The sequence below is a fragment of the Peromyscus californicus genome, unplaced genomic scaffold (assembly GCF_007827085.1).
Source record: "Peromyscus californicus insignis strain IS unplaced genomic scaffold, ASM782708v3 Scaffold_7__1_contigs__length_154581171, whole genome shotgun sequence".
Classification (NCBI taxonomy): domain Eukaryota; kingdom Metazoa; phylum Chordata; class Mammalia; order Rodentia; family Cricetidae; genus Peromyscus; species Peromyscus californicus.
In genome coordinates, this window is record NW_026294595.1 from 64,430,331 (window position 1) to 64,555,471 (window position 125,141).

At 35.4% G+C, this 125,141-nt stretch overlaps 2 protein-coding genes across 3 annotated transcripts; one reads left to right on the forward strand and one right to left on the reverse strand.

The window, feature by feature from the left end:
* Positions 1-21,021: 21,021 nt before the first annotated feature.
* LOC128102286 (fibrous sheath-interacting protein 2-like) lies at positions 21,022-100,951 on the forward strand. 2 transcript variants are annotated; one of them, XM_052725890.1, is made up of 23 exons: positions 21,022-21,120; positions 21,395-21,520; positions 24,073-24,234; positions 25,417-25,506; positions 26,582-26,721; positions 27,798-27,939; positions 28,589-28,699; positions 32,219-32,342; positions 34,630-34,716; positions 40,810-40,925; positions 41,731-41,804; positions 42,396-42,477; positions 44,550-44,613; positions 51,783-51,840; positions 55,355-55,388; positions 57,360-66,309; positions 67,696-77,009; positions 81,115-81,609; positions 91,870-91,961; positions 93,612-93,658; positions 96,851-96,894; positions 99,500-99,569; positions 100,815-100,951. In XM_052725890.1, exons 1-23 carry the CDS (start codon positions 21,022-21,024, stop codon positions 100,949-100,951), a joined length of 20,658 nt encoding a protein of 6,885 aa, XP_052581850.1. The 2 variants fall into 2 exon arrangements, with proteins under 2 accessions (XP_052581850.1, XP_052581851.1); XM_052725891.1 differs by having other exon boundaries at positions 41,731-41,767; positions 42,374-42,477.
* A 13,096-nt stretch (positions 100,952-114,047) lies between these two features.
* Positions 114,048-114,956, reverse strand: LOC128100918 (olfactory receptor 4C6-like). The gene has a single exon (XM_052723658.1). It carries the CDS (start codon positions 114,954-114,956, stop codon positions 114,048-114,050), a length of 909 nt encoding a protein of 302 aa, XP_052579618.1.
* Positions 114,957-125,141: the final 10,185 nt, after the last annotated feature.

Consider the following 125,141-nt stretch of genomic DNA (forward strand, 5'->3'; position numbering starts at 1 on the left):
TATCCCCATGAGAGGAGCACCATGAGCAAAGGCCCCCAGGTGGGACGAAGGGACAGTTTGTAGCACAGATTAAAAAACAAAGAATTTTAGTCATTAACACCAGAATGGAAGTGTTGATTTCTTCAGTAGCTCTCAGATGCATAATTTATTAGCACTATTTTATTCTTTTAACTGTGCAATTTATCTAGAAATATTGAATTGCTGATTAATAACATAGATTCAAATTATCTTAATATTTTTTCAAATAGCAGTCACTATGACTATATGAGAATCTGTGATTTTAATTATCTGTTGTTTCAATAATACTTCAATGCCTTTGTTAATTAGTATATGTGTGTAGATGTACAAACACAGAGATTAATTAATTTGACTTCAGTATTCCTGAAAGAAAACCTTAAAATAGAATTTTAGAATAAATTCTATGAATAATCACGTGTGAGTCAAATTACCTAGTCTGCTTCTAAAACAGGATTGCTATCACTAATACAGTAAAGAGCTGCTCTTTCTGCATTTCCTTTTGTTCTTTATAGCCTTTAGTTTATAAGTTATACCATTTTAATCTTCATTATCATTATATATTAAAAAACACTTCAGAAAACATTTCACGTAGTAGAGAAAAGACTGCATCTATTGTGTTTTCTGTAAGTAAGCTCATTAACAGACTCAGAAAACACCACACAGTGAGCATTCATTTCTAGTTGTGAGTTGATTGTACCATCTTCAGGGCAACAGAGTCCATAATGTGCTATGCCCTAGCTTTTGAATTACAGGAAACCTATCTGTGGATGCTATTTCTTTCTCAGTTCTAATAGTGCGCACGAGTGTGTGTGTGTGTGTGTGTGTGTGTGTGTGTGTGTGCGCGCGCTCGCGCGAGTAATTATTTTTTTTCTCCAGATAAAATTTTAGAGCCTACACATTCTATGAAACACTGTGATCATTCAGAAGCACAGCTAAATTTCTATATCCCCTTATATGTAATATAATTATTATATAATAAATATTCTATCAATTCTTTTTTTGTTTCATGAAACTAAGGGATTTTTATTAGAAACAAAAGTAACGTCATTAGAGTGAAAGGGTCATGCAATTATAATGTTGCTGTGGGATGGTCTGTATGTCAAATTGCTCTGATTGGTCAATAAATAAAACACTGATTGGCCAGTGGCCAGGCAGGAAGTATAGGCAGGACTAACAGAGAGGAGAATTGAGGAAACAGGAAGGGGAGAGACACTGCCAGCTGTGAAGTGACAAGCAGCATATGAAGATGCCGGTAAGCCACGAGCCACGTGGCAAGGTATAGATTTATAGAAATGGATTAATTTAAGATATAAGAACAGTTAGCAAGAAGTCTGCCACAGCCATACAGTTTTTAAGCAATGTAAGTCTCTGTGTTTATTTGGTTGGGACTGAGTGGCTGTGGGACTGGCAGGTGACAGAGATTTGTCCTGACTGTGGGCCAGGCAGGAAAACTCTAGCTACATAATGTATAAAACCAATATAAAGGAAAATAAACTTCACCATCCAAAGCAGCTGCTACATCATTGCAATCATTAAATGGCTGATGCTCAGCTTTACTCGATCTACCATGGCAAACTTCATCATCACAGGCACTGTAGTAATTCTGGCAAGTAGAACATACTACATCTAGTAGCTGTGTTCTTTTGTTTTGTTCTTGTTTTTGTTTTCCGAGACAGGGTTTTTCTGTGTAGCTTTGGTGTCTGTCCTGGATCTCACTCTGTAGACCAGGCTGGCCTTGAACTCACAGAGAACTGCCTGGCTCTGCCTCCATAGTGCTGGAATTAAAGGTGTGAGCCACCACCACCCAGTAGTAGTTGTGTTTTCTACAACATACAGATTTCACAAATGAAATAATCTCTAAATGAAAACACCAAATCTTACATAGTATTGAGTAGGTATTATAAATGGCAAAAGTAATAACATATCCCATGTTTTCTGTTATGTAAAGGCAATAATGACAAACAGAAAAAGTGACCCAGGAGGCCTAAACTTAGGAGAAAACTGGCACACATCTGTAATACCAGCACTGGGGTGAATGAGACAGATCCTCCTAATATCACTATTTTATTTTGTACTAAAATGTTATTTGTATGTTAATAAATAAAGTTGCCAGGGGGTCAGAGCTATTAGCAAGCCATAGGAAAGCCGGGCAGTGGTGGTGCACACCTTTAATCCCAGCACTTGGTAGGCAGAGCTAGGTAGATCTCTGTGTGTTCAGGGATACAGCCAGCATTGGATACACACGCCTTTAATCTCAATACCAACCATAGAAGACCTGGAGGTCTGCACAGACAGGCAGTGACAAGGTGGTCATGTGGTTGGGTTTACAACCAATGAGAAGGCAGAACTGAAAGTCTTTATAAAGACTTTAACACAGGAAGTAGCTCTCTTTCGGGGGATAGGACCACTGCAGGAGGAAGGGTAAGGTTTTAGCTCTTAGCTCTGACCTCTTGGCTTTCTTCTTTGCATTGGTTCTGTGTTTCTTATTTAATAAGACAGCTGGTTACATCTACAGGCTCAGAAAAAAGTACACATAAGATAAAAATAAAAGAATATAAAATGAGAGAGGAAAAAAACAAGAAGAAACACAAACATGAACAAGGCAAGAGAGAAGGGAACACTATCTAGGGGAGAAGCTGTTGGAAGACAGAGACTGAGGAAGGGAAGAAAGATTAAATAAAATCAGAAAAAGTCCAAGTCACTGGTGCATTTCTTAGGGGCAGTCTTATCAGCATTTACTTCTCAGAATCTGGCTCATTTTTTAAAGTAGTATAAATGGCACAAATATATCAACCCAGAAAACTTGATCAAATCCAGGGTATAATGAAAGAATGAGTAGAATTCTGTACGTAAACATCCCGTATTCTGTATATAGGAAAAGAATCACCTACAGATAAGTAGAAAGGAATAGAGGCCAAAGTGCTAGTTCACCTTTATATGAATGCACACACAAGTATGTTTCTTTTACAGATTATAGGACTTTTGTTAGTATAAACTATGTTTTTATTTGAAGCACATTGAGTTAACAATGATGGTACATTTTAGAATTGTAACAGAGTTTGAGGCTGGGAGCAAATTTATCTGTATTTTCAAATTCCTGGCATGCTATTCTTTGAAATTTTGGAACAATAAATCAGCATGTCTAGTAATTTTTAGAAGTTTCAAATTTATGAAAGGTTTAAATATATTTCTAATAATTTTTAGACCCTATTATTTGGGTAAATAAGATTCATCTTCAAAAAATAAAATACACTCATTGAGTAGTTTTACAGAGAACTACAGTTTACAGGAATATTCAAACATTAAAAAACAGTTTAAAAATTTGATCTCCCAGTAAGGTAACAATCCGTTGTGGAATCACATATAGGGACTGTCCAACCTAGTTGTCCATGAACATGTGAGTGTATAACTAAAATATGGAACAAATATAAAATAGAACATTATTTCATTCTAAAGAAAGCTGAAATCACAAAATTTGCAAGAAAAATGGGTGGACTTCAAATGTATATTAGTAAGTGAGATCACCCAATCTCAGAAAGAAAATAATTGTATGCTCTCTCTCATGAAACACTCATCCAAATAATAAATTGCTTATTAAGCATTTTTTTCTGCAGGTTTTTTTAGAAAAGAATGAATAAAAGTTCTCATATGTGCCCCCATTTAATGTGTGATTATTTCACTTTTCTTTCTTTTTTAAATTTCATTTTGTAATTTCAAACTTTCATTCACATGAAATAAGCTTGTTCACAGTGTTCAAGCATCAGTGAAATGTTTACAGATTATTGTTCTTAAGTGTGTGGGAAGACTTTAAGATCTGAAGTCACCCAGTTAATGAATCCTGGTCAAGTTCATAGACATAAATACTACAACAAAATATTTAAATATTTCATGATTCAATGGGTCTAATAGTAAATAACCTACCTATGTCACCAGGGGATCTATGTTCATTCTAATTAAGAACAATTGCTAAAGAAGTATCCAAATGGAGACTTACCAATCCATTTCATGTTCCTTTTCTATTTCTTATCAATTGTGTTGGTGGAATGGTTTTGTTTAGCTAGAGGAATGTCATAAATTTATATTCTCCTCCTGTGTCTGCCCAGGAAAGCAAGAGCATGGTGTATTCACATGAGACCTAGACTTGCTGCATCCAGATGGACCTCTTGAGTATTGCTACACACTTATGAAGGTGCTAATTCAGAATGCAAAACTTTTCCATTCACCAACTTCAGTAAGAATGTGTTCTCCAAGGTTATGGGGCTAGGGGGTGTGGGATGTTATTGATAACCTCCCTGGGGCCAAAACAATATGCTTTTCCCCAGCAGAAGACTAAATCTTCATAATAATCATTTACAGTGTTTTTTGCCTTCTTTTTGATTTGAGCCTCAAATACCTGATATCATCAAACTTACAGGAATTAGAATATATGAACTTCTAGCAAACTGAGTGAAAGTTAATCTATAGATTCAATTTCTCAGCAAGAGACATTTGAGACCAGAAAATTCCTCCTAGAATCAGAAAAAAATTCACCTAGGTTCAAATTATGCTGAAATTATTTTCAATTTCTATCCCATGCATATTGAAGTAATGGTTTACCATGTTTAAATCATGAATTATTTTAAATCCAAGTGATGCCCTGTGTAACTAGCATGACTCATTTCTAAGACCCCCAGCTTTTTCCTTATCTTATTATTCCACAGTGCAACACACCCCACACACATGATACCATGGCAAGATACAATGACCATAACAAAGCTTGTAAGTTTGCCCTTTATTCATGGAGCTTCAGTTTTGAAATAGCCAAACTGCATGCATGTAAGGGAACATTGAGGGATAAATCCCAATATCTTTAGCAAATGACTTCCAGACTATCCTTCTACATTGTTCACTTTTGTATAATATGTAAGGGTCCAGCTCTAGTATACAATTCCAGGGGGCCAGGGTAGAAGCTCCCATTTGTGCAGGAATGAATCCAGATGCACAAAGCTCTTTGGTCCATTTTGTTTATTCCTCAGTCACCATCATAGCTCTCTCCATTTTCTTAATTCCCTTAGTTTTTTTATTCCCCTTAGTTCCAATTCTCTTAATCCCCTCAATTCTACCCTCCTTCTCTCAGGGCTGGTCTATGTCCTCTCCCAAGCAGCAACACCTCCTGTCTTGTATGTAACACAAGATTGTAGGGGTCCTGAGGCTTCCTGGCAATTCATTTGCAACTCAAATGGTGAGAGATAAGAGTGGAGTCAGTTAGCCATTGGGATAAAACAGAAAAGGAATTTATGTGCTAGAAATATATCCTTACTGTGATTAGGTAAAGGCATTACAAGTCTATTATAAATGTCTTCAACTATAAACTCACAGGTGATAGGGTAGGGAAAGTCTGTAGGTCACTAAAAGTTAAAACTGTCACTTTTTTCCTCTGCTGCCAGTTTCCTGACAGGGCGGGGGAAGAGTACTGATAGCTAGATAATCTTCATCACAACTTGAAGCACCTGCTGAGAGAAACCCTTTTGAACTAAGGTTACCTTAGTTTGGGGGGAGGGGGGACTTTCAGGTGTCTAACAGATGACCTGGTAGCTATCTGTTCCTTGCTTGTCTTTTAAAGATTTGTGTGGGGCTGACTCTATCTTAGGAAATAGCTCAAGGAGGGTATTTGCAAAAGGCAGATACCCCAAAACAAATGCTAAAGAGGGGGCCTGGAGCTCAGAGGCAGAAGGTTATGTCTAATCCACGTGCTTTGAAAAGGAGATTCACACACACATACACATTTTAGGAGAATTATGAGCACAAGGAATTCATAGCAAGACACAACTGAATATTAAGCTGCACGACACCAATAGTCCCTGCTGATTGGCTTCCCACTCGACAGACCTTGGTCTTGTCAAGGTATAGCTTAAAATATACAGCTGGACTTCTATTTTATATTCCTGTGGCTTGCCAGAGTTCACTATCCAGTCCTGATGCTTACTGACATCTCTACAGCCTCTCATGGACACCATAATCATTCAGTGAGTAATATTTCTTCTGTTATATTATTTTTTCATTTCCTCATTGTGTATGTTACATACACACACACACACACATATGTATATCACACAACAACATTCTCTTTCTGGGCAGGATTCTCAGAGCAGCTTATTTACAGTCATAAATTGAATTGAATATATAACTAACAAGAGCTATAAGGACACACACAAATTTTCTGTGAGATGTGTTCTGGGTCTCAGTTGCAAATTTTAGGACTAAACTGTCAGAATAAAGAAGTCAATTAAAAGTTCACCAATAGCCCCAAAGAATGATAGAAACAGGCTTTCAGTCCTAGCACTTGGATGGTGAAGATAAGAGGGATGAGAATTAAAAGCAGTGATATCATTTAAGGTTACTGTGAATTACATGAGACATTATCTTCAATAATTGTACATGAAAACCAGCCTTGACCAAAACTCTTAAATTTCTGGCCATAGAAGGATTATAGGTATGGCTACTTACTTTTGTTGTTGTTCAGTTGGTTGGTTTTTTGCTTTTTTTGAGACAGGATTTTACTGTGTAGCCCTGTCTGTCCTGGAACTCACTTTGTAGGTTAGATTGGCCTTGAACTCACTGAGATCCACCTGCCTCTGCATCCCTAGTGCTGGAACTAAAGGTGTGTGCCACCAATGCCCAGCTCAGCCATATTCATAAAATATTCTAAAATGAAAATTGGGGAGTAAATCATGGTAATAGAAGTAAAACATTCCATATTGCAAAATGTGAATACATTGTCAGCTTTGCCCATAACTGTTCTATTTCACCCTTATTCTTCATTTAAAAAATGTAATTTATAGAAGCAAAGAATAGAATGTTGGCTTCCAAAATCTTCAGCCAGTGAAGCAGGCTGGAAAGGAGATAGATGATATAGGACAAAAGATACAAGTTAGACAGAGGATATATATTCCCTGGTGTGTGGTGGTAACAGTTCTTATCACCATAGAATTTAAGGTGGCAGATTTTAGGTATAAGTGGCCATTCATTTGGTTGAAAATTCCACAAGACTCATCTTCAACATTCACTGTCTCTTTATTTTGCTCTGAAAAAAAAAAAAAGAAAACTAAACATAGATGTGTTTCAACTGAGAATTTCAGGTCCCTAACCCATGTCCTAATGGTCATGTGTCTTCAGGTCAACCATGAATTCAGTAAAACACTAAATTCAAGACTTAATTATAACAATGTAACATTTATATATGGTCCTTCTTATAATTATTAAAATTCTCCTACTTTATGATAAATGGCTGCCATTGAAAATATGCTTCCAGGCCATATTAAGACTGAGATGGAGGAGACCTATCTGCCTTCCTGGGCTGTGGTAGGAAGGAGAAAAACATCTGGTGCCTTTTTGTGCCAAACATTCAGGCACTATTATGGTGAACAAAGATTGTGGGATATGGGAGAGAGAGTGACACAGAGAGGTGGACAGAAGAGGTGAAGATGATGAGGAGTGGAATGAGGTAGGTGACTTGCTTGCCACCCAGGGCCATGGTGATGTCAGGGCATGGGCTACTGCTAAATCCCATGGCTGGGTCCATGGCTCTGCTGCAGCTGTGGTCTCTGTTTATAGCTGTGTTCCTATTACCACTGAAGACCAATAGGATAGTGCTGCACAGAGTTAGTCCCACCCCTCACTGGCTGCAACACTAGGGACAACTGGCCCTGCCTCTCAGTAGCTGCAGCACTCAGTGGGTCCTGTACCTCCTCTGGGTAGCAAAATTGAGCTGACCCTGTTTGAGGCACTGAGGGTGTGAGAGTGGATGTGGTGACATTGTGTTTCCCAAAATATTGTGCACCCTAATAAACTTATCTGGGGTCAGAGAACAGAACAGCCACTAGATATAGAGGCTAGAAAATGGTGGCACACACGCCTTTAATCCTCACATTCCAGAGCAGAGATCTGTCTGGATCTCTGTGAGTTCAAGGCCATAATGGAAACAGCCAGGCATGGTGACACATCCCAGGAAGTGATGACAGGAAGCAGAAAGGTATATAAGGCGTGAGGACCAGGATCTAGAGCCTGGTTAAGCTTTTAGGCTTTTGAGCAGCAGTTCAGCTAAGATCCATTTGGATGAGGACTCAGAGGCTTCCAGTCTGAGGAAACAAGATCAGCTGAGGAATTGTCGAGGTGAGTTGGCTGTGGCTTGTTCTGCTTCTCTGATCTTCCAGCATTCACCCGAATAACTAGCACTGGGTTTGTTTTTTATTAATAAGACCTTTTAAGATTCATGTTACAAGTGGGAGAGCTGGTCCTGCTTCCCTTCTCTGCCATGCTGTGGCATGGGTGAAGGAAACAGCACCCCTCCCCCCGCCCCACTCCTCATCACCTGTAGCAGATGGGAGAGTTGGTCCTTAGGTCATGAGAGCTGGAGAGCTATCCCTGCCCCTGCCCTTCCCCCTCACCAGCTGTAGCACTCCAGAGAGAGGCCCCTGCTCCTCACCTGGCAACACAGTTGAGCTGGTCCTGGCGGTGTAGGTGTGGGTGCGCCTGCCCTGAGGTCATGAAGGCAGGAGAAATAGCCCTACCCCTTGCTCCTTGATGTCTAGTGTAAACTAGCTGGAGCAATAATGGAGAGCTCACCCTGGAGGTGAGGATAGGGGACAGCTGGTGGGCTTATCAACCATGCAACCACTTAGGCCCAGAATAAGGGCTATGAGTTGGTCCACTCCAACATCCACCCCATCTATGATTTGCTGGACTACAGCAAGGGGCTAATCCTGCAGACCCAAAGCTACAGGATCTCCATAAGACAGCGCAACAATAGGCTATCCAAAAGGAGTCCCAGGGAAGACCTAGTGTAGATACTGTATCAGAAACAAGAGACCTTGAACTAGACCAATGACTCTTTGAAACGAACACTTGCAAGTAAATATATATAAACTAAAGGGTATATTGCGTAACTCACTGTGTCACACTACAGCTTCCAGGACATGTTTTTCTTTCCTTTTTTGTCATTTTTTTCTTTCTTAAATTTTATTATTATTATTTTTTTTTGCGGGGGGGAGGTTACAAAAGCAGAGGATGGATATGAAGGGATGGGAAGTGAGTGGGATCAAGATACATTATGTAAAAATTACAAAGAATAAATAAAAGTACTTGCAAATAAAAAATATATCACCTGCCCCTCTGAAAATAAGAAAATATGCTTCCAAGGAACAATTTGCATTTACTATAGTTTCTCATCCATGACGAGTGTCTTACAGTTACAAGAAGCATAAGCTAGACGCTGGTTTTCCACACCTAGGATGATGGATTCTGAACAATATCAATATTGACAGCTAGCATGCACAATTATTATTACAATATAAATGTTTCTTAATATCTATTGATATTTTCCAAAGATTTGAGAATTTCTTTCATGAATTAATATTATTTTCTATAGTCCATAAGTCTTTAAAATGTAAACATTGCATGATATTTATATGTGGGGTCAATATTGGTGAAATTACACAAAGAAACAAATTATGGTAGTTTCTTAAGTTTGCTGAAGTATCTCAGAACAACCCAAATCACACTAACTACAGCTTGTAACCAAAGTTCTATCCAATGAGGTATGGGTTCCATCACATGGAGTGGGTCTCAAATCCAATAAAAATGTGATTGGTTGTTTCCATAACATTGTAACACCATTACACCAGTATAGCTTGCAGGCAGGTTCTGTTTTAGGTGGCAGGGTTTATAGTTCAGTGATATTGATGATTACTTTTTTCCTCCAGGATGATGCAAAGTACCCTCCATCACCATGAACATTGGTCAGGAGAGGCAAAACTTCTAGTTGGGGATCAGATTTATTTCTCTGTGTTCAATGATATAAGCAAGCTGTGTTTTCAGCAAAAGAGCCTCACCATCATGCTATGGAAAACAACCAATATCCTTCAGGGAGTGTCCATGGAGTAAAAAGGAACCTGAGACTGGATAGGTCATTGGCCTATGGGGAAACCTACTGCTATTATTTTGCTAAAAACATAAGCAATAAAATAAGTCCTAATAACATATTGCTATACCTGTCAACCAGAGCTTGGCTCAACACTAGTCAGAGAAGCTACTTCTTGCAATAGATGGGGATAACAAAGACCAACAGCTGGACAAGATGCAGAGTAAGTGACATTGGAACACTCAGCCCTAAATAGGATATCTTTGTCAAAGCCCCACCTCAAGGCTCCGGGATCCATGTGAAAGAGGAGGTGGAAAGATTACAAGGGGTGAAAATGAGAGATGACTCAAAAAAAAAAGAAAGCTTCCTCAGTTACAACAGAACTTATACACATGTGAACCCAAGAAAACTATAACAATGAACATAAGACCTCTACAGATTCAGGACAAACAGGGTCCTAGCAATGAGAGGGGGGAGCAGACATGGTGTCCCAGCTCTAAACAAGAAACTATTTATAATTGATACCTGCAAGAAAGGGGAACATCAGCTTTCTCTAATGGAGTGTCACTGAGTATATCAACCAAACTTCAGGTTGGATCCTTTGTGTAGGAGTTGTTAGTATACACAGGTCATTTTTTTGTGTGTGCATTTTTAGGGTTTTTTTTTGTATTATGTTATTGATTCTTTGTAGTTTATCACTTTTCATTATCATTTTTTCTCCTTTTTGGGTATGGGAAGCATAAAGTTGAGTGGGTGGGTAGGATAAGGGAGATGTGTAGGAAGTGGAAAGAGTGTGGTTGGAATATATGGCATGAAAAAGAAGTTTAAACATAGATCCAAAAGTGAATAATGAGAAAGGGGATAAATATCTCACTATAAATGAGATACACACACACACACACACACACACACACACACACACACATATATATATATATATATATACATGGGTCTAACAAAAATGTTCCTGGAAACTTTAAATAAATATAAATTTCACTATGGATCTATAATTGAATGAGCACTGTTCATACCCTATGTTCATGCACACATGGACCCCCACACAAAGTGTCAGGGTGCTAATTCTAAATATCACACAATAATTGGTTGGACCCACCATAAACAACTGATGTCACCAGTGATGTTCCTGCATTATATGGAGTCTTGTCAGTGCCACACACCAAGAATAGATACCTTGACAATTGTTGGTTCTTCAGTATCCTAACTATGGTTGGAAACCGTAGGTCAGTTTCTCTTGTAGCATGTCCTGTGGGGAAGCAATTGCAAAATAAATCCCCAAAAAACATTGTGGATACTAATATTAGTACTTTGAGAATCTTTTACGCTTATGAATAGAAAGCTTAATTTTTATGTGCAAAGGACTGCATTTTTCAGGTGATTGTTATTCAGAATAATTTTCTAGCCAAAGCTGCACTCTTCCTCTCCTCCTTCTTCTTTTATCTAGGCTTCCCTTCTTTCTTCCCTGGGATAATCCTTTCTTTTCTTTCTTCTTTCTCCATTTCCTAACTTCATTCATTAGCTTCTTTTCCTTTCTCTTTTATTCCCTTTCCTTTTCTTTCCACTCCATTTCTCTACACAGTAGTACACAAGGCCTAGCTTTCTGCTCCTGAATATAACATCCTGTCAGTCAAAGCATGTAAGAATAAGTATCTAAAGTCCAAATAGGAAAGGAATACAAGTCTATAGAAAGAATGGGGTAGATTAAAGGAGACTGATGATTCTGCCTGTAATGGAACAAATATATCCTAAATGTTTATTATGTACATACAATTAGTCCAAGAAGCCTGTATATAACATTAGGGCTAGCACATCAGATCCTTATGGATGAACAGGATTTAATCACAAAACAAATATCTTCCTAGATTGTGGTTTTACAAATTTGCTTTTCCTTTCAGACTTACCTTCACAATTCAGGTTTAGAACTCTACATTAGTATCCTTGGTACACCAAGTAACAAAGGTTCTTGAATATAATGGATATCTTTTTAACTATGAAAACTTCTTCAGATTCTGGGAATATGTCCTTTCACCAAGGTAATTGCTTTAAATTTTATTTGTATTATGTTATTTGCATGAAAATTCAGAATTTTAAAGATTACATTGAATTTTAATATGTTGAATATATTTCAACCAATATGATTTTATTAATGGAAATAATGGTAAGATAATTCAATAAAAGATTCTTTCAGGAAGAAGAGAATGTGTAAAAATTGTCAGATCTTACTTGTTCAAATATATATAATGACTCCAGCCAGGGAAGCAGGTATCTTCATCTCTTCCTCAGCTCCTCCAAATCCAGTCCCCTAGTCTTATTCCCAACTCTGTAGCAGACCACCCGATGCAATCTCCCTTCTCCTACTGCATGCCCAGCAGTTGATACCCAACAGAAAATGATGTTTGGCAGCAACTTTGGCAGTTCCTTGTCTCAAAATATCATGTCAGGGCTTCCCCCCCATATTTTATCTTAATTTTATTATTTAATATTTATTCATATGTATTATATATATTATTATAATATATATTATCTAATTTTGCTCTCTTTTTACTTTACATGTCTTTTATGTGTATATAATGACTTCCAGCATAGCATTTCATGGGATTCCCGAGTGTGCGAACGATTGGGTCTTTGTGTCTGTATCTGTTTCTTGTGTCTCTTCTTGACCTGTTTTTCCTTCAATTTGTTTTGTCCTATTCTGGTGTGTTAGTTTTTGTTTTATCTTATTATATTAGAATTTATTTTATTATTGTTCCTTAGAAGCCTGTTTGTTTTCTAATGAAAGATAGCAATGGGGTGGATCCAGGTTGGAGGGGAGGAAGAGAGGTAATGGGAGGAGTAGAGGGAGGGGAATCTATAATCAGGAAAAAATCTATTTGCAATAAAAGGAAAGACTGATTTAGATTAGATACAGGAATAGTAAATACGAGAAGTAGAAGGAAAGGAAAGCTAAAAATGGCAATCAAAGTGAAATCCAGAAAAGAAACACAGAAAGGAGGTGGACAGTGTCATGGGGAGTGATGTAAAAGAGCAGGGATTACAACCAATGAAAAAAATAGAAACAACTACAAATGTTCCCAGTGATAATATTAAGCAAAAACAGTTGTGAATGAAGACATAAAAAATAAAATGATAACAGTGCTTTTTTAATTAGAGAAAAATATATTTAAAATACAGTAGAAGGGAGGCATATATTTTGAAGACCTGTCACAAGGCCCTAGGTCTGAGCCCTTGCAGATCACAAAAGACAAGGTGAAACACCCTTATAAACCTAGCAAACGAGAGTTGGAGGCAGTAGGGTCAAGCCAAGATCATGAATAACAAGTCTGACATTAGTGTAGGATATATTAGACTCTTGTGTCAAAGTAATTAATTAACCAATTAATCAATTAATTACAAAGGCTCATCACCCACATTTTCGATCTAATGCTTTAGTTTGTACTGTGAACAACAGAAAGATGAGATGTCTGATACAGGGCAAATAGTACCTAAACATTAACTTACAAAATTTATTCGTTTTAGACCAGTTGAATATGAAATTCAAAGTAAAAGTTACAAAAATTCTCATGTCTAGGAAAGATTTTTGTAAAAACAGAAAAATTAAGAAATCATATTTAATATTTTTTCAGTTGAGTCAAACAATTAGTAACATCTAAATTCACATACAGGGTGGAACTCATTGTGTGCTAACTGATTTTTAGGACTGCAGTGAACCAAACACATTAGAAGATGTCTAGATATAAATGAGGTAAAAGAAGTTACAACAGCCTTTACACTTGCTTCATAGCTATTTCAAGTTAAAGACCTTGGAAAGTGGTAGAAACATAAATCCCAGGGCACTTAAAATATTTCTTTGAACCAAAATAATTCTGAATTGGTATATTTAAGAAAAATCAAAAGACCTGTGCATAAACCGTGTGAGTTATTTTTCAGGGCAGTCTATAGTATAACAGTAAACCAAATCATTTTGCTTTCCCCTGTACCTTTAAAAAAAAAGAACAAAAAATTATTCTTGGAACTAAAGTGTATGTGTGTGTGTGTGTGTGTGTGTGTGTGTGTGTGTGTGTGTGAGAGAGAGAGAGAGAGAGAGAGATGGAGAGAGACAGAGAGAAAGAGACAGAGAGATAGAAATATAGTACCAAGCAGATGCATCTAATAATAAGTAGAACATCACAAAGATAAATTAACTAAATAGATAAGTATAAGCTAACTCAGATACAAGGGTATGGGCTTTATTTATATAATCATAAATATATGGCAAAAGAACAAAAATCAAGAAAAAATACAGTAATTTTGCATATAGTGTTCCTCCATGAAGTCAGAAGATAATTATTTATATCAATCCCCAATAATTTGATAGTGTACATAATTTCCAAGAGATATAGATACCACTCTAGCTAAATGAAATATTGAATGACACTACTTAAGAAGAAATGAAAGAAAAATAAAAATGTCATATTACTGTTCTATCAAATGAGAAATCAGAAGTTCTGAAAACAAATGCTTCTGTAGTTTTACCAATGTTAAATATATCAATTATAATATAAACATGGGAAAACTAGAACTTCTCATGACTTCTCAATGATCATATAAGGAAAGCTCTAAGTTTTCCAGACAGGGAGTACCTACAAGATGCAGACAGAATACTTGCTCACATTTCCACTAGAAGCAGTAGATTTTCACATTCCATCAGAGCTAGATCTGTAGCCATTTAACCATTTATTTAATTACTTTTATTTAACAAAACTAATGGTTACAGGATTGATTATTCTATTGATTAATTCAGACATGCATAAAACTAAATCATTAGCTCCCTATGTATTTACAGTTTGAATAGTACAAAGGTTTCAGAGATGGCTCAGTACTCAAGAGCACTTGCTGTTCCTGCAGACCACCAAAGTTCAATCTCCATCTCCAGGAAAACTGGCACCCTCTGCTGGCCTCTGTGGAGGAGGGAGTAGAGGGAGAAACACATAAAAATAAATCTTTTTATTTTTAAGGTGTAGAACTCACATTTGGAAATGTCTTCAGATCACAAAACCAGCACTCTTAGATGTCTTTATCTCCATAAAGACTCGGACCTAAAGATTGGTGTAAGACCCCAGCTTCCTTTCCATTCCTCATTAAAATAATAAAAGATTTTCTCCTATCTCTTTTAAGGGAATGGGTTGGTTATGTTTCTCCATTCTTTACCAAGAGACTAGGAAGTCATTCATGTGGGAGGGTTTTTCATCTAGCTTCTATCAGGGATAAGAGCTCAGGCAATTTCAAGATGGATAAGAAATAAATCCATCTCTGTTCTGCTTACTGGAAACAATGATCCAATATAATAAGACAGTAGATTGAACATGAAAAAAATAGAAACACGTTCTAGTGTCAATAACATCAATTGTCACCTGATGAAATGGGAGCACGACAAAGGTTAAAGGAAAAACAAAGTGCAAAGATGAACTCCTAAGAAAGATATAACCTTCTATTAAAGAGCATGAAAAATACTAAACAGGCAAATCCATAATCATAGTATATAACATAGTACCCAGAGGTGGGTAATGAGTGGCTATTCAGGAGGAGAAAGATGGTTCCAAATAATTTAGCTATGAACTTGCAACATTCCATCCTCTTCACATCACTGATGTTTTAATCAGTCAATCAGCTTTTGCAATTATTCCACAAAATAATGGCTAGGCAAGGTGTCTTGAACTATTTGGTTGTACTTGATGCCCTATCCTTAGATTTTTTTTTTTATTAAATTTTATGCAGAGGCATCATTGTCTAATCTGTTTAACAATGCTACAACTATACTGATACCTAAATCAAGTAAGACTCAACAGAGAAAGAGAATTACAGACCAATTTCCCTTATGAACAGAGATGCAATAATAATCATTAAAATACTTGCAAACCAAATGCAAGAACACCTAAAAAATAAAAAAAAATCACCCACCATAAACATGTAGCCTTTATCCCAGAGATGCAGAGACAGTTCACCATATGTAAAATCTACCATATAAACAGACTTAAAGATAAAATCCATATGATCATCTTGTTAGAATTAGAGAGAGTCTTTGATAAAATCCAATAACCATTCATGATAAAAGTCCAGTAGAGAAAAGGGATACAGGGACATACCTCAACATAAATAATAAAAGAAATTTACAGCAAGCCCAAAGCCAACATCAACCTTAATGAAGAGAAACTCAAAGCAATTCCATTAAAAACAGAAACAGACAAGGTTATCCAATTTCTGCATACCTAGTCAATATAGTAATTCAAGTTCTAGCTAGATAATTAAGACAACCAAAGGAGATCAAGGGAATATGAATAGGAAAGAAAGAAGTCACAGTATCTTTATTTGCAGATGATATAACAGTATACATAAGTGACCCTAATGATTCCACTGCGAAACTCCTAACACTGAAAAACACCTTCGGCAAATAGCAGGATACAAAATCAATAAACCAAAGTCAGAATTTTTTCTATATCCAATGACAAATGTACTGAGAAAGAATTTAGGAAAACAATACCTTTCACAAAAGACTAAAAATATATCCTGAGGTAATTCTGAACAAGCAAGTAAAATACTTGAAGTTGAAGAAAATTTAGAAGATGGAAAGATATCCCATTCCCATGAATCTATAGGATTAACAAGGTAAAAAATGCCCATCCTATCAAAAACAGTCTATAGACTTAATGCAATCTGCATCAAAAGTGTAACATGTTCTTTACAAAAACTGGAAGGATAATATTCAGCTTCATATACAAGTACAAAAAACCCAGGATAGATAAACCAACCCTAAATAATAAAATAACTGCTAGAGGTATCACCACCCCCAACTTCAAAATATACTACAGAGATATAGTAATAAAAACATCATGGAAAAGGCACAGGAAATAGACATGTTAATCAATGGATTCAATTAAAGATGCAGATATAAATGTACACACCTGATTTTTTTTATAAAGAAGCCAGAAGTAGACAATAGGGACTGAATGACTGCATGTAGAAGAATCCAAATGTATTGCGCTACACAAAACTCAACTCCAAATGGATCAAAGATCTCAACATAAAACCAGATACACTGAACTTGATAGAAGAGAAAGTGGGAAGCAGTCTTGAACTCATTGGCACAGGAAATGATTTTCTGAACAGAACACTCTAAGCATAGGCACTGAGGACAATTAGTTAATGAGACCTTATGAAATTGAAAAGGTTTTATATGGCAAAGGTCAGACAGATAGCCCACAGAATGAGAAAATGTTTTTATTAGCTGCACATCCTATAAAGGGCTAATATATAAAATATATAAAGAACTTTTAAAAACTGAACTCAAGAAAACAAAGAATCCAATAAAAATTATGGCATACAGATCTAAACAGAATTCTCAAAAGAGTAAACAGAAGTGGCGTGGAGCACTTAAAGAAATGATCAACATCTTTAGTCATCAAGGAAATGCAAATCAAAAGCACTTTGAAATTTCATCTTACACCATTCAGAATAGCCAAGATCAATAAAACAAATGGCAGCTTGCTGTGGGTGATTGGTTGATAAATAAAATGCTGATTGACCAGTAGCCAGGCAGGAAGTATAGGCAGGACAGAGAGGAGAATTCTGGGAAGTGGAAGGCTGCGGGAGAGAGACGCTGCCAGCTGCTGCGATGAGGAGCAGGATGTAAAGTATTGGTAAGCCACGAGTCACGTGGCAAGATATAGATTAATATAAATGGGTTAATTTAATATAGAAGAACTAGATAGCAAGAAGCCTGAGCCATTAGGCCAAACAGTTTAAGTAATATAAGTCTCTGTGTGTTTACTTGGGGGATGCAAGTAGGAGAGCTTTGTCCTGACTGTGGGCAAGGCAGGACCAGGAAAACTTCAGCTACAGTGGCTCATGATGGCAAGGATGTAGCATAAGCAGAACATTTATCCATTGTCAGTTGGAGTACAAACTTGTACAGCCACTGTGGAAATCAGTGTGGAAGTTGCTCATGAAAATGTGAATATATCTGTTGTAAGATCTAGCCATACCACTTTTGAGCATTTATCCAAAATACTCTACATCTTACTACAGAGATACTTATGCAATCATGCTTATTGCTGCACTATTCATAATAGCCAGAAACTGGAAACAGCCTTGACATCTGTCAATGAATGAACAGACAAAGAAAATGTGTTACATTTACACAATTGAATATTAATCAGCTGTTTAAAAAATGAAATCATGCCAGGTGGTGGTGGCATATGCCTTTAATCCCAGCACTCAGGAGGCAGAGCCAAGTGGATCTCTGTGAGTTCGAGGCCAGCCTGGGCTACCAAGTGAGTTCCAGGAAAGGTGCAAAGCTACACAGAGAAACCCTGTCTCGAAAAACCAAAAAAAAAAAAAAAAAAAATGAAATCATGAAATTCTCAGGTAAATGGATTGAGCTAGAAAAAAATCATTTCAGTGAGTTAACCTAGATTAAAGAATACAAATATTTATATATCCCTTTATTTGATAAGCAAGTTATAATCCATATAACTACGGAGTTTAGCTATAAAGTAAGTGAATAGGGGGAGGATGAGATCACCCAAAGAAGTGAAAATAAAATAGGTAGTTATAGATGGATTGGAGCAGGACTGGAATGTGAGGATCAAATGGGAAGGGGAGGGAAAATAAAGGGGAGGGGAGAGTTGGGGGGGAGTACAGCAAACACTAAGGGTCAATTGAGGGATTCTATGGAAACCTAGTGCAATAGAAGCTTCCTACAAAACATAATATATAAAGGTGATCTTATTAGAATAATGGGGAGTCAGAGCCCCAGCTGGAGTTCTCTTGTTGCCAAATGAAGAAACCAGTTCTAGGAATGGGTTACAACTAATTGTGTTGATGACCAAAGGGACCTAGTGAATACTTCCAAATAACTCAGGCTATTTCCAAGGCACTTGGTTGCTTTCCAAAAACTGATGGTAAGACCCTAGTGTTGAAGACAGCATCTATATAACTCACTGAAGTTATACAGAGAAGTGGAGCTGGTGCCTATCTAAAGGCTATACCCCTGCTGACTAGTGTTCATGGTACTGTGTTAGTTACAGTTTTTTATTGTTGTAAAGAGACACCATGACCACAGCAACTATTATAAGGAAACATTTATTTGAGGCTGGCTTACATTCAGATATTTAATCCATTATCATCATGGTGGAAAGAAAGCATAGTGGCACACAGGCAGATACAGTGCTGGAGAGGTAGCTGAGGGGTCTATATCCAGATTGGCAGGCAGCAGGAAGAAAGTGAGACAATGGAACTAAGTTGAACAATTGAGGACCTCAAAGCCCACCCCCAGTGACTCACTTCCTCCAACAAAGCCTTTACTCCAACAAGGCCACACCTCTTAATAGTGCTATTCCCTATAGGCCCATAGGTCCATAGTGGCCATTTTCATTCAAACTACCATAGGTACTCTGCATGCTACCAATGGGTAAAGTTAAGGCCAACCCAGCTACAAACCCTTCAGTCTACAACGATGACGTGCATGGACGATGTGCCAGTGCAATAGCGGCACAAAGCTTGTGGGACTAAACAATATCTGATTGGACTTAAGGCCCACTCTATGAGATGGAACCCATCCCCAGCATTGATTGGGTGGCCAAGAACCTGAAACTAGATAAGCCATAGACCTAAGGGAAAACCAAATCCTACTGTTTCTGCTAAAGAAATGTAGCAACAAAATGACCACTGATGGCATTCTGCTAATCTCTTATATCAGTGTTTTGCTCAGCCAAAGTCAATAAAAAGACAGAAACACTAATTGGACTCCCAGAGATCCACCCGGGGCCTAGTCATGGATCTCTGCATCCAGATCCCTCAGTAGTTGGATGAGGTTTCTAGCACAACAATTAGGGTGTTTGGCCATCCCATCACCAGAGTAGGTCAGTTCGGGCTGTCTCTCGACCATTGCCAGCAGTCTGTTGTGTGGGTATCTTTGTGGATTTCTGTGGGCCTCTCTAGCACTTTGCTTCTTCCTATTCTCATGTGGTCTTCATTTACCATGGTCTCCTATTCCTTGTTCTCCCTCTCTGTTGTTGATCCAGCTGGGATCTCCCGCTCCCCCAAGCTCTCTTTCCCTCAACCCTCGCCTTTCATTACCCCCACTCATGACCAGGCTGTTCATGTAGATCTCATTCCATTTCTCTGTCATTGGGCGATCCCTGTGTCTTTCTTGGGTTTATATGAGCGAGAATTGTTGAGACCAAGGTTGGATAAAGCACAGGGACAAATAGCCAAATGAATGGAAACACATGAACTATGAACCAATGGCTGAGGGGTCCCCACTGGATCAGGCCCTCCGAATGGGTGAGACAGTTGATTGGCTTGATCTGTTTGGGAGGCATCCAGGCAGTGGGGACCAGATCTTGTGCTCATTGCATGAGTTGGCTGTTTGAAACCTGGGGCCTATGCAGGATTGTTTGGCTCGGCCTGGGAGGAGGGGACTAGACCTACCTGGACTGAGTCTACCAGGTTGACCTCAGTCTGTGGGGAAGGCTTTGCCCTGGAGGAGATGGGAATGGGGGGGGGGGGGGTTGGGGGAAAGGTGAGGGGGACGGGAGGGGGGAGAACAAGGGAATCCGTGGCTGATATGTAGAACTGAATTGTATTGCAAAATAAATGAAAAAAAAAAAAAAAAAGACAGAAACACAGGAAGTTATGAGAGCTGGGTTACAATGTTTCCTTGCAGAAGATGGATACATAGCCTGGCCTTAGACACTAGGTGTGTGTGGAAGCGCTTATAGTTTTTTTGGTGAAGAAACTAGCTGCCTCTTGGCTCTGTTCTCTCAGTCTCCCACCCAGCAGAATTTTACATTTTTCATTTGTTTGTTTGGATTGCCTGAGGGGTGACGGTTTCCAAGAGAACCAGACTTTCGATCTAGGTCGTCACAGTCTGCTTCCCTGGGGCCGAATTTCCCAATCTGAGGCACTCAGTCTTCTGCGTGGCCTCCACAGTTCCACGTGGAACGTAAGCTCGTGGGGCCGCAGTGGGCTGGCACCGGTCATTCGGAACTGAGGGACCGCGGTGAAGGAAGCCAGGAAGCGTCAAGGGAGGACGTGAGGCTCAGGCTCTCATGGAGCAGTACCTCAGCGCCTGCTCCAAGACCGCCAAACTGGCTGCCAACAAAGCAGCCTCTGGCAGCCTGACTGAGAGCAGTCAGCAATGCGGAGATGTAAGTGGAGTGGCCTCAGGCCAGTGTGGATGTCCTCTGTCTCAGGCCTGGGAGTAGCCATTGTGGGCCTCGGGCCTGGGAACGGGAAACACCAGCTCCTGTCTGGCTATAGCAGGGTGTCCTAGGCTGGCTAAAGAGAGGCACACTGTGAGGATGTGCCCTTCAGACCTTAACTTTTGATTCTTGGATTTCTATCCTTGTTGTGGGAGGAGATGGGCCAAAGCAAAAGACTATTACTGAAAGAAAAGACAAATTATCTGATTCTTTTTCACAGGGGGCACACAAAGTCCGAATTCCAGGGGTGGGAGCCGCTCAGCTACTAGATCTTCCTCTTGGAGTCAAGTTGCCCGTGATCCCAGGGACTCATACTGTATATTTTACGACGAATATTGGTGAAAAGGTAAGGCAACTTTTTATAATTACATGAATTGTCTTACATTACAACGCTGTACTCTCCTTGCTGTTAGACAATACAGAGTATATGAGGAGAACGTGTACTAACAGTCAGACATCGTACCACAGGCATTGTTTAGATTGTGAATAAAGCAATTTCATCCAACATGACTTTATAGAACAATGATCAAAAGGATTTAGATCCTCAGCCCTATTTTAATTTATATTACATAGCAACATACTAACATTTAATTATAAGCCCTTTATATGCCTATGTATTAGGTGTTTTTCTTAGAAACATTTCATTTAAAGGTTATTACTATTTGCTATTAATTAGTACTAGGATTTTAATCAGTACTAACTGGTGCTAAACTCTCAATGAAAGACATTTTTTTTCTTTTGAATCAAACGCTATCTCATGCAGTAAGTTAAAAAATGGATTTGAAATTATTTTTCATGTTTAGTATTATAATTCTTGTAGATAGAAAAATGCCCTGCTTCTATGATGATGAAACCCCATGATCAGCTTAGCTCTCTTCCTTCCTTCATAGCTTCAGAATGAATTCTTCCAGTAGATATGTTTTAAGCCCATGCAAACAAACATCCATCACTCATTATTTTTGTTCAGTTTGTCTCCAAACTTACTCTTCTTTCTTCCTAATTTGGTAATCTGAGTCATTCTAGAGGATCACCAATATATTTTTGCTTAGAATTCACATTTCTTTAAGTTGAATGATTACACTCATCATTTGTATGAAAATCTATGATACTGTCTACTTCCCTTAAATGCTTAGATTTTTGTCCCATTCCTAACCGCCTCCAGTTCTTGACTAAATAATTCTGAAGAAGACTTATTATATTTTTGTTAAGTGGGTACTTTAATTAATATTGAAAAATGTGTTTGTCATTGCTAAAAGTCAACATCTAAAAAGAGTTGACAGTCAAATGTCATCTAAGAGAGACAATTCTTTCCTTGATATATATTTCTCTTAATGATGTGCACCTCTTATCTGGTCCAATTCTCACTAAATGAGACTTTAAACTACAGGGGGACTGGTGTTCTCTGGGAAGCTTTGGTAGTCATTCAATCCACTTTTATGATTAGACCTTTGAAAGGTATTAAACTTGTGGCATTAAGACCTCAGTGACTTAACAAAATGTTAAGTGTTTTATGCAAAGGAAGAGCTGCTCTGTTATCATGCTCCCTTAGGCTTTCCTTTTTGCCTCCTGCCTTCTAGTTCTTTTTAGACCCCCTACTCCACCTGATTCTCCAGGATTCAAGAAGTGAACTGAACTTGTAAAATGAACAAAGATCACAAACTGGTACCTTCAGGACCCTCTTGATTGTGGCACAATATTATGTAGTAGTGTAAATTGAATTAGGAGCCTACAAACAAAGGCACATGACCTCTGCTTTTCCAGCTCCCCCCACATACTCCAACATCATCACCTGTTTTCTGACTTGGCATTGTATTAGTAAGCATTAAAACTGAAAGAATGCAAAAACAACATTAGCACATTTTTACACATTCTTCTTTTAGTTATCTTTTCATCTTTAAAAGTGCTTCTATAAGCTATTATTATTCTCCCTTTGAAAAAGTAACTGAGAACTCATACCAAAACCTTACTCTGATAATGTTTTAGTTAATAAATGAGATTAAATAACTTAGGTGTTTCCTTCATAGTAAAAATATAATAGGGAATCATGAACATTAGTTGGCCATCTGTCCATTCATTCTTTTATATGGTTATGTTTATTATGCTATTTATATGATAATATTTATATTTACATGGTAAAATTATGTTTATATGTTAACATTTATTGTGTGAGGTTGTGTTTGCTGTTAACATAGGACAAAAAACATTTTCTGTAAATATGCCTTAAAATTAATATTTCAGTATATGGAATTTTGTAACATAGACATTGATTTTCTTTATGACTATAATACTTTATATAATATAATTTAATTAATTTAATAATAATTTAATTAATTTAATAATAATTTATTTAATATAATGCTTTGGGTTTGTTAAAAGTCCCAAGACACTATGATTCTTTATCCTTAGTATTTAGCAACTAAGTTCTACACTGTTTTCATGCATCATTTCCATTTAATCTTGGTAAAAGATTTTTCCATTATTTTTCTTCACTTTCAGATGATTGAAACAGAATAATTAATATTATCCTTTTTCCTTTTGTGTATAGTTTCTTGATTCAAGGAGAGAAAGAAAAGACAGCGTACAAGCATTGGCTTTATTTCTTAAAGCAAATCATACACTATTCCCATTCTTTCCCTTCTCTCTGTTTCTCTTTCCCTTCTCTTGTGCTCATAAGGTGACACATCAATGAGAGAACTGATTTGAGTGGGGCCGACTGTTTAAATTACTTCACATGGGTAAGGGGAAGAAGAGAAACTTACCTGAGTAAATCCTCCTGTGGCTTGCTTATTCCCAGTTCAAATTTAAAGTGCATGTTTGATTTTTCAGTCATGTCAGCAGGTTAATTAAAATGAAAATACATTAATTTATATTTGTAATATTTAATGTCTGTGTATGCAGCTTTTTCAACTTTCTGATGATTTTAACCTGAGTGACCCTTACTGTCGACTTTTGGAAACCCAATATAAATGTCTCCATGATCCACATTTAAGAACATACTATAAGCGCAAAGCTATTCTGCGAAGGCTAAAAAAAGGCGGCTACATCACCAACAATAACAAAGTGAGTTGAAGGGTGCTTTTTTTTCTTAATCAATGAAAACTTAGACTATTTTGTGTTTGCTCCCCTACCCCAAGGGGAAGCCAGTCCCTTGATGCAAAAACATTGCTCTCCTAAAAGAATAAGAAATAATTTCTTCTAGAGTAAAAAATGAGTGTCCATTGCTCTGGAACACAGACTTAGGTTACCCCAAATTCCATGATCTAATGTGGAAATAACATCATGAAGTTTTATAAAACTAAACAAACAAAATCATAAAATCAAAAGACCTTTAAAATATGTTGGTGGAAACATCAGAGAAGTGGTTATAGCCAAGCAAAGAAGTCTTAGCTATATGCGTTGGATGCTATGTTAATAGCATTCTTAGCCCTTTGATGAGTAGAAAATAGGGTTTTGCTAATAGATTAAAAGGGGTTTTTAATCTGTTAGTTACAATACAGGTGGGTAAGTAATGTCTCTTTATCTTAAGATAAATTATACTTAGGCTGTTGATCTGCAACACTCCATCCTCACCACATCCCTGACGTCCTAGTAGGTCAGCCTTGGCAGGTACCGTATCTTTTCAGGAACTGTCTTTCTGTAGTGGCACCATTAACATTATTGTAATAGGATACTTCTTGGTCAGTTTTATAGAATACTCAGAGATCAAAAATGAGTGCTTCCACATGTGATTATTTCCATTACCCTTTATGTTTAACATAAAAAATATTGTCAACTATTTTGAATAGGCAAAGGTATATTAATGTTTCGAGCTGAATCATAGTTCTCTATTTTCAGTCTGTAATGGTTCTGTTTTCTTGTATGATTTATATTTTAAAAACTTGAAATAGAAATGTAGGAAATGTAGTTTGTTAGCATCCTGAGATGATATTCTTACTGCATTTGAACATTGATTTTACAATCATACTCTAATTATAATTAATTATAATTACTATTTTAATAACTACAGTTATACTTGGATAATTAATTCCTTATTATAGTATAATAATAAGAAACTTTTATTTCTAGACAGAAATTCCTTGCTTACAAATGTAGAGGTATCACCTTCAAATTGTTAATACTTTTTCACTCTTCACACTGTGTCATTAAAATTGTCATTGTTCTTTTTTTCCTCTAATAAGCGACTGTTATGATTTTCAGTCTTTATACATTTTAAATATTTATTCATTTTTGTTTTATTTTTAGATTGTATGTAACTTGAGGGAATTGAATAAATACAGGCAATATCTTACGAACTTAAAAATAGACTTTGAAAGAAACTATGTAAGAGAACAGGTAAGCCGTGCATTTAAAATTATTGGTTTAAATAGAATATAAAAGTTTTTTTTTCTGTGTGTGTGAGTGATATTGTCTTATATTTTGAAGTTTAATTGCTGATATTCTATGTGAAATTTGGGCAGAAATGAATAATATTTGTAAGTTGCAACATTTGCCCAATAAGAGAAAAGGGATTAGATTATATCATCAGTACATTAATATTTAGTATTATTATTTATATTTAGCTGTTAATTTAGTAAGCAATTCAGTAAACCAAAAATTCAGTAAGTCAGATAAGCTACTTAGACCTTCGCTGGCACTAGAAGCTGCCTGTAGTACTAGAAAAATTCCTAAACAAAAAACAAAACACTCTTAGAAACAGCTGATTTCCTTTGTTACATTTGTAATATCCTACATACAATGAAGAACCAGGTAGACTGTGTGTTTGTATCTATATACATACTCTGTATTCATTCACAAAAACTCACAAAAATGAGATAGAATTCTTAGATTATGCTTGTTTCTTTTAGTCTTGAATCAAAACTGTGTATAGCATGCATCTCTTCTTTCTCTCTCTCTCTCTCTCTCTCTCTCTCTCTCTCTCTCTCTCTGTGTATGATATGTATAATTGGATTCATATTTTTCTTAAGAGTCAAGAAAGCTCAAAATGAGGCAACTGTGTGCTCCCAATTTTATATTACCAAGTGAGAATGTTAGAGAAAAATAAGAATGACTAAGATCTTACACACTTGAAATCCCAGCACTCTGCAAGCTGAAACAGGAGAACTGTGAGTTCAGGGCTAGCCTGGGTTATATATTGTGAGACTTTGTGTCAAAAAAAACCAAAAATAAATAGAAAAATAGGCAGACAGAAAATGTATTATCGATGAACAATTAAAACATTTGTCTCTTATTTTTAGAGAGAAAAAGTCTTATGTAGTTCTTTTTTTCCACATTTGAAATGGTTTCAAAATGGAATTAAATGCAGTTAAACAATTTACCATTTATAAAATATAGGAATTTTAATGATTATATTTTTGGGAAATGTAAAAACATTATATATTTCTGGCATTCTTTTATTAAAAAAATATAGCAATCGATTACAAAACAGCTACATAAACTGCAAGAAACCAGCCAGTTTCCTCACTGTTCTGACATCACACGGTTCCAGAACTGGTTGTTACAGGACAACACGCAGTCTATCAAGGACCAAGAACATTTGTTAAGACACAGGTGAGCTTGAAGTTATAGCATTGTGTGTGTGTGTGTGTGTGTGTGTGTGTGTGTGTGTGTGTGTGTGAAATGAATTATATTAAAAAGCATTGTAAGCAGGACTTTCATTTTCTTAAGTAGTAAATAATGTTTAACTCCCCTTCATTCCTGAGTGGAGAGAGAAAGGAAGGGAAATCAAAGAGGTAAAGAGATAAGGAATCTTGGTCCTACAGCTGTGAGTGGAAACTTCTTCCTGGGGAGTTGAATTTTCTGGGAACCCAAGAGCTAATGAAGTGAGAGCTGGAGGAAGCACCACATCTCAGAGCCATTCTATAAGAGAAATTATTTTAGCAGCAGCTAAAAAGAAAAGCAACCTTTTTATAATCACCCTTTAAAGACTGACAGCATTAAATTTGGAGAAATCAGTCCAAATAAAAACAAAGTTTTAGTATATCTGAAGAAAACGTAAACATTATAAAATAACTGCAAATTTATTCAGCTATTTCTCATTCGTAATCATTAATTAGCATTACATTACCAAATTTATCTTTCTGAAAGCAAAACGATGTTCCACTCTTCCCTTTACTAAGAGTGAGCCTTTTATGTTCCGTCACTCTGATATTGTGCAGTTTTGTTTCCCCACAGTGCCATAAGACACACTGCTGTCCCCGCCTTCAGTGGGAGTCTGTGTTGCTACCAGAGCCTAGTGCTCACTTCGTCCTGAAAACATTCTTTCAGTGAACGTACTTGAAGCCTTGCTTGTTTTCTGTTGTGTTTGTAAGTCCAGATTCTAAACCCACTGACTTAAACCCACTGACTTACTGTTCACTGTGTAAAACACTGAATCAGTTTGTTCCCACTCTTTCTTTGACCTTGATAACAAATATGCATGCAAGACGAAGAATTAAAAATGACCAAACATTATGAGTACGTCTGATCTGAATGATGAATGGAACTGATAGAACAACATCAAAATAATAATAATAAAAAAAACCCTATGAAAATTCTCATGACAAGCCAGGCAGGGCTTGACTTGGAGTATGACGATAAAGTTGAGCTCCCAGTTCACCTGCAATCATATGTTCGTTCTCACTCAGATATCTGGGTATGATCAGTAGAGAATTAGAACAGCTTGACCGCACAGCAGAAGAGCAGCGCCTGCTCCGCATGGACAGAGAAGAGCGACGGCAGCGGGAATACACAAGAAAAAAACTTCATCTTCGTAGAAAAATCGAAGAGGTAAGAGGTGAATTAAATGTTATGAGGAATAAAAATGTGTAGTTTTTCCATTTGTGAGTATTTTTAACGGTAGAGGCATATATAACTGCATAATGAACAAATTTTTGTTTTTAAAGATCATTGTAAAAAAGTTACAAAGCACCGGGCGGTGGTGGCACACACCTCGAAAAAAACAAACAAACAAACAAACAAAAAAGTTACAAAGCGTGGCTTCACGTCTCGTTAAACTTGAGTGTGCATGGGAAATAATTTTTAGGTTATCTTTAGTAAAATTTAACCATAGCTAATTTTTATTTTTAACTAAAAATTAATTTATGTGTGCACACCGCACAGTGCAGTGGGAGAAGTCCAGACAGCTTATGGGAGTCAGTTCTTTCCTCTGGCTACGAGGGTTCTGGCCACTGAACTCAAGTCGACTGGCTTGGCAGCAGGCACCTCACCCCTGAAGCACCTCCCGGCCTCATGTCGGCTTTCTTAATACACGTGCCCTAAGAACAGCCCATTCGAAAAGCACCGAGGACTTGCACATATCCGGCCCATAACTGTTGGACCCACGACTTGCTGGTTTTTTCTTGGTGGTGGAAACAAAACGCATCTTCCGTGAAAACAAAACGCGCTCTCACCTGCATGGTACTTCTTTGGTCCCTAGGAATGGAAGACAAAGGAGATGCTGCTGCTCTCGAAGATTGGAGAAGATGCCAAGAGAGAGCAGAGGGTGGAGGAACAGAGGCGCAAAAGCCAAGAAGAGAGTGACAGAAAGGTAGTGGAAGCTCTAAGTTCTTTCTTGGAATGGTGGAAGAGAAGCTTGGTTGTTCAGAGTAAACATTTGAGTGACCAAGTATTCAAAAAATATATATTCTGCAAAACTAAATGTTAAAAGTTCAAGAAACAAAACCTGGCTATTGCTAAGTGCACGGCCTGTTCATGAACTCCTGGACAGGCTCCAAGAGACCTGCAGGCTTCATCTTTCTGAGAGCAGACGGGCCTTGCACCCACTGCCATAGCCACTATACCCGGATACGCACACTTTTACATGTCCTGTCTAATGCATTTTTATAATGTAAAAAGCACTGCTCTGTTGCTTGAGTTTAAAGAAGGAAAGAGCCATTCTCCAACTCTAAAGTCAGCTTTAAATTTTAATTGAACTGGGACTATTAGAAGACCAATAGTGTTAAATTTTTAGAGAAAAGCAGAAACAAACCTTTAGGAAGACATAAAATTTTTTAGATAATATATACCCATAGCCACTGCTCCATTATTTGTTGTAACCCCTTTTGGATTTATCTTCACAATACAACAGTAGCTTTAATTCCCATAAAAATCTTACTGTTATAAAAAATGTTCTTTCAGAGAACTCTAAGTTTTTGGTAAATATTCTTTGTTTTTCCTTCATTTTTTAAAAAGTTTTACTCCCTTTAATTTAATAATATGTTGTGCTTTGTGATTTAGAATATAAAGCCTTATAAGGAGAAACAGCAGTTTATAGAATCCTTTTATGAGCTTACCAACTGCTAAGTACACACAGACACACACAACATACAATCTTCTTATAAATATTTATTTACTCCTAAAGCAAGCACATTCTTTAACATTTTTTATAAAAGGATATATTTATTTTTAGTTTATGTGTATGAGTGTTTAACAGCATATATGTACTGTACATTGCGTGTACAGAGGCCAGAAGAGGCAGTCAGGTCCTCTGTAACTTGAGTTACATATGATTGTGTACCACCATGTAGGTGCTGGGAACCGAATCCAAGTTCACTGCAAGTGCTCTTAACACCCAAGCCCCCTCTCCTGGTTTTACTTTTACATCTTATAGATTACTTTGTAGGTTGCTTCTTCGTTTAATAAAAAACACTAAATGATTTTTCATGTTAATGAATTTAGGTCTAAAATTAAATTTTGAGTAAATTATTCTTGACAAATTTATGTATAAAATTTATAAAGTTTGATTTGTATTATAATATGTCATTATACTTAAACTTCATAAAATATTGGAAATTGAAGTGTCTATTTTATTTTCCTATAAAATATTATAAATTGAAGTTTGCATTTTATTTTCCATTCTGCTTCTCACAGTGCATCTTAGTCTTGTTTGAGAGTCACTGTTCCTATGAATAAGTAGGCTTATCTTATTTAGTATAATCTGCATATCACCCGATGTTCAATGTTTCAATAGCTCCATAAACACCTACAGATAGCACAAACACATACATACATAAAAGTAGTTAATTAGAGTAGGCTTTAATAATAGAATAGTAGTAGGCAGAGCAGCTCTCATTGATACACATCTCAAAAGTAAAACTTTACTTTTTCTAGAATTAGCTATGAGGTTCTGTGTCTTTCATACATACATTTCAGCAGTTTTAGAAAATTTTATTACTAGATTGCCAAAAGTTTTATCAGGAAGGAATGTTGGTATGTTGTTGAATATTTTCTTTTATGATTTTGTTGAATTGATATTTATGGTTCTCAGGAAGTGTATAATATAAATCAAATAATAAATGTTCAATAAATCTGGAATTCATGGTCATTAAATCAATTCATTTGGTCAGATTGTATTGTAATTTATATGACATGCAGTTTGATACAAATTGCCAAACGTTTGTGTAGAATTTTGCAGAAGAAATGTTAGCATGGGGTTTTTATTGTTGTTTTTGTTTTTTGGGTTTTTTGTTTGTTTGTTTTATCTTGTGCTGTCACTGTCTAGATCTGGTATCAGTGTAGCTTGATCTCATTCAGTTGTTTGTAATCCTGCTCAGGGTTCTCCTGAACCTCTGAGTTCACTATTTGTAACAACTTTGGAATTTTTTTAAGGAGTAATTTTAAAATATTTCTGTTCTATCTCTTATTCATAACTTTTCTCTCTGTGGTCAAATGTCTGACAAGAAGCAATTCAAGAAAGGGAGAGTTGATTGTGGCTTTCAGTCTGAGAGGATCCAGTCTATCTGTCATTTTAGGAAAACAAGAATGCAGGATCATGACAGCTGCTCCTATTACATCCACAGTCTGAAACTGTTTGTGCTCAGCTCACCTTCCTTCATTTTATTAATTTATTCTGAGGTTCCAGCCCCTGGATTAGTACTGCCCACATTTTGGGTATGTCTTTTCTTTTCAGTAAACAACCTCGCAGACCCACCATGTGGTATAAACCCATGGTTATTCTTAATCCCAATAAGTTTGCAATGTAGATCAACTGCACTGCACATCCATGCTTTCCTCTTCCCAGGACCTTCACTACATTAAATGGTCTCTATATCTGAGTCTTTTCCCTTTCAGTGCTTCCTTTAAGATACATTCTATCACTGAATCCGTACAGAATACAACTATGCTGGGTGCATTGATATTCTCGGCTTGAAGTCTAACTTCTCTGCCTTTCCTAGGATAATTACAATTGAATAATTTATTTTTATAGGTCACATGGCCCTGTATCTTTACAGGACTAGAATCTTGAACTTCATGCCATATATTGACTTCTTGTATTCAGTCTTTTTATAACTTTGGAAACAATTTGATTAATCAGACTTTTTTTTTTTTTTTTTTTTGGTTTTTCGAGACAGGGTTTCTCTGTGTAGCTTTGCGCCTTTCCTGGAACTCACTTGGTAGTCCAGGCTGGCCTCGAACTCACAGAGATCCGCCTGGCTCTGCCTCCCGAGTGCTGGGATTAAAGGCGTGCGCCACCACCGCCCGGCTAATCAGACTTTTTTATGATTTATTAGCTGAGGCTAGTGTTACCAGTTATCTGAACTAGTTATTCTCTATTTTTGAAGCAAGGGTCATTTTAGTATTCTAGCTAGTATGACTCACGAAGCCTTTATACCGTGCTTGTAAAAATACATGTAATTTTCATCTTTATGGAAATGCAAAGCTCTGTTCTCTCTTACCCCTCAGGATGTTCCTTTTTGCTGTCTTGAGTGCTTCTCTATGTGTACTAATCCTTTTTCTTACAGAATGCTAAATAAAATATCTAGGACTCTCTCTGTACATTTGTCTCTCTTTTGCCACGTCCATGATCAGTAGTATCCAAGAGATTCACAAAAAGTTACATTTCAAAAACTTCAATAATTCTACCAAAGTGTTCAGTGAGGTAAATTGTACCTAAGTATTTGATCAGAAATAGAAATTGACTCTTTACTGCTCTCTAAATACTCTAAATTTAAAAGTCACAAGACAAGAATAAGTGTTTATTTCCACTATACTAGATTATTTAAATATTTGTTTTGGATTTATAAATGCCAAATTAATACTAATCAGTATATTTTCTTTAATATTTTAGAAACAAGCAATATTAGAGAAAAAAATGGCTTATCATTTACAAAAAATGCAGGATACTGACATTAAAGATGACATGGGAAGAAATGCATTTGACTATAAAGGACAAAATGGAACTGCTTATGAATGTGAGAATATTATGGCATTAAGAAGGAAGCATTGATCACTGTAATGTAATATCTTACATACTTGTACTTGCTACTCACTTTATGGGAGGTCCCAGACTAACCATTTCCACATTATTGTTCAAGTTGAAAAGATCACACGTTCAAACACACACACGTTCAAACACACACACACACACATGCTCCTAAACTAAAATAATCTTATCAACTTGTTCAAGAGACAAATTTGATTGCCCTACAGTTTTTGCACCAGTTTCCCTGTACTTAAGATAACACATAGTTTACTAACACATTAAAACTAATATGTAAAATAATTGTTTATATACATCAACATTGTGTTTTGGTATGTTGTCAAGTAGTAAGAATCGAAAGAACCTGGAAAATTAGGGAAATAAAGATGGAGAAAACGTGTAGAGAAAAGAAGGGAGAAATAAAATGGAAAAGAATGGAAGAAGGTTTAAAAGAAACAGCATGACTTGACCAAGTCCAATTCATATCAGCTGCATTTTATGTGTAACATTAAGATATTACAGTGAAACTATCTAATTAGTTATTGGTTAACACAGAATTCTAAGAAGTTTTAAGAATGCATACTATTGAGGAAGAACACGGCCATCAGTCTTGTTTCTTCTCAATCCCACTTCAGTTCAGATCCTTCTTATGTGACTCAATTACCTTATTAAGTGCTCTTAATTCGATTCTGCTTTTACCTTCCTCCACCCATATTGTGCCTCTATTTAATTCTGATAATGTCGTCTGCTGACCCAAGCTGTTTCCCATTAAATTCAGTTTAAATGGTGTATGCAAGCATCTTTCACCATGTGAGTCCAGTCCTTATTTAAACTTCTAGATTTCATGTTGCACTATATGCTTGAGGATGACAACTGTCCTCGACTGGTACAGTGTACCGGCTCTGGAGCCAGACTGCTACTGCCCAACTCTTCCTCTTACTTCTCCTTTACAATTTTCAATCCCTGTTAGTGGTTTGGGCAAGTTATTTAACATTTCACAGACACTTTTCCCCTCTAAAACTGAACATAATACACTAAACAACATCTATGAAGATGTTCAAAATTTTGGCGCATAGTAGTAAGTCTTCATTGATAGCTCTGTTATATAGGAATACTGACCATTATTAAACAGATTGTTTCCCTTTTGTTGCCTCTCTGTGTCCTTTTTCTCAGCCTACTATCGCCTACTCACTTTTTCTTTCTAATCCTTCACACTCGGTTTACACCCAGTCAGGTATGTCTTGATAATGGCAAATTGCATGATCCATCTTCTTTGACTCACTGGAAGTTTGCAATACTCTATATAGCTACAGATTTCTAATAATTTCAATTGCTCTAATACTAAACATCTAATTTTGCTTGTCATAAAATTTTGAGAAAAATAAATCTACTAAGTAAGTTTGGTAGATGCAGCCCTGTGCTTCAGATTACAAATCACTTTAATGGCTTTGTACAACCCAATATCTTGTTGTCATGTAATAGGGAAATGATGTGAATTGTCAATTTTTCCAAACATTTAATTTTTTTAATTTTATGTGTATTTTATCCTGTATGCACGTATGCATACCATGTGCATACCTGGTATCTCTGGAGGTTAGAAGAGGGAAACAGACCCTTGGAACTGGTTGGTTGTGAACCATCATGTGAGCCTTGGGAACCAAACCCAGGTCTTCCACAAGAGCAACAAGTGATCTTAACTTCAGAACCATCTGTTCAGCCCCTGAAGTAGCACTCTTAAGCATTGCTACATCATATATTCCTTAGAACATTGTATACTAATAATATTTCCATAATATTGAAGTGATGAGGAATAAAGACATCAATTTCACAATTGTTAGCACTGTAGTAACATCTTCTACTAAGCAGAAAACAAATGTATACATATATACACACATCTATCTTTTTTTGCTTTTATTCATCTCTAAGTCAAATTCAAGAATCTCATAGTCATTGTGGGCTGATAAATCCTCATCAATGTCTTTATGCTGGTATGCATTCCTCCAGAAAGGAAACTACATGCTTCAGTAGATTATGGTGCAGGTTTCCTTGTTTCAAAAATAAAAAAAAATAGTCTCTCCAAGTATCTTTTAAGTTAAAGGAATAATATTTTCAGAAATAATTATCTCCTCCCATTTGACATTTCTCTATCTTCTCCTCTATGTCTTCTATATAACAAATATAGATTAACAATGACTTATTTCCTCTTGAGCACAAATGGATATTTGATCTTGGCTAATTTAATTATCACTACTAATAATATGTCTTATTACATTTTTAAGCTTTTATAAAGAAGAAAAAGAAGCAGTTTGATGATATAAAAGTAGTTTATCCTGGTGGTGATCAGGAATCATTAAAAGGAACATCAGGTAATTGAATATTTTAGTAAATATCAAATATTTAAAGTAGTGATTTTGGAGAAAACTGAGTTGGTGGTAATCTTCACTTGAATGCACATGAAGCTTTAGTTTATTCTGATGAATTACTGATTTTTGAGGCTGCCTGCCATGTACTGCTTTCAGAATTTAATCTCTAGATAACTCATTTAGTGTTTTTATCTGTTCAGTGAACTTTCACTTAAGAACAGTTCGATGCAGGATTTACTATTATTAATTATAGATACAAATTGGCTGATTGTACTTTATATTCTCAGAATGATTTTAGAAAACTCAGGAATATTTCAGAAGCTAAATTCATTGACTCCACAATAAAATGAACATTTATTGAAGTATCCCTTTCTACCATTGTTAGGCTGTGTCACTTTTTGTTCTTCATTTAAGCTCACCAGATTATACCATGAGCCGCTAAACAAGAAGTACTCTAATGATAAACATAAAAAAAATGCTTGGTCTCTAGTTAGTACAACTGTTTGCAAAGGGTTAGTAGGTGTGGCCTTGTTGTAAAAGGAGTGTCACTGGGGGTGAGGCAGCATCTAGGATGCAAAAGCCAACCCCACCCCCAGTTAGCTTTTCTCAACCTCCTATTAGAGTTTGGGCAACATACCATAGCCCCTAAGGAAATCTTACTCTTCATCTACCAACAGTTATCACAGCTAACTATGGCTACTTCAGTCTTTAATACTATTGAACATGTCTTTTGTCATTATGGTTGTTGTTTTCAGAGTCTCATCTTGCAGTCCAGCTTGGCCTCAAACTTCTAGCAGTCCCTGTGCCTCAGCTTCCCTTGCCCTGTTTACAAACATAAGACACCAGAACACTATGCCTATTTGCAAGTTGGTTAACAGCCTGGCTATTGTTTTTATTATGCTTTCTGAGCAGTTTTATCAGAGATATTCTAGGGCATAATATTATTTTTTTTAGAATAAACAAGTGAGTCATCATTGTAACTCCTTCACTGGAATATAGCATTCTTGTTACTATAACCTAATATTCTTCTCCTTCAGAATTTTCTCATGTACTACATCTACATACATCCAATATCAAATTAGATAATGTGGTAAATTTTCCTTTTAATTATGAAGTATGTTTTGTAAACTTATTAAGGGAAAAATATTGTTTACCATGACAGTTACCATGGCTTTTCCCTTTAATACATTTTTCTAGATTATGTTTCTAGTGTCATTTCATCCACCTCAGTCTTCTGTGGTGTCTCATATATGCCAGCCTTTCTAGCAGCAAATGAGCCTAGTTTTTTGCTGCTGCTGTTATTTTTAATATCATAATCTCTTTATCTTTACTCCTGAAATTTGTTACTCTCATTTAAAATAGACTTCAGGTTGGCAGTTGATTGTTTTTATACTTTTAAAAACCCATCTGTAACTAGGGAAATGGCTCAGTCCTTGAAGTTTTGTCACACAGGTACAAGAACTTGAATTCAGATTCCCAGCAGTTATGTTAAAGTCCCGAGTTCCTAACTCCAGTGCTAGGATTGGGGGGGTGGGGGGGCAGAGATAAATGGATGCCTAGGCCTCAGAAGCCAGCAGAATAAATGAACTCCATGTTCAGTAAGAAACTCTGGTTCCTAATATTAAAGTAGAACCTGATCAAAGGAGACACTCGTCATTGACCTCAGACCTCCACATACCTGTACACACACTTGAATACACACAATGTAAGCATATGTACACCATCATGGGCATGTACACACAACACACACATGCCTACACACAGGCAAAATATTCTAGTTCATTTTTTTCATAATTCTGACAAAATACTTATGATATTTTAATTACTGTTTATATAATATTTCTAATATGATACTATATACAGTCTTCTGTGCATTGATATTTAAAATCAGCATTGATTTTTTCCCCTTTGGCAGATATTTTTATAGTTTTTAAAGATTTTTAAGCTTTTCCTATTAAATAATTTAAATACAAATAAAACTGAGGAGGTGACAGTGAAGCTTTGTGTGGTCATGACTATCATTTTCAACAATTCATGAGCCATTTTAACTATGGCTTCAACATTTCTGTGTTGCCAAATCGTTTTGAAGCCCATCACACTTATAACATCATCATCATCAGTATTTCAATATGTATTCTAAAAAAATAGTGAACATTTTAAAGATATGGTATAAAAATACCATTATTACATCACACATACTAATACTTCATAATTCCATATCATCAAATAATTAATCACTGTTTACATTTTTCGACAGTAGCAAATGTCAGAAAACTTTTCAACTTAGTTTGAATCTATATTGAACAGAATAACAATTAGGTTGTTATGCCTTTGCCTGCCCTCTTTGAATGAACTCCAATTTAGTTTTCTGCTCTGTTTTGTTTTCATCTTCTTTATTAGTATATGGTAATTATAAAACAATAGGTTTCATTATGATTTTTATTATAAATGTAACATATCATAACATCTAATAGACAAAAATATGATTTTTGACAAAAATCCCTCATAACCTCATAGAAAGAGTTATGAAGAAACATGTCTAACACAAGAAAGGTTATGTGTGACAAATCTGTACCTAAAATTATGCTGAGTTCAGAGCTCAAAGCTTTTCCATCAAGTAAAGAAAAGGATATGTTGCCTACATGTTAATCCCATATATATATATATCATGCTTGAAGTCTTAGCTAAAGCAATAAGAAAAGATAAGAATACAAATGATATAAATGGTAAAGAAAGAAGGAGCATCCTCATTATTTGTCGTCAGTGTTAATCTATGTACAAGAAGATAAAAAAGGCTCTAACAACAAACTCTTTGGACACCTTTGAGAATGTAGAGGGATGTATGGTCAGCATAGTTTCTCCAGAAGGCCTTTCCTAATATATAGTATACATTTATCATAATATAAAACATGCTGAGAAAGCAAAAAGAACAACGCCATTCACAAAAGCTTATAAAATATTTGGGAGTAAACATAATCGTGAAAACAAAAGAACTCTACAATGACAACTTTAAAATACTGAAGAAATTGAAGACTCAAGAAAATTGGAAGACCTCTCAAGTTATGGATCATCATAATTAATATTGTGGAAATGGCTATACTATCAAAATCAGTCTACAAGTTTAATGTAATCCTTATCAAAATTATTGTGAAATTCTTGAAACAAATAGATAAAATAATCCCCCAAATTCAAATGTAAGCACAAAAGACCCTGAATATCTAAAACAATCCTGAACAAAAACAGTGCTGAAAGTAGCACCATACTGAATTTGAAGTCATACTACAGAGCCATTGTTCTGGTTGATTTTTGTACACTGAAAAAAAGCTAGAGTAATCTGTAAAGAAGAAACTTCAATTGAGAAAATATCCTCATTATTTTAGCCTGTACACAAACCTATGAGGCATTTTCTTGATTTATGATTGATGTGAAAGATCCAGCTAATTGTGGAAAGTGAATCCCTGTGCAGGTGATCCTGGGGTGTACATAAAAGGAAACTGAGCAAGCCACGAGGAACAACCCAATAAACAGCACTCCTCCAATGGTTTCTGCTTCAGTTATTGCCTTCAGGTTCCTGCCTTGAGTTCCTGCCTTGATTTTCCTTCTTGATGGACTACAATGGGAGATGAAATACACCCCTTTTCCCAAAGTTGCTCTTGGTCATGGTTTTTATTACAACAGTAGAAACCTAAGATAACCATAATACCAAAAACAACATGACACTGCTACAAAAAAGGACATATAGAATAATGGAATAAAACAGAAGAACCTATAAGCCCACACTACCAGATAGTCAACTGACTTTTTACAAAGAGGCTAAAAATATGTATTGGAGAAAATGATATTGTCTTCAGCAAATGGTTCTGGGAAAGCTGGATATCTACAAGTAGAAGAATAAACTAGATGTCTATTTCTTACCATATACAAAATTCAATTCCAGATATATCAAATAATGTAAAATATCTGAAACTTAGGTAAAAATTAGGGAATATGCTTAAAGACATAGGCATAGACAAGGATTTAACAAGAATTACCAAATGTGTTTGCACAGAATTAAATGACTTCACTCTCCAAAAAAAATGTTTCTAGACCATAGAGTGATGAAATGGTGTACTAAATGGAATAAAATAATTTCTAACTACACATCTAATCTGGATTAGCATTTGGAATATATGTGTGTGTGTGTGTATGCACACAAAACAGGAAGTTGACCAATACAACATGTAAATAAATTAATACATAGGCACTTCTCAAAAGATGAAGCATAAATGGCCAACAAACTGATGAAATAAATGGTCAACATCATTAGAAAAATGTAAGCCAAAACACCTTGAGAAGTGCAAATCAAAACACTGCCATTCTTTCCCACTCCAGACAGAATTCCAATCATTAAACACAAATAACAAATGCTGATGAGGATGTGGATTAAAAATAAAAGAAACTCTGTCTTTACATGCTGGTGGGAATATAAATTAATTCAGTCACTGTAAAAATCTGTATGGATGTTTCTCAAAAAAATTAAATAAAGTTCTACCATGTTAACTAGCTAAATCCCTTTTGGTCATTTACACTAAAAACTTAAAACATATACAGAAACTTGCACATCAATGTTTATTTCAGTACTGTTCATAATAAATTACGAAATCAAAATAGGTGTCCTTCAACAAAAGAATAAAGAAAATATGGTATATATGTACAACAGAAATATATTTAGTCAAAAACAGAACAAAATTGTGTCATTTGCAAAAATATATATGCAATTGTAGAAAATTATATTAAGCAAATTAAATTAGACTCAGTGAGAAATACTGCATGTTTTTGCCCATTTGTGGATCCTAGATTTTATGCAGATACATAGAATATATAATTTTATATTATATATAAATTAAGCCCAGCACCGTATAAAGTGTACATGCCAATTAAAAACAAGAGGAGTTGAGAAATGTTTGCACTTCAGTGTTTTAAAAGTTTGTGTAAATTTAATTTCCCTTGGAAATTGACTTTAATTCTATGAAGTCACATAAACCCAAAAAGCAATTTGTGTCTGGGATCGTTTTGTAGAAAATGTTTTTAGACTAGTATTATATTTACTTATTAGACAACAATTTTTTCCTATTTTTACTTGTTCATAAGTAGGAGTTGATATGTGAGTTTTCAAGATCATTGTCTTTAATGCATGTTTTCATATCATGCATTTTGTATTGTACTCTCCTTTCTTAATCATTTGGTGATTATCTGTAGACTCTGCTGTGTTTATTTATGTCCTTTTCTTTCCCTAGTCAGTCTTGTTTTTCATTTTTACTGAGTTTAAATTGCTGTTTTTATTATTACTTTTTTATTTTCTTAATATATATTTAAATGAATGGTTTTCTCTGCTTATTAAGTATTGACAGGAATATGTGAAAGAGAAAGAAGAGAAATTATGATCCTTTGGTGATTAATATTAAAATAAGCTGATCACTTTGATAAAGTTTTTTAGGTTACGTAAAGTTATATTTACCATGTGGTAAAGCAGGTTTTATAATAAAGCTTTATTCAATTTAACTGAAATAGATTAGAGACAGATCAATACTTTTATAGATCTCTCTCTATATATATAGATCTATTTATATGTTATATATATATATGTATATATAGTTGTGTATGAAAATTCACAGAAGTTTATTTTAGAAATGGCTGGAATTGAAAACAACTGAGATGTCCATGAACTCATGGTAGACTACAAAGTGTGGTGTACCTAAACAGCATTATGCTGCATAAAAAGAATGATTTTACTTCCCCCAAAATAAAAATAAAGGAAAAGTGCACACACTGTATAATTGCATTCATGTAACATTTCAGAAAATACAAACTATCCTTAAGCGTTATAGATCAGTACTCTTGGGACTAGAAAGATGGATGGATTACAACTATCCAGGGGAGCACATATATGAGTAATCCTAATATATTATTGATTGAATGATGCTTTCAGTTGTATTTCTTTTGGAAGTATTGTTACTAATGAATATTTCAATTTTAATAATTAGTTTAAGAAAACACAATTTGTTACACTTAACAACATGTCCAAAAACAAAGGTTTTCTTTCTCATTTACTCCTAGGACAAGTATCAACTGTTGTTAATCAGTCTCAGAGTAGTTCAAAGAACATTACAAAAATATCAGGATCCTCAGTTGCATATCAAACAGTGGTACAGAACAGTAGCTCAGAACAAAAGGTAAAAATATTTCAAATTATGTGGTTAGTATTACTTCATCTGCCTAAGTTTTATTCACATGTGTTATCTCTTTTACTAACCTGGTATTATTAGGGGAAATGAGTTCTTGCAAGAAAAAGTGATCCCATTCAGGGACAAGCTTTATTATTCACGTATTGTGACATTTAACAGGAACAAATCCAAAGCCCATTATCAATAGTGATGATAACATTGCTATTTACTAGTAATATAAGAAATCTATGCTCATGTGTTTGACCAAGCACTGGGATAAGCTAAACATGAGAAAGTAAGAAAATTGAGTCAACTGAATGCAAAGGCTAGTGAGGCAACGCCCATCTTAAGGACACATTGACTAATTAGGCATAAACATCGAAAATGTTACACTAACCTGGGGTGACTAATTTTTATTCTGGCTCTGGTTGGAAGGAGTACTTTAAGTAAGGCTTATAGTGTTGCCTGGGGTTTGAATTGTTAGAACTGTATTTCTCTGTATACAGTTGAATGACTAAGTTGGAGAACTATCCATCAAGTGGCCCACTGTGCCTTTAAATAAAGGGCAGACAGAAGAGGAGTAAGACCTATATTGCTATAAATTGAGCTCAATATTGAACTAAATTTGAGATGGCGAAAGGTGTCCTTGGAAGTTAAGTATATTCACTGTGCTTGCTACACTTTTTATGACAAACTTTGGACATGAAGTGTAGAAAAACATCTAGATTCATTTGGTTTCCTGACATAAGGCAGAATCTCTTCCTGAAGTACTGTTACTAATGAATATTTTTCTCTTTAATATTTTGCCATATAGACAAATGGAGTAACAAAAAAAATAAGTGATGAAAAAGGTAAGATTATGAACAGTACTAATTATTCTGTTATTAAGTACATAGTTGGACTCCATTGTATGGTTTTAAAAGCTGTTTTGTCTAATTTTAAAAGGAATGATTAGTTTGACTTTTTAAATATTGAAGTACCCTTCCCCTAATCACTTCTTCCTCTTTTTAGTTCACCATAGATCTTGCTGTGAAAACAACTTCTTAAAACAGCTTTTTATCACTTCTATGCCCTTTTCCTAAAATCAATTTAAAATATAGCTTTATTTCTTTATACAATCAATAAGTTGTTGTTGCAGACTGAATACAATTAAAACAATCCATTTTGTCAGTGGGCCCTGTTAGTTTCATGAGACTAAGTGGTTGTGGTCATCAAAAGATAAGGGTTTCAGATTTTTCATTGGATGCAACTGGGAAGAAGTGACATTTTTAGGCAGTGAACATCCAAAAAAGATGCTATCTTTGAAGAAGTTCCTTAGCTTAAATAGATTGCTGATTTTGATTATTCTAGTCAGTGTAGCAGCTTAGTGAAGAGAATGCTAGAGCAAGCCTGCAAGTCGTGATTCACCTTTGGCACTATGGTACATTCATACTTAAAGCTATCTCTTATCTCTGTAGTTCCTGGAAACACATCAACGAGAGAGTCAATTATTCCAGCACAAAATTCACCCACAAAGACTAATAGACTTTCACATTCATCTTTGTGTCCTCAAAAAGAAGAGGTATGTAACATTAAATTTACTCTAAATTCAATAAATAAGATACCTTATGGTCATTTTAATATATGAAAATGCCATATATTATATGAAAGTTAACCTTACAGGATAACTTCATTCCATGAAATTTATCGTACAATTGTAAAAATGTAATAACTCAAGATCAGGGTGTCTAAATACAATCCACAAGGTGTAATATTTATTGCATACATGGAACCCACAGAGGAATTAACTGAGCTTCTTTGGTGGCTTGTTATAACACTGATTTAGCATTTTTATCAGTAATCAGGTATCTTCTTATGGAAAGTTATCAGTGGGTATCAAAGTGTATAGCCATTTCACATGAAATAAATATTATCTATAAATTGTCAACCTGTTATCTTAGGAATAAAATCAATATCCTCAGTTCCAATATTATGGTAATAATTGATTCACTATGCTAAGGAGTTTACATAGTTTTCAACAATTTTAATAGATATTTGATAGATTATCTCCAAATGAATTCTTCATATAAAAGTAGAAAATGTTATCATTTTATGTGACTTACAATGCATAACAATTGATATCAAATAATGCAGAATAAAAAGTAATGCAGAATATCTAAACTGTATTATGCTTACCATGATGGTATATCTCTGTGACACATTTTATTATAAATAAATATTTGTTAACTGTAGTTTTGCATAGTTAGTTCACTAATCTGCTGTGTCACTAGCTCTTTTAAATAAGCTAACAATCAGGAAAAATTTTAACTGTTGGAATAGTAACATTGTTTACCATATTTTAAAGCCTCTAACGTTTAAGAAATCAAGAAGGCCTGTTAAAACAATACCTTAAAACACACTGTAGCACACATCTTTGTTTTGTACATTTTCAAAACATTACAAGGAACAAGAGGCCAAAAAGCATGTGTCAAGTTTATTCATGGGATTGTAAAAAAAAATGGCATGATAATATACTCTGTAGGTTGATTATGACAATACTCAAGACTACAAAATGAGAACATCACTGTGCTACATCCAGATAATGTTCAGTAAAGAACAAGGAAACAATTTATATCAGGACACAAAAATAGTATGTGTAAACTGCATTACTGAACTTTCTAAGTATTGCATGCTTTACTCACTTTCCATATCACTCCCAAATGGGTAGCAGATGTTCACAGATACCAAATTTATGGTAAGAAGTTTAATTGTGGGCTGGAGAGATGGTTTAGAGGGTAAGAGCACTGGCTGCTCTTCCAGACGTCCTGAGTTCAATTCCCAGCAACCACATGGTGGCTCACAACCATCTACAATTCAATCTGGTGCCCTCTTCTGGCATGTACGCAGAACACTATATACATAATAAATAAATAAATAAATAAATAATAAATAAATAAATAAATAAATCTTTAAAAAAAGTTTAATTGTTCTCTGGCACACTGTGTGAAACCTAAAATTGTCAGACATTTTTCTCATTACTTGCTTTCACATTTCAAATATTGAAAAATGAAGATACTTTTTGTTATGATTCTTTTTTCTGCAATCAGGTTGAGTGCCCAGAAAAGTAGAGAAACTCACAATCACTCATAGAGGGGACATGCTCTTTTTCAGTACCACTGAGCTGCTGTTTTCAAAAATATCCTGCAGTGCTACTTAAGTTGATTGTTTTCTTTGCCTTCATGTAGTTAATTTAGGGTTACCAGAAAATGCTATATTTATAGGGAAGTAGTATCATAGCAGGAACACAGAACCTTCCTCTTAACTATCTAAATCTTCAGTTTTCACTCCTAATGCCCATTAATACAATTTAATTTCATTAAATTGTATAATGATACTGTATTTGACATGAATACAACTACATGCTGAGTATCAAAGTTGGAAAATCATCAGATGTGTGAGTATTGTAGACATTTTTTATAAATATGTTAATTTTAATTGTATAAATAATAAGTATAACATAAGCACAAAACATGAATATTTCTTACAAATGGAGATTTTTGAGAAATTTAACATTATTCATTTTTTTAAATAAACATATAAATATAAGTTGATGATAATAATTTAGAGAAATCTCTCTTTTTGTTGTTTATGTAGCAGCATATGAAAGGTGATTGGAATGGAAAGCCAAGCAAGAAATCAAGTTATGTTGGTGAACCAGGTAAATATCAGCAGGAAGTCATGCAGCTATTAAAACATTCTTTCACCTGTCACTTATTCCCATTACAATGCTCTGCCAGTTAATGTATTAATGCAGTGATTTCTGCTAGGTCTTGTGCAGAGTACTGAACATTGAAGGAAAACATAGCCAGGATGTTACCCAGAGCTTTTACCCTATAACAGAAGAAATAGTCTTGACAAACACACAAACCAAGTTTATAAATGAATGTATAAAAGCCATATACTGTATGAAGAGAATACCTGGAACTGTGTTATTTGAGTCATGAGGAAAGAGAGTTTTATGATTCTTATTATTTCTTTTATTTTTTAGATTAGACTATAATTACATCATTTCCCCCTTCCTTTCCTCCCTTCAAAATCTGCCATATACCTCTCCTTCCTCTCATTAAAATATACAGATATAATTCTAAGTACATAAGTACAATATGCTTATTCTGTATAATGTTACTTGTATGTATGTTCTCAGGGTTGAGTAATTGATATGCTCATCCTTGAGGAAGACTCTTTCTCCTGCTGTCAACATTCACCAGGTACCCATAGTTTTTGTGTAGGGTTCAGGCCTCCTGGACTTTCCCCACCCCCCCACTTTAGAATATCTGTTATATTGTCCTTGTTCTGTTTATATCTAGGCAGTTATGTCAGTGAGAATTTATGGGTGTAGCACCTGACATTCCTAGGAGACACAGTGGCACAGCACACTGCCTCTCCCTGCAGCTCCTACAGTTTTCTGCCCTCTCTTTCTCAATGTCCTCTGAGACTTCAAATATTTTGTTTTAATCTCCTGCTATTTTTTTTTTTTTTTTGGTTTTTTGAGACAGGGTTTCTCTGTGTAGCTTTGCACTTTTCCAGGAACTCGCTTTGTAGACCAGGCTAGACTCAAACTCACAGAGATCCGCCTGCGTCTGCCTCCCGAGTGCTGGGATAAAAGGCATGCGCCGATGCTGCCCCGACTTCCCTTCTGGACAGAGGTTCCCTTCTAGCCCCATCTGGAAGGATCCCCTTCTCCAAGACCCCCGGCAGACCCTGCAATCTCCACGCCCTGCCCCCACGCCCATCTGCCCAAGACCCCAACCACTTCCTGAGACTTAGAGGCTGGCCCCCAGCTCCCATCTTGCCCCAGACTTCCCTTCTGGGAGAGAGAGAGAGAGAGAGAGAGAGAGAGAGAGAGAGAGAGAGAGAGAGAGAGAGAGAGAAGAGCTCCCATCCTGCCCTGGAGTTCCCATTTAGACAAGAGAGCTCCCATCTGGACAAGAGAGAGACTTCCTGAATCTGTCAGCTCCATCTGAACCAAGGGCGCTGATAAGACAAAGAACAAACCACAAGGAGATGGGCAGATGTCAAGGCAGAAATACATACAACAAAATGAAGAGCAATACAGCATCACCAGAACCTAGCCCTCCTCCAACATCTAGACCTGAACATCAAAAATTGGAAGAAGCAGAAGAAAACCTTATGAATGACATCATGAAGAAGGTAGAGGCTTGTGTAGAGGAAAAGACAAAAAAAAAAAAAAATGGGAAGAACGCTGTAAACAACCAGAGGAAAGGGCAAACAAATTAGAAGAAAACAATAAAGTCCTGGAAGAAAACAATAAGGTACTGAAAGAAAATCAAGAAAAAGCAATGAAACAAATGAAGGAAATAGTCCAAGACCTGAAAAGGGAAATAGAAAAAATCAGGAAGACACAAACAGAGGGAATGCTGGAAATAGAAAATCTGAGTAAACGATCGGGAAATTCAGATGCAAGTATAACCAACAGAATGCAAGATATGGAAGAGAGGATCTCTGGCATTGAAGATACAGTAGAAGAAATAGATTCATCAGTCAAAGAAAACACTAAAGCCATCAAAGTCATGAACCAAAATGTCCAAGAAATTTGGGACGCCATGAAAAGACCAAACCTACGAATAATAGGGGTAGAAGAAGGAGAAGAATACCAACTCAAGGGCACAAAAAATATATTCAACAAGACCATAGAAGAAAACTTTCCCAACTTAAAGAAGGAAATGCCTATGAAGATACAAGAAGCCTATAGAACACCAAACAGACTAGACACCCCAAAAAAGTCCCCTCGCCACATAATAATTAAACAACTAAACGTACAGAATAAAGAAAGAATATTAAGAGCAGCAAAGGAAAAAGGCCAAGTCACTTATAAAGGCAAACCCATCAGAATAACACCTGATTTCTCAATGGAGATTTTGAAAGCCAGAAGGACCTGGACAGATGTAATGCAGACACTAAGAGACCATGGATGCCAGCCTAGACTAATATACCCAGTAAAACTTTCAATCATCATAGATGGCGTGAACAAGACATTCCAAGACAAAGCCAGATTTAAACAATACTTATCCACAAACCCAGCTCTACAGAAAGCACTAGAAGAAAAAATTCCAACCTAAGGAAGTCAGATACACCCTTGAAAACACAGGCAATAGATAAAGCCACAGCAGTAAACCCCAATGAAGACAAGTACACACACATTACCACCAAAAAATAACAGGAATGAGCAATCACCGGTCATTAATATCCCTCAATATCAATGGACTTAATTCACCTATAAAAAGACATAGGCTTACAAATGGATACAAAAGCAGGACCCATCTTTCTTTTGCATACAAGAAACACATCTCAAATTCAAAGATAGACACTACCTACCTAAGAATAAAAGGCTGGGAAAAGACTTTCCAATCTTAAGAAACAAGCGGGTGTAGCCATCCTGATATCCAGCAAAATAGACTTCAAACTAAAATCAATCAAAAGAGATCAAGAAGGGCATTACATACTCATCACAGGAAAGATCCACCAAGATGAAGTTTCAATTCTGAACATTTATGCCCCAAACACAAGGGCACACACATATGTAAAAGAAACATTACTAAAGCTTAAACCACATATAAAACCCCACACATTAATAGTGGGAGACCTCAACACCCCACTTTCACCACTGGACAGATCTCCCAAATCGAAACTTAACAGAGAAATAAAGGACTTAACTGATGTCATGACTCAAATGGACTTAATCGATATCTACAGAACATTTCATCCTAACAAAAAAGAATATACCTTCTTCTCAGCACCCCATGGAACCTTCTCTAAAATCGACCACATACTTGGCCACATAACAAATCTCAACAGATACAAAACAATTGGAATAACCTCCTGTGTTCTATCAGACCACCATGGTCTAAAGTTAGACTTCAATAACAACAAAAACTACAGAAAACATACAATCTCATGGAAACTGAATAACACTCAACTGAATCACCAATGGGTTAAGGAAGAAATAAAGAAAGAAATTAAAGACTTCCTAGAGATAAACGAAAATGAAGATACCACATACCCAAACCTATGGGACACTATGAAAGCAGTGCTAAGAGGGAAATTCATAGCACTAAATGCCCACATAAATAAGTTGGAGAAATCTCACACTAGTGACTTAACAGCACAACTGAAAGCTCTAGAGCAAGAAGAAGCAAAGTCTCCCAGGAAAAATAGACACCAGGAAATCATCAAAGTGAGAGCTGAAATCAATAAAATAGAAACAAAGAGAACAATACAAAAAATTAATGAAACAAAGAGTTGGTTCTTTGAGAAAATCAACAAGATAGACAAGCCCTTATCCAAACTAACCAAAAGACAGAGAGAGAGCATCCAAATCAATAAAATCAGAAATGAAAAGGGGGACATAACAACAGACATTGAGGAAATCCAGAGAATCATCAGGTCATACTTCAAAAACCTCTACTCCACAAAACTGGAAAACCTAAAAGAAATGGATAGCTTTCTGGATAGGTACCATATACCTAAGTTAAATCAAGACCAGATAAACTATTTAAATAGTCCAACAACCCCTAAGGAAATAGAATCAGTCATTAGAAGTCTCCCAAGCAAAAAAAAGCCCAGGACCAGATGGTTTCAGCGCAGAATTCTACCAGATCTTCAAAGAGTTAATACCAATACTCTTTAAATTTTTCCACACAATAGAAACAGAAGAAACGTTGCCAAACTCCTTCTATGAGGCTACAATTACCCTGATTCCTAAACCAAAAAAGGATACAACAAAGAAAGAGAACTACAGACCGATCTCCCTCATGAACATTGATGCAAAAATACTCAATAAAAGCCGGGCGGTGGTGGCGCACGCCTTTAATCCCAGCACTCGGGAGGCAGAGCCAGGCGGATCTCTGTGAGTTCGAGGCCAGCCTGGGCTACCAAGTGAGTTCCAGGAAAGGCACAAAGCTACACAGAGAAACCCTGTCACGAAAAACCAAAAAAAAAAAAAAAAAAAAAACTCAATAAAATACTGGCAAACAGACTCCAAGAACACATCAAAACAATTATCCACCATGATCAAGTAGGCTTCATTCCAGGGATGCAAGGGTGGTTCAACATACGAAAGTGCATCAATGTAATACACCATATAAACAAACTCAAAGAAAAAAACACATGATCATCTCACTAGATGCAAAAAAGGCATTTGACAAAATCCAACACCCCTTCATGATAAAGGTCTTGGAGCGATCAGGAATACAGGGAACATACCTAAACATAATAAGGCAATTTACAGCAAGCCAACAGCCAACATCAAATTAAATGGAGAGAAACTCAAAGCAATCCCACTAAAATCAGGAACGAGGCAAGGCTGTCCGCTCTCCCCATACTTATTCAATATAGTACTTGAAGTTCTAGCCAGAGCAATAAGACAACATAAGGAGATTAAGGGGATACAAATTGGAAAGGAAGAAGTCAAGCTTTCCCTATTTGCAGATGACATGATAGTATACTTGAGTGACCCCAAAGATTCCACCAAGGAACTGATACAGCTTATAAACACCTTCAGCAACATAGCAGGATACAAGATCAACTCAAAAAAATCAGTAGCCCTCCTATATACAATGGACAAAGAAGCTGAGAAGGAAATCAGAGATACATCACCCTTTACTATAGCCACAAATGACATAAAATACCTTGGGGTAACACTAACCAAGCAAGTGAAGGACCTATATTACAAGAACTTTCAGTCCCTGAAAAAAGAAATTGAAGAAGATGTCAGAAAATGGAAAGATCTCCCATGCTCATGGATAGGCAGGACTAACATAGTAAAAATGGTAATCTTACCAAAAGCAATCTACAGATTCAATGCAATCCCCATCAAAATGCCAACACAATTCTTCACAAACCTGGAAAGAATAATACTCAACTTCATATGGAAAAACAAAAAACCTAGGGTAGCCAAAAGAATCCTGTACAATAACACAACCTCTGGAGGCATCACGATCCCTGACTTCAAGCTCTACTATAGAGCTACAGTAATAAAAACAGCTTGGTACTGGCATAAAAACCAACATGGCTAGGTTATGTGAAAATCCTATGCTATTTTGTATGAAGTACCTTCAGATCCATGGACTTGATCTTTAAACCAATATCCTAATGATACCAAGGGATAACTCTATACACCAATGTTCTTTATCCACTCATCCATCAATATATATTTCTTTGTATTAGTACATTTTTGTTCCTATAACAAACTATCCAACCTGAAACAGGACCCAGTGTCTCAACAATTCCAGCTCTTGGGCTTGAGAAACGACCAGTCAATCATTACTTCCTGCCCATTCAGAAAAGTGATTTGCTGTAATGATTATTGTTTATGAAAAATTTCATATTACTTATTTGTGTGTGTGTGTGTGTGTGTGAGAGAGAGAGAGAAAGAGAGAGAGAGAGAGAGAGAGAGAGAGAGAGAGAGAGAGAGAGAGAGAGAGGAGAGAGTAGTGTGTTTCTTTTCCAGGGATTCACACTGGCCTGATATTTGAGAAACAGGCTAAGCAGACTCACCATAAAGTTCTACGCATCTCCCTTTGTCCATCTCCCTAGAAAAGGGTTTATAAGTATATGCTAGCACGTGTGACTTTTTTCTGTGCATTCTTAATCTCAGTTTCTTCTCCAAAACCAAATATATGAAAAGATATCCACAAAAACTGAAAAAAGTACAGAATTTAAATAGTTTTCATATATATGTTTGTTATTCCTTATTTGAAAAAAATTAATAATTACTGATTAAATTGAATTTGAAATTATCCTAAATAAAAACACAAATTTTCTCTTGACAGTCCATTCTAAGACTTTTGTTTCCTGTTTATTTGTGTAATTAACATACATATATCTACACATCTTACCAGTAAAGCAGTAGAGATGCTCTGCAGAAAGGCCTTGTCTATGTCTTTATTAACTACAGTCAGAGGCAGAATCTCACTGTGTTATATCCTAAGTAAGTCAGACATTTCAATGGAATAAGATAAGTAACAGATTGATGAACAAGTGCCAAGAAAGCAAAAACCAAATAATATATTCCACAAATAGTTATTGGTGAGAATATTGTGGTAAAGCTATTAAATTTTTAAGATATATGAGTAAACTTGTGATTATAGGAATGAGATTTTTATTTTTTATTTTAATACATGTTTTATTTAAAAAATTATTTGTGTGTATGTCTGTGTGTGCATGTGCACAAGTTCAGGTGCCTGAAGAAACTAGAGGATAGTATTGGATCCTCTAGAACGAGCGTTTCAAGACTTTGTAAACTGTTTGACATGGCTTCCAGCAAATGAACATGGGTTCTCTATAAGAGCCGTACATACTCTTACCTGATGATCCCTCTTTCCAGCCCCTTTAAAGTCTTTAATATGAGCTTTGTAGAATGTTTTACAAAAGCTAAGGAAGTATATCTATTTGTTTACACGAGTTTCAAGGAAAGATTTCAAAAGACTTAACACATACTCAGCCAAACCTTTAAAAATAAGAAGTATAAATAAAAAGTCTCCAAAGGAAATGGCCATATTAATAGTCCAGAGGCATAGAAAGCATGTTACAGTGGGCTATTAAATTTTACTCTATGTCTGTAGGCCCTATAATAAATGCAGAAGACCTAGGCATCAACAGGCATTGGAGAGATAAATACAGAGTACAGATTTTGCAGTATATTGAACTATGCACTAAGAACTTTGGAAGGTGCTATGAAAGTCCTGAAAAGCTTGTGAATGAGTCAGTTACAAGTGAGAACAGGTTATTTGACAATGATATTGCCATTTTAAAGATAACGAGGATGAATATAAACTATAGTTTTTTTTTTTTTTTCTTGATGCTTAGGATCTCAGGGTGGTGCTCCACCCCCGGGGTTTTTTTCTTCTCCTGTTTACTCAAATACGTAAGTATGCAAATTATTAACATAGAATAATGCATTCATATTTTGATAATTGCTTAAGTACATGACTACATGAAATCTTCCCTTTTTGTAGTTCTACTTCAATTTACTGAAACGTCATTGCTTAAAAACTTTCAAAACTGAGTTTGAAAGTTGTAGACATAGTGAACGCCATCCTCCTTCCTTCTATCCAGTCCTTTGTTCTCTGTTCCATGATCTTTGCCCTTCTCTCCAGGGTTTCTTTGTATTTCTCTTTGAAATATTTACCTATGACTTTTGAGATTATTGGCTTCTAAAGGATGATAAAGTGGTTCATCATACCATTTCAATGACTTGATCATCTTTCTCCTTCTTAAAAATAATTGCAGTGTTGTCCAGAATAATACTCATGTTGGAAATTGAAACCTTCAGGGATGTTTGGTAGAATTTTTTTTCATTTCTCAAACAAATATTGGGGAACAGATATTTTAGCATTTTTTTCAACTTGAAAAGAAGCAGCTACTGTTTTAGAACCATTGTGATCTTTTAAAAATGTTTATATGGGGCTAGTATGTGTGTGTGCATGTGTGCACAGACAGAAGACAGAAGTCAGCATCACTGGTTGTCTTCATCTTCTCTTTGATATTTTACTTTTATTAGGCAGAGTCTCTCTCTGAACCTAATGAAGCCTTTATGTGTGTGATCAGGATTGGAATCCGGTTCTCATGCACAGCAAGCTATTTACACAAGACTGTCTTCCCAGTGACCCAATGCTAAAAACTTAAAAAGAAATCAACAAAGCAAATGAAATACAAACTAAACTATACACTTTACAAACCTAGATACCTGTGTAAATGGCTATATAAAAGAAAAGATCTCTGGCCGGGCGTTGGTGGCGCACGCCTTTAATCCCAGCACTCGGGAGGCAGAGCCAGGCGGATCTCTGTGAGTTCGAGGCCAGCCTGGGCTACCAAGTGAGTTCCAGGAAAGGCGCAAAGCTACACAGAGAAAAACCAAAAAAAAAAAGAAAAGATCTCTGATGACAAATAATTTTCATATTCAGACTAAGTATTGTCCATAAAGAGTTACAACGTGATGTTGATGGGTGTTAATATGTAGAACTCAGTGAATGTTCACAGAATACATAGCATTTTGTTACAGCCAGAAAGAATGAGTCTTATCTAAACAAGCAAAATGAGGAGGAAAGATGCCTACCATGTGCAGATAATGATTACTTGTATTTATGGGATAAATAAGTGCTAAAGGAAGAACATTATAACCCCCTTTACTGTCTGGTCAGACCCTGCTCATCACATGTACCAATTTAACTATGTATCATGAAAAACTTTACCATGGGGACCCTACATTTGTTCTAATGTCAACCACCTTTCACCCCCCTCAAATACTTATTTGTCCTTTTTAAAAGTGTAAATGCAAAAGATTGCTAATGTAAAAATGGAAATTCATGACAGAGAATTGAGATAAATTGTGTTAGCAGTGGGAGGAAAGTTGTAAAAACTAAGCGTTAGACAATTAAGTTTGAAATACTCTGCCATACAGACTGTAGTTTAGAGCCTATACTAACTGTTTATTAGTCCAAAAGTTTGGGACAATAATATTGTGATCAAATTAGCATATAATTAATTGCTTTGTTAGCAATACATCAGTAAAACTGAAGGCAAAGTACCATTCAATAATGGTCTTCATTTGAGATTTGATGTAAGTAGGCACATCTTTAAAACCTATTTATCAAGCATTTGTTGAAAATGCACTGTGTTTAAGGAACAATGCCAGATGTTAGGTAAATATCAAGATTTACAGAATTAATTCCTTGCGATTATGATGAATTATTTTAAGGAAGCAGTATAGATCAATTTAAAACTCCCTACATTATATTCATATCTTTCTGAAATAAATATGTATGAAGTGATGCAAGCCCTCATTTTTTTAAGAATTGTAGAAATATGTTCCTGACTATTTTTAGTCAGTGTTCATTTCTTTAATGAAAAGAATGAATTTTTGAGGGTCTTTATTCTTCCATTATTTTTTATTCTTGTGGCTGGCATTAAAATCCAATTGTTCCTTTGGAGGGTGCTGGGGATTTAGTGAAGTGCCTCTTCCATGCTAGGCAAGCACTGCAGCACTCACTGAGCTATGCTGGCAGCTAATAGAGTCAATACTTAAGACCAACTTTTCATCTATTTCTTTAGGTCTTTCATAGGTCTTTGCTGCCTGTTTGGACATATGGCAGACTGTCAGTGCAGAGAGCTATAGGACTCTATTCTATGCCTTAAGACAGAAAAAAAATAAATTTTAGACAATGCAAAGTAACAAATAAATAAAAGAAGTGTGGAACTTTGAGTTGATTTAACAAACTAGATCTGAGAAAAGTTCTAGTCTGTAGTCTATTGTTTCCTACCTCTCCCTTCCTCTCTCCCACTTCTTTACTCTCTTTTTAAGCCTCCTCCTCACCTCTTACTTCTCTCTCTCTTTTTTTCTCCTCTCTCTTCTCTTGTCATAATCCCAGCCTAGCTCATGAACTCAATCTTCCTACCTCAGCCTCCTACCCAGCTGAAAGCCCAGCCATAATGCCTGGCTTCCAAACCCATTTCTGAGCTACAACAATTGAAGTGTTTTGTTTTGTTTTGCTTTCTGCACAGGTAAGTTGCAATATTTAGACTTTTTTCAAAATTTTGTTTTAGACTTGTGAAAAAATAATTTTGGAATGTATAGGCTTAAGAAAATTAAAGAGTGCTAACTTGACTAAGGATGTAGGAAGAGCTTAGGCATTTAAATAGTCCATGTTTGGGACAATCAGAACTCAGTTTTCAGACTTATTTATCACAATTTTTAATTACTGAGTTCTTATACTTCATTATAATTCATAAAACTACCCTTCATTTTATTAGTATGTAATAATAAATTTAATTACAACACATGAAAAGATGTGTCCATCACATCATTACATAAAGATGATTGAAGTTAGCATTGAAAGTAGTCAGAAACCCAGGATTCTATCCAGTAGTTACTGAATAGAAATCTGCATGCTCTCTTTCTACTGTGAGATGTAGCAAAATGAGGTTAGGACTATAGGATCTTAAAATGCAGATAGAAGATTACCAGAGAGCTATGATCAGAAAACTTACTATTCCATCAGCTCTATTAGCAGATAGACTAGAGTAATCATCTGTTCCTTCCTTTCTTATCCTGTGTCACTCTCCAGAGAATCGCAAAATGGACATGTCAAAGGTATATCAGAGTTCCAACCACCAGAATCATGCATTGTTTATGTGATACATTGCATACTGTGATTCTACTCTCCTGAGTAAACAAAGCACAATTTTGAGTCTACAGGACCGTATCTTAGCAGAACATTAAATAGAACATTCAAGAAAGCAAAATAAAGTTTAGGGCATTTTGTATTTATGTAGAATACCTCTCAAAAAAAAGAAACAATAAATAATATGAATTTTGAAAGTATGTTCATAAATTATTTGTCCTAACTTAACTAAATCATAACTATTTTTTAACTTTACAGGCAGCAAAATCTCCAAAACTGCTTGCAAAATAAAGTATGTATCACAAAGTTAACTGATAAGACAGTATATTAATTACCATATGCCAGTCTAGAAAAAATGTAAATTGGATATCAACAATCATCTACTGATATTTGTTGTTCATACCCTATGCCTTTTATTGTAATGGAAGTTTACTCTTAGGTAATTTTAATAGTTTCCTTATAGTCTAAAATTGTTATTAAAAATACCCTTGAAAGCCAGGCATTGGTGGTGCAAGCCTTTAATCCCAGCACTCGAGAGGCAGAGACAGGCAGATCTCTGTGAGTTCGAGGCTAGCCTGGTCTACAAAGTGAGTTCCAAGAAAGGCACAAAGCTTCACAGAGTAATCCTGTCTCGAAAAACCAAAAAAAAAAAAAAAATACCCTTGATACTTTAGGAAGGCCTCTTGGGTGTACCATGGAGTAAACATTCAGGGACCTAACATTGACAAACAGCATGAGATAATAGAATCTCATCCTAATGAGATATTATTAATCAGTATAGCTTTGCAGATATTGATGGCTAACTCCGTAGAAAATGAGTTGAGATGCCTGAATCTGTCTCCAGCAACTCTTGTGGGAAGAACCTGCTACCAAAGATCACAGGCAAAAGTACTTGCTCACCTGTGAGCTTAGACTTGAAGCAAGAAAAGAAAAAGGGGCATAGTTTAATAACATTTAACTCTGTCTAATCCTTGAGAAATATAACAGCAGTGGGCCTTTTTTCATTGAATCTTGCTCAGTTAATAAGGCATGAAGCACACACAAAGCTTCAATTTAAGGAAAGAAATAAATTGAAAGAAATTGAAAAACTAAGATTCCTTTCACCTCATTTTTTTACATTCAAAACTTTAGAAGTTACCCTCTTTTTTATATTACAATTGGAAATGCTTTATCCTTCACCTAGTTTAAGAACAGCAGTATGGTTCTGATGTTCATTATATCTTGTATAAAAATATTGTAGATATTTCAATATATACATTCAGTATTGTTCATTTAGAATAATTATCTCATACTTTAAAATTTATTATTAGAATTTTCAATTAAAGGTATATTTATGTAAAGAAGAATTTTATACTTGCAGTCAATTCAATCTGTGCTTATCAAAGCATTAGCCGTCATCTATCATTGTAGTGAAAAGATATTTTAAAAAATTGGATAATTACAGCCTAGTGGATTTTCATTAGGTACTCCCTAAGAGCTTCAAAATTCATCAGCGGAGAGGGTGTTACACAGATTTTAGATTTTTTATGTAAAGTTGACTTAAAACATGAGTACTTTCTGTTTACCCTTGGTATATTTTGAGTGGGAACAACCTGTCAGCCTTTCTGTCATGTCTTGTATTTTCATTCATCTATTTTATGCTTTCATACTTTGTTCTGATTAGTTATGTTAGCTACAAAGTCAATCTAAAATAAACTAATTTTTGTATTCCATAAAAACAGACTGTGTGCTTACTGTTGTAGCATGGAGTAGACATGAAGATGATTTATTTTTCATCCCCATATAGAAGCTAGACAAATACTGCTGAAGACTCCAAAATACGTTTACTATATCTGTTTGGAGAAATAATTTGAAATAATTTAATCAGTTTTCAAAATATATAGCAGAGTTATGAATACCACGCTGGGTTTTTTTCCAAAACTTTTCATGAGATATGACTAAATAACAATTTGATAACTTTAATTTTAAACTTATTTACCCAAGTTATGAATGTTGGGAAATAATTTATATAGTTTCTTAAGGCATATATATAAAATGAAGTTTTATGATCAAAATATTTTTCTCTAGTGTAAAATAAACCAGCTTAAAACATTCTGAACAGATTCCTTCTTTCATTTTCTTATAAATCATGCTGGTATTCTACTTATATTATATAATTATTATATAATTGTTTAATATAAAAAATTGAATGCTACCCCCATATCTCCCATATATGGAATAAATACTTATATGACTTAATTTTTATCTGATTATCTCTTTCTAGGTAACTTCTGAAGAACTAAATAGCATAATTCAAAATATAATGACGTGGGTTGTAGCTACAGTAACCAGTATATTATATCCAGCCATCACAAAATATGAAGAAAGAGTGCAGAGTCATACTTATTCAGTGTCTGATGACTCAGACCTTTCTTCGGATAGTTCAAGTTTCTGTAGTACATGCAGTGAGGGCTTCACATACAGAAACTACATACCTAAAGCATTTCAAGCAGATCCATGTGTATTTGCCAGTGACAGACCAGTGAAAAAACCACCCACACCTTTGAAACCTCCTTCTGCACATGTGGAAAGAACAGTTACTGGCACAAAATATCAAGTGAAAGGACAATCTATGTCTTCACAAGTCAATTACAACAAAAGCAGTTTGGAATATCCATTTCCTAAGATAGGAAGCAGTAAATCTGATAGTTATCTTTTAACATCATTAGAAACAAGCACTAAAAAATCTAAAGATGTTACCACAGAAACAGATAGTTTAGAGATTCCATTTCTATATGACAAAAAAGCAAAGGCCATGGATCAGATGAAAAATTTAAAGAATGTTTTTGTAAACTTTAAATGTCACTTGAAGGGAGAAACAGAACTTATTTTAGAAAGTATTTTTCAAGAAATAATATCTGACTTAACCCAGGCCATTCCTTCTCTTTCTTCTGTGACTGCTGAAGTTTTTGTTGACCAATATGATACAGAGAGAGAAGACTTGCTCTCAAATGTTGACATATGCTCAGTAGCTTCAGAGATTGTGGAAAATATACTGGAAAGCCTGCAGTCCGCTGTTGAGAAACAATGTGTGCAGATGTTTTCACAAGAAGATTTGACAGTTGATATCAAAACAAGTTTCTCTGGTAGTGCTGACTGTTTCTCATCCTTAGATACAAAACCTTCAGAAGATACACTGACTTCTACCTTGGAGCCAATGTGTGATATTGCAGATGATATGGTACATGCCATTTTAGAGAAGTTGATGACTCTTGCATCTTATAAGAAAAGTGAACTTCCTCTTGAAGACACAACTAAACATTTCCACCAACAAATTAAGACAGAGCCAATTTTTGATAAATTTCATCAAAAATCTGACCAAAAGAAATCTGGTCCAGAATCTGATGCTGCTGATCTAATTGTGAAAGAAGAAATACAAAACTTAATATCAAATATTTTTTCACAGTCCTATCTAGTTGGTTATGTAGAAGAAGCAATAAACACTATACTAGGCTGTGTACAAACTGAACTTAATAATGAGAGATTAATTGCATCTGAAGAAACAATAGTACTTCTTCAGCTACTAGATGATGTCTTAACTCAACTTCACCAGGGGCCAGCAAAAGCAGATGTTAAAAAACATAGAAAACCTCGAGTAAGAAATCTTCCTGATGCTGAAGAAAAGTATAGACTCACTAGCGCTGGCTCATTTAATGGTCTTAGAACTAGAAGATCATTTCCCTCTATTAATGTCCCAGGCATGGTTCTTTATTCTGAAGATGATGAAGAGGAAATAGATAACCTTGTGAGAAGTGTGCTTGATTCATCCCTTAGTGATGAAAAAATAAAACCACAAGAGCAGATTCCTATTCATTGGCCTAGAAGGAGAGACACTTGTTTTGAATCCAAAAGGAGCGATAAACTACCAACAAAACCTACTCCTCAAAGCAAAGTTGGATCTCATGACTGCGAATTAAAGTTGAAGTTATCTCTTAGTGGTGAAGACATTATGAAGACAACACATTGCTTGACTAATGATGCTTCAATTTTCAGCCAAGATCAAAAACATCAAATCCAAAAGGCTTCAGAAAACATAATTAAGCACATTTTAACAGAAATGCTCAATGATATGTCTTTTGTTTCATCTCATCACCCAGGAAGAAAAATTGGTGAAGAAACCTCTGCTTTCATCTCAGAAAAATCTAAAGGATTATCAGATCAAGAATGGAAGGAAGAGATGTTTTCTGAATCAGAAATTTGTGCATTTGCACATGAAATAACTGATTCTGTGATAAATATACTTTATAAGGCCTCAAAGTGCATTCCTAATACCATTAAAAACACCATTTCATCAGTTCATCAAATTTGTCCAGATCATCCTGATACTTCCCAAACAACCAAAGAAAAATCAAGTAAAATACCATTCAAAGTATGGTTTGACAGTGAAAAGAAAATGAAATATTTATCTTCACTCAATATAGAGCTTGAAAAGAGTTCCCCATTAAGATCTCAAGAATGTGAACCTAAGTATGTAAATGATATTACTGATAAGATCATTAATACAATTTTTAAAAATCTGAAGTTATTTGTTTGTCCAAAATTACAGACAGGTAAAAAGTCTTTACTGGTAGGGAAATCTTTACATTCTCAACTTAGTACTTACACAATGAAAATAGTCAACATTGTTTTAGATGCTATACAGAACGAATTAGAATTCACCAAGATAAACCCAAATCCTAGGGAGACAGACCATACCAAGTGTCGTACAAGCAAAGGGTGGTTTGCCGATTCCAATGAAGCTGTAGACTCCCATGTTACCGGCTTCAGTGATGCTACGGAAAGTCCATTACTGACATGTATTTATGAACTGATATCAAGTGCAAATGAAGATCAAACAAATACTTCAACCTCTACAGATAAGGCAGTTTCTACAATGTTCTGCAGGTCTGAAAATGCTAATAAACAAAATATTTTGTTAAGTAAACAGGATAAAAATTCTTTTCGACAATATTTGGCTACACCTTGTATTCACCACAGTATCGCTAATGGAAAGGATTTGAAAGATAGTTCCAAGTTGCAGGTATTAGATCGAATTGGAGAAACACTGCATGAAATGTTAAGCAAACTCACAGGTTCCCACCCTGATTCTCAGCCATCTTGTAGTCAGCAAAACACAGAGAAGTTATGTAAAGATCCTCCAACACTATCTAATGTGCAACTCATTTCCAACGCAATTCTGGAGTATGTCCTTGCAAAACTATGTAATATTAACATAGATACCAGCATTGTAGATTCTGGATTGAAAACTGGCTCAGAGTCACTTGACATTGACAACCTATCATTTGCTTCAACTATGGAGGAAATGGCCAAATGCATCAACATCATCTCTAATATAATTTCCAAAATGATGATGGGTAATAAAGAGATTATGAAAAATAAAGCAAAAAATGATCTTCCAGTGTCTCCCAAAACAGAGAACTCAAAAGAAATGTGCCCAAATAAACTGAAAACCATTGCTTCAGATATTCTTAACATGGTTTTTGCTAAACTGGAAGGATTTGCCAATGGAAATGTAGAAAATATTGGTCTTCTTAATGATGAAAATAAAACAGATAATAAAATGGATTGGGAATGTGAAGGCAAAAATTCTCCCACAGATTCACATGATAAATCATTGCAGTCTACTTTATACACTCACGCAAAGAAGGCATCAAGTGCTATTTTGAAAGCCATTCAAACAGAATTAAATATTAACCCATCAGATTGTAAGAAAAATACAAAAAACTCGCCACAGGAGACACAATTTCTTACAAATATAGTTGATTTAATTTTGGATGTAGTATCTTCAGATATGTTTGTCGAACCTGAATCTGAGCACAGAGACATTGAAAATTATCGATATCGACCAATTTATGGAAATTTTCTTCCTGGAGGAGCTGAATCAGGGTCATTTCTAGATGATGACACACAAAATAAAGAATTCACTGGAGATAGAACATCACCCACAGAAGAAACTAGAACCTTTTCTACTGACCAGTGGGTTCTAGAAAGAACCTTGAACAAAATTGAAGTAAAACTCAAAGAACCACACAAATCTCCAATTGTTCCCATTATAAGAAATATTTTGAATGAAATTTTTCAAAGTGCTTTAATCAATCAATTAAATGTTGTTTCTCTCTCACACTCTCATTTTAGTAGTATGCCTTATAATGTGCCTGTGTCAACTACTCAAACATCTGCTCAATTTACGGATCCTTTGATGGGCCCTTTAGTGTCTGACACAGATGTAACTAAAGTGGTGAATGATGTTGTTAGGACCGTATTTCACAAACTGTATTCAGCTGCCACGAAAGAAAAACATGAAAGTGGAAACAGATGTGAAACAATCATCTTTTCAACCAATGTTTCTTATCACGAGCCTACCTATCCAGGAAACCAACCTGTAAGTGTATTAAATGGAAATCCATGTGACATTCAGTCGAGCTGGAATGTTGACAGACAGACAAAAATAAATGTAGTTGAAGATATTGTGCAGGCAATATTAGAAAATTTAGAAACTTTTGCTGCTTCCAAAGTAGAATCTCTCTTCCTTCCCCACATCAGCTTCAGAGTTCCAGTGACTTTGCCAGTACAGCAGGAAGGGGCAACATTAAGCAAAGCATTGTCAGGCAAAGACTCATATGCTGATAAGCAATTTTCCTGTTGTTCAGTGGATTATAGCAACCCAGGAAAGATGGATTCGTGGTGCCAACTGTCTTTGTCCAAATTAAATATTTATGCAAAAGAAGTGGCTAGGAAAATTTTACAAGGCATTAAGCATGAGTTAGATAAAGAACAAGAGAGTCTGCCCCTGGCAAATAACATTGTGGTTTCCGAGAATATTGCAAGTCAGGTTGTTAGCACAGTGCTCGATATTGTGTCAAGCAAAAGCAAGTGTGACAAAAACAGTTGTGACAAAGACAATTATTCAGAACAGCAAGATGGTATTATTGAAAGGCTAGTCAATAAGACAGAATATCGAAAAATACTTGAGTTTCAAATTCAAGATACCATTGAAAGGATCTTATGTGATATTTATGAAAATATTATGTATCAGAATAATCTCTCATTTGCCACACCCACTCTGCAATATAATATACCTAGCAAACACTCAGAAGCAAATTTACAACCAGTTGTTATGGGTACCAATATTATCCCAAAAGTGTCAGTTCCTAAAACAGATGTCATTTTGGTGTCCAAAGATATAGTGGATATTGTGCTTCATAACCTTACTTCTTTGGTCATGCTTGCCATAAAGGCCAAAGATCCTGCTTCCTCAAGATTGGCCTTCTATGATATGTTTCCAAAATCTCAGTGCCAACAGCCTCTTTTTATAACACAAAGAACTGAGGAACAACCAGGGCATTTTTCACATTCAAGAATTATGAATTTAGCTTATGATGCTGTTTATCAGATGCCTGTGAAGAGAAATAAAGACACCAGGGAACCTGCACCTGACCCATGCGAGGAAAACGCCAACTTCATTACTAAAACTATTTTCAATCGGTTACAGTCTTTTGCCACAGAAAGAATAAATTCATTAATGACTCCAACCTTTAAGTCTAATAAAGAAAATGTATTTATTAGCCCAGAATTTGAAAATGGTAAACAAGATGACAGCACTTTTCATGAGTCAGGCCAAGTTGAATCTGATGTGAATGTCCTAAAATTATCAACAACCAAAGCAGATCCTAGCCAAGAGCTTGCAAAACCCATTTTTGCCAGTTGCAGAGAAAATCTTGGAACCACAATCCATTTATCACAAACTAGTCTTAAGGACTATGCTGATTTCATTGCCAGTGCGATTTTGAAGCTTATTAAAAATGATTTAGACTTAGAAATACAAAGTGTGCACACATGTTCAAACAACATTTTATTTCAAAAAAATACTGTGAGTGAAATTGTTAATAGTATCTTAAATATTTTGCACAATAAAGGATCAGAAAAGGATTTTTTTTTATCCTCCCCAGAGAATTCTAGCTGTTCACAGTTAACCATATCAAATGAAGTTTTGCTGGGATACAAAGAGAGGGAAAAAACTACCACATTATCACAGTTTACAAAGGACCCTTTAGAAGAAAAGCAAACAACAATGGAAAAGGAAAGCCAGAGATCTGTTTTGGAAGAAATATTTTTGAAGAAAGGAGGATCAAAACCAAGAGAAAAAAACGAAATATTCAGTGCAGTAGAAGAGGTTTTGAAGAAGCTGAATCAAAACATAATGGAAATCATAGGCCACTTGCTCCCATTTATTGAAATTCCCTACATTGTGTCTAAATCTAAGAGTAAAACATCAGCTATAGCATGGAAGAAATTCTTTCAGTCTCATATTAATAACATATCAAATGATATACTTGAAAATATTTTGGAAAAAATGCACTCTGTGGTTGTGACATCATTATACAAAAAAACTAAAAGCAGGATAGAGGTAGAAATGTATGACAACCATGATACCTCATCAGTAAAACCACCATGCTTTAGAGAAAATAAGCCAGCAAGAAAAAGAAGTAATCCCCCTAGACTTGGGGTACCACAAATGCATCATAATGCTGACAGTTTAAATGCTCTTGTGTTAGAAAACACTTTTTTGCCTTATTCACCATTGCAAATTGGAAGATATTTAGTTCAAATGGTTCTTGATAAATTGTCAAATTTTGTTTCCCTTCATCTAGAAGAGAGATTTCCCCCTGAAGGTAGTTATGATGACATGTACCTTCTTAGACTACATAATTCTAAACTTAGCCCTAAAAACAGCCCTAGGCCAGGATGTAAATCAAGTTTAAAAGCAAGATCAAAAATTACCTCTCTCTCTAAATTTAAAACAAAACCACATCTAGGCATTAGTGGTACTAAGTCCAAAAGCAAGAACAAGTTCGGTACTGGAGAGAAGATTTCAAGAGAGAACCGATCCAAAACTGCCATTGGGCTGCCACATACTCCACCAAAAGAGGATGCCAAAACCCTACTGAAAACAAAACTGCCAGCTTCAGAATTAAGAATTTATGCCAAGAACATAATAACTGATATTTTAGAAATAATTGTGAAAGAACTTGAAAGAGTGGCACAAAATAGAGCCATGTTAAATACAAAAGCTTTACCATCTGATCAAATCCTGGAAGCAAGTAAAATTGTTAATTCGGTGTTGCAAGAATTGTATGCTACAAACAACCACAATTTGGCTTCTCCAATTAATGTCTCAAATCTGGGTGATTTTCGCATATCAAAGCAGAATCTGGGTGCAGGTTCCCCTACTGAGCAGCAGGCATGTTTTTACTTAGAGAATGTTTCCTCACAGCTAGAACAGATTTTTCCTAAAGAAGGTATATTTAAAAAAATGTTTGACAAATGGCAAGCAGAAACAAGTGATACAGAAAATGAAAAGTCTAAACTTTTAACCGTAGCTGAAAGCATTTTGACTGAAATTTCAATTAAAGTGAAGGATTTGGAGTATTCACTTTCACTTTTAAATCTACCACCACTTGAAGATTGTGGAAACAGATTCTATGATCGCTTTAAAGGTGGACCTACCAGAGCTGAAGATACGAAAGCACAAATCAATATGTTTGGACGGGAAATTGTTGAAATGCTATTTGAAAAATTGCAGCTGTGCTTCTTGTCTCAGATGCCTATTCAAGACAGTAAGGGAATGCTGACAAGTCAGAAAGAATATGTTGCTGCTAAAAGTAAGCATGGTGTTCCAAGCAAGCACATCCTCAGTGGTGTGCAGACCTGTAACATGAAGACAAAAATGTCTAGGAGCCCTAGCAACCAAATCGTGCAGGAGATCATACAAAGAGTCTTAAACATGTTAGAGTCATTTGTGGACTTGAAGTTTAAACATATCTCTAAATATGAGTTTTCTGAAATAGTGAAAATGCCTATAGACAATCTCTTTCAAGTGCAACAGAGACAATTAAGCAAAAAAATGTTGCCAAAGTTACAACCATTTAGAAAGTTTGGTGATGAACCCAAGTCAAGTACTAGTATATCCAAGGAAAACATACAGAACACACTCCTACAGGTTCATTCATTCCATTCAGAATTACTTGCATATTCTGTCACTACTGTCAGTGACATGCTTAGCATAATCAAGAATAAGCTAGACAAAGAAATAAGTCAAATGGAACCATATCCAGTTAGCATATTAAAAGAGAATATTGCTGCAAGTGAGATCATTGGTAGACTGATAGACCAATGTACTCATTTCAGTGAGTCTTTGATTGCAAAGCTTCCAAACAAAAATTATTTCAAAAGAACTGAGAATGTTTACATTGTTAACCAGGTTGAATTTGCATCTCATGTGAAAATGCCTACATCAAAGATGAGAAACACTAGTGTGAGAAGTAATACTCCACAGAGGAGTGTATCTGGCTTGACGTTTAATTCAGAGGATGATACAAAAGAAAAGTATGGGATCACATCCAATTCACCCTCACACATCAGTTCCTGTGTCGAAAACAATATTACAAACTCAGAGCCAATGGGAAGACCCAATTCAAAAGCTGTGCCATCATGTTCTGTAAACAAAGCACAAGACCAGAGTCAAAGGAAACCAAACTTTGGAATTTTTGAGGAAGCCACAAAAGGTAACAGTTCTCTTCCTGAAGGCAGTATGTTACAGAAATTGTTTAAGAAAGCAAATGATTCCACAGAAGAATCACTAAGACAAGTCATGTCATTCATAGAAATGGGGAAAGGTGAAAATCCAAGAGTATTTCATTATGAGACCACCAAACCAATTGAGCCAAATGAAATTAAGACAAATGCTTCCCCACTCAAAATATGTTTAGCTGCAGATAATATTGTTAACACAGTACTGTCCTGCTATGGCTTTCCCCATCAGCCACACCCAGACGAAAGCCTGGAGACCATGAAACCATTTTTTATGCCGAGGCAAAATCCTTTTTCTGTGGTAGATGAAGGAGAAAAGAATGAGAAAAATTTGCTCAGAATGTGGTGTAAACGAATGACCTGTATAAATGAAGAAAAAAGTGAAGGTCTTGAAGCCTGCCAAGAGGATTTTTCTTTATTACATAAATGGAAAAATAAAAACTCCAAAATGACAGCGGAGACTTTGGAGGAAACTGACACAATTGCCTTTGTTGATCATGAACTGGGTCCAAATGAAATGCATTTGTTGGCAAGACACATTACTACTTCTGTGATCACACATTTGAAGAATGCCATAGCTGCAGGTAAGCAAGAGATAAGTTAGTTTTTAAGTTGGAATAATTTTGGGAAAACAGTAAAAGGTATATTTAAAAGATCTCTTGTCCAAGAGTCTACAATTTGTTTTTTTCTGAAAATAGCTTTAGAAACGTGAATAACTATTTGATTATTTTTAAATTTCCATGATGCATAAAAATGTTACTAAGTTAACTCTTTATGTATTAAGTAAAAAGATGTGGGTTTTTCCCCCTCAAGACCTATAGATAAGGGGAAAATGAAAAAAAAAAATTAAAGTAAGGAATTTTGGTTGAACATGCACTGTAAATCAAAAAGTTTCAAATACTTGTGCATGCCTCTGTTGCTGCAGTCTATCATTAACTTTTTGGAACTGATACACTTGTATTTTATTCAAGATGATAGAGTAACACAAATCTTTAAACGTACAAGTAAAATGCAGCATAGCATCAAATATATTGATTTAATATAGTTTTAAATAATCATTTCACTGGAGCTATGGCAGGATGTTTCACTAAACCTGAAAAATCTCATTTCGTAGTGTCCATAACTATACAGTCAAGGCAGATATCAACCTATGACTTGTAGATTTGAATATGGAAGACCTGTTTTCTCAACGTATTGGCTAAGACTAAGAAGTGAAGTATTGAACCCTAATTGTCGTGCTAGAAACCCCATCCAACTACTGAGGGATCTGGATGCAGAGATCCATGACTAGGCCCTGGGTGGATCTCTGGGAGTCCAATTAGCGAGAATGAGGAGGGTTTATATGAGCGAGAATTGTTGAGACCAAGGTTGGATAAAGCACAGGGACAAATAGCCAAATGAATGGAAACACATGAACTATGAACCAATGACTGAGGGGTCCCCACTGGATCAGGCCCTCTGAATGGGTGAGACAGTTGATTGGCTTGATCTGTTTGGGAGGCATCCAGGCAGTGGGACCGGGTCCTGTGCTCATTGCATGAGTTGGCTGTTTGAAACCTGGGGCCTATGCAGGATTGCTTGGCTCGACCTGGGAGGAGGGGACTGGACCTACCTGGACTGAGTCTACCAGGTTGATCTCAGTCTGCGGGGAAGGCTTTGCCCTGGAGGAGATGGGAATGGGGGGTGGTGAGGGGAAGATGAGGGGAACGGGAGGGGGGAGAACAAGAGAATCCGTGGCTGATATGTAGAACTGAATTGTATTGCAAAATAAAACAAACAAAAAAAAAACAAAAACAAAAAAAAAGAAGTGAAGTATTGAAGGAAAATCCTATTTCTTTTTTCATTAAGTTTTACCTTTTACTTTAGTAAGGAGCCTCACAGACAAAATACATTGCCAATATGTTGAATTTTCCAAATTTCCTCTAATCCAGTCTAAAAGTGCTTGTTTCTTTCTTACATTTTTCTTTTAGTTTCAACTGAGGAATTGTCTCATGTTCCTTCACTCCCAAAGAAAAAGTATGACTCAAAACAGCCTCTCAAAAGCATATATAGTAATTCTTCAATGTATCAGTTTTGTGAACATCTCTCTGAATCAGTCATCTGCTACTTAATTTCAAACATTTCTGATGGCACCAAAGAGGGTAGCAAAGACAAAGCATGGGAAATCCAAAAAGTAATCTCTAACAAAAACATATCAATTCATTCTCAAGTGTATAAGAGCAGATCTATTTCCATTGGAGAACTTGCTTTAAGTATTTTTGAAGTTATTATTGAAATTCTTTCTAATGGTAACATTATATTTGCTGACAAGGCACATCAGACTCCCATAAAAACTAAGTACAGGTTCTGTCCAAGCGTGATTTCTTCTGACTTTGATGATATCTTTCAAGATCTGTTAAAAGGAGTGATTTTTGTATTGTCCAACATACTAGGAATAAATCATTTTGAAAATAATGTAAGAAACAAATCATATTCTACATTTAGAAATAGTGGGCCCATTTTCAACAAAGTCAATACCACGGAAAGTCAGATAGGCCCCAGGGACTGGGAATCATCTCCTCACCTAATTGATCACCTTGCTCAAAGAAATAAATTAAATTACTTAGAACGTAGGTTAAATGGTCTGGTTGGTAACTTAAAATCTCATGAATCCAAAGACGTCATCAATGAAGTCTTTAATATTGTTTTAGATTTATTTTTACCAGATGACTTCCCAGATGGGGATATGTGTTCTGGTAAATCGGCAAGAACGTTTTTCACCTCAAATAATCAACAAAGTGATAGAATACTTGCTAGTAATCTAGGGCTTTCCCCTAAATCAATTTTTCTTCTCAATATTGTGTGTGAGAAACTTATTAGAACACTTCTAGAAAAATGCACGAGCACTGCATTTCTTGAGGATAGTTCTCTTTTTCGTGAAGTAGCAGAAGAATGTCAACATGTAAAATTACTTCGAAGTGTTCAAGGTAGAAATTTTGATTATTGTAAAGCACCAATGAGCTGTGAACAATTTCAAGGAGATTACATGTCAGACCTTTCAGAAAATCTTGAAGACATGGATCAAGATTTATTGTCATCAGACTGTATACTTGATGTTATGTCCCACAGCTTGGTTAAATCTTTGATGGATAAGCTATCTCATGATTTTCAACAAGCTCCTTTTGAAAACAAATGCATGAATTACAGAACAAGAGAAACACAACCTTTTTCCCCAGAAGCAAAAAGGCGAGAATTAATAGAATTAGGACAAACAAATGCCCATGTAGGATTCATGAGCTATGACAATAATTATTTTACTAAGTCCATGAATAATTCCAAAGCAACTAGCTTTAAAATGCAAACACCATTTGGCAAACAACATACAGTAAAACCTTTCTCTTTGCTACTTCCTGAAAGACAAGAAACAAGGGGAATGAACACAGTAGCCTTTCATAAGCTATGTCCAAGAGGTGCAAATGGTGGTGTTTATTCAGCTACATTTTTGGAGGACATAATCTCAGAATTATTTTTTAAGCTATCTACCTCATTGTGGAGGAAAAATATAAATATCACTGAAACCTGGCTCAATGAAATAAATACATCACTTATCAACAATGTAGTTAATGACTTAAATAATGCTCAAATTACTGTTCTAAGGTATCCTGAAGAAAGGCTATATTTTCCATCAGCACATAAAGGATGTGTTACTAAGATTGTTGATTCCATTTATTATGATGTTTTACAGAAGTATGAATTTAAAGTAACCTGTGGTGGTAATCTGCCATATGATAATACTTCAGTAGCTGAACAAATGTCTAATAGCATATTGTTAGAAATTGTAGACTATCAGCTTCCATCTTGCTTCAAGGGAAAGCTTAGATCACATTCATATCATACTCTCAATGCTGAAATCATACTGTATAAACTTCAAAACAATCTAAGAAAATTTATTTCTGAACCCATATCTTCAAAAGGTTATAGCACCATGTTACCACACTCATTTTTAGAATATGTCATCAGAAAACTTTTAGCTCAGCTTATGCCCCTGCCTTTTAAGCCTTCATCTTTAGAAAAACAATATTTAATGACTTCAGATTTTGATGAAATGTCCAACTGTATAACAAATAAGGTTATGTCAGCCATTTCAAAACATAAAATCTGGTTCACCATCTATGATAATCAATGTCTCCACACAGATAAAAACCTCAAAAAGATGGTAGATTCTGTTTACAGTAATATTATACAAATGTCTGGTTCTCTTGATTTAATACAGAAGAATATAATCAACAGAAGTCCAATTATGATTGATCAAATAGCCAGTTTCATTATCCAAGAGATTATTGAAAACCACCTTCAACCATTTTTGTGTGGAGAGACTTTACCTCGCCCCAAAACTCCATTGGATGAGGTATCGTATATGGTCAAACAAGTTCTCAATGAAGTTGTAGAGTCTCACAAACTCCAGAAGCCATCACCTTTACAAATTTACCCTGATAAATTTGTAGGAGAAATTGTTACCAGAGTTTTATCAAAGATTTTTAGCCCTAAGCCTAATACTAATGTTGAGCTGGAAAATATGACCCAAAAAATAATAAACTCAGTGAATAACCATTTAGACAAAACTAAGATTCCTATTCTATGTGATAAGCAATCGTCCTTTCCATTTAGTGATGCAGATATTGTAGATGAACTTGTCACCTCAGTATATAGAAATGTTTTGAAGCAGCATGGGCTAGATCCTGACATTGACGAGTCTGAAAATGGTGAAGCTTTCGTGGAAAATATTGCCAAATTAATCATAGCAGCTATTTCAGACTACCTTCTTCACCCACTGTTTTCTTGTGATTTGTCAGCTGCTCCCTGTTCTAATTCAATGGCTGATGATATTGTTTATGATATTCTTGGTAACATCGATAATTCTACTAAGTCAAAGCAGAGTTTACCTCCATATAATACATTGCTACCATATACATTTTTAGAAGATATGATCAGAGTACTATTATCTAAATTTTTTCCTTCTCCTAAAATTGTTTTAAATATAACAGCTCCAAAAGATAAAGGAGTAAATTTTAATGAAATTGCTTCCAATCTGATCAGTGATATTAGGAGAAAAATTTCCCAACATGAAATTAGATTTTCAAAAGATGAAGATAAAGCCAAGTCTTTTTACTCAGAAGATGATGTTTGCTATCTTGTTGATTCTGTTTTCACAAATATTTTAGAAAACTCCAGTTCTCAAGAATCAGTGGAACAAAATATCACAAAAACTAATGATGTTTTCATTGATAAAATTGCAGGTTTTATTATTAAATATATCTGTGAGCAGCATCTTCAGCCATTTGTGGAAAAAAGGCAAATATCTACATCACCATACAAATGTTTTGTTGACAGACAGCCACTAATTTATGCTAGTGCTTATTCTTCAACTTTTTTGGAAGATGTGGTCTCTGGAGTAGTGAGCAAAATATTTCACAGGGTGATTGGCATTGTACAAGTGGAGTCAACAAGAAATTCAGAAGATGTTTTGTTTGATAAAGCTGAAAATCTCATATATTGGATAACAGAGGAATTTTCAAAAGCCCAGGTTACAACTATAGAGAATGCTGAGAAACAGTTGTGTTTTTCCCCAGTAGAGAAAGATGTACTCAAAAACATTATCGACACAGTTTACAGCAAAGTTTTAAAAGAATATGAAATGGGATTCATGCCTGACAAAGATTTTCTAAATGACACAAAGGCATTGGCTGGCTGGATAACCAAAATCATTCTGACTGAAATTTTTGATTTCCAAATTCCACCAGCTCTTGTAGCAAATCTGCCTCTAAGTTTACATTCCAAACTTAGTCAAAATGTTTTGGTAAATAGAGTCCATTATGAAATTAGCAAGTCAAGATTCCGAAGACAAGCATCAACAATATATACTACTATGCTCTCACATATTCATTTAGAAAAAATAGTCACTCAGCTTATGTCTCAGATAAGTCCATCGCATTCCAGTGTAGAACATTCTGATACTCCGCAATCAGACTTAAGTAACACAGTCATGAAACTGATAAATGAAATCATGTCAATAATTTCAAAACATGCAATATGTATTGTAAAACATGGAAATGAAAAACAAAGTATGATTTCGGAAAAAGACATACAGTCAATGGTTGACTCCATTTATGCTGATCTTTCTCATTCAAATCTATACCAGCATCTTACAAAGGATAAAAAAGGTATAAGTAGCATACCTGTTTCAAAAATTGCAAGTTTTATAATAAAGGAGATCTTCAATCATCATCTAGAGTCATTCTTATCAGGAGATAAAAGTTTTCTTTCTCCTTCAGTTGCTCAACCTTGCAAGCAGAAGTCAACAAACCCTAAGCAAAGAGAACTGTCTTTTATTATGAACTCAGCTATCTTTTTGGAGGAAGTAATTTCTGAGCTTTTATGCAAAATTCTTCAAACATTCATACAGGATTCCTTGACTGCTGAAACCTCAGAGAAAGCAATAGCCCAAATAATGGATATCGCTACAACATTAGTAAAATCAGTTGTTTTAGAGTTCACTACATCTGAGATTTTACTTGCAGAAAATTTGGATGAGAGTCTATGGTTTTCAGAGACATATAAAGAAGTGGTTCAAAAAACAGTCAACTCAGTTTATGAAAACATATTAGATGAATATAAATCACTGACTCAACTACACAGGACTATACAAAACGACACTACTTGTTTTGGAGGAAAATTATATCATTTTCTACTGCAAGAAATTTATGATTATCAGGTACAGTCATTAGTTTCAGGTGAATTAATGCCTTCTTCCTATTCTTTTCCTCGAGCTGAAAATATCATCAAAAATGTGCTCAATGTCACCTTGAAGGATACCAATGTCATGCCATCATGCATTACAGTGCTCCCCTGTTCTCTGATAGAAAATATGATTTACAAGCTTTTAGTAAATATCTTCCCTTCAGATGATACTACAAATAATAAACTAAAGGAAAAAGAGGTTGGGCCAGATGATAATGATGAGTTCATGGCCGCAGCTTCAAAACTGACTGATGAAATTATAAAAGAAATTTCTGAACATGAGATCAGATTTGCCACTGCAGAGGAGAATGAAGATAGTATGCAATTAGGAACTACTGAGAATTTCATTGATTCTGTATGTAATAATATTTTGAAAAACTCTGAATTCCAAGCAGAAGTACAGAAAGATGCACACAAAAAGGGAGGTTCATTTCTCAGTAAAACAGCTGGTTTCATTATTAAAGCAATCATGGATCATCATTTGCAACCATTTTTATATGGGGAAGACTCACCTTCTAGTAACTTACCTGAATATGGCCATGCTTCTGTTGTTGCAAAGTCTGGGAAAGAAAAGGCACAGACTTCTCTATTTTCAGCTGCATTTTTAGAAGATGTAATTGTTGACCTTGCTCACAAGTTTTGTTCTTTTGCAACTCTTGCTAAAGATTCTATGAAAAAAGATATTCCAGAGCCAGAAATTGTAAGCTTAGCTATCAACTTTGCAAACTCTCTCATACGGGAATTCAGGAAAAGTGAAATCAAAGTTTTACCACATGCTGAAGAAATATTTTCTTTCCCACCAATTGGGAAGGAGACAGTTGATGCGATATCTAATTTTGTATATGATCAGTTCATAGGGAAATTGGGATCTGATGGTATTCAAAAGGATGACACTGGTAACATTATTATAGAAATGGTTTCTTCTTTAGCCCAGAAGGCAATCTCCGCTTTCAAGATTCAGCCACTATTTTCAGGAGATTGGTGCTCAACTTTCTTTTCATTTCTAGATGCAGAAAATATCACACAAAGAGTTCAGCTGCTACCAGAGCAAACCTCCATGCAGATTAGTAGACTCTTAAAGCAGAGCCAGCTTGTTCTGTCTGAAGACACATCAATGAAAAAAGATGATATCCATCATCCAATAATTAACTCTGTAGCTACCTTCATGAAAAGCAGTATCATTGACCTGATATCAGGATCAACTACAGGTGTCACAGATACAAAGAAAGATGATGATAATAAACTGAAATCTGCCACCTTAAAATATGAGAATGCCTCAAAGGCTACTTCTCCAGCTACCAGTGTGAAAAGTAAAGATCCTCAGGTTCAACATTTGAGTGACAAATGTAAAAGTAATGAAACTGGGAAAGAGAACTTAGTTCTCATCAATAAGCAGGGGAAGACGATTGAAATATACACCCATTTTGCAGTTGCTACTGTTAATAACAGTTCTGAGGAAGTACTTGAATCAGATTTCATAACAGACAATGAAAAGAAAATTGACAATGCTAGTCAAAGTTTAGTGAAAATAGATGAGAAGCCCAAGAGTGAGAGTAAAGATAACATAACAAAAAAAACTTTAAAAATAGCCCAACAGCCAGTCAAGGAAGAGAGGACACAGTCTGTAGCTGAAACAGATATAAATGAGGAACTATACACAGAAACTGAACGTGTTGAAAATGTCATTGAAAATATTTATGACAATGTTTTAACAATATCTTCTCAAGAGCCATTGGATTTTTCCAGACCAATATACAGCAAAAGCCTCTCAAGTGATAAAGCTTTGGTTAAACTTCAAGATTCTGCACAGCCTGTTGCAACAAAGGATTCATTCCCATCTGTTAATAGAGACATCACTGCTAAACAGAAAGCAAGTGAAGAAGCTGAAACTAAAAGAAAAGAAGAGAGTGAGATAAAAAGAGAGAAAGAGATTAAAAGTCAGCCTAGTAAAACAAACCATCCACAGTCCTCATCAGAAAGTGAACCTAGAATTATTTCTGCTAAGTTTCTAGAAGATGTGATCATTGAAATGGTGAACAAACTAATATTTACATCTTCACCAGAAACAGAAACGTGTGATAGAACTCCAGATGCAAGTGGTGACCAAAATCAAGGTGAACTTTATGACACAGCTTTGAAACTCATCGATTCAATGTTTAAGGAGTTTTCAGATGCAGAAACTAAGGTATTTAGGACAGATAAGGGTAAGAAGATTTCCTCACGAGCAATCAAAGACTCATCAGCTCATATGGTACCTCCTGGGCTTAAAGAAGCAACTACAGAAGAACCATCATCCAACATGAATATTAAAAATGTGAACAAATTGCCACATGAGCATAAAACAGTTGAACAATCCTCTTCTGACAAGATGCCCTCCATAAATAGAATGCTATCAATTGAAAAATCAGTTGTCAATAAAATTGTTCACTCTTGTGTTTGCGATGTTTTAAAGGAATGTGCATCTCAAGAGTCTGTTTGCAAGACCATCAACAACAATAGGGAAAATCTTGCAAAAAGGCTAACTAGCACAGTGATAAATGAAATTTTTCAGCATCAGCTTAACTTGATATTTTCTGATGAGATACCAGCTTCAGGATGTGTGCCTCTGGAATCAAAAGATGTTGAGGAAAAAGTCCAAAAGGCAGTGCAAACAGCCAGTAAAGAATGTAACACAGCCAGTAAAGAATGTCAAACCTCATCTCCATACACCATAAAGTTGCCTTTCAAATTTTTAGATGATGTGATTTCTGCTTTTTTAGCAAAAGTTTTTTCAAAACTATTCAATGTCAAAACAAAAATATCTCAACAAAATTTGTTGACACAACTTGACTTCCTTAAAATGAAGTTAGTAAGTATGGTTGCATCAGAGATTGCCAAAAATGAAGATTTGAATATACAGTATGTAGACTCTTTGCATCCAAATGATGATGAAATTATTCAGCTGGTGGTTCAGACAATTTATAATAATCTTTTGCCACAGTTTGGATCACAGGAAACCATACAAAATTGTGTAGTTAGTGGATGCAAATTCCTTTCAAAAACCATAGTTGATTTAGTTCTTCGAGAAGTGGCTGGCAATCAGTTGCAGAACTATTTTGGCGGTGAGTTGACTCCATATCAGTGTGCAGAAGTTGACAATGTTGTTGAAAATATCCTCACCAATGTTGTCTTAACTACTCCATCACAGCCACCACGTCCCCGTAAACTATCATATAATATAATAGAAGCAATTGCTGTAAAATTCTTATCAAAACTTTTATCTGGGTTCCCAAAAGTGCATTCAGAAAGAACTGAATCTCAAGAAATTGAAATGCAAAAAATAATCTCAAAAATATTAAAGTCAATCCAAGAATGTTTTTCCAAAAGTAAGATCAAAGTTGTACAACCTGCCAAGGAATCAGAACCTGTGCCTGTAACTGACAATGCAACTATTGACAAAGTAGTTAATTCCGTTTATGCCAATCTTTTAAAACAATCTGGCTCTCCTACATCTGTATTAGAAGATTTAATGGGTAAGAGTAATGTCCTTTCTGACATAATAGGTTCGTCAATGGTGAAGGAGATATCCAATTCTGAATTTCAACCTCAAGCAGAAGAAGAACTTTCAAGTTCAGAATTAGCTCTTGAAGCTGTCAAAATTATGGAAAAGGTGGTGAAAATTATTGATGAGCTAAAGTCCCAGGAAAAATCTTCATCCGTAAAAGATTTAGTGTTAGACTCCAGAGTTTTAGAGGAAGCATTGGCCTTATTCTTGGCTAAAATAATAAAGAAGCCTGGTGTTGCAAGCAAAGACATGGACAGTTTAACAAAGCCTGAGTTAAATAAAATTGCATCTCAGTTGACAAAATCTGTAACAGCTGAAATTTCCAGAAGTAATATAAATCTCGTGGATTCTAATCCTGAAGAACAATCTTTAGCTCCAGAAAACATTGAAATGATTTCTCAGGCTATTGAATCTGTTTATGATAATATAATAAACCAGTCTGAAACCTGTAATGAACCCTATGATATGAAAGGTACAAAGAAGGCCTTCCCAAAGAAAGTGGCTAGCTTAATTGTCGATGGCGTTTCAAATGTTCCATCATGTAGAGTTAGTACAATGAGTTCTTATACTGCTGCTTTTGGAGATCTAGACACAAGTCGAATCATTGAAAAGGCACAAAAGCATGCTGCACAAATGAACTCTGACTCTGATAAAGAGTCGGATGATGTATTGGAAGATGAACTTCCTATTAGAATAATTCCACATGTCGGGAATAAACCACTGAGAATAGATCCAAATATTATCTCAGAACACTTAGCAGTTATTTCTATGAAGACTCAGCCTCTGGAGACACTTAATATGGACTGCATAAAGAGAACTGGTTGTAGCATAACAGAGCTGAGAAGAGCTTCCATAAGTGGAAACGGTCACTCTTCTCCAGACGTATCTGAATCAGGAAAGAGACAGAAAGAAAGGCGCATCTCATTGGATAGGACAGGACGACTGGATGTAAAATCCTTCGAGGTAAGCATCACGACAATGGAGAAAGGGGGGAAAGTAGTGAGCCAGTTCTGTGATTTCCTTCCTTTTCGAGCTACATGCGAACATATGCTTGTTTTTTTGCCAGCTGAACAGGGAATTGGTTGCAACGGTTCATCTCCACAGTCAGGATTTTCAGGGACTTGCCATATCATTTCCATATTCCACACTAAAGGCCTAAGGCTAGTTTTTAATAAGATAATCCACTAAAACTATTTTTCATTGAACCAAAATATAAGTATGGTTCCTGATTAACATCAGAATGACTGGAATATAATTTCATTTAGAAATTTATAGGAACATGTATTCAGCACCGTCTGTTTAAGGCACTACAGTACTATTTTTCTCTTACTTTTATTTAAATTTTTTCATGTAATATATTTGAATCATATTGAATCATATTGAATTGCCCCAATTCATCTTGTGTCCTCCCCACCTCCCTATGCACCCTACTTCATATTCTTTCTTCCTCTCTCTTCTTTCTTAAAAAAAGAAAAATATCAGAACAAAGATACAGAAAGAAAACAGAAAGACAAAACTTAACAAAACAAAACAACAACAAAAGACATGCAAAAATACATAAAGTTCAGTTTTTGTAGGCCAATTACTATTGGGTTTGAGGCCTGCCCTGGAGTATGATTGATATACCTAGTGACATTATTTTAGAGAAAACTGATTTTCCCTTTCCCAGCATGTTATCAATTGCAAATAGTTTCTTGCTTAGGGGTGGTACTATGCATCTACTTCCTCTTCTCACTGCTAGAATTTTGTTTGATTTGAACGTGTGCATGCTGTCACACTCTCTGTGAGTTCATATGTATAACAGATCTGCTGTGTTGTATCTAGAAGATGCATTGCCTTGCAACCATCCACCACCTGTGGCTCTTAACAGTTTTTCCATCTCCTTTCTTTTTTCTGTAGGCTGAGTGCTACAAAGTTTATTAGATTCTGCGCATTTTCTGGTTGTGGATCTCTGTGTTAATTACCAAGAAGATTATTTTCTAGTGAGGGATGAATGAGGCACTGATTTATGGCTATAGCAATATGTGATGAGAGATCATTTTATTGTTGTATTCCTTTATGAGAATTTCTGAATTCTGAATTAACTGTATTTCCCATAGCCAATGATCTCTCTAGTCTCAGGTCATTAACCACGTGAGCAATGTCAGATACAGGTTCTATCTCATTTCATTGGGTTTACATCCAATCAAACACTGGTTAATTACTGCCATAACCTTTGTCCACTCCTGCAACTGTATCTCTTGCAGTCAGTTCACTGTTGCAGTTTTCAGGGTTTGTAGCTGGATGACATTGATAACTCCTTTCCTCCTCCGGTAACATGCAAATTGCCTTCCTATACCATGAAAGCTAGTCACTGGGGTGAAGGTTCTAGTTAGGTACCAGCTCTATTTCTCCATGTTTGAAAACATGAGTATATGATATCTAGAGACATAGCATTTACTGTCAAGTTGCAGAGGGTAACCAATAGACTTATCAATAGCCTGTGGTATTTGAGGGGTTCTATAGGACCCCTTTGATCAGCTGTTCAATAAAATGTAACCCACTTCTGGCACACTGGGGCTCTATTCAAATTTCTCATATTGAATGTGTGCATTTTTGTGGGATTTCTATTTTCATGAATGTACTCTGTGCCATAGCACTGACCCAAGTATAAAACTATATTCTCTGGATAATAAATACTTCAATTTTTTCCAGTATGACTCTGAAAATTATTGTGTTAAGTCTTAAGGCTAATAATAAAATAAGTTAATTAGTTATTGATTGATTGTTGAGTTAAAGACTAGTCACTGTTTAGCCCAGGACAACCTGGAACTTACTACAAAGGCTGGTGATGTTTAGTTGTTTCTTCCAACATTATATAACATTGTCTTTTAGACAAAGTATAACATTGTCTTTTAGACAAAGACTTACTAAGACTCAAGAATAAAATACAACTTACAAGTTTCAGGAAATTCCTAATCTATATAAGATTCACAAGACTCTCCTCGAGGTCATTTCAGCAGTAATAACTACTAGAAAGTGGAAAGATGACTGGAAATTATACAGAGAGCTCAAGGGATGCAATTTTAGTGAGCCATCATTCATATTTGGTTACAATTTTTACTGATAAAGCTACCTTTTAGCCATCTACCCTTCTAAAAGTAATCTCTCACTCATGTTCCTGTAAGTAACCTCAATAAACTCACTGATTTCAGTAAGACTAGTAAGATAGAGTTGGATAAAATTGTTTTTTGTTGTTGTATGTTTTTTGGTGTATCCTTGAGTTCTGTCTGAGATGAACAGACATTTGTTCATGTATCCCCAAAAAAAGTTATCCCAGGCTCTCTCTAGCTCCCTCTGACTATGATGCCTCTGCTTCTTGGTGCTAGAATTGCAGGTGCTTCTGTTTTCAAACTGAAATACTAAAATTATTGTGCACTTATACTCCTCTAATCTCTTTTATCCTTTTTTAAAGAACATATGATGGTCCTTGCCATCATAAAATTTCCTATCTTCTGAGTTCCCATTGCTATATTAGCATATACTTTGTGTAATATTCATTTATATATAAGCAATTCCCTGAGTGCAAAATTAGTATAAACATCCTATAAAATAATATTACTAAAATAAATTTTATCTATAAAACTATCCATAACAAATTCTTTTCCTGCTTACCAACTTTATTTAGGTCACAGTGAACTTTTTTTTTTTAAGATTTATTTATTTATTTATTATGTGTACAGCATATGTGACTGCAGGCCAGAAGAGGGCACCAGATCGCATTACAGGTGGTTGTGAGCCACCATGTGGTTGCTGGGAATTGAACTCAGGACATCTGGAAGAGCAGGCAGTGCTCTTAACCTCTGAGCCATCTCTCCAGTCCCCCACAGTGAACTTTTAAACACAAATACCATTTTCTTTTTGATGTGAAAAAATACATTTGATAATAATAATAATAATAATAATAATAATAATAATAATAATAGTAGCAGTAATAACAACAAAAGTAACAATAAATAATCAGCAGCCATGTGGAATTCAGAGCACATAAATATTACATGCCAATCTGATTATGACTACGTCTTTTGTCAACAAAAGGACAGAAAAAAGTCTATAGGTTAGGTCAGGTACTTCAGGCACTTGGCTTTGCCTCATGGCTTAATATTATGGTTAGGAATGCCATACTTTTCACCTAATAAGACATATTTAAATCACCTGCAGTAACAAATCCCCAAACTATATTGCATATATTTGTATTTTATAATCTTACTAATTTTTACATATAATAGATTGCTTTGAATTTTTCAAGAGTTGATTCTAAATAGATTATTTCCACAGAAGATATCTTTTGAAGACATTGTCACTTGAAAATGTAGTTTAGAAAGTTGCAAAGAAAGGTTGAGTTGAATACCAATTATAAATTTATTTATAATTTCTGTGATATAGCAAAGGCTATAGAAATGGAGTGATCTGGTTACTGAATTATAATTATCCTTTCTTGGATTCTTATGTATTAAAAATAGTAATTGGGATTTGAGTGGATTATGAAAAAGAAATGAAGATTTATTTATTTTGGCAAAAGATGAATAAGATTATGGAGTAAAAAAAAATAAGCTGAAGATCACAATTCCAATGTGGCATTGCTTTTATAACTAGAGTTTATTAAAGTCTTGCCTTTTCTTTAAAAATCAATGTCTAGATGTCTATAGGATCACTTACTAAGGACAAAAAAGTTAATTATTTGGTTCTATAACAATTTTTAAGAGAATTTACAAAAATGGAAGACAATAAGTTTAATTTATAAGAAAATATAAAGCCTAAACTATTCTGTTAGACTGGATATTTGGAATAAATTATGACAGATTAATATTATCTAAATGTAAAATAAATGCTAGATACAAATGAGTATTGCATATGATTTTTGTCTATTAATTTCATTTAAAATATTGAAAATATACCAGTAAGTGGAATTTGAAGATATTAGCTAGATTGAAGTTAGAAATCATAGAAAAATAGTTATGACACAAAGTAATATTGGAAAAGATATTGACATATTTATTTTTAATATTTATTGTACTTCTAATTCCAGGCTGTTGGCAGGAATTCATTTCAAAATATAAGAAGACCTGACATCACCAGAGTAGAGCTTTTGAAAGATATTCATAACAAAAAAGATCTGATTGTTCGGTTAGTAGCTCATGATACTAGTCAAAAGGATTCTGAAAGTAACTTCAGAGAGGACATTATTTCTGATGAAGAGGAAATCATTTTAGGAGAGGTTATTGGACATCAGTGCTTAGGAGGAATATCTGCAGGTCATGGTGAAGAAGTTGTGAAAGCCTTAGAAACCAAAGTTGTTTCTCCAAAGACAACAATGAGTGCAAGCAGCCTGAGAAAGTTCTTAGCACTAAGCAAATGCTGTCAGCCCACTTCTGGTGAAAATATTGAAAGTATTGGAACATTTGGAAATCAGGCTATGAAACTTAACAAGACACATGTTAAAAGAGTTGTTGCTGAACTTGACATACCCTCTTCTAAAAGCTTAGCAGAAGGACTGTCTTCTAAGGACAAGTTACAGTATAAGGTAGGTGACAAACCTAATTCCCAGAAGCTTGGAAGAGTAGCCAACCTCAGACATTCTGTTCTGGGATGTACCTTGATTATCCAGCAAAGCATACTAGAGTCATCATCTGCATAAGCCTGTAGATATATAGCATAGGTTAAATAATTAACCAAGCATGAAACTCAATTAAGTATTTAATACAAAAAGACCTAGAACTACTAGCTGAAGGGAAAATGGAAAATCAACACTGCTTAAGGAAACTTAACCTTATTTGTTAAACAAGAGATTCCATGTTGTATTTGGGCTATAAATATTTGTTGAACATCCATAGAGAACTTCATGTCAATAGGATGGATCCAAGTGCCTGGCTAAGTTATGTGAAAGTTAGAAATGATCTATAGAAAGTGAAATTGTTGCATAACTTGTGTTAAGACCTAAGTCCAATCCACAGCACTGAAAACAAACAATAAAAAAAATCACTATTTTGTCTGTGTTATTTTTAACTAAATCTCAAATGTTCAATTTTACCAATAAAGACTCAGGGGCCAGAAGACAACCTACTAACTCAGAGAGGCAGCGAAAGCACCTGGCTGACCTTCCTCCTCCTCTGATATCCCAGGAAAAGACCTTTGTCCTCCACCATCTCCAACAAAAACCTCAAACTCAGTGTCCCTTCCTTCTACTTCCTGTGCATCTCTCCATCCATCTTCCTGACTCTCTCTTACTCTCTATGGTTTATTCCTATCTTCACATCCTAGCAACTGGTTGTTTGCTCTGCCTCTTGACCAGTGGTTGATTTTATTTAATCCTGTTTACAATATTCAAGCAGAAAGCTCTTGGATTAAAGGTATGTCCTAGGCCTGAGCCGCACAACTAGAAACAGGTTTTTCCAATAAATAATGCAATCTCAGGGTTCACAATGTGATCAAATATCTTGCAAAATTTCCCCTTTTTTGTCTAAATAAACAGGAAAGGTTTTTGACTCTAATATATTAAAACTATTTGCAATAATGAAGCTATATCTGTCAAACTTTCTACCATATCCAGCTAGGTTGTATTTGGAAGACTTAGGATTAAACATTTTTGTGTTCAAAGTTCTGTAAAATATTTGTCTCAGTATGATATGAACTCAGTAATTTGTCCTGAGCAATTTGTAGTCCGAAGCTGATCTTTGGGTCACACCCTGGGACTCTGAGCTGGGATTTCAGGCCAGTGAGCACAAAGTAGGTGATACCACTTGGCTAAATTTACTCTTTTTCTTGGGACATTTTCTCTTGATGATATATTTTTTTTTCTTTAGATGCTTCACTTATCCAGTAGTCTCTGGATTCCTTAGTTGGATGCTTTTATTCTCATGGAAGGGTAAAATCAAAACCATAACCCAACTCAAATACTGGGAGTACCTTTTCTTTTGTAGGTTCTATCTTTCCTAGGGCACAATGATTTTGGCAACAGAAAATGTATTATCTTTCAATTAAAATAATTATTTTGACATTTTGAAACTAAATATACCTCAGTATGTATGGATAAATATGCATATATTCCCCCTTTTCTTTATATATAAATTCAGTGTTTAAGTGTATTTAGTTTTAGATCACAAAGGACATTCACTTTGAATTTCAGCCTCCCTTTTGCAAGTGGCTTTTAAATTTAAATCACTATAATTCTTATGTTCCTGCCTCTCCCTCCCAAGAGCTGGGATTAAAGGTGTGAACCACCACCTGGGTATGGATTCCTTATAATAGTTATTGTCATAGGGTTGTCTTGTTTTAATTTGGTTCTCCATTTCCCCCTATTACTTAGGGGTAAATTTTTAAGTTTTTCAAATATGTAATCTGTAATTCTTGCTGATTTATTCTGAATTTGTTCCCTGACAACTTTTAATATTCTAGTGATACCAAATTGTCCACTATTTCATTACTTTTAGATGTTTTGGCTAATTTGCATATATGAGCAACATAAAATTTGATGTCTTTGCTAAGTTTTTCCATGTTATGCCATTTCCATTCATGCCTCCTATGACTGGATATCTTTGTCATTTATCTGAGAGCCAAATGTGATCATTCTCTTGGTCCCCACAGTTCAATAGGTGCCTCTTTTGGGAGAGGAGTGATAGGTTTAAGGATGAGGATTATGGGCAACTGAGCTATTTCCTCAGTGTGGGAAGGCACAGACCCTTTTGCTACCATACCCTGGTCGTAAAGGAATGCAGATAGGTACCAGTTCCACTGTAATACATTTCCTCACATAGCTAAGCCTGTGAAGGTCTCTGGCTTTAAATGGACCCAATCCATCATTGTAACGGCACCATTACGACATAGGGTGGCTGGCAATGACTGAGTATAAGGTACTCCATACCTCATAAAAATGTCCAGATTTGTCTCTCAAATGAGATAACATTTATTCTCCTTATGTGGAAAGTGTTTCCATTAGAAGCAAACAGGAAAAGTTGGTAGACACATTTTTTGCTTTATGAAGAATCCCCAGTTGCCAATTCAACAATAAATATGATATCCATAATTAGAATATCAACTGGTTCAATATTGGTCAGGTTTGCATGCATGGAGAAGAGCTTACAGTTGCAAAAGCTGCTTTTTGTTCCTGTTCCCATTGGAAATTAGATGCCTTTCTAGAAACCTCATAGTTTTCATAATATTCTGGAAACATGGTATGTGATTTCCATAGTATGCAAACATACCAATTAGGAGCTGTCTATGAGTTTTTTCCTGGGTGGTGAGATTAAAGGCATGTGTCACCATGACCTTGTTCATTGTAACTCTAGAATTTAGAAAACAACTCATTTATAGAGATTCATCAGTCTATGGTGGGATTAAAGGCAGGGGCTACCACTGCACTGCCAAAATATTTTATCTGAACTCCAAATCATTCCAACACTTGGAGATTTAGAAAACAAGTTTTAACTGTAGGAACCTGTAGATGTAATTCTAAACAGTCTTATTAAATAAGAAACACAGAGCCAAATAAAGAGTTAAAAGCCCAAAAGGTCAAAGCACTAGCAAATAGCCTTTAACTTATCAGCTGGTGCTGTCCTTCCCCTGAGAAAGAGACCTGCTTCCTGTGTGTCTGTATTTTTTATTGACTTTCTGTCCTGCCTTCTCATTGGATCTAAACCCAACCACATGACTTCTTTGTCACATGCCTGTCTATACAGACCTCCAGGTCTCTATGGTTGGTACTTTGATTAAAAGCATGTGTCACCAAGCTGGCTATGTCCTTGAACACACAGACTCTGCCTGCCATGTGATTGGATTAAGGGTGTGTGCTACCACTGCCAGACTTCTGCTAAATGCCTTGCTATTAGCTCTGACCTCCAGGCAACTTTATTTATTAACATACAAATAAAATCACATTTCAGCACAAATAAAATATCACCATAGGAACCCTTTGAATTTACTTACAACATTTTCAATCTCTTAACTGTATTTTTAATGCCAAATAACAAAAATATCCTTTTTATTTAAGAAGAAAACACAAAAGCTGATGTCCAAGATGGCATGGGCCATGTAGCAATCTACAGTCTATATTCTAACATGGAATTAAGACATGTGGTTTAAGAAACCTATTTTTCATTTCATGCTAGTAAGGCAAGTGTAACATGAATTGCTAAGTGGTCTTATTAATAGAAAACCTGGAGCGAGATTTTGGGGTGAAAGCTGAAAGATCAGAGGAATAGAACAAGCCAGCCACAAGTTCTTACCACTAGGAAGTCCTCAGCCCAAGAGAGCTATTTCCTTATATACTGCATATATATATATACTGCATATATATATATATATATGTGTGTGTGTGTGTGTGTGTGTGTGTGTGTGTGTGTGTGTGTGTGTTATATACCTTCCTGTGCCCTGCTATCTTACTTCCTCTCTCCAACCAGCTACATCATTTCCTGTTTTTGCCCAGGTCTATCACTTCCTGTCTGTCTGTACAGACCTACAGACCTCCATGTTTAACTAGTGCTGGGATTAAAGGTATGTGCCACCATGCCTGGCTCTGTTACCAGTATGGCCTTGAATTCACAGAGATCCAGATGAATCTCTGCCTCCTGAATGTTAGAATTAAAGGCATGTGCCACCACTACCTGACCTCTATGTTTAATATAGTGGCTGGCTTTGTCTTCTGATCCCCAGGCAAGTTTTATTTGTTAGAGTACAAATAAAATATCACCACAGGTAAATGTGCCTTTGTTAAATTATCACTCAAAACATTATTTTAGTTTTATTTTTCATGCCTAATTAAATGATAGGTATTTGTTAGTCTTTTTAAGTTAGTTTAGATTGACTGACCAAGCTTTCTGACGAACTAGCTCCTCTCCTATTTGAGGAGGTCTCCCTGTTCAAATCTAATCTTTATCAATCTTATTGGTTTCCATTGCCTTTCTTCTGTAGAAACAAAGGCAAAACTTCTTCCCTAATGTAGCACTCATCTCTGTTTCCATTCTGAGGTCTACACATCTTTAAAATATATAGACTGATTTAATTCCATAGTTTTGTTTTTATTATTATTATTATGCAGTGTCTCTCCACAGCTATCATTTATTTTCATTAGCATTTAGAAAATTCAAAGTTATTTAAGCACTGTGTAATCTATCTTAGGGTGTCCTTTATTGCCCCCTTTTTTTATTAAGTATATTTTTAAAAATACAATTAGATCTTTCTATATGTGCTTGTCCTGTAGGATTGTGTGGCATACCTGTAATATGCTTTATGTTGTAATATACAAAAATCTGTTTCCTTTTACTAGAGAATCAGCCTTTTCAGAACTTAAGGCAGTTACCCCTTGAAACCCTGAATATGTATCTATGGTATGGTGCACATACTTTAATTTTCCAAGCTCTGCAAAATCAAACACACATATTTGCCAAGTTTTATTTCTTTGGTAACCTTTTGGATTACTTCCTACAGGTCATGGGGCTCGGCTCTAAAAAGAACAAGTAGGACATTGCTTTTGTAATTTCCTTGGCTTCATGCCAGGTGATAGAAAAATCTTTTTCTTTGTTATTAACATGTTGTTTCTTATGAATTTCTGAGACTTCTAGCACATTTCTTATTAATAACTGATCAATTTCATTATTACCTTGTACTAGAGGGCCTATTAGACCCATATAGGATTTGATATGTGTTATATGTTATATACAATAGATGATTTCTATTTCTGATTACTTGTTGTAGTTGAATAAATAGTGAAGTTAATTCTGAATAATCTGGAATGAGTTGTAAAACAACTCTTTATGCATATTGAGAATCAGTAACTATATTAAGAAATCCAGGAATATCTTTAAAAATACATTAGAATGGCATATAGCTCTGAATTTTTTAACTGAATCATAACGGACTGCCTCTCCTGATTTATTTACATCAATATAGAATATAGGGGATCTAGAAATTGGTGTCCCTTTTACTATATGAAGATGAATCCAATTAGCTCTTTTTATTAACAGATGTCTCTTTCTTTGGGGGATATTTGTTGTTAATCTTTCTGAAAAAATTACTGCAAGCTCTGTGCCAAAGTTCATTTTCTGCCCATAATGAGGCAATTTCAGCATTAGTAAAATGTACCACAATTTCTGCTGGGTCTATTTCTGCTAATTGACAAAGTCTTCTTTTTCCTTTAAGAATCAATGTAGAAAAATTTTATATATGGGTCTTTAATTTTTCACTCTGTTTGTGTGCTAAAATATCTATTCTAAGATATATTCTCTCTGAGTAAGAATTCCTGTAGAAGAATCATAGATGGTAAAATAACCAGAATACAACTAAGTGTTGGCTCCAAGCAATCTAATGTACATCCTGTAATTTCTTTTCAACCAGACCAAATTCTCTCTCAACCTTAGCTGATGATTCCTTGAACTATTTAAGTCCTTATCACCTTATAAGGTACTTAGCTCTTGAGTAATTAATCCAATTGTGGAGCTTAGCCAGTTCTTTCAGCGATTTTTGAAAATCATTACGAGATTGTAATTGGTCTCTCCTGATTTCTTCTTTCTGTGGTCAAATTTTCAATAAACTTATCTTATATCTTGGATAATTGTTAAAATCTCCTCTTTGTATTTTTTTCTGGAGCAATTTGTAATCCCCAGCAAGGCAAAATTCTCTTTACTTCATCAAACATTTTTTTTCTAAGGTATATGTCTCTAAATCAGCCAGTAAGATATCATCAGTATATTGACAAATTCTAGATTGAGGAAACTGTTTATGAATTATTTCTAATGGCTGTTGTAAATAATATTGATATAAGAGGGCCTGTTAACATTCCTTATGGAAGAACGTTCTGCTGATAACTTTTAACAGGCTGAGCATTACTATAAGCAGGCACTGTGAAGGTGTATTTTTCTTTATCCTGTTCTTGTAAAGTTATAGCAAATTAAAAAAAAAAAGCAGTTTTTCAAATCAGTCACTATAATAGCCCTTCCCTTAGGTAATAAAGAAGACAAGGAAATTCCAAGCTGTAAAGAGCCCTTTAACTAAATCACCTTATTTGTGGCTCTTAAATCTGTTAACATTTTCCATATCCAGATTTTTTTTTAATGACAAATAAAGGAGAATTCCAAGGACTAGCCAATTCTTCAATGTGTTGAGCACTTAGCTGCTCCTGTACCAGCTGTTCTACTGCCTGTAGTTTTTCTGATGTCAAAGGCCACTGTTCCATCCACACATATTTGCCATTTAACCATTTTAAAAATAGGGTAGTTGGTACTTTTAAAAGACCAACAGCTGCTGTGTCCTATTTATGTACAACCTGAATGGTCTGTGACTCCTCATGATAATACCTTTTTTTTTTTTTTTTTTTTTTTTTTTGGTTTTTTCGAGACAGGGTTTCTCTGTGTAGCTTTGCGCCTTTTCCTGGAACTTGCTTTGGAGACCAGGCTGGCCTCGAACTCACAGAGATCCGCCTGGCTCTGCCTCCCAAGTGCTGGGATTAAAGGCGTGCGCCACCACCGCCTGGCCGATAATACCTTTTAACATTTTTCTTCGAAGTGTCTTTTATTTTATGGTTTGTTTATGAGATTGGAAGAATGTTAACCTGTGTTTTCCATTGCTGCAACAAATCACTTCCCCATAAATTCATTGCTATGTTAGCCACATATGGCTTTAATTTTCCTATTTGTCCTTCTATCCCTATACTCTCCCCTCATCTTGCACTTTGTTTCCCTTGAGGTAAAGTTCCAGTCCCTAAAGCTGAATATTTACCTCCTGAAGAGGTCAATTTGGATGCCAACATTTTGGTGGAATTATTTATATCTAACTCCTGTGTCTAGTAAACCTTCAATTACAATGCCATTTATTTGTATTTTTAAGTTTGGTCTCATCATTTGTAGCCGTTTGCCAAAATACTTGTTTTCTTGTCTCTCCTGAAATTTTTGTTTTACTTACTGAAGCTGTTCTGTCCTTGATTACATATAGATCAGTGTTATTTTTAACAACAGGTATTAAGACTTAATTGTTCTTTTTATGAGTTTCTCCAATGCTGTCAGGGAATTATTAAGCCAAATTTGATATCAAGGCCTGTGGGAGGTCCCTTAGGACATTTTGATGGCAAAGAGTTACCTTTCCTGTCCCTTGTTGATCTGAATTCATTAGTACAAATCCAGCCTTTGTCATATCTTCTGCATACACCAGAAAGCTGGGGCCTTCTGTTTGGATTATCTACAGAATAATCATTGTTTCTTGGAATGCCTTGCCTACAATCCCTTTTCAGATGACCTTGATTACCACAATTAAAACTTCTGACATTTTGACTTTTCTTAAAATTTTCAGAAATTATTTCTCTTATAAGTATAACATCATAAACATGAGATCCAATATCAGTCGTATTTCTAATCCACTCATCTATTGGTGCTGATCTTGCCTTTAAAGGCCTAATCGCCCTTTTGCATTCTGAACAGAGATTTAATTAATATTTGTCTGATTTCTGGGTCTGATACTATTCTATTTGCAGCTGAAGCCTATCTTCACAAAAAATTAATGAAAGCTTCTTTGGGGCCTTGTATAATTTTAGTAAATGATTCAAGCCTCTTTCCTGGTTCTTCAACTTTGTCCCAAGCAGGTAAAGTTGCTAAACAACATAACAGCAAGGCCACAGCATGATCATCAAATTCAAGCTGTCTTTATAACTCAGCACATTGACCTTTACCTCAGAACTTACCTTGGGAATACCCCAACTCTATTTTGTTGTTCTATGGCCCTACCTTCCTCTTTTCACCATGTTCACCATTGTAGCTGAGGACTAGCTCTGAATATTGCTATTGCCAAACCTTTCCAGTCTTGGGGGATAATTCTTGTCTGAGTAGACCATAAATTTAATATCTGTTTCACATAATGCATGCCATATGAAACAATCACTTCCTTAAATCTCAAATATAATATTTTTACAGGATTCCTTTAACTTCTTGATAACTTTGGGGATGACTATCATCTTCTGGTAGTTCTTGTATAGTAACTGGGTAAGCTAAGTTTGATTTTCTAACATCCTTGGGCTGCTGCCCTTCAGTTTCATCATGTGGTGGTGCAGTAGGCTCTTGTATAAATTCCTCTGTCTGTGTCTGAATATTTTTCTTATTTTCATTTATAAGTCTTTCTAAGGCTTGTATGCTATCAATCCACTTCTCATATTTGTCACAAAACCCCACTATGACCATTAAGGCTAAATTATGAATTACCAGACTGATAGTATTTATAATAGATATTATGTCAATCTCAGTTAAGTAATTTATCTTCTCTTTTTCTGCTTCTGTTTTCAAGTCACCTAAAAGAGCATTATTGAGGGTCCTAATGTCCTCATATTATGATAATTCCCATCCTTAACATGGGAAATATTTTTCCTTTTAATATTACTTAACTCTCTCATTGAGGACTTCCAAAGTATCTTACCAAATATGTCTTCTCAGTTTATTTGTAGCTGGCATGATTTCTCTGTCCTTGTGCTCATGTCTCACATTGGGCACCAAATGTTGCTTTTCTAACTAAATCTCAAATGCTTGTTTTATCAATAAATACTCAGGAGCTATATGCTGTGGTGAAATCCCACTAGCTGAGCTAGTGGGAAAGCACCTGGCTGACATCCCTCTTCCTCTGACATCCCAGAAAAAGAATTTTTTTCCTATGCCATCTCAAACAAAAACCTCAAACTCAATGTCCTTCCCTTCTACTTCCTGTACATCTCTCTGTCCATCCCCTGACTACCCTTACTCTCTGTGGCTTTTTTACTTAATAATCCTATGTTCACTTCCAATCAACAAGTTGCGAGCTCTGCCTCTTGACCTATGGTTGACATTATTTAATCCTGTTCACAATATTCAAGCAGAAAACTCTTGGATTAAAGGTGTGGGCTAGGCCTCAGCCACATCACAACTAGAAACAGGATTATCCAATAAATAATGCAATCTTGGATTCACAATGTGATCAAATATCCTGCAACAGGTCTGAATCTAGACTTGCTTGTACTTAATAGATATATTACCTTCATAAAATATATGGTGAATATTTTTCTTGCATAGTTTTTGACATCTTACCTAAATGTAACAAGTTATATCTAGTATTTTAAACATCACGCATATATTCATCCATTAAACTTCTTAATAGTGATGGGGTACAGTTCATGTTACTGAATCCAAACCATCCAATGGTGATAAGAGACTCAGTGACTCTTCTGGTTTTGCCCTGTCCAAAAGTCAGTACTATTCATATTTTGGGAAATCATATAGTGTGAGATTTCCTAGTGAGACAATTGCCTTAATTAAACATCCTACCACAGTTTTTGTACTTCTGTGTTTAGACTAACACGAAATCTACAGTAAACCTCAGAAAATAAACACATTTAATTTCAGTCAAATCAGAAACACAAGATTTCCCAACAAGTAGATCAGAGTATGTGATAAAATGTCTGATCATACAAGCTTATGAGATGCTTAGAGTTGTATCTCTGCTCTTCTATTTAATTAAATAAACTGTAATTAAAATATTTTAAAGTTTAAAATGGAATATTACATTCTTCAGTATCTGTACTTTACATTTAAAATGTGTTCAAAATCTAGTACCACAATTTAGAATATTTTTACATAACCATTTCCAAGAAACTTACACTAGAAGAGACATTTTAATTAGAATTATAGGAACCATCTCTATTTTTACCTTCTAAAATAATATTTTTAAGTAATCTATAAAACTTTTCTTTCATTAAAGTATTGATGGGAATACAAAAATGACAATGAGGGAGAAAGTATATATCAAGTTCTGTGTGTGTAATACTTGATTTATAATTTTACAGAAAGAAGAAAGACTTGCTACTGAGCCAACACATTACTTCATACACAGAATTATGAGTACTTCATCATATAACCAAGAAGACCTCCTTTCTAGGTACAGAAAACTTAATGCAGAACAAATCTAGAAATCTGAGATGAAAGAATGGTTCTGTTAGCAAATGAGAAAGTGTCCAGTATCAAATTCTTCTTCACTTCTGATTCTCATCCTTTGACTCTAAGTCTTAAGTTTTCTCTTACCATACAATGCTGTATTTCTAGTTACCTAGCCTCTATATATTTTTCAGATACCTGCTCTCTCATGTAAATGTCATGTTTTTCAGATACCTGCTCTCTCATGTAAATGTCATGGATCAGATATTTGCTAATGTGATAGGGTGCTGTTATTGCTTGTGGTTGTTATTATAACCTGAAGAATAGGCATAGAGTCAGCAGCAGAAAGTGTTCTGTCAGCACAGGAAGACTCCTGCTCAGTTTTGTAAAGCAACATGGAAAAATGTTAAATTGTAGTACTCAGAGATTCATTTTAAAAGCACAAACTAACTGTAGTAATATAAAAACATAAGGTTAAACTGTAAATTATTAAATACAGTAAGAAGTATACTGTTTTGTGACAATGTGAGCAATACAAATTGAGAATGAAAAAAAAATCAATACTAGGAATGGAAAATATTTGCAGATTATATACATCACACACACACACATATACATATTACAGATACACGGGGTCACTATATAAACCACTCCCTATACATCATAATAAAACAACAAAAACACTTTTAAAAATACGAATTATTTGAATAGAAAAATCCTCTAAAAGGATGTACAAAAAGCACGTGAAAGGTGCTCCACATCATTAATCCCTATGGAAATGTGAATCAAAATCTCAGAAGATGCCATTTGAAACCATGACAGTCACTGAAAGGAAAGAAGCAAGAAGAGAAAGCAAGGAAAGGAAAGAAAAGAAGTATTAGGGATGGAGAGAAACTGGAACCTTTATGTATTGATGGTAAATTATAAAATTGTGAAATCATTATCAAAAGCAGTGTGGCACTTTCCTAAAGAATTTAACATAGAATTAGTGTGTGACCCAGCAATTCTGAATATATTCCAAAGAATTGAAAGCAGGTACTGCCATAGATAGTAGTGAACGTGTGCCAATACCAACATGATTCAAAATAAACCAATGAGAAAGGCAACCTTTCATCGTTGTTCATCGGTGGATTAAATCAGGAGAAAAAAAAGTCTCATTCTTTTGAATATTATCTACTACTTAAAGAACATTCTCACATACTACAACATGCGTGAATATGGATGACATTGAACTAATTAGAGTAAGTCACAAAGTGACAAATATAATTGCGACTCTACTTATTTGGAGTATTCAAAATCCTAAAGATAAAAAGTAAAATAGTGATTTTTCTGGAGGAAAATGGGTGTTAGTGTTTAAGCACAAAACATGTCTGAAAGTGGGAGATGGTGATGTCTGCATAGCAATGAAAATGTGCTTAATGACACAAAATCATACATTATAACTTTCTAAGGTTGTCAATTTTAAGTATATTTAATAATAAATTTAAAAGTGGGGAAAAGTAATTCATAAATCATTCTCATTTCATTTTGAATTTTAGCAACATGCTATTCCAGGTTTGCTTCCATGTAGAGAATGGCAGATTGTTGTTAACCAGTAGCTTCTTCATTTGTTAAATATACACATTAAAAATTATTCTTTTTTATTTTATTTTAGTGAAGCAGAAGAAGTTAAACCAGATCCAAAGGCTAATGCACTAGAAGGTTGGATATTTTTCTTAACTTTTAGAAACTGATGAAAAAGTAACTTTTTTTACTATTTTGATAACTTATTTCCTACTTAGAAATGTTAATCACTAACCTTGAAAGTGATGCTAATTTACTTATCCATTAAGTATATCTACTTTAATGAAGTGATTTGTTACCATTTCATCCAGCTGTTAAAATAAGCCAAATGCTTATAGTAATTTAATCTGATATTATAAATTTACATTGATAATCCTCTTATAAATAAAGAGCATGTATTGTTATGCTAAATTATATCTGGACTTGAACTGGAATTAATTAGCTCATTGAAAAGTTATGCTTTCCTTGTATTAGAGCTTACCCCTACTAAGTTGCAAAAGGCCTTTTAAACACAAAATTGAGTTGTTCACAACAAAATCTGGCTAGCCTGAACTGTTTTGTTTTGTTTTTAAATATCAGCTTGTATGAAGTGCTTCCCATGTTTTTAGGATGTTTTATTCCAATATTGTTCAATATTGCTCAGGAGATCAATCTGATTAAATTATAAACAACATATACATGAGGTATAGAGATTATTTTTACTATAACATGCCCTTGAATTCAAGCCACAAGTTTATCCCAACTATTGCTCTGCAACCCACTCATGAAACAACTTCTCTTCACTTGGATGTAGAAATAATTTTCACTGTTAGCAACATATCATACATGATTGATTGAACAGCATCAACATGTCATAATTTGTATGTATAATGGTAATCACCACCAAGATTCCCGAGTTATGAATCATGGGTTGTAATATCCAGCCAGGAACTACTTAATGCAATTCTTTGATTTCATTATTGAAGACAGTCAAGCAGGAGATGAGGACATTAGTGTCCAACATGTCCAGCTCTTTGTCTAAGAGTCCACACCTGGCCTCATTCCCTGTGATTAAATTTTGTGTATTCTTTCATTTTGTCTAACTTTGATTTTTGGATTACGCATATTTCTTATATTTTTTCACTGATATTGTCACTGACCAACTCATTTATTCATTCATTCATCTGAAGATTCACCAAACAGTTCATTTTTGTTTTTATAATATTCCATGTGTAAACAATACTGACAGAGTTTGTTCTTATGGAATTTACATGGTAACTTGAGTTGAAGAATCCAATCATCAGAATATAAGATAAACGTAGAGGTTGTTAAGTCCCTTCCAATTTTACTAATGACAGAATTTCAAGACATTGCAATGGTTACAAGACCCTCCATCATTAGCTCATACTGCCCCTTTTGTCTTTCTTAACTCTTCCTCTATTTTCCTTGTGGCTTCCTCTACTCCAGCAAACTCTTATTCCTGACTCCTTTGCTGTCCTTCAATCCTACAAAGGCTTTCACTTGCCATGATTTCTGGAGTTTTCTTTCCCTTTAGTCTGTCTTATTCTTCCCTCACCTGTAGATTTTTTCTACTTCACATTCCCAGAGAGCTCTCTAATGATCAGAGACCACGAAATGGAAATTAATTGCCTTCTGTGATCTTACATAGGCCACATATTCGCTTTCTTTTTCTCTCCTGCAGTTTTCTAAAAGATGGTGTGTTTTAATTATTTGATCTTAACTGTTTTTTATCGAATGCAAGCTTGCTAAATTGATGTCCACTGAAGCCTAAAAGAGCATATTGGCATATAGATGTTAAAAATATTGAATGATACGGGATATAGAAGAAGCTAAAGGAGTGTGGAGGAAGCATGTGAAAACAGTTTGGGTTATGAGAATAAGGTATCCATTAGATATTTAAGCTGAGATAACATGTGAGCCATTGGATATTTCAGTATAGATTTCAATGGAGGACTGGCTGAACACATTTATTCCTTGTTTCATACAATATAAAACAAAACTTCAAGTAAGTGTGAATAGCTGAGCCACTTAAATAACTGGAAATTTTATATTCCTCTTAATCAAAACAGCTTTCTAGACAGTCCTGGAAGTACAAAGCCTATGCACTATAGAAAAATTAAAAAAAAAAACCTGGTGTTTACAGTTTTGGCCCTCATATTGAACTCAAATATTCTCAATAATGTTAAAGAAAAAGTAAGTGCAGTCATGTGCAACTTAAAGTAGAATCAGATCCTTTAGAAATACAATAAATTAATCATGGACTTACTAGTTGTGTCAGATAATTCTATCATTCTTATTTACTTGAAGTTTTTCCTTTACTGTTTTTCCAGAATCTGTATTGCTCCTAAATGATAATTCATAATACTCACTTGTGATGGCTTTTGATGACTTCATATGTATAGAGTACATAATACTTGAATGTGCTGTATTTCCTCATGTCTTTTTATGATAGTGTCCAAGTAAATAGTCTCATTCCCATTTTTGAATGAGGATACTGAGTCAGAAAAGTTACATTTAATTTGTCACCCACTTCTAAACAATGAAGCTAAGACTTAACAGAGATCCTGTGTTAGCAGATTAGTTGCCCCACTAAAAATGGGTCTCTGAGAAATGTTGCTTGCCAATTTATTTCTGCTTCCTTATGTTTTGATGCTGTTGATCTCCCTTGGAACCTCCAGCAGCTTTCTGATCTGAAACAGTTCCACTAGATTTTCCTTGAGTATTACAACAAAGTTGCCCTGTCTTAAAACATCATCACTTTCTTATTTATTTTTGTTATGTGTTTTGTTTTGAGACAGAATCTTACTATGTAGTTCTAGCTGGACTGGAACTCGTTATAGAGACCAGGCTGACCTTGAACTCACAGAGATCAGACTGCCTCTGCTGAGATTAAGTGTGTGCCACCATGTCTGACTCACTTACCATTTTGTAGTTAGATAAATATAAAGCATGTTAAAGTTGAAAAGGCACTTAGGGACTATCATTAAAGTAATCTCTCTTTTATAGGTTAAAAATTAGGCACAGGGATTAAGCGGCATTGCATAGATGTATAGCTACTGAAGCACAGAGTTTGCTTCTCCTGACACATCATACTCATTTTTCATAATTTCCAAGTGAAAAGCAAATACATCTAGGGTATTTCTAACATTCTAGGTTTGTTTCAAATTTGTTCCAACTGTCTATCCATTAAAAATAATAATAATTGTATGTCTAAATTATATCAATTGAGGCAAAAATATTGGATTTGTATCAACAATATATGTATGTATATGTTTATGAATGTATGTGTGTGTGTATATAAGAAAAAATATTTCTTCCCGGTTTTTCCAGAACGTTCTCAGCAACCACAAGCAGGAAACTCAAGCTGTGTTCAGGTAAATAGTTTTCAATATCTTCTAGTTTCTGTACAATGGGGTTCAGTTGTAAAATAGCTCAATTTTTAAATTCTATCAGAGACTGAGTGGCATTATTGAGGAACATCAGAAAACACTGCCTTATTCACAATCACTTCATACTCAGATCTCCCCATCTGAATGAGTCTGCCCTTAATATCTGAAAAAAACCTTTATGAAAGTGTTTGATCGTTGGATTTTAATAAGAATTCATTGTTTGGGTGAGTAGAGTAAGCCACTGATTCTCAACACCTAACTACAATTCCATTAATAGCTTGTTCTGATTCTGAAGAAAAGCCTAAAGGGGTGAGTTACTTGATTCTGCCTAGGACTAAGGGGTCCAGTGATGATGTGGGAGATGGAGACAGACATTTAGGGTAACTTCAAAGATGAGTCAAGAAGGCTATGAATGCCTAGTTTCACCCATGTTTCCACGTTTCTACAGACTCACTCTTTTTTTTTCTTTATTAAGAAATTTTCTACTCACTCCACATACTATCCACGGATCCCCCCTCCTCCCTCCTCGCACCCCCTAGCACTCTTTCCCAAGCCACCCCGCATCCCCACATCCCCCAAATTGAGGTCTCCCATGGGGAGTCAGCAGAGCCCAGCACACTGAGCCTAGGCAGGTCCAAGCCCCTTCCCACTGCACCAAGGCTGTGCAAGGTGTCATACCACAGGCACCGGGTTCCAGAAGCGTGCCTGTAGACCAGGGACAGATCCCGAACCCCCTGCCTGGGTGCCCCCCAAACAGTTCGAGCTAAACAACCATCTTCCATATCCAGAGGGCCTAGTCCAGTCCCATGGGGGCTCCACAGAAACCAGTCCACAGTTCATGGGCTTCCACTCAGACTGACTCTTCACATACAGCTAACTACTATATGGTGTGGAATGAGGAACATTCCTCTTCCTGAACCCTTTTAATAGATCCTGATGTAATTCTCTTTGTTTCATTCTTTTTCACGGTGTCTTCCTGGTTTATTTTAATCCAGTTTCATTATTTACAGTACATTCAATAATACAGAATTACAAACTCCCCAGCCACTCAGCAACTTTCCAGTATTACAATATAGTACAATGTTCAGATCCAATTCATAAAATACTGTATCACACTTAAAGATATTTTTGCCAGTTTTCCAAAGAAACCAGTCCCTTCTACAGTCAACATAATCTTTATTTATGAATGTAAGCATCTATTTAGCAATCTCCAACCTCATTTAATTCATACATTGCAGAAAATAAAATCATGTGTCAATGGAAGAGAGGCCCTGAAGTTCTAGTCTGAAAGTCATTAACATTCTTTGACTGACGCTGAATTCCTAGCGAGTCTACACTCTTTCACTGTTGTACTTTCCTTGTTTGTTACCTTTTCCATACCCAAACTATTATTAAAATTGTTACTCGGTGCATTTCTAAATAAAATTGTATGCGTACCCTTCACTCACACATATCCACTAGTTGATTACAACTGAAACTGTGGACAATAGGATTTGAAAATAAATAATAGAAGTTCAGAATGGGAAATCAAATCTCAAAGAGCAGTCAATACCATTTCTTAAACATTCTTTAACAGTTTCCTAGCACAATTCTGAAATTTCATAGAAAGAAAAGATAAAATGAAATTTGCTTAGAAGGCCTTGATACTTACCCATAGTGGTAGGGAATGGGTTGTTTTTTCTGCTGCCATGACAGTGTCAGTAATGAAAATAAGATGTCACCTAAAATTCTGAAAGAGAATTATTCTTTCTTACCAGAGGACATAAAGCTTCCAAGCTGATGAAAACTGTGGAGTGGACCTGTTTTGTTTCTGTTCTTTGGAAGTGGATACAATCCTAAGGAGTATGAAACATAACATACAGGGAGACAAGAGCCCTAGGGCATTATAACCAGCTGATTAAAGGGAGAGGGTCTGTTAAGGGTCAAAAGCTAAGGGGAATTATTTATAGAAAGAGAGACTTAGGCAAGGCAGTACCTACATGTCTGACTGAAGATTCTATTTAGTAGTTGAAGTTATATAGACGAAAGATTTTGAGAACTTGAGTCTTGGTAGTGGCCATATCTTGCCTTTCAGGAGCAGTTACTCTTCTTTATTCAGAAAAATGACACATGTCTCAAAAAAAAAAAAAAAAAACAACTAGCATCTGGCATGTTCCTAGAAATACCAAAACAAGTGACTCAATTGTTTCAGAACCTGAAAATTGCTAAACTTTACACAGAAGAAATTGAGAGTTGCAAAGTGAAGCATTTTGGCTTCTCCCTTATCATTTTATCCAGTCTCAGAAACATGTTTGCAAGGTATTGCAGTGAATGAGGAAGAAGAGGTAGACATTTTCTAAGAGTCAACAGGGCTCAGCCTTTGGTTGTCATGTGGTTATAGCCAACGTCATCACCTGTCACAAAGACAAATCCTCAATACTATAAATGGAAAAGTTCACCTGCCTGAGTCTCAGAGTGGGCTTATTTGAAGCAGAAGAATACAGATTTCACTTGCATGAAATTGTGTAATGGTAGATATATATTTGGGTATTTCTTGGCATATGTAATCTTGACTGTCTAAAGATCTGACTATGCCAATTTGTCTTGGCAGTTTGTCACCATCTTTGAAGGATCAAAAAGAGTGACCAGCAGTACACATCCCTCAAAGGAACATATTTCAGGTACAAAATGCAGTAACTTTTAAACACAAATGAAATAAAACTCTTATTAATTATTGTGAATGTAGACATTTTTATCATTGATCTTTCCAGGATGAGTGGCCCTTGTCTTGTACATTATTAATATGGGATTGATATAATAATGATACTATTTGTATAAAAATCTATAGATTATTATATAATTGTCTTTAATGTTGGACACCAAGGGGTAACAGATGGTGTAACTAACATTTGTTAGGCTGCAATTATCCATTTGTTACCAAAGAATGAAATGGGAATAATTGAGAAGAAAAACCATAATGAGTTCTCAAAAGTCCCATAGCTGCTGAGCTACATAGAACCACGGGATTTTTAGGGCCTATGGTCATTCGGAAGCAGCATGGTTCACAAGAAAGTATGGCTTCCTGAGCAAGGTGGATGATGTAATAGAAGTGGAATAAGGACTGTGGTCACTGAATGCTAGATTCCTAGCAGGCTTTTCAGAGCATTCTTTCTTTCTTTTTTGAAAAAGAGAAACTAAATATAGATATTTAAGGAAAGATTCCTAACTTTTGAAATTATATATTGTAGTTAGGAAAATGTTGAATTTTGACATCTTATGTGTTTTCAAGTTCTATTACAAGTTATTATAAATTGAGATATTTGCTAAAAGACTCAGGCAATTAATAGTTGATACAGAAAACTGAATCCAAATACCGACAGTTTCTTTATCTATACATCATATCTTACTTAACAAAATAATATACCTATGGACTTTCAAAAGGAAATTTACACAAAATAGAGGAACTACAGCATTTTAATATATTTCTTCTTTCACTTGAGCACTATAAAATAAAACCCACACACAGAGCACTGAAATGTATCTCCATGTTCAGCTCATTAGGCATTTCCAAATAGTTTTCAGGAGGGACAAAAAGTGGTCTTTGCACACTTACCTGGAGATGCCTCAAGGTCAAGTGGATACTACTGCACCATGGAGATAAAATTACTGAAGCATGTTCCTAGCTTAGACTCATTATGCCTGTATAGTCTCAAGCAAGGTCTTTGACCTCACCAGAGTTCATAGTCCATAAATGAGGACATTACTCTGCACAATTCCTTAGGGGAGCAGAAGAAGATAAGAGAAAACACCATAACTGTGCTTGCACAGATTAATATACAAATGCCAACTTCTGAATTCTAAATCATTGCTGTAATGTAACTACTTCAATTATCTCTCAGTTCATTAATAATATCTTTTTCCCACAGAAACTTCCAAGAGCACTATTTGCAAGCAAGGATCTAAAGTGCTGGCAAAGGTATCTTCAACTCTGTCAAAGGTGTTCTCCCGATCAAGCGGCAGTATTCCAAAATCGTCCTCACCACCCCACCAAGATAAGTACTAGAGCTTCTCCACTTGATAAAATTGTGATTCCTTATAAAATAAAATGATTTTTAAAGTAGAACATACTGTCCAATTATTATACTACTTCAACTTAAAATACATACTTTAATTAAAGGTATAGTAAAGGCTTGCTGTGGTAATATATTGTGTCACCCAATATATTGTGCATTCTAATAAACTTATCTGGAGTCAGAGGACAGAACACCCACTAGATAGACATAGAGGCCAGAAAATGGTGGCACACACGCCTTTAATCCTATCACTTGGGAGGCAGAGATCGATCCGGATCTCTGTGAGTTCAAAACCACGCTGGAAACAGCCAGGCATGGTGACTAACGCCTTTAATCCCAGGAAGTGATGGCAGAAAGCAGAAAGGTATATATAAGGCATGAAAACCGAGAAGTAGAGCTGGTTAAGCTTTTAGGCTTTTGAGCCACAGTTCAGCTGAGGTCCATTTGGATGAGGACTCAGAAGCTTCCAGTCTGAGGAAACAGCATCAGCTGAGAAATTGGCGAGGTGAGGAAGCTGTGGCTTGTTCTGCTTCTTTGATCTTCTAACATTCACCCCAATACCTGGATTCAGGTTTGATTTTTTTTTTAATAAGACCTGTTAAGAGTCATGCTACAGCTTGCATTTTAATAAAATTATTTTTTTCAATATTTTATTTTTTAGATTATAATCACATCATTGCCCCCTTCCCTTTTCTCCTTCTAAACCCTCCCATATTGTTACATGCATATAAGTATAAATATATATTCATACATATAACCTGCTCTTTCTATACAATGTTACTTATATGAATAATTTCAGGGCTGATCACTTGATACTGAATAACCAATTAGTGTGCTCTTTCCTGAGGAAGTCTGTGTCTCCTGCTCTTACCATTCCTTAGTCACCTGTGGTTCTTGGTGAAGGGTTGAAGCCTTGAATTCTTTCTCCCTTCCACATTAGCATGTCTATTGTTGTTCCTGTTCAGCTCAGGTTTGGGCAGTCATGTTGACGAAACTTTATGGGTATAACTTCTGAAATGACTCAGCCTCACAGCAAACTCCTTTGGCTCCTACATTCTTTCTGCCCTCTTTTCAACAGTGTTCCTTGAAGCTTAGGTGCAACAGTTGTTTTTAATTAATGGTCCACTTGGGACTGATTTTAATTAATACATAAAAACATTAAAGTACATAAAATTTATATAATGCAGCACCATATTGATTAATACATACACCTGAAGGTATATGTGTATATATATATATATATATATATATATATATATATATATATTTTTATATATATATATAGTATTGTGTTTAAATTAGGGCAAAACTATTTGTGTCTTAAAGAAGTTATCATTTCTTTATTGTAAACTTCAAAATTAATTTGAGCTATCTTTATAGCCATTTTATATATACACCATAAGTATCAATGATTCAACTTCTGGGTATAATAAGTTTTTTTCTATAGAAACTTCAATAAGACTTTAAACTTAGTAATTATCTCTGTGCTGTGACAGCAAGTGACTAAAATTTTAATTAATAAAACAAGCAACCCAAAGTACCTGATAGAACTGAATGTGAATTTTTTTCCTTTAAAATTTTTAGGACACATATCATTATGATGGTTATCAAGTAGATGACAAAGCCAATATGAGTTATACAACAAAATTATGAACCAGACTGTCCACTGTCTAAGACACATTCAGACAGCTCATGTCTCAGCAGTTCATATAGTCTCGTCATCTATGAAGTGTTATTTCTGAACTTTTATTTTTAATCACTAGTAAAGTTAGAAAAGAAACTAAGATACTTCCTTGGCTAGGCTTCTTTTGTTTTGATAAACATCACCACCAAGAACAACTTGGGAAGGAAAGTGTTTATTATGCCTTGTAACTCTCAGGCTAACAGTCCATCATAGAGACGGGCAAGAACACAGAAACAGGAACTAGAGCAAAATCCATGGGGGAATCCTTCTAACTGCCTTGCTCCTTGGGGTTTGCTTAACCCACCTTGTTATACAACCCAGGACCACCTTGCCCAGCAGTGGCACTGTCCACGGTGTTCTGGGTCCATCCATATCAATCAATAATCAAGAGATACCTACAGACCAGTCTTACAGAGACATTTTTTCAACTAACATTCCCTCTTCCCAGATATGTCTGGGTTTATGTTGGAAGAAATTTACTAGCACAGATATTAAAATCATTAATTAAACTTTAAAAATTTTGATACTAAATGTATTAATAATAAGTAAAAGAAGGGATTTGGAGAAAGAAAATATAATGAGGAAAATATACACAAGAATTGTATGAGTTCCGGAATCAAAGGCAAATTGCTAGGCATTTTCTCAGTGGGATTATTTGGAGAGGAAGAGCCACTCTTTGAGCAGACCAGATAAAAGCTAGTAGGAAGCTCTGCTTTTGCCTGCTTGCCATTAATTACTCTGGCTGGCAAATTCATCTGTCCCATTCTGGCCACTGATGCATTCGTTTTTTGACATTAGGGCTCAGATTTGGACTTCCACTATGGACCAAAAATCAGGAACTCTCCTGGAATCTTCTGATCATTTTTTGAGGATCATTTCACCAGTATTCGTGGATGACATGGATTGGTGTTTTCAAGTATCTTTGCTGAACACAGTGTACTGAAATATGAAGAAACCAATAACAAGAAGTTCTTTGGTAAATCCACAAACACATAGAAACTAAATGAAATTCTCTTCAACAGTGACTGAGCCAAAGAAGAAATCAAAAATGCATTTTAAGCATGTCTTGAGAAAAATGAAAATCAAAATTTAATAAATCAGACCTGATAGGATTCAAAGAAAGAGTACTAAAGGGAAATTTTACACAGATAAATGTCACCATTAAAAAATGAAGAAAAAGTTGAAAAAATAATCTCTGTCAATTAATAATAAAAGTAAGAACAAATGAATCTAAAAATTATCACAAGAAATGAAATATAGATATCAAACAGAAATAAATAATATAGAGAACAAAATTTAGCAAATAAAGTTTCTTTGAAAAAAACAAGTTCAAAGACTCCTACTTAACCTAAGAAAGGAAAGAAGAGTCAAATGAAGTAAGAGAATTAGAAGAGAGGCCTTGGAAGCAAAAAACAATTATAATGAGCTATTATGAGCAATGATGTGTTGCAATGCTGAAGTAGTGAGTGAACAGAGTCTTTGGACCCAGAAAATTCCATTATGAGATACAGATACTGGATGTGGAACTGAGTCTGGCATGTCACATAATGAATGCTATTTTTATTTTTCCTATAGATAAATTTCGTCTGATGGGACCATCAGTTGATAAATGTCAAAATGAACACCTATTTATGTTGATTTGTACTCTCCATGTAATTGTACCAATTATTATTTGTATATCTGGGGGCTATATCACAAGATGAATAAATAAAGCAATCACAATAATAACACTAAATAAACCAATAACGAGTGAGGTGGTTTATCAAAGTTAAAGACTCATGGAAATTAAGTTTATCTCTATGTAATTAATTTACTAGACATTAATTGAAATAACATTATGGTATGCCACCAATAGCAAGTATAATTTTTAAAAGATACCATGCATTGTAACACTGTCTAATAAATCAACCTAGCAAAGAAATAAAGCAATATACTATTCATACAAACAGAAACAATATGCTAATTATATTACTTTTAAACTAAGAAAATTAACGTAATTCTGATAAAATGCAAAAAAAAATATTTTTTCCTTCTCAGTTTTTGAAGTTATCATCTATAAGCAATAAAATGCATTGATTAAAATATGTTTAATGTAAGTTAACAATGAAATATGACCTATATCCATGATCTAATCTTGATGCAAATTGTCATCCTTATAGACCACTCTTCTATTGACTGGCCTCAAAAAATATTGGTTATAGAGACATTTCTACTTTCCTCTTCTTCTGTTTGTGAAATCCTAAAATATACCATATGTTTGTGTGTATTCTTTTATCTAACATGTATTTTTGAAAATTACTTCTTTTATATCTATGATTTTTCTTCCACAAATATTCCATTCTATCTACTCATCAAATGGGTTTAACTATTGCAAAAAATACTGTGCAAACTCATATAAATGACTTTGGAAAATACAATTTTTATAACTCATTTAAATTACCTATGGATAAAATTATTATATAGTATAAGTTTACATTTATCTTTAATAGAAAATATTTAAAATATTTTCCAAAATGTCTGAATACTTTGAAATTTCTACCATGTAAGTTAGTCTTATGACTGCTTTGACAACACATATGGTCAAAACCATGTGAGGAGGACTAATTTTGACTTCTGGTTCCAGAAATTTTTATTCTGTAGTTCTTGTTACCATCTCTGGAGAGGCAGAACATCATGGTAAGAGAAACATGTGCAGAAAAAGACTGCTCATCTCCTGATGGACAGAAAGCAGAGGGCCATTAATCAGAAAAGCCCAAGACAAGGCATATCCCTCAAGGACACACATCCACTGACCCAGTTCTCTGACTAGGCCCCACTTTCCACAGTCTCACCACTCTTTAATAATGCATTTGTACTTACCAATAATACAGGAATTCCCCTTACTCCAATCCTCACCACTATTGATAGAGACAGTCCTAATGATTTTAATCACTCTCAAAAGTTTCAAGTGATATGTTATTATGTTTTAACTGGATAGGTACTACTGACATTGAATATCCTTTCATTCACTTGTTTATATTCACTTAACTTTGGCTAAAGAAAAGATCAAAACATTTCTTCACTTTCTTATTGACTAATGTTCTTCTAATGGAGGTGTCAGTGTGCTCTTTATATTTGTATACAAGTCTTCTTATAACAAAGGTTTTTACATTTTTATTCCATCCTGAAACTTGTCTTTGTATTTCCTTATAGTGTCTGTTGAAAAGCACAATTATTTGAATCATGACAGTCCCATTTATCATTTTTCATGTTTTATGGCTTATGCCTTTTAGGTACAATCTTAAACATCTTTGCCTAACCCAAAGATGCAAGGATTTTTCATTATTTTCTTCTGCAAACTTCATAGCTTTATTTTTTTAGAATTAAATTTCAATCGTGAATGGAGTATAATAAATGGTACAAATGAAGATTTTTTCATTCAGTGTTTACCTCATATGCTTAACTTTCCCATAATGTTTTCATAAAAATTACTGTCATTTTACCCTGAATTTTCTCGATGCTATTATCAGTTCTGTAAGGACAACAGCAGTATCTGAACTCTTCATTTTCTGTAATCAATTGGTATGTCTGAATTAAAGTAACATGACATTTTCTTGATGATAAATCTTGACATCAAATAGTATACATTCTTGATTTTAAATGGTTTTGACAATTCTAGGCCTATTGTATCCCATTCCCAATGTCAAAACCAACTTTTCAATCTTGAGAAAATTCACACTGAAGTCTTGATCATAAGCTATTGTTTGCTATTTTTGTGTATTGCTAAAATGTCATTGAAACATAGAAGAAAAATAATTTTCCTTCAAATTGCTCACCCCAGGGAAAACTAATTTACTATATACAAATATAGAGCAATACCTTGGCAAGTGTTTCTTGGGGTTGAAGAGATGGCTCAGTATTTCAGTTTGGTTGCTAGCACCCACATCAGGAAGCCCACAGCTGCCTGTGATTCCAGGTCTAGGGTATCTGATACTTGTTGCTAGAGTTTTCCTGCCTGGCCCACAGTCAGGGCAAATCTCTCTCACCCGCCAGTCCCAAGCCGCTCAAACCCGATCAAGTAAACACAGAGACTTATATTGGTTACAAACTATATGGCCGTGGCAGGCTTCTTGCTAACTGTTCTTACAGCTTAAATTAATCCATTTCTATTAATCTATACCTTGCCACGTGGCTTGTGGCTTACCGGTACTTTACATCTTCCTTGTCCTGATGGCGGCTGGCAGTGTCTCTCCCCCCCAGCTTCCTGTTCTCTCTATTCTCCTCTCTGTTAGTCCCACCTATACTTCCTGCCTGGCCACTGCCAATCAGTGATTTATTCATTGACCAATCAGCAACACATTTGACATACAGACCATCCCACAGCAGATACTCTCCTCTGACCTCTGAGGACACATGTACACAAGTGTTGTACATACACACAGGCATACATACATATGCATAATTAAAAATAAAATTAATAATTAAAAATAATTTCTTCACACAAATATAAATTCAGCAATAATTATTACTAAATATAACAATCTTTTTCTAATTCTTATTCAGTTTGTAACTCGCTTTCTATAATTATCTGAAGTGATAACATAAAAATGTCTTCTTCAGTAGACTATAGGTGAAAATTAAAAGTTTGGTGCAAATTAACAAAACTTACTATAAGAGGTATAGCATAAGTGCTTCTTAAAGTTTTTAATATCCTTTAATGTGACATCAACACATTTTTATTTACATATAATTTCTCATTATAAATACAATTAGCACTCTTTTGCCTCACATGCACCTAATACCATCAGAAAACACAGATATTTACATTGCAATTCATTATGATAGCAAAATTACTGTTATGAAGTAATGATGAAATAATTTTATGGTTAGAGGTCAACACAACATGAGGAACTGTATTAAAGGGTTAGAGGTCAACATAGCATGAGGAAGGTTGAGAATCACTGCTCTAGAACAGCAGCCTAGCCAAGTGCCTGGTCACCTCACATGGTTGTGGTGTGTCTGAATTGGTGCAATTATTGTCACATTCACACTTCTGTCTACTAAACCTTCCAAGAAAAGGTCATTTATTTGTATTTTTAGTTTCGGTCTTTGTTCATTTCCAGAAGTTTGCCAAAAAAATTGCTTTATGGTTTCTCCTGATTTGGCATTGGGTTATTTAATTGCTCTGAGAAGGGGTTTCTTCTATGATGGAAGGAAAGGTCTGAACTGAATTTGCTGTGGGGGCCTACATGAGGCCCCTCTGGGAGCTTCCCAAGGACAGAGGCAAAGGATTACCTTGTCTGTCCCTTGTTGATCTACATTAGTTGGTCCAATGTTTACCCTTGCCACACCTTCTGCATAATCCAGAAGGGAGGGGCATTCTGTTGCTGCTGTTCCTTGAATAAACATTCTTTCTAGGAACACCCTGTTAACACTCCCTTTCAAATGACCTTGTTTACCACACCCAAAACATCTGATATTTTTCCTCAAAACTTTTGAAATTACTTCTCCTATCCACATATCATCATGGCCATGAGACTCAATATGAATTGTGTCCTGGTTCCAATCCTCCAAGGGTGTTGATCTTGCCTTTAATGGCCTGATTATTCTTTTGCAAGCTGCATTCACATTCTCAAAAGCCAAAGATTCAATTACTATCTGTCTAGCTTCTGTATTCGGTATCATTCTATTTTCTGCTGAAGACAGCCTTTGTAAGAAATCCGTGAAGGATTCTCTGGGGCTCTGTATAACTTTTGTGAATGATTCAATTTTTTTCCCTCCTTCCTCAATTCTGTCCCATGCATTCATGACTGCCATGCAGCATAGAATTAAGGGTTGGTTGTCATATAAATGTTGTCTTTGTATATCAGTGTATTTGCCTTCTTCCTCAGAAACTGATCCTGGGAAACTTCCACACCTCTAGTTCTACATTGGTTTTCTATTGTCTTAGCCTCCTCCTTAAGCCAGGTTCTTCACTATAATTCATCCAGGACAGCTGTAATCAATTCTTTCCAGCCCTGAGGAATAATCCTATTACAAGTTGACCACGAGTTTAACATTTGCTTTACGAATGGAGAATGCATGACATAAGATAGTATAGCTTCCTTATATCTCCTTAAATCTAACATTTCCACTGGAGTCCAATTAGCTTGTACATGCCCTTGATCAGGTAGTTTCTGTAAGGCTACAGGAAAAATTTAGTTTGATTGTTAGAAAACAGGCTGTCTCTCTGTAACTGTATAATTCAGTCCTAAAATGATTCTAAATTATTCTGTCTGGGTCTGAATTTCTCTATAATTCATTTTAATAGGTTTTTCTAAAGCTTTTATCTTGGTACTTAAATTGACCAACCTTTTTAATACTAAAATAAGGATAATTAAACAAGTAATATTCATAATTGATGTTACATACATCCCATCAACATTAACTGTCCTCTCATTTAATTGTTCCATTTTTAGACTGCCTAATGTATTATCAAACACAGACCAATTTCATTTCAATGTAAAAATATTTCTCATTTCTTTTTTTTTTTAATTTAATTTTTTTTATTTTTATTTTGCAATACAATTCAGTTCTACATATCAGTCACGGATTCCCTTGTTCTCCCCCCTCCCGCCCTCCTCACCTTCCCCCCAGCCCACCCCCCATTCCCACCTCCTCCAGGGCAAAGCCTTCCCTGCGGACTGAGATCAGCCTGGTAGACTCAGTCCAGGTAGGTCCAGTCCCCTCCTCCCAGGCCAGCCAAGCGATCCTGCATAGGCCCCAGGTTTCAAACAGCTGACTCATGCAATGAGCACAGGACCTGGTTCCACTGCCTGGATGCCTCCCAAACAGATCAAGCCAATCAACTGTCTCATCGATTCAGAGGGCCTGATCCAGTTGGTGACCCCTCAGCCATTGGTTCATAGTTCATGTGTTTCCATTTGTTTGGCTATTTGTCCCTGTGCTTTATCCAACCTTGGTCTCAACAATTCTCGCTCATATCAACCCTCCTCATTCTCGCTAATTGGACTCCCAGAGATCCACCCGGGGCCTAGCCATGGATCTCTGCATCCAGATACCTCAGTAGTTGGATGGGGTTTCTAGCACGACAATTAGGGTGTTTGGCCATCCCATCACCAGAGTAGGTCAGTTCGGGCTGTCTATCGACCATTGCCAGCAGTCTGTTGTGGGGGTATCTTTGTGGATTTCTGTGGGCCTCTCTAGCACTTTGCTTCTTCCTATTCTCATGTGGTCTTCATTCACCATGGTCTCCTATTCCTTGTTCTCCCTCTCTGTTGTTGATCCAGCTGGGATCTCCCGCTCCCCCAAGCTCTCTTTCCCTCGACCCTCGCCCTTCACTACCCCCACTCATGTCCAGGCTGTTCATGTAGATCTCTTCCATTTCTCTGTCATTGGGCGATCCCCGTGTCTTTCTTTGGGTCCTGTTTTCCAGGTAGCCTCCCTGGTGATGTGAGTAGCAGTCCAGTCATCCTTGTTCCACATCTAGTATCCTCCTATGAGTGAGTACATACCATGTTTGTCTTTCTGAGTCTGGGTTACCTCACTCAGGATGATTTTTTCTAGATCCATCCATTTGTCTGCAAACCTCATGATGTCATTGTTTTTCTCTGCTGAGTAGTATTCCATTGTGTATATGTACCACATTTTATTTATTCATTCTTCAGTTGAAGGGCATCTAGGTTGTTTCCATGTTCTGGCTATTACAAACAATGCTGATATGAACATAGCTGAACAAGTGCTCTTGTGGTGTGTATTTAAATAGTCCAATAACCCCTAATGAAATAGAAACAGTCATTAAAAGTCTCCCAAGCAAAAAAAGCCCAGGACCAGATGGTTTCAGCGCAGAATTCTACCAGATCTTCAAAGAAGAGTTAATACCAATACTCTCTAAATTGTTCCACACAATAGAAACAGAAGGAACATTACCAAACTCCTTCTATGAGGCTACAATTACCCTGATTCCTAAACCAAACAAGGATACAACAAAGAAAGAGAACTACAGACCGATCTCCCTCATGAACATTGATGCAAAAATACTCAACAAAACACTGGCAAACAGACTCCAAGAACACATCAAAACAATTATCCATCATGATCAAGTAGGCTTCATTCCAGGGATGCAAGGGTGGTTCAACATACGAAAGTCCGTCAATGTAATACACCATATAAACAAACTCAAAGAAAAATATTTCTCATTTCTTTTAACTAGTTTCTCCTTTTAATCTTAATTGACTTACCAAGTCTGTGAAGAACAATTGAAGTCCAAGGGAATTTCAAAGCAGCTATCTAGTGTGGTAGCAGTCCAAAACAGGACTTTGGGACTTTCCAGAGAGAGAGAGAGAGAGAGAGAGAGAGAGAGAGAGAGAGAGAGAGAGAGAGAGAGAGAGAGAGAGCCTACTAGCCACTAGGAGAAAGAAAGTCCAACCATGTTTTCTGGCCTGAGATGTCCTGGGCCTGAGCCAGGGGCTCTGTATCCCCACAAGCAGTCTGGCTGCTTGCAGCTATGGACATTTGCAGTGCAGCTCTGGCTGAATGTAGCCCAGATCACTTGTAGCTCCAGTCGATCTGGGGGCCTGCAACCCCTGGCCTGTAAGGTCACCAACAGCTTTTTAATTAATTTGTGCATGTTGTGGGCCAAATGTAGATGAATTTCTAAGCAGTTTTATTAAATAGAGAACATGGAGCCATATACAGGGGTGAAAGCCTTTGATATTAGGGAAATAGTGAGAACCACCAACCACCTTACCACACCAGCTCTGAATCTTCCAAAATGTGAGCTATTTCCTAACGTAAGCCTTTATTGCCTTGCTTTTCTGCCCTCTCATTGGCTCTTAGACCAGCTGCCTCACTTCCTTATCACTGCCTGTCTGTAAAGACCTCCAGGTCTCTATGGTTGGTACTGGGATTAAAGGTGGGTATCACCATACTTGGCTCTGTTCCCACTGTAGCCTTGAATACACAGAGACCCTGTCTACTAAGTGATAGGATTAAGGGCATGTGCTACCACTGCCTGACTTTTGTGATAAAGGCTTGCTATTTCCTCTGAGCTCCAGGCAAACTTTATTTATTAACATACAAATAAAATTCACCACATTTCAGCACAAATAAAATATCACCACAAAAATGTTCTGGAATTACTTTGAAATTTCTTCAAATAATTGAATGACCCAACGTCTACTACAGATTCACTTTACTTTGTTTTATTTTTACCATCTATAACCTAGACATGACTATACTAAGTTTTTCCATTATTTGTTTCTATAAACGTTCTATATATTTATACATTGTTCCAACAAATATGACAGAAGCAACGATTTTGTGCCAATCAAAGCACCTGAGATAACACAGTATGCAAGGCATAATGTTTCTTGCCTGGTGATCTGAATTTTCTCTAAGGAATATTGAAAATAAATATTATATCTACAAGTAAGTTGATAAATGTTTTCTTAAAAATTTGTATGTGATACATGCAAACAACAAATGGAGAGTGGTGGTCAGGATCACTTGGGCTGGGGAGTAGTCAATTTTAGATTGGTGCTCAGGGTAAATTTACTAGAGGGATTCACATTTGCACAAAGCCTTGGAGAGTTGAAAGTGATAGTCAAGTGGATATTTACATTAAAAAGTATGTACTGATTTTGTGTAACTGTAGGCTAGAACTGAGTGAAGAAGGGATCCAGACAGTGGGAAGAGGAGATAATCACAGATGAAAATCATAGTGGACTGATTTTTTATGAGAGAGTCCTCTCATCTGAATTTTAGTCCATTGTCAGGGCATGTGGCATCATAATGTGCATTACCAACAGACTTTGGTGGCCATGCTTTATTTGGTTCTTGCTATTTATAGACCACATGATCCCACTCCTTGATTGCCCTAAAACATTTCTTGCCAGATGCTGAATATTTCTTGCATTTCCAGAACATTGGAGTTATTGAAGCTTAGGCTTCACATTTACAACTTCACACAGTTATCTCTTAGGGAAACTGACTCATTCAACTTTGTCTAAACTCCCAAACTTTGTTTTTAAATATAAGTAAAAAATCTCATAACACCTTAATCCTTGCATTCTGCATGCCAGAAAGAAAAAAAACATTTATTAGAGGGAAAATACTGAGGTTTCTCTGCAGCTGAAGAAGCAGATATTACTTTTGTGGACCCCCATCTTCTGACTACTTGCTTGGATGGCTAAACCCATTCTTTATGTAAATCAGTACAGGCAGGATTTTTGTGAGGATCTCTCTTCTCAATGGTGGATCTTTCAAATAAGTTTACAATTTTATATCTTAGAGGAAGTGATGGGTGCAGTCAACCCAAATACTAAAATTCTTCCAGGTAACTCTTCTTAGTGTCCCAGTAAAAAACATGCAATTTCTTTTTAATGACCACATGATCTGTTCCACAAATTTTACCTCGCTATATTTGTAGCAAGAATAGTTTTTAAATTTTCTCATTCTGATTTTTCTGTCTGATTCTTACTCTAAATTTGGCAACAGTGGCCAAAAATAGATATGTCACAGCAATGATCAGATGCACTCTTGATATTTTTAATGTAATAATCGCTTACACTAAAGACATCACAAAAGAAAAGAGATAATCAGAAACACCTGACACTGAATTTGTTCTCCAACCACTTCAAATATGAAGAATTTTCTAAGAAATGACCCTAGACTTCTATTTTCAAAATTCTTTGCTAATGATCTTATATAATTATGTTTTCTAATTACTTGTTGATACTCTTGTTTCCCTAGCCTGTTAATTAGGTTACAGAAAAATATTTTATTTTCTATAACTTTGGAGGTATCATATCATTTAAACCTTAATAAGTACCAAGCCATAAGCAACAACAAAAATGGATTTCTTGTACAGATATCAGCTCCAGAGATGGAAATTATAAAAAGATAAAATCACTTAAAAAATCTTACTCTGAAGAAAATAAAGAGATTGAGTAAAAAGAGGGAAGGAACGGATGGTGCTTTGGATAGAGTCATGGGAAAAGCTTCACTAAGGGAATAATATATAGAATTTGTGTAAGATGAGCAGTTAGCAAGAAACTACCTGACAAGGATGATGATTTCAAGGGAGAGAAAAGAAAAGTCATTGAGGACAGAAAGTGCTTGCATGTCTCTTGGACAACTAAAAAGCCTTGACTTGTCTGGTGTATAAAGAAGGAATGCAGTGGCCTGAGGATGTTATAACATGGATTCTAATAGCAAGTTTAATCAGAAAAATCTAGAAAAAGATAAGGTGATTCCGAGGTAAAATGGTGTCAAGCAGGAATATAAATAAATTATAGATATTCTTAAATCTCAAAACAATTTTCTAAATGAGTAGAGAATGGACAGTGACATGGTTCATAAGTTCTTGAAAGAAGGAATGTTTATGGAAAACATATGTAGTTTTGACATCATGGCAACAGAAGCTACTGTCTCATCCAAAGTTTCTTCATGGCATTTTTTACCTCTGAATTTCTCAATGTGTAGATCAAGGGGTTCAACATGGGTGTGACAATTGACTCAGATACAATCATTGCCTTGTCTATGGGGTAGGTTGACACAGGCCTCACATACAAGAAAATGCATGGCACAAAAAACAATACAACCACTGTAAAGTGAGAGCCACAGGTAGATAAGGCTTTCCTTCTTCCTTCAGAGGTATGAGTTTTCAGAGAACACAGGATGGTTATGTAAGAGGTAATTAGAATAAGGAAGATGGCCACACACATCACTCCACTGTTGAAGATGACAATGAGACCCAAGGTATGGGTGTCCATGCAGGCCAATGTCAGCAACTGAAACAAATCACATAAAAAGTGATCTATGATATTGGGGCCACAGAAAGGTATCTGATACATGAAAAGAAGCTGAATGGTTGCATGTGCAAATCCTCCTACCCAAGCTCCTCCCAACAATGTGCAACACATCTGAGGACTCATGATGGTCATGTAGTGCAGAGGTTTGCAGATGGCTACATAGCGATCATAGGCCATCACAATGAGGATGATAATCCCCACACCTCCAAAAAAATGTGCTGCAAAGAGCTGGGTCATGCATCCTTCAAAAGAAATGATAGTCTTCTCAGAAAGAGAGTCTACAATCAGCTTTGGGGCAATGACAGAAGAAAAGGTGACATCTACTAGGGACAAGAATGTGAGGAAAAAGTACATTGGTGATCTCAAACTCTGACTTGTGATCATGGTCACTATGATGAGCACATTTCCCAACACCATGACCACATACATGATGAGAAACACAGCAGCAAGCAGCTTCCGAAGCTCTGACTTCTTTGTAAGACCCAAAAGAATGAACTCTGTCACGTTGTGATTTCCCATTTATATTGTTTTAGGTGAATTCCAACTGAAACTTGTAAATCCTAAAAAAAAACAACCCATATGTTTGTAATTAGTTGTTTGCAATTTTGTGTTTCTAGCCACCAAGGGAACATATTTGTTTTAATTCATTTATTCTTTCCCAAAGCTTTAGGTACCAAAAATTGTACAATATAAAGTATTATTTAAAAGTTACTTAGTTCATGTTTTCCCAGTGACTTTTCTCCAGTTTTAATAAACTCGATCCATTTCTCCATCTCCCACCATTTTGGATGTTATTATGATGTAGTGTTCTGTGACACATTTCTTTTCTAGCAAGATTACTGGATTTCTCTGAGACAGATAAAGGCATTGAGGACCCACAGCTAGGATACCTAGCCATAATAGCAAACCTAACATAAGGCCAGTAGTGTAAGGCCCTAATGTAATGTCACCCAATGTAAAGTCCTAATGTAAGGGCAATGTTTTATAGCTTGAAACGGAACACTTTCTATCAATAATGCTTCTCTAGGTCTTTTTTGTCAGCTTACCATTTAGTATTCACAGTGTTAAGGATTGGACATTGGCTATGTTAAGAGATTGTCATCACCTTCAGCAGCTTGAATACTTTACCCACTGAATTGCTTTACATGTTTGTAGTTTTATCAACATGCACGACATTATCTTTCATATCCTCTGAAAAAAAATTTATTTATTTTTGAGACAGTGTTTCACTAGGCATCTCTAGTTGGCCTGGAACTCACTATGTAGACCAGGTTGTCCTCAAAATCCTTCCTTTTTCTCCTGAGCATTGAGAATAAAGATATGTACCACCACATATGGCCTTCAAAGAGGAATTCTTAAAGGTTGTTACTTTCTCAAATTTCTCATACTTTCTAAGAAATTAGTATGAAAACAGTAGTTTTCAATATACTTCAATGCATTTTATACATTCAAAGAAAATTATAAGTTGTGTGGCCTATGTAATGCTCATACTGGCCCATCTTCAAATGTCCATCATCATTTCCCTAAGGACTTTTGAGACATGCCTAAGCATATTTAGAAATATGACTATTTAGACATATTTAGAAATTTTAGACAAATGGAGAAATAAACAATACCATGAATTTTCAGTTTAGTTCTCAATGACAGCTCTAGCAGTACTTTGCGCTATTTCCTTCAGTGTGTGTCACTGAGGTAATACATTTTCATTTTATTTTTATTGTATGAATGTGAGTGTTTTACCTGCATCAATATGTGTCCTCTACATATGTTTATTGACTTCAGAAGCCCAAAGAGGGAGTAAGAAGACAAGACGGGAGTCACAGAAGATTATGATCAACCATCTGAGCACTGAACCTGAACCTGGGTCTTCTGCAAGATCAGCAAATGCTCTTAACTGCTAAGCAGTCTCTCCAGCTCCAAAGTAGCACTTGACATGATTATTTTAATGAAGTTGAGGATAATTTCAATTCATGTTTTTTAATGTTTTCTTTGCTATATATTTCTATCCTAACTTTCCTTGAGGATTTATGAAGATAAGTGCTTCATAATCTTTTTAGCTGTGACCTCTTTCTTTAGAAGAGAGAAAACTCATAAGCTTCATGTCAACATTAATAACTTAAATAAAGAAATGTAAAGGAAAAAAAAAGACTTAAGGCTCCACGCGAGTTTGTGGTGAAGAGAAATGAGGGACTATCCCCATGAGAGGAGCACCATGAGCAAAGGCCCCCAGGTGGGACAAAGGGACAGTTTGTAGCACAGATTAAAAAACAAGGATTTCTAGTCATTAACACCAGGATGTAAGTGTTGTTTTCTTCAGTAGCTCTCAGATGTATAATTTATTAACACTGTTTTATTCTTTTAACTGTGCAATTTATCTAGAAATACTGAATTGATGATTAATAACATAGATTTAAAAAAATCTTAATATTTGTTCAAATAGCAGTCACTGTGACTATATGAGAATTTGCGATTTTAATTATCTGTTATTTCAATAATACTGTAATATCTTTGTTAATTAGTGTATGTGTGTAAATGTACAAACACACAGATTAATGAATTTGACTTCAGTAGTCTTGAAAGAAAATCTTAAAATAGAATTTTAGAATTAATTCTATGAATAATTACCTGTGAGTCAATTTTAACCTAGTCTGCTTCTAAAACAGTATTGCTATCACAGTAAAGAGCTGCTTTTTTCTATGTTTCCTTTTGTTCTTTATAGCCATTTAGTTTATAAATTATACCATTTTAATCTTCATTATCATTATATATTAAAAAACACTTTTCTGAAAACATTTCATGTAGTAAAGCCTGCATCTATTGTGTTTTCTGTAAGTAAGTTCATTAACAGACTTAGAAACCACCACATAGCGAGCATTCATTTCTAGTTCTGAGTTGATTGTACCATCTTCAGGGCAACAGAGTCAGTAATGTGCTATGCCCTAGCTTTTGAATTACAGGAAACCTATCTATGGATGCTATTTCTTTCTCAGTTCTAACAGTGTGTGTGTGTGTGTGTGTGTGTGTGTGTGTGTGTGTGTGTGTGTGTAAGTGAGTTATTTTTTTCTCTAGATAAAATTTTAGAGCCTACACATTCTATGAGACACTGTGATCATTCAGGAGCACAGCTAAATTTCTATATCCCTGTAATAAATATCTATATATAATAAATAATTATATGTAATATAATTATTATATAATAAATATTCCATCCATTCCTTTTTGTTTCATGAAACTAAGGGATTTTTATAAGAAGCAAAAGTAACTTCATTAGGGTTAAAGGGATCATGAAATTATAATGTATAAAACCAATATAGCCGGGCGGTGGTGGCGCATGCCTTTAATCCCAGCACTCGGGAGGCAGAGCCAGGTGGATCTCTGTGAGTTCGAGGCCAGCCTGGGCTACCAAGTGAGTCCCAGGAAAGGCGCAAAGCTACACAGAGAAACCCTGTCTCGAAAAACAAAAAAAAAAAAAAACAACAACAACAACAACAAAAAAACCAATATAAAGGAAAATGAACATTGCCATCCAAAGCAGCTGCTACATCACTGCAATCATCAACTGACTGAAGCTCAGCATTACTCAATCTACCATAGCAACCTTCATCATCACAGGCACTGTAGTAATTCTCACAAGTAGAAACTATTACATTTAGTAGCTGTGTTTTTTATAACTACGAATTTCACAAATGAAATAATCTCTAAATGAAAACACCTAGTCTTACATAGTATTGAGTAAGTATTAAAAATGTCAAAGGTAATAACATATCCCATGTTTTCTGTTATTAAAAGGCAATAATGAGAAAAAGAAAAAGTGGCCCAGGAAGCCTAAAATTAGGAGAAAACTGGCACACATCTGTAATACCAGCACTGGGGTGAAAGAGACAGGTCCTCCTAATGCTGACCTGGCCTACATAATAATATCTTGCTCAGAAAAAGTACACATAAAATAAAAATGAAAGAATATAAAATGAGAGGGGAAAAACAGGAAGAAACACAAGCATGAACAAGGTAAGAGAGAAGGGAACACTATCTAGGGGAGGAGCTGTTGGAAGACAGAGACTGAGAAAGGAAAGAAAGATTAAAATGAAATCAAAAAAAGTCCAAGTCACTGGTGCATTTCTTAGGGGCAGCCTTATCAGCATTTACTTCTCAGAATCTGGTTCATTTCTTAAAGTAGTCTAAATGGCACAAATACATCAACCCAGGAAACTTGATCAAATCCAGAGTGGAATGAAAGAATGAACAGAATTCTGTACATAAACATCCCGTATTCTGTATATAGGAAAAGAATCACCTACAGATAAGTAGAGAGCAATAGAGGCCAAAGATGAACACAGACACTTGTATGATTCTTTTACAAATTATGGGACTTTTGTTAGTATAAACTATGTTCTTATTTGAAGTACATTGATTTAACAGCAATGGTACATTTTAGAATTGTAACAGAGTTTGAGGCTGGGAGCAAATTTATCTGTACTTTCAAATTCCTGGCATGCTATTCTTTGAAATTTTGGAACAATAAATCAGCATGCCTAGTAATTTTTAGAAGTTTCAAATTTATGAAAGGTTTAAATATATTTCTAACAGTTTTTAGACCCTATTATTTGGGTAAATAAGATTCATCTTCAAAAAATAAAATATACTCATTGAGTAGTTCTATAGAGAACTACAGCTTACAGGAATATTCAAACATTGGAAAACAGTCTAAAATTTTGATCTCCCAGTAATGCAACCATACATTATGGAATCACATATAGGGAGTGTCCAACATAGCTGTCCATGGACATGTGAGTGTATAACTAAAATATGGAACAAATATAAAATAGAACATTAATTCATTCTAAAGAAAGCTGAAATCACAAAATTTATAAGAAAAATGGGTGGACTTCAAATGTATATTATTAAGTGAGATTACCCAATCTCAGAAAGAAAATAACTGTATGCTCTCTCATGAAATACTCATCCAAACAATAAATTGCTTGTTAAGCATTCTTTCTGCAGGTGTTTTCAGAAAAGAATGAATAAAGGTTCTCAGATATGCCCCATTTAATGTGTGATTATTTCATTTTTCTTTCTTTTTTAAATTTCATTTTGTAATTTCAAACTTTCATTCACATGAAATAAGTTTGATCACAGTGTTCAAGAACCAGTGAAATGTTTACAGATTATTGTTATTATGTGTGTTGGAAAACTTTAAGATCTGAAGTCACTCAGTTAATGAATTCTGGTCAAGTTCATAGAACTAAATACTAGAACAAAATATTTAAAATATTTCATGATTCTATGGGTCTAATAGTAAATAATCTACCTATGTCACTAGGGGATCTATATTCACTCTAATTAAGATCAATTGCTAAAGAAGTATCCAAATGGAGACCTACCAGTTCATTTCATGTTTCTTTTCTATTTCCCACTGATTGTGTTGGTGGAATGGTTTTGTTTAGCTAGAGGAATGTCATAAATTTATATTCTCCTCCTGTGTCTGCCCAGGAAAGCAAGAGCATAATGTATTCACATGAGACCTAGACTTGCTGCATCCAGGTGGATCTCTTGAGCATTGCTACACACTTATGAAGGTGCTAATTCAGAATGCAAAACTTTTCCATTCACCAACTCCAGTAAGAGTGTGTTCTCCAAGGTTGTGGGGCTACAGGGTGTGGGATGTTGTTGAAAACTTCCCTGGGGCCAAAACAATATGCTTTTCCCCAGCAGACTAAACCTTCATAATAATCATTTACTGTATTTTTCCTTCTTTATGATTTGAGCCTCAAATACCTGATATCATCAAACTTACAGGAATTAGAATATATGAACTTCTAGCGAACTGAGTCAAAGTTAATCTATAGATTCAATTTCTCAGCAAGAGACATTTGAGACCAGATAATTGCTCCTAGAATCAGAAAAAAATTCACCTAGGTTCAAATTATGCTGAAATCATTTTCAATTTCTATAACATGCATATTGAAGGAATGGTTTACCGTGTTTAAATCATAAATTATCTTAAATTTGTGTGATTCCCTGTGTACCTAACATGGCTCATTTGTAAGATCCCCAGCTTTTTCCTTATCTTATTATTCCACAGTGCAACACACCCCACACATGATACCATGGCAAGATACAATGACCATAACAAAGCTTGTAAATAAGTTTGCTCTTTATTCATGTGGCTTTAGTTTTGAAACAGCCAAACTGCATGCATGCAGGGAACATTGAGGGATAAATCCCAATATATTTAGCAAATGGCTTCCAGACTGTCTTATATTGTTCACTATCCAATCTTGATGCTTATTGACTTTTCTACAGCCTCTCATGGACACCATAATCATCCAGTGAATAATATTTCTTCTGTTGTATTATTTTTTCATTTCCTCATTATGTATGTTACACACACACACACACACACACACACACACACACACACACACACACACACCTGTATAACACACAGCAACATTCTTTCTGGTCAGGATTCTCAGAGCAGCTTATTTACAGTAATAAATTAAATTGAACATATAAGTAACAAGAGCTACAAGGACACACACAATTTTTCTACAAGAGGAGTTCTGGTTCTCTGCTGCAAATTTTAGGACTAAACTGTCAGAATAAAGAAGTCAATTAAAAGTTCACCAATAGCCCCAAAGAATGATAGAAACAGGCTTTCAGTCCTAGCACTTGGGTGGTGAAGATAAGAGGGATGAGAATTAAAAGCAGTGACATCATTTAAGGTTACTGTGAATTACATGAGACATTATCTTCAATAATTGTACATGAAAACCAGGCTTGACCAAAACTCTTAAATTTCTGGTCATAGTAGGTCTATAGGTATGGCTACTTACTTCTGTTGTTGTTCAGTTGGTTGGTTTTTTGCTTTTTTTTGAGACAGGATTTTACTGTGTAGCCCTGTCTGTCCTGGAACTCACTTTGTAGGTTAGATTGGCCTTGAACTCACTGAGATCCACCTGCCTCTGCATCCCTAGTGCTGGAGCTAAAGGTGTGTGCCACCAACGCCCAGCTCAGCCGTATTCATAAAATATTCTAAAATGAAAATTGGAGAAGCACATGTGGATCATGTGAATCCAGAACTTAAATGCGTTCTGGTCATACTCCCCTCCAGACATCTCCCCACAGGTATTTTGATGAAGAGGGAAGATATAACATGGGAATGGATATTTCAACCACATAAGCCAAGTAAGAAGTTAAAGACTTATATAGAAAAGATCCCTGATTTGATTCAAAAAGAAAAATTAAGACTTAACCAGTTGACAGAAATGGACCCAGCAGAAATTGTACAACCTTTAACTAATGAGGAAATTTCTTCACTATGGTAAGATAATGAATACTTGCAGAGAACCTGCAGTATTTTTTTGGGAGAAATTAACAACCATTATCCCAAAAGCAAGAGAATAGAATTCATAAAGATGACTGAATGGGTCCTTCCTCACATTGTATAACAAAAGCCAATTTCTGGAGTCCTCACATTTTATACTGATGCAAATAAATCAGGGAAAGCAGGATACAAATCAGGAGACTTAAGTAAAGTGGTTCAAATCCACACAACTATGTACAAAAGGCTGAACTGTATGCCATTCTTATGGTACTGATGGACTTCACAGAACCCCTCAATATAGTCACTGACTCTCATAGTTAACTTTATTATTCATACAATTGCAGGAAATCATCAGAAATAGGGAACATCATATATATATATATATATATATATATATATATATATATATATATATATATATATTATTCCATATGGGTCTACTCAGGACCTCTAGCACAAGGCAATAATGAGATTGATCAGTTACTATCAGGTAACATGTTAGAAGCCTGAGAGTTTCATAAGAAACACCATGTAAACAGCAAAGGATTGAAGAAGGATTTCTCCATCACTTGTTGCTTCTATAACCAAATTCCATTACCTGTAGGGAGCAATCCAAAAGGTATTCCAAGAAATGAAATTTGGCAGATGGATGTGTTTCATTTTGCAGAATTTGGAATATAAAAGTGTGTATACCATACCATTGATACCTGTTCAGGATTTCAGTGGGCAACTCCTATGAGTTCTGAAAAGGCTAATTCTGTGATTACACACCTATTATTAGAAGTTATGGCCATCATGGGAATGCTTGTACAAATTAAGACAGACAATGCCCCAGCATATTTCTCCAATGAAATGAGACAGTATTTTGCTTATTACAGTATAAAGCATGTTACAGGTATACCACACAATTCCACAGGCCAAGTAGTCATAGAAAGATCCAATTGAACTTTAAAGGTTATGCTAAATAAACAGCAGCAGGTAACAATGACTCCTGAAAATAGATTACATAATGCTTTACTAACTTTGAATTTTCTCAGTGCTCTTGAGAAAGGAACAACAGCTGCAGAGAGACATTGGATGACAGACAAAACTTCTGAGTTAAATCAACCAGTTTATTTCAAAGATGTGTTGACCTCACAATGGAAACCAGGATACATTGGGGAAGGGATTTTGCTTTTGTTACTGCAGGAGAAGAAATTCTATGGATGCCAACAAAATTAATAAAAATTTGATTTGAACAGGAGAAACCCCTTGATGAGGAGAAGTAAACACTCATCCACCAATGTGACATCTCTACAAGTTGTAAGAGAAATTTAACAAAGGCTAGGGTAGGGTCCCTTTTTTGTCTTTACTGGATAATAGAAATACCCATCTTCCAGAAATCATAAGGCCTTGGATATCCAGATGTCTATAGCAGAAAGAAAGAATCTATTGTTACCAATCTACACTAGGTAATATCTCACTGCCTACCATCTTTATCTCTTTAATTCTAGAAAAGTTGTGGTTCTGATTCAATTATATACCAAGCTGACTTTGGAGTTAGAATTGGCTCACTTCTTCTCTAAACCCAAGCATATTGCTTAAAGAAAAAGTTGAGAGATTTTGTCTCATATCAGAAGAGTCATCTGGTGTGGAACAGAAGAAAACCAATCAAAATAAAAAAAAAGTTTGGATTTAAAGATGACATGACATGTAAGAAAGGATTCCAAGAAATCAAGAATAACCATGGATAGAATTAGAATCTTGAAGACTATGCATTCCTACCTCTGCTTTAGCTATTTTGTGTATTGTCATAATTTTGAAGTCATTGTCCTTTTACTGTACATTTGCTTACAGATTGTTTACTTTGTTTACATGAAGCCTTAGTCCTTAGGTTGTCTAGGTAGATAATACTTAAAGATTTATAGTCACCTATGCTTGTCATTTCTATAGTTATGTTAGTTAAAAAACCCTTCAGAGATTTACAGAATATGGCATTTCAGATGTTTTAAGAACAATGATTTTTTTCTTTTTTTATGAATATGACACATATCTGCTCCTGGCAATACCAATCTACTTCAGAGAAGATATGGGCATTGAAGAACCTCCGCATGGAGTTAATTTTCACTGTGACAAAAGTTAGCCACTGGGCAAGAAAGTGCCCTCACATCAACTGCCAACAGTATGCTGTCCAAAAGCAACAAGCAATACACAAAACAAAGGACTACCAATTCTTGCCAAGACAAATGTGGTTGCAGCTTTGACAACAGGTGTCCTCTAAGGCCAGGACAATATGACACAATCACTGAAGTGACTTTGCAATCCAGAAATGGTACAGTGCCCCTTTCTTCAAAGGCAGCTGGACAGTGGACTGATGGCTAGTGGTGTGCAGTGGAATAGTAGCTGAAACAGTTATTCTTGGAGGAGTAACTAGGTTGACAGAGTCTAGCCTCTCAATGGTAGACTGGTATTTAATAAAGGTGATGAAGCCACCCACAAGTTGAGAAGAATGGGAAGCTGAACTCCAAAAATATCAGCTATTTCCAGAATTTAAAAGCCTGATTCATGACAAGACACTGGCAGCATTCAAATTTATCTGGTACATGGAACACTCACACCAAATGTGAGATCAAGCTGTAGGCCTTGCATGCATCTTGTTTCACAAATGATTTTGTCAGATACACTAAGCCTGTGGGCTGAAGGTGATGCCCCAGTGTTGCAGAGAAACCTCAGGTGACTATCCAGGAAGCTGGCTATTTCTGTCATGACTCACATTTTTTGGAAGTTGCTTGCATGTACTTTTAGTAGGTAATATTATTTCCTTCTTGGGTCTCTGAGGGAGTTTAAGATTAGATAGTTGTAGTTACAGTTTTCCTTGTTAAGAAATTTCAGAAAAGGAATTAACTAAGAGGTATAAAGTGTATAAAATTGAAAGACATCATAAGATAGTTTTCTGTTAATAATATAAGTTAGGATAGAAAGTGAATTAGGTACATTTTGGACTCACCAAAATAGGGTAGATAATGGAATATTTTCTCTGAATTTGTCAAATGCAAATGGACTAGACATTGTTGATGTATTTATTGCTTCTATGTATTATATATAGTTATTATACTTATTGTATATAATTTTTCTTATACTATTTATAACATTTTTATTTTTATTTAGATAAAAAAGGGGAAACGTGGTGAGGCATTGTGTCCCCCAATATACTGTGTCTCCCAAAGAAATTTACCTGAGGATTATAGGAAAAAGCCAGCCACTATATAGTAGTCAGGCAATGGTAGCACACGTCTTTAATCCTATCACTTGGCAGGTAGGGATCTGTCTGGATCTCTGTGAGTTCAAGGCCACACTGGGAACAGAGCAGGTATGGTGGCACACACCTTAAATTCCAA

Excerpts from the sequence above, each read along its gene's own strand:
- LOC128102286 (XM_052725890.1), top strand. The coding sequence starts at position 21,022 with ATGGAGCAGTACCTCAGCGCCTGCTCCAAGACCGCCAAACTGGCTGCC. Across the intron at positions 26,722-27,797 it reads GAACATTTGTTAAGACACAG|ATATCTGGGTATGATCAGTA; the intron begins GTGAGCTTGAAG and ends GTTCTCACTCAG. Across the intron at positions 42,478-44,549 it reads TGTGTCCTCAAAAAGAAGAG|CAGCATATGAAAGGTGATTG; the intron begins GTATGTAACATT and ends TTGTTTATGTAG.
- LOC128100918 (XM_052723658.1), bottom strand. The coding sequence starts at position 114,956 with ATGGGAAATCACAACGTGACAGAGTTCATTCTTTTGGGTCTTACAAAG.